This window comes from Pimephales promelas, chromosome 1 (assembly GCF_988280905.1).
Source record: "Pimephales promelas chromosome 1, fPimPro1.hap1.1, whole genome shotgun sequence".
Lineage (NCBI taxonomy): Eukaryota > Metazoa > Chordata > Actinopteri > Cypriniformes > Leuciscidae > Pimephales > Pimephales promelas.
Window position 1 is genome coordinate 689,027 of NC_142769.1, and position 124,145 is coordinate 813,171.

The 124,145-nt window shown below is 38.3% G+C and overlaps 1 protein-coding gene across 15 annotated transcripts; it reads right to left on the reverse strand.

The window, feature by feature from the left end:
* Positions 1 to 52,096: 52,096 nt before the first annotated feature.
* On the reverse strand, positions 52,097 to 120,320 carry camk2d1 (calcium/calmodulin dependent protein kinase II delta 1). 15 transcript variants are annotated; one of them, XM_039690810.2, is made up of 20 exons: positions 120,061 to 120,316; positions 119,581 to 119,675; positions 101,291 to 101,350; positions 97,892 to 97,946; positions 96,395 to 96,460; positions 90,340 to 90,412; positions 83,446 to 83,548; positions 81,795 to 81,878; positions 80,762 to 80,856; positions 77,958 to 78,080; positions 76,323 to 76,406; positions 74,834 to 74,876; positions 74,195 to 74,229; positions 69,904 to 69,957; positions 67,004 to 67,048; positions 66,075 to 66,123; positions 58,796 to 58,871; positions 58,626 to 58,720; positions 56,146 to 56,374; positions 52,097 to 54,023 (listed from the first exon to the last, which is right to left on the reverse strand). In XM_039690810.2, exons 1-20 carry the CDS (start codon positions 120,120 to 120,122, stop codon positions 54,020 to 54,022), a joined length of 1,530 nt encoding a protein of 509 aa, XP_039546744.2. In that variant the 5' UTR covers positions 120,123 to 120,316; the 3' UTR covers positions 52,097 to 54,019. The 15 variants fall into 15 exon arrangements, with proteins under 15 accessions (XP_039546744.2, XP_039546745.2, XP_039546746.2 ...); XM_039690811.2 differs by lacking the exon at positions 90,340 to 90,412 and adding an exon at positions 91,152 to 91,224; XM_089131912.1 differs by lacking the exon at positions 52,097 to 54,023 and adding an exon at positions 61,136 to 61,433 and having other exon boundaries at positions 56,142 to 56,374; positions 66,076 to 66,123; positions 120,061 to 120,320.
* Between the last annotated feature and the right edge of the window lie 3,825 nt (positions 120,321 to 124,145).

Consider the following 124,145-nt stretch of genomic DNA (forward strand, 5'->3'; position numbering starts at 1 on the left):
TTGATATCTCAGCTCTGGAAGGGTCTAGAGCCTTCATTTTTGCACTCAGGTCAAAGTCTCACAGCCCTCTATCATAATCCAGAGTTTTGAGAAGATTGGAGAAACTTAATTTTTCGCCAGAAAATGAAAAAAAACGAAAGGGGTAACACTGTCGTTTTTTTTTTCGGGTCGAAATTTTGAAATTTGATATCTCAGCTCTGGAAGGGTCTAGAGCCTTCATTTTTGCACTCAGGTCAAAGTCTCACAGCCCTCTATCATAATCCAGAGTTTTGAGAAGATTGGAGAAACTTAATTTTTCGCCAGAAAATGAAAAAAAACGAAAGGGGTAACACTGTCGTTTTTTTTTCGGGTCGAAATTTTGAAATTTGATATCTCAGCTCTGGAAGGGTCTAGAGCCTTCATTTTTGCACTCAGGTCAAAGTCTCACAGCCCTCTATCATAATCCAGAGTTTTGAGAAGATTGGAGAAACTTAATTTTTCGCCAGAAAATGAAAAAAAAACGAAAGGGGTAACACTGTCGTTTTTTTTTTCGGGTCGAAATTTTGAAATTTGATATCTCAGCTCTGGAAGGGTCTAGAGCCTTCATTTTTGCACTCAGGTCAAAGTCTCACAGCCCTCTATCATAATCCAGAGTTTTGAGAAGATTGGAGAAACTTAATTTTTCGCCAGAAAATGAAAAAAAACGAAAGGGGTAACACTGTCGTTTTTTTTTCGGGTCGAAATTTTGAAATTTGATATCTCAGCTCTGGAAGGGTCTAGAGCCTTCATTTTTGCACTCAGGTCAAAGTCTCACAGCCCTCTATCATAATCCAGAGTTTTGAGAAGATTGGAGAAACTTAATTTTTCGCCAGAAAATGAAAAAAAACGAAAGGGGTAACACTGTCGTTTTTTTTTTCGGGTCGAAATTTTGAAATTTGATATCTCAGCTCTGGAAGGGTCTAGAGCCTTAATTTTTGCACTCAGGTCAAAGTCTCACAGCCCTCTATCATAATCCAGAGTTTTGAGAAGAGTGGAGAAACTTAATTTTTCGCCAGAAAATGAAAAAAAACGAAAGGGGTAACACTGTCGTTTTTTTTTTCGGGTCGAAATTTTGAAATTTGATATCTCAGCTCTGGAAGGGTCTAGAGCCTTCATTTTTGCACTCAGGTCAAAGTCTCACAGCCCTCTATCATAATCCAGAGTTTTGAGAAGATTGGAGAAACTTAATTTTTCGCCAGAAAATGAAAAAAAAACGAAAGGGGTAACACTGTCGTTTTTTTTTTCGGGTCGAAATTTTGAAATTTGATATCTCAGCTCTGGAAGGGTCTAGAGCCTTAATTTTTGCACTCAGGTCAAAGTCTCACAGCCCTCTATCATAATCCAGAGTTTTGAGAAGATTGGAGAAACTTAATTTTTCGCCAGAAAATGAAAAAAAAACGAAAGGGGTAACACTGTCGTTTTTTTTTTCGGGTCGAAATTTTGAAATTTGATATCTCAGCTCTGGAAGGGTCTAGAGCCCTTATTTTTGCACTCAGGTCAAAGTCTCACAGCCCTCTATCATAATCCAGAGTTTTGAGAAGATTGGAGAAACTTAATTTTTCGCCAGAAAATGAAAAAAACGAAAGGGGTAACACTGTCGTTTTTTTTTTCGGGTCGAAATTTTGAAATTTGATATCTCAGCTCTGGAAGGGTCTAGAGCCTTCATTTTTGCACTCAGGTCAAAGTCTCACAGCCCTCTATCATAATCCAGAGTTTTGAGAAGATTGGAGAAACTTAATTTTTCGCCAGAAAATGAAAAAAAACGAAAGGGGTAACACTGTCGTTTTTTTTTCGGGTCGAAATTTTGAAATTTGATATCTCAGCTCTGGAAGGGTCTAGAGCCTTCATTTTTGCACTCAGGTCAAAGTCTCACAGCACTCTATCATAATCCAGAGTTTTGAGAAGATTGGAGAAACTTAATTTTTCGCCAGAAAATGAAAAAAAAACGAAAGGGGTAACACTGTCGTTTTTTTTTTTCGGGTCGAAATTTTGAAATTTGATATCTCAGCTCTGGAAGGGTCTAGAGCCTTCATTTTTGCACTCAGGTCAAAGTCTCACAGCCCTCTATCATAATCCAGAGTTTTGAGAAGATTGGAGAAACTTAATTTTTCGCCCGAAAATGAAAAAAAACGAAAGGGGTAACACTGTCGTTTTTTTTTTCGGGTCGAAATTTTGAAATTTGATATCTCAGCTCTGGAAGGGTCTAGAGCCTTCATTTTTGCACTCAGGTCAAAGTCTCACAGCCCTCTATCATAATCCAGAGTTTTGAGAAGATTGGAGAAACTTAATTTTTCGCCCGAAAATGAAAAAAAACGAAAGGGGTAACACTGTCGTTTTTTTTTCGGGTCGAAATTTTGAATTTTGATATCTCAGCTCTGGAAGGGTCTAGAGCCTCCATTTTCGCACTCAGGTCAAAGTCTCAGGGCCCTCTATCATAATCCAGAGTTTTGAGAAGATTGGAGAAACTTAATTTTTCACCCGAAAATGAAAAAAAAACGAAAGGGGTAACACTGTCGTTTTTTTTTCGGGTCGAAATTTTGAATTTTGATATCTCAGCTCTGGAAGGGTCTAGAGCCTCCATTTTTGCACTCAGGTCAAAGTCTCACAGCCCTCTATCATAATCCAGAGTTTTGAGAAGATTGGAGAAACTTAATTTTTCGCCAGAAAATGAAAAAAAACGAAAGGGGTAACACTGTCGTTTTTTTTTTCGGGTCGAAATTTTGAATTTTGATATCTCAGCTCTGGAAGGGTCTAGAGCCTCCATTTTCGCACTCAGGTCAAAGTCTCACGGCCCTCTATCATAATCCAGAGTTTTGAGAAGATTGGAGAAACTTAATTTTTCGCCCAAAAACGAAAAAAACAAAAAACAAAAGGGGTAACACTGTCGTGTTTTTTTTTCGGGTCGAAATTTTGAATTTTGATATCTCAGCTCTGGAAGGGTCTAGAGCCTCCATTTTTGCACTCAGGTCAAAGTCTCACAGCCCTCTATCATAATCCAGAGTTTTGAGAAGATTGGAGAAACTTAATTTTTCGCCCGAAAATGAAAAAAAAATGAAAGGGGTAAAACTGTCTTTTTTTTTTTCGGGTCGAAATTTTGAATTTTGATATCTCAGCTCTGGAAGGGTCTAGAGCCTCCATTTTTGCACTCAGGTCAAAGTCTCACAGCCCTCTATCATAATCCAGAGTTTTGAGAAGATTGGAGAAACTTAATTTTTCGCCAGAAAATGAAAAAAAACGAAAGGGGTAACACTGTCGTTTTTTTTTCGGGTCGAAATTTTGAATTTTGATATCTCAGCTCTGGAAGGGTCTAGAGCCTCCATTTTCGCACTCAGGTCAAAGTCTCACGGCCCTCTATCATAATCCAGAGTTTTGAGAAGATTGGAGAAACTTAATTTTTCACCCGAAAATGAAAAAAAAACCAAAGGGGTAACACTGTCGTTTTTTTTCGGGTCGAAATTTTGAATTTTGATATCTCAGCTCTGGAAGGGTCTAGAGCCTCCATTTTTGCACTCAGGTCAAAGTCTCACAGCCCTCTATCATAATCCAGAGTTTTGAGAAGATTGGAGAAACTTAATTTTTCGCCAGAAAATGAAAAAAACCGAAAGGGGTAACACTGTCGTTTTTTTTTTCGGGTCGAAATTTTGAATTTTGATATCTCAGCTCTGGAAGGGTCTAGAGCCTTCATTTTTGCACTCAGGTCAAAGTCTCACAACCCTCTATCATAATCCAGAGTTTTGAGAAGATTGGAGAAACTTAATTTTTCGCCCGAAAATGAAAAAAAACGAAAGGGGTAACACTGTCGTTTTTTTTTCGGGTCGAAATTTTTAACTTTGATTTCTCAGCTCTGGAAGGGTCTAGAGCCTCCATTTTTGCATTCAGGTCAAAGTCTCACGGTCCTCTATCATAATCCAGAGTTTTGAGAAAGATTGGAGAAACTTAATTTTTCGCACGAAAATGAAAAAAAACGAAAGGGGTAACACTGTCGTTTTTTTTTTCCGGGTCGAAATTTAGAATTTTGATATCTCAGCTCTGGAAGGGTCTAGATCCTCCATTTTTGCACTCAGGTCAAAGTCTCACAACACTCTATCATAATCCAGAGTTTTGAGAAAATTGGAGAAACTTAATTTTTCGCCCGAAAATGAAAAAAAACGAAAGGGGTAACACTGTCGGTTTTTTTTCGGGTCGAAATTTTGATTTTTGATATCTCAGCTCTGGAAGGGTCTAGAGCCTCCATTTTTGCACTCAGGTCAAAGTCTCACAGCCCTCTATCATAATCCAGAGTTTTGAGAAGATTGGAGAAACTTAATTTTTCGCCAGAAAATGAAAAAAAACGAAAGGGGTAACACTGTCGTTTTTTTTTTTCGGGTCGAAATTTTGAATTTTGATATCTCAGCTCTGGAAGGGTCTAGAGCCTTCATTTTTGCACTCAGGTCAAAGTCTCACAGCCCTCTATCATAATCCAGAGTTTTGAGAAGATTGGAGAAACTTAATTTTTCGCCAGAAAATGAAAAAAAAACGAAAGGGGTAACACTGTCGTTTTTTTTTTCGGGTCGAAATTTTGAATTTTGATATCTCAGCTCTGGAAGGGTCTAGAGCCTTCATATTTGCACTCAGGTCAAAGTCTCACAGCCCTCTATCATAATCCAGAGTTTTGAGAAGATTGGAGAAACTTAATTTTTCACCCGAAAATGAAAAAAAACGAAAGGGGAAACACTGTCGTTTTTTTTTCGGGTCGAAATTTTGAATTTTGATATCTCAGCTCTGGAAGGGTCTAGAGCCTCCATTTTCGCACTCAGGTCAAAGTCTCACGGCCCTCTATCATAATCCAGAGTTTTGAGAAGATTGGAGAAACTTAATTTTTCACCCGAAAATGAAAAAAAACGAAAGGGGTAACACTGTCGTTTTTTTTTCGGGTCGAAATTTTGAATTTTGATATCTCAGCTCTGGAAGGGTCTAGAGCCTCCATTTTTGCACTCAGGTCAAAGTCTCACAGCCCTCTATCATAATCCAGAGTTTTGAGAAGATTGGAGAAACTTAATTTTTCGCCAGAAAATGAAAAAAAACGAAAGGGGTAACACTGTCGTTTTTTTTTTCGGGTCGAAATTTTGAATTTTGATATCTCAGCTCTGGAAGGGTCTAGAGCCTTCATATTTGCACTCAGGTCAAAGTCTCACAGCCCTCTATCACAATCCAGAGTTTTGAGAAGATTGGAGAAACTTAATTTTTCACCCGAAAATGAAAAAAAAAACGAAAGGGGAAACACTGTCGTTTTTTTTTCGGGTCGAAATTTTGAATTTTGATATCTCAGCTCTGGAAGGGTCTAGAGCCTCCATTTTCGCACTCAGGTCAAAGTCTCACAGCCCTCTATCATAATCCAGAGTTTTGAGAAGATTGGAGAAACTTAATTTTTCGCCAGAAAATGAAAAAAAAACGAAAGGGGTAACACTGTCGTTTTTTTTTTCGGGTCGAAATTTTGAATTTTGATATCTCAGCTCTGGAAGGGTCTAGAGCCTTCATTTTTGCACTCAGGTCAAAGTCTCACAGCCCTCTATCATAATCCAGAGTTTTGAGAAGATTGGAGAAACTTAATTTTTCGCCCAAAAACGAAAAAAACAAAAAACAAAAGGGGTAACACTGTCGTGTTTTTTTTCGGGTCGAAATTTTGAATTTTGATATCTCAGCTCTGGAAGGGTCTAGAGCCTCCATTTTTGCACTCAGGTCAAAGTCTCACAGCCCTCTATCATAATCCAGAGTTTTGAGAAGATTGGAGAAACTTAATTTTTCGCCCGAAAATGAAAAAAAATGAAAGGGGTAACACTGTCGTTTTTTTTTTCGGGTCGAAATTTTGAAATTTGATATCTCAGCTCTGGAAGGGTCTAGAGCCTTCATTTTTGCACTCAGGTCAAAGTCTCACAGCCCTCTATCATAATCCAGAGTTTTGAGAAGATTGGAGAAACTTAATTTTTCGCCAGAAAATGAAAAAAAACGAAAGGGGTAACACTGTCGGTTTTTTTTCGGGTCGAAATTTTTAAAAATTTGATATCTCAGCTCTGGAAGGGTCTAGAGCCTTCATTTTTGCACTCAGGTCAAAGTCTCACAGCCCTCTATCATAATCCAGAGTTTTGAGAAGATTGGAGAAACTTAATTTTTCGCCAGAAAATGAAAAAAAACGAAAGGGGTAACACTGTCGTTTTTTTTTTCGGGTCGAAATTTTGAAATTTGATATCTCAGCTCTGGAAGGGTCTAGAGCCTTCATTTTTGCACTCAGGTCAAAGTCTCACAGCCCTCTATCATAATCCAGAGTTTTGAGAAGATTGGAGAAACTTAATTTTTCGCCAGAAAATGAAAAAAAACGAAAGGGGTAACACTTTCGTTTTTTTTTTCGGGTCGAAATTTTGAAATTTGATATCTCAGCTCTGGAAGGGTCTAGAGCCTTCATTTTTGCACTCAGGTCAAAGTCTCACAGCCCTCTATCATAATCCAGAGTTTTGAGAAGATTGGAGAAACTTAATTTTTCGCCAGAAAATGAAAAAAAACGAAAGGGGTAACACTGTCGTTTTTTTTTTCGGGTCGAAATTTTTAAAAATTTGATATCTCAGCTCTGGAAGGGTCTAGAGCCTTCATTTTTGCACTCAGGTCAAAGTCTCACAGCCCTCTATCATAATCCAGAGTTTTGAGAAGATTGGAGAAACTTAATTTTTCGCCAGAAAATGAAAAAAAACGAAAGGGGTAACACTGTCGTTTTTTTTTTCGGGTCGAAATTTTGAAATTTGATATCTCAGCTCTGGAAGGGTCTAGAGCCTTCATTTTTGCACTCAGGTCAAAGTCTCACAGCCCTCTATCATAATCCAGAGTTTTGAGAAGATTGGAGAAACTTAATTTTTCGCCAGAAAATGAAAAAAAACGAAAGGGGTAACACTGTCGTTTTTTTTTTCGGGTCGAAATTTTGAAATTTGATATCTCAGCTCTGGAAGGGTCTAGAGCCTTCATTTTTGCACTCAGGTCAAAGTCTCACAGCCCTCTATCATAATCCAGAGTTTTGAGAAGATTGGATAAACTTAATTTTTCGCCAGAAAATGAAAAAAAACGAAAGGGGTAACACTGTCGTTTTTTTTTTCGGGTCGAAATTTTGAAATTTGATATCTCAGCTCTGGAAGGGTCTAGAGCCTTCATTTTTGCACTCAGGTCAAAGTCTCACAGCCCTCTATCATAATCCAGAGTTTTGAGAAGATTGGAGAAACTTAATTTTTCGCCAGAAAATGAAAAAAAACGAAAGGGGTAACACTGTCGTTTTTTTTTTCGGGTCGAAATTTTGAAATTTGATATCTCAGCTCTGGAAGGGTCTAGAGCCTTCATTTTTGCACTCAGGTCAAAGTCTCACAGCCCTCTATCATAATCCAGAGTTTTGAGAAGATTGGAGAAACTTAATTTTTCGCCAGAAAATGAAAAAAAACGAAAGGGGTAACACTGTCGTTTTTTTTTCGGGTCGAAATTTTGAAATTTGATATCTCAGCTCTGGAAGGGTCTAGAGCCTTCATTTTTGCACTCAGGTCAAAGTCTCACAGCCCTCTATCATAATCCAGAGTTTTGAGAAGATTGGAGAAACTTAATTTTTCGCCAGAAAATGAAAAAAAAACGAAAGGGGTAACACTGTCGTTTTTTTTTTTGGGTCGAAATTTTGAAATTTGATATCTCAGCTCTGGAAGGGTCTAGAGCCTTCATTTTTGCACTCAGGTCAAAGTCTCACAGCCCTCTATCATAATCCAGAGTTTTGAGAAGATTGGAGAAACTTAATTTTTCGCCAGAAAATGAAAAAAAACGAAAGGGGTAACACTGTCGTTTTTTTTTCGGGTCGAAATTTTGAAATTTGATATCTCAGCTCTGGAAGGGTCTAGAGCCTTCATTTTTGCACTCAGGTCAAAGTCTCACAGCCCTCTATCATAATCCAGAGTTTTGAGAAGATTGGAGAAACTTAATTTTTCGCCAGAAAATGAAAAAAAACGAAAGGGGTAACACTGTCGTTTTTTTTTTCGGGTCGAAATTTTGAAATTTGATATCTCAGCTCTGGAAGGGTCTAGAGCCTTCATTTTTGCACTCAGGTCAAAGTCTCACAGCCCTCTATCATAATCCAGAGTTTTGAGAAGATTGGAGAAACTTAATTTTTCGCCAGAAAATGAAAAAAAACGAAAGGGGTAACACTGTCGTTTTTTTTTTCGGGTCGAAATTTTGAAATTTGATATCTCAGCTCTGGAAGGGTCTAGAGCCTTCATTTTTGCACTCAGGTCAAAGTCTCACAGCCCTCTATCATAATCCAGAGTTTTGAGAAGATTGGAGAAACTTAATTTTTCGCCAGAAAATGAAAAAAAACGAAAGGGGTAACACTGTCGTTTTTTTTTTTCGGGTCGAAATTTTGAAATTTGATATCTCAGCTCTGGAAGGGTCTAGAGCCTTCATTTTTGCACTCAGGTCAAAGTCTCACAGCCCTCTATCATAATCCAGAGTTTTGAGAAGATTGGAGAAACTTAATTTTTCGCCAGAAAATGAAAAAAAACGAAAGGGGTAACACTGTCGTTTTTTTTTCGGGTCGAAATTTTGAAATTTGATATCTCAGCTCTGGAAGGGTCTAGAGCCTTCATTTTTGCACTCAGGTCAAAGTCTCACAGCCCTCTATCATAATCCAGAGTTTTGAGAAGATTGGAGAAACTTAATTTTTCGCCAGAAAATGAAAAAAAAACGAAAGGGGTAACACTGTCGTTTTTTTTTTCGGGTCGAAATTTTGAAATTTGATATCTCAGCTCTGGAAGGGTCTAGAGCCTTCATTTTTGCACTCAGGTCAAAGTCTCACAGCCCTCTATCATAATCCAGAGTTTTGAGAAGATTGGAGAAACTTAATTTTTCGCCAGAAAATGAAAAAAAAACGAAAGGGGTAACACTGTCGTTTTTTTTTTCGGGTCGAAATTTTGAAATTTAATATCTCAGCTCTGGAAGGGTCTAGAGCCTTCATTTTTGCACTCAGGTCAAAGTCTCACAGCCCTCTATCATAATCCAGAGTTTTGAGAAGATTGGAGAAACTTAATTTTTCGCCAGAAAATGAAAAAAAACGAAAGGGGTAACACTGTCGTTTTTTTTTTCGGGTCGAAATTTTGAAATTTGATATCTCAGCTCTGGAAGGGTCTAGAGCCTTCATTTTTGCACTCAGGTCAAAGTCTCACAGCCCTCTATCATAATCCAGAGTTTTGAGAAGATTGGAGAAACTTAATTTTTCGCCAGAAAATGAAAAAAAACGAAAGGGGTAACACTGTCGTTTTTTTTTCGGGTCGAAATTTTGAAATTTGATATCTCAGCTCTGGAAGGGTCTAGAGCCTTCATTTTTGCACTCAGGTCAAAGTCTCACAGCCCTCTATCATAATCCAGAGTTTTGAGAAGATTGGAGAAACTTAATTTTTCGCCAGAAAATGAAAAAAAACGAAAGGGGTAACACTGTCGTTTTTTTTTTCGGGTCGAAATTTTGAAATTTGATATCTCAGCTCTGGAAGGGTCTAGAGCCTTCATTTTTGCACTCAGGTCAAAGTCTCACAGCCCTCTATCATAATCCAGAGTTTTGAGAAGATTGGAGAAACTTAATTTTTCGCCAGAAAATGAAAAAAAACGAAAGGGGTAACACTGTCGTTTTTTTTTTCGGGTCGAAATTTTGAAATTTGATATCTCAGCTCTGGAAGGGTCTAGAGCCTTCATTTTTGCACTCAGGTCAAAGTCTCACAGCCCTCTATCATAATCCAGAGTTTTGAGAAGATTGGAGAAACTTAATTTTTCGCCAGAAAATGAAAAAAAACGAAAGGGGTAACACTGTCGTTTTTTTTTCGGGTCGAAATTTTGAAATTTGATATCTCAGCTCTGGAAGGGTCTAGAGCCTTCATTTTTGCACTCAGGTCAAAGTCTCACAGCCCTCTATCATAATCCAGAGTTTTGAGAAGATTGGAGAAACTTAATTTTTCGCCAGAAAATGAAAAAAAAACGAAAGGGGTAACACTGTCGTTTTTTTTTCGGGTCGAAATTTTGAAATTTGATATCTCAGCTCTGGAAGGGTCTAGAGCCTTCATTTTTGCACTCAGGTCAAAGTCTCACAGCCCTCTATCATAATCCAGAGTTTTGAGAAGATTGGAGAAACTTAATTTTTCGCCAGAAAATGAAAAAAAACGAAAGGGGTAACACTGTCGTTTTTTTTTTCGGGTCGAAATTTTGAAATTTGATATCTCAGCTCTGGAAGGGTCTAGAGCCTTCATTTTTGCACTCAGGTCAAAGTCTCACAGCCCTCTATCATAATCCAGAGTTTTGAGAAGATTGGATAAACTTAATTTTTCGCCAGAAAATGAAAAAAAACGAAAGGGGTAACACTGTCGTTTTTTTTTTCGGGTCGAAATTTTGAAATTTGATATCTCAGCTCTGGAAGGGTCTAGAGCCTTCATTTTTGCACTCAGGTCAAAGTCTCACAGCCCTCTATCATAATCCAGAGTTTTGAGAAGATTGGAGAAACTTAATTTTTCGCCAGAAAATGAAAAAAAACGAAAGGGGTAACACTGTCGTTTTTTTTTCGGGTCGAAATTTTGAAATTTGATATCTCAGCTCTGGAAGGGTCTAGAGCCTTCATTTTTGCACTCAGGTCAAAGTCTCACAGCCCTCTATCATAATCCAGAGTTTTGAGAAGATTGGAGAAACTTAATTTTTCGCCAGAAAATGAAAAAAAACGAAAGGGGTAACACTGTCGGTTTTTTTTCGGGTCGAAATTTTGAAATTTGATATCTCAGCTCTGGAAGGGTCTAGAGCCTTCATTTTTGCACTCAGGTCAAAGTCTCACAGCCCTCTATCATAATCCAGAGTTTTGAGAAGATTGGAGAAACTTAATTTTTCGCCAGAAAATGAAAAAAAACGAAAGGGGTAACACTGTCGTTTTTTTTTTCGGGTCGAAATTTTGAAATTTGATATCTCAGCTCTGGAAGGGTCTAGAGCCTTCATTTTTGCACTCAGGTCAAAGTCTCACAGCCCTCTATCATAATCCAGAGTTTTGAGAAGATTGGAGAAACTTAATTTTTCGCCAGAAAATGAAAAAAAACGAAAGTGGTAACACTTTCGTTTTTTTTTTCGGGTCGAAATTTTGAAATTTGATATCTCAGCTCTGGAAGGGTCTAGAGCCTTAATTTTTGCACTCAGGTCAAAGTCTCACAGCCCTCTATCATAATCCAGAGTTTTGAGAAGATTGGAGAAACTTAATTTTTCGCCAGAAAATGAAAAAAAACGAAAGGGGTAACACTGTCGTTTTTTTTTTCGGGTCGAAATTTTGAAATTTGATATCTCAGCTCTGGAAGGGTCTAGAGCCTTAATTTTTGCACTCAGGTCAAAGTCTCACAGCCCTCTATCATAATCCAGAGTTTTGAGAAGATTGGAGAAACTTAATTTTTCGCCAGAAAATGAAAAAAAACGAAAGGGGTAACACTGTCGTTTTTTTTTCGGGTCGAAATTTTGAAATTTGATATCTCAGCTCTGGAAGGGTCTAGAGCCTTCATTTTTGCACTCAGGTCAAAGTCTCACAGCCCTCTATCATAATCCAGAGTTTTGAGAAGATTGGAGAAACTTAATTTTTCGCCAGAAAATGAAAAAAAAACGAAAGGGGTAACACTGTCGTTTTTTTTTTCGGGTCGAAATTTTGAAATTTGATATCTCAGCTCTGGAAGGGTCTAGAGCCTTCATTTTTGCACTCAGGTCAAAGTCTCACAGCCCTCTATCATAATCCAGAGTTTTGAGAAGATTGGAGAAACTTAATTTTTCGCCAGAAAATGAAAAAAAACGAAAGGGGTAACACTGTCGTTTTTTTTTTCGGGTCGAAATTTTGAAATTTAATATCTCAGCTCTGGAAGGGTCTAGAGCCTTCATTTTTGCACTCAGGTCAAAGTCTCACAGCCCTCTATCATAATCCAGAGTTTTGAGAAGATTGGAGAAACTTAATTTTTCGCCAGAAAATGAAAAAAAACGAAAGGGGTAACACTGTCGTTTTTTTTTTTCGGGTCGAAATTTTGAAATTTGATATCTCAGCTCTGGAAGGGTCTAGAGCCTTCATTTTTGCACTCAGGTCAAAGTCTCACAGCCCTCTATCATAATCCAGAGTTTTGAGAAGATTGGATAAACTTAATTTTTCGCCAGAAAATGAAAAAAAACGAAAGGGGTAACACTGTCGTTTTTTTTTTCGGGTCGAAATTTTGAAATTTGATATCTCAGCTCTGGAAGGGTCTAGAGCCTTCATTTTTGCACTCAGGTCAAAGTCTCACAGCCCTCTATCATAATCCAGAGTTTTGAGAAGATTGGAGAAACTTAATTTTTCGCCAGAAAATGAAAAAAAACGAAAGGGGTAACACTGTCGTTTTTTTTTCGGGTCGAAATTTTGAAATTTGATATCTCAGCTCTGGAAGGGTCTAGAGCCTTCATTTTTGCACTCAGGTCAAAGTCTCACAGCCCTCTATCATAATCCAGAGTTTTGAGAAGATTGGAGAAACTTAATTTTTCGCCAGAAAATGAAAAAAAACGAAAGGGGTAACACTGTCGTTTTTTTTTTCGGGTCGAAATTTTGAAATTTGATATCTCAGCTCTGGAAGGGTCTAGAGCCTTCATTTTTGCACTCAGGTCAAAGTCTCACAGCCCTCTATCATAATCCAGAGTTTTGAGAAGATTGGAGAAACTTAATTTTTCGCCAGAAAATGAAAAAAAACGAAAGGGGTAACACTGTCGTTTTTTTTTTCGGGTCGAAATTTTGAAATTTGATATCTCAGCTCTGGAAGGGTCTAGAGCCTTCATTTTTGCACTCAGGTCAAAGTCTCACAGCCCTCTATCATAATCCAGAGTTTTGAGAAGATTGGAGAAACTTAATTTTTCGCCAGAAAATGAAAAAAAACGAAAGGGGTAACACTGTCGTTTTTTTTTCGGGTCGAAATTTTGAAATTTGATATCTCAGCTCTGGAAGGGTCTAGAGCCTTCATTTTTGCACTCAGGTCAAAGTCTCACAGCCCTCTATCATAATCCAGAGTTTTGAGAAGATTGGAGAAACTTAATTTTTCGCCAGAAAATGAAAAAAAACGAAAGGGGTAACACTGTCGTTTTTTTTTTCGGGTCGAAATTTTGAAATTTGATATCTCAGCTCTGGAAGGGTCTAGAGCCTTCATTTTTGCACTCAGGTCAAAGTCTCACAGCCCTCTATCATAATCCAGAGTTTTGAGAAGATTGGAGAAACTTAATTTTTCGCCAGAAAATGAAAAAAAACGAAAGGGGTAACACTGTCGTTTTTTTTTTTCGGGTCGAAATTTTGAAATTTGATATCTCAGCTCTGGAAGGGTCTAGAGCCTTCATTTTTGCACTCAGGTCAAAGTCTCACAGCCCTCTATCATAATCCAGAGTTTTGAGAAGATTGGAGAAACTTAATTTTTCGCCAGAAAATGAAAAAAAACGAAAGGGGTAACACTGTCGTTTTTTTTTCGGGTCGAAATTTTGAAATTTGATATCTCAGCTCTGGAAGGGTCTAGAGCCTTCATTTTTGCACTCAGGTCAAAGTCTCACAGCCCTCTATCATAATCCAGAGTTTTGAGAAGATTGGAGAAACTTAATTTTTCGCCAGAAAATGAAAAAAAACGAAAGGGGTAACACTGTCGTTTTTTTTTCGGGTCGAAATTTTGAAATTTGATATCTCAGCTCTGGAAGGGTCTAGAGCCTTCATTTTTGCACTCAGGTCAAAGTCTCACAGCCCTCTATCATAATCCAGAGTTTTGAGAAGATTGGAGAAACTTAATTTTTCACCAGAAAATGAAAAAAAACGAAAGGGGTAACACTGTCGTTTTTTTTTTCGGGTCGAAATTTTGAAATTTGATATCTCAGCTCTGGAAGGGTCTAGAGCCTTCATTTTTGCACTCAGGTCAAAGTCTCACAGCCCTCTATCATAATCCAGAGTTTTGAGAAGATTGGAGAAACTTAATTTTTCGCCAGAAAATGAAAAAAAACGAAAGGGGTAACACTGTCGTTTTTTTTTTCGGGTCGAAATTTTGAAATTTGATATCTCAGCTCTGGAAGGGTCTAGAGCCTTCATTTTTGCACTCAGGTCAAAGTCTCACAGCCCTCTATCATAATCCAGAGTTTTGAGAAGATTGGAGAAACTTAATTTTTCGCCAGAAAATGAAAAAAAACGAAAGGGGTAACACTGTCGTTTTTTTTTCGGGTCGAAATTTTGAAATTTGATATCTCAGCTCTGGAAGGGTCTAGAGCCTTCATTTTTGCACTCAGGTCAAAGTCTCACAGCCCTCTATCATAATCCAGAGTTTTGAGAAGATTGGAGAAACTTAATTTTTCGCCAGAAAATGAAAAAAAAACGAAAGGGGTAACACTGTCGTTTTTTTTTTGGGTCGAAATTTTGAAATTTGATATCTCAGCTCTGGAAGGGTCTAGAGCCTTCATTTTTGCACTCAGGTCAAAGTCTCACAGCCCTCTATCATAATCCAGAGTTTTGAGAAGATTGGAGAAACTTAATTTTTCGCCAGAAAATGAAAAAAAACGAAAGGGGTAACACTGTCGTTTTTTTTTTCGGGTCGAAATTTTGAAATTTGATATCTCAGCTCTGGAAGGGTCTAGAGCCTTCATTTTTGCACTCAGGTCAAAGTCTCACAGCCCTCTATCATAATCCAGAGTTTTGAGAAGATTGGATAAACTTAATTTTTCGCCAGAAAATGAAAAAAAACGAAAGGGGTAACACTGTCGTTTTTTTTTTCGGGTCGAAATTTTGAAATTTGATATCTCAGCTCTGGAAGGGTCTAGAGCCTTCATTTTTGCACTCAGGTCAAAGTCTCACAGCCCTCTATCATAATCCAGAGTTTTGAGAAGATTGGAGAAACTTAATTTTTCGCCAGAAAATGAAAAAAAACGAAAGGGGTAACACTGTCGTTTTTTTTTCGGGTCGAAATTTTGAAATTTGATATCTCAGCTCTGGAAGGGTCTAGAGCCTTCATTTTTGCACTCAGGTCAAAGTCTCACAGCCCTCTATCATAATCCAGAGTTTTGAGAAGATTGGAGAAACTTAATTTTTCGCCAGAAAATGAAAAAAAACGAAAGGGGTAACACTGTCGGTTTTTTTTCGGGTCGAAATTTTGAAATTTGATATCTCAGCTCTGGAAGGGTCTAGAGCCTTCATTTTTGCACTCAGGTCAAAGTCTCACAGCCCTCTATCATAATCCAGAGTTTTGAGAAGATTGGAGAAACTTAATTTTTCGCCAGAAAATGAAAAAAAACGAAAGGGGTAACACTGTCGTTTTTTTTTTCGGGTCGAAATTTTGAAATTTGATATCTCAGCTCTGGAAGGGTCTAGAGCCTTCATTTTTGCACTCAGGTCAAAGTCTCACAGCCCTCTATCATAATCCAGAGTTTTGAGAAGATTGGAGAAACTTAATTTTTCGCCAGAAAATGAAAAAAAACGAAAGTGGTAACACTTTCGTTTTTTTTTTCGGGTCGAAATTTTGAAATTTGATATCTCAGCTCTGGAAGGGTCTAGAGCCTTAATTTTTGCACTCAGGTCAAAGTCTCACAGCCCTCTATCATAATCCAGAGTTTTGAGAAGATTGGAGAAACTTAATTTTTCGCCAGAAAATGAAAAAAAACGAAAGGGGTAACACTGTCGTTTTTTTTTTCGGGTCGAAATTTTGAAATTTGATATCTCAGCTCTGGAAGGGTCTAGAGCCTTAATTTTTGCACTCAGGTCAAAGTCTCACAGCCCTCTATCATAATCCAGAGTTTTGAGAAGATTGGAGAAACTTAATTTTTCGCCAGAAAATGAAAAAAAACGAAAGGGGTAACACTGTCGTTTTTTTTTTTCGGGTCGAAATTTTGAAATTTGATATCTCAGCTCTGGAAGGGTCTAGAGCCTTCATTTTTGCACTCAGGTCAAAGTCTCACAGCCCTCTATCATAATCCAGAGTTTTGAGAAGATTGGAGAAACTTAATTTTTCGCCAGAAAATGAAAAAAAACGAAAGGGGTAACACTGTCGTTTTTTTTTCGGGTCGAAATTTTGAAATTTGATATCTCAGCTCTGGAAGGGTCTAGAGCCTTCATTTTTGCACTCAGGTCAAAGTCTCACAGCCCTCTATCATAATCCAGAGTTTTGAGAAGATTGGAGAAACTTAATTTTTCGCCAGAAAATGAAAAAAAAACGAAAGGGGTAACACTGTCGTTTTTTTTTTCGGGTCGAAATTTTGAAATTTGATATCTCAGCTCTGGAAGGGTCTAGAGCCTTCATTTTTGCACTCAGGTCAAAGTCTCACAGCCCTCTATCATAATCCAGAGTTTTGAGAAGATTGGAGAAACTTAATTTTTCGCCAGAAAATGAAAAAAAACGAAAGGGGTAACACTGTCGTTTTTTTTTTCGGGTCGAAATTTTGAAATTTAATATCTCAGCTCTGGAAGGGTCTAGAGCCTTCATTTTTGCACTCAGGTCAAAGTCTCACAGCCCTCTATCATAATCCAGAGTTTTGAGAAGATTGGAGAAACTTAATTTTTCGCCAGAAAATGAAAAAAAACGAAAGGGGTAACACTGTCGTTTTTTTTTTTCGGGTCGAAATTTTGAAATTTGATATCTCAGCTCTGGAAGGGTCTAGAGCCTTCATTTTTGCACTTAGGTCAAAGTCTCACAGCCCTCTATCATAATCCAGAGTTTTGAGAAGATTGGATAAACTTAATTTTTCGCCAGAAAATGAAAAAAAACGAAAGGGGTAACACTGTCGTTTTTTTTTTCGGGTCGAAATTTTGAAATTTGATATCTCAGCTCTGGAAGGGTCTAGAGCCTTCATTTTTGCACTCAGGTCAAAGTCTCACAGCCCTCTATCATAATCCAGAGTTTTGAGAAGATTGGAGAAACTTAATTTTTCGCCAGAAAATGAAAAAAAACGAAAGGGGTAACACTGTCGTTTTTTTTTCGGGTCGAAATTTTGAAATTTGATATCTCAGCTCTGGAAGGGTCTAGAGCCTTCATTTTTGCACTCAGGTCAAAGTCTCACAGCCCTCTATCATAATCCAGAGTTTTGAGAAGATTGGAGAAACTTAATTTTTCGCCAGAAAATGAAAAAAAACGAAAGGGGTAACACTGTCGTTTTTTTTTTCGGGTCGAAATTTTGAAATTTGATATCTCAGCTCTGGAAGGGTCTAGAGCCTTCATTTTTGCACTCAGGTCAAAGTCTCACAGCCCTCTATCATAATCCAGAGTTTTGAGAAGATTGGAGAAACTTAATTTTTCGCCAGAAAATGAAAAAAAACGAAAGGGGTAACACTGTCGTTTTTTTTTTCGGGTCGAAATTTTGAAATTTGATATCTCAGCTCTGGAAGGGTCTAGAGCCTTCATTTTTGCACTCAGGTCAAAGTCTCACAGCCCTCTATCATAATCCAGAGTTTTGAGAAGATTGGAGAAACTTAATTTTTCGCCAGAAAATGAAAAAAAACGAAAGGGGTAACACTGTCGTTTTTTTTTCGGGTCGAAATTTTGAAATTTGATATCTCAGCTCTGGAAGGGTCTAGAGCCTTCATTTTTGCACTCAGGTCAAAGTCTCACAGCCCTCTATCATAATCCAGAGTTTTGAGAAGATTGGAGAAACTTAATTTTTCGCCAGAAAATGAAAAAAAAACGAAAGGGGTAACACTGTCGTTTTTTTTTTGGGTCGAAATTTTGAAATTTGATATCTCAGCTCTGGAAGGGTCTAGAGCCTTCATTTTTGCACTCAGGTCAAAGTCTCACAGCCCTCTATCATAATCCAGAGTTTTGAGAAGATTGGAGAAACTTAATTTTTCGCCAGAAAATGAAAAAAAACGAAAGGGGTAACACTGTCGTTTTTTTTTTCGGGTCGAAATTTTGAAATTTGATATCTCAGCTCTGGAAGGGTCTAGAGCCTTCATTTTTGCACTCAGGTCAAAGTCTCACAGCCCTCTATCATAATCCAGAGTTTTGAGAAGATTGGATAAACTTAATTTTTCGCCAGAAAATGAAAAAAAACGAAAGGGGTAACACTGTCGTTTTTTTTTTCGGGTCGAAATTTTGAAATTTGATATCTCAGCTCTGGAAGGGTCTAGAGCCTTCATTTTTGCACTCAGGTCAAAGTCTCACAGCCCTCTATCATAATCCAGAGTTTTGAGAAGATTGGAGAAACTTAATTTTTCGCCAGAAAATGAAAAAAAACGAAAGGGGTAACACTGTCGTTTTTTTTTCGGGTCGAAATTTTGAAATTTGATATCTCAGCTCTGGAAGGGTCTAGAGCCTTCATTTTTGCACTCAGGTCAAAGTCTCACAGCCCTCTATCATAATCCAGAGTTTTGAGAAGATTGGAGAAACTTAATTTTTCGCCAGAAAATGAAAAAAAACGAAAGGGGTAACACTGTCGTTTTTTTTTTCGGGTCGAAATTTTGAAATTTGATATCTCAGCTCTGGAAGGGTCTAGAGCCTTCATTTTTGCACTCAGGTCAAAGTCTCACAGCCCTCTATCATAATCCAGAGTTTTGAGAAGATTGGAGAAACTTAATTTTTCGCCAGAAAATGAAAAAAAACGAAAGGGGTAACACTGTCGTTTTTTTTTTCGGGTCGAAATTTTGAAATTTGATATCTCAGCTCTGGAAGGGTCTAGAGCCTTCATTTTTGCACTCAGGTCAAAGTCTCACAGCCCTCTATCATAATCCAGAGTTTTGAGAAGATTGGAGAAACTTAATTTTTCGCCAGAAAATGAAAAAAAAACGAAAGGGGTAACACTGTCGTTTTTTTTTTGGGTCGAAATTTTGAAATTTGATATCTCAGCTCTGGAAGGGTCTAGAGCCTTCATTTTTGCACTCAGGTCAAAGTCTCACAGCCCTCTATCATAATCCAGAGTTTTGAGAAGATTGGAGAAACTTAATTTTTCGCCAGAAAATGAAAAAAAAAACGAAAGGGGTAACACTGTCGTTTTTTTTTTTGGGTCGAAATTTTGAAATTTGATATCTCAGCTCTGGAAGGGTCTAGAGCCTTCATTTTTGCACTCAGGTCAAAGTCTCACAGCCCTCTATCATAATCCAGAGTTTTGAGAAGATTGGAGAAACTTAATTTTTCGCCAGAAAATGAAAAAAAACGAAAGGGGTAACACTGTCGTTTTTTTTTTCGGGTCGAAATTTTGAAATTTGATATCTCAGCTCTGGAAGGGTCTAGAGCCTTAATTTTTGCACTCAGGTCAAAGTCTCACAGCCCTCTATCATAATCCAGAGTTTTGAGAAGATTGGAGAAACTTAATTTTTCGCCAGAAAATAAAAAAAACGAAAGGGGTAACACTGTCGTTTTTTTTTTCGGGTCGAAATTTTGAAATTTGATATCTCAGCTCTGGAAGGGTCTAGAGCCTTAATTTTTGCACTCAGGTCAAAGTCTCACAGCCCTCTATCATAATCCAGAGTTTTGAGAAGATTGGAGAAACTTAATTTTTCGCCAGAAAATGAAAAAAAACGAAAGGGGTAACACTGTCGTTTTTTTTTTTCGGGTCGAAATTTTGAAGTTTGATATCTCAGCTCTGGAAGGGTCTAGAGCCTTCATTTTTGCACTCAGGTCAAAGTCTCACAGCCCTCTATCATAATCCAGAGTTTTGAGAAGATTGGAGAAACTTAATTTTTCGGCAGAAAATGAAAAAAACGAAAGGGGTAACACTGTCGTTTTTTTTTTCGGGTCGAAATTTTGAAATTTGATATCTCAGCTCTGGAAGGGTCTAGAGCCTTCATTTTTGCACTCAGGTCAAAGTCTCACAGCCCTCTATCATAATCCAGAGTTTTGAGAAGATTGGAGAAACTTAATTTTTCGCCAGAAAATGAAAAAAAACGAAAGGGGTAACACTGTCGTTTTTTTTTCGGGTCGAAATTTTGAAATTTGATATCTCAGCTCTGGAAGGGTCTAGAGCCTTCATTTTTGCACTCAGGTCAAAGTCTCACAGCCCTCTATCATAATCCAGAGTTTTGAGAAGATTGGAGAAACTTAATTTTTCGCCAGAAAAAGAAAAAAAAACGAAAGGGGTAACACTGTCGTTTTTTTTTTCGGGTCGAAATTTTGAAATTTGATATCTCAGCTCTGGAAGGGTCTAGAGCCTTCATTTTTGCACTCAGGTCAAAGTCTCACAGCCCTCTATCATAATCCAGAGTTTTGAGAAGATTGGAGAAACTTAATTTTTCGCCCGAAAATGAAAAAAAACGAAAGGGGTAACACTGTCGTTTTTTTTTCGGGTCGAAATTTTGAATTTTGATATCTCAGCTCTGGAAGGGTCTAGAGCCTCCATTTTCGCACTCAGGTCAAAGTCTCAGGGCCCTCTATCATAATCCAGAGTTTTGAGAAGATTGGAGAAACTTAATTTTTCACCCGAAAATGAAAAAAAAACGAAAGGGGTAACACTGTCGTTTTTTTTTCGGGTCGAAATTTTGAATTTTGATATCTCAGCTCTGGAAGGGTCTAGAGCCTCCATTTTTGCACTCAGGTCAAAGTCTCACAGCCCTCTATCATAATCCAGAGTTTTGAGAAGATTGGAGAAACTTAATTTTTCGCCCAAAAACGAAAAAAACAAAAAACAAAAGGGGTAACACTGTCGTGTTTTTTTTCGGGTCGAAATTTTGAATTTTGATATCTCAGCTCTGGAAGGGTCTAGAGCCTCCATTTTTGCACTCAGGTCAAAGTCTCACAGCCCTCTATCATAATCCAGAGTTTTGAGAAGATTGGAGAAACTTAATTTTTCGCCCGAAAATGAAAAAAAATGAAAGGGGTAAAACTGTCGTTTTTTTTTTCGGGTCGAAATTTTGAATTTTGATATCTCAGCTCTGGAAGGGTCTAGAGCCTCCATTTTTGCACTCAGGTCAAAGTCTCACAGCCCTCTATCATAATCCAGAGTTTTGAGAAGATTGGAGAAACTTAATTTTTCGCCAGAAAATGAAAAAAAACGAAAGGGGTAACACTGTCGTTTTTTTTTCGGGTCGAAATTTTGAATTTTGATATCTCAGCTCTGGAAGGGTCTAGAGCCTCCATTTTCGCACTCAGGTCAAAGTCTCACGGCCCTCTATCATAATCCAGAGTTTTGAGAAGATTGGGGAAACTTAATTTTTCACCCGAAAACGAAAAAAACAAAAAACAAAAGGGGTAACACTGTCGTGTTTTTTTTCGGGTCGAAATTTTGAATTTTGATATCTCAGCTCTGGAAGGGTCTAGAGCCTCCATTTTTGCACTCAGGTCAAAGTCTCACAGCCCTCTATCATAATCCAGAGTTTTGAGAAGATTGGAGAAACTTAATTTTTCGCCCGAAAATGAAAAAAAATGAAAGGGGTAAAACTGTCGTTTTTTTTTCGGGTCGAAATTTTGAATTTTGATATCTCAGCTCTGGAAGGGTCTAGAGCCTCCATTTTTGCACTCAGGTCAAAGTCTCACAGCCCTCTATCATAATCCAGAGTTTTGAGAAGATTGGAGAAACTTAATTTTTCGCCAGAAAATGAAAAAAAACGAAAGGGGTAACACTGTCGTTTTTTTTTCGGGTCGAAATTTTGAATTTTGATATCTCAGCTCTGGAAGGGTCTAGAGCCTCCATTTTCGCACTCAGGTCAAAGTCTCACGGCCCTCTATCATAATCCAGAGTTTTGAGAAGATTGGGGAAACTTAATTTTTCACCCGAAAATGAAAAAAAACCAAAGGGGTAACACTGTCGTTTTTTTTCGGGTCGAAATTTTGAATTTTGATATCTCAGCTCTGGAAGGGTCTAGAGCCTCCATTTTTGCATTCAGGTCAAAGTCTCACGGTCCTCTATCATAATCCAGAGTTTTGAGAAAGATTGGAGAAACTTAATTTTTCGCACGAAAATGAAAAAAAACGAAAGGGGTAACACTGTCGTTTTTTTTTTCCGGGTCGAAATTTAGAATTTTGATATCTCAGCTCTGGAAGGGTCTAGATCCTCCATTTTTGCACTCAGGTCAAAGTCTCACAACACTCTATCATAATCCAGAGTTTTGAGAAAATTGGAGAAACTTAATTTTTCGCCCGAAAATGAAAAAAAACGAAAGGGGTAACACTGTCGTTTTTTTTTCGGGTCGAAATTTTGATTTTTGATATCTCAGCTCTGGAAGGGTCTAGAGCCTCCATTTTTGCACTCAGGTCAAAGTCTCACAGCCCTCTATCATAATCCAGAGTTTTGAGAAGATTGGAGAAACTTAATTTTTCGCCAGAAAATGAAAAAAAACGAAAGGGGTAACACTGTCGTTTTTTTTTTCGGGTCGAAATTTTGAATTTTGATATCTCAGCTCTGGAAGGGTCTAGAGCCTTCATTTTTGCACTCAGGTCAAAGTCTCACAGCCCTCTATCATAATCCAGAGTTTTGAGAAGATTGGAGAAACTTAATTTTTCGCCAGAAAATGAAAAAAAAAACGAAAGGGGTAACACTGTCGTTTTTTTTTTCGGGTCGAAATTTTGAATTTTGATATCTCAGCTCTGGAAGGGTCTAGAGCCTTCATATTTGCACTCAGGTCAAAGTCTCACAGCCCTCTATCATAATCCAGAGTTTTGAGAAGATTGGAGAAACTTAATTTTTCACCCGAAAATGAAAAAAAAAACGAAAGGGGAAACACTGTCGTTTTTTTTTCGGGTCGAAATTTTGAATTTTGATATCTCAGCTCTGGAAGGGTCTAGAGCCTCCATTTTCGCACTCAGGTCAAAGTCTCACGGCCCTCTATCATAATCCAGAGTTTTGAGAAGATTGGAGAAACTTAATTTTTCACCCGAAAATGAAAAAAAACGAAAGGGGTAACACTGTCGTTTTTTTTTCGGGTCGAAATTTTGAATTTTGATATCTCAGCTCTGGAAGGGTCTAGAGCCTCCATTTTTGCACTCAGGTCAAAGTCTCACAGCCCTCTATCATAATCCAGAGTTTTGAGAAGATTGGAGAAACTTAATTTTTCGCCAGAAAATGAAAAAAAACGAAAGGGGTAACACTGTCGTTTTTTTTTTCGGGTCGAAATTTTGAATTTTGATATCTCAGCTCTGGAAGGGTCTAGAGCCTTCATATTTGCACTCAGGTCAAAGTCTCACAGCCCTCTATCACAATCCAGAGTTTTGAGAAGATTGGAGAAACTTAATTTTTCACCCGAAAATGAAAAAAAAAACGAAAGGGGAAACACTGTCGTTTTTTTTTCGGGTCGAAATTTTGAATTTTGATATCTCAGCTCTGGAAGGGTCTAGAGCCTCCATTTTCGCACTCAGGTCAAAGTGTCACGGCCCTCTATCATAATCCAGAGTTTTGAGAAGATTGGAGAAACTTAATTTTTCACCCGAAAATGAAAAAAAACGAAAGGGGTAACACTGTCGTTTTTTTTTTCGGGTCGAAATTTTGAATTTTGATATCTCAGCTCTGGAAGGGTCTAGAGCCTCCATTTTTGCACTCAGGTCAAAGTCTCACAGCCCTCTATCATAATCCAGAGTTTTGAGAAGATTGGAGAAACTTAATTTTTCGCCAGAAAATGAAAAAAACCGAAAGGGGTAACACTGTCGTTTTTTTTTCGGGTCGAAATTTTGAATTTTGATATCTCAGCTCTGGAAGGGTCTAGAGCCTCCATTTTCGCACTCAGGTCAAAGTCTCACGGTCCTCTATCATAATCCAGAGTTTTGAGAAGATTGGAGAAACTTAATTTTTCGCCCGAAAATGAAAAAAAACGAAAGGGGTAACACTGTCGTTTTTTTTTCCGGGTCGAAATTTTGAATTTTGATATCTCAGCTCTGGAAGGGTCTAGATCCTCCATTTTTGCACTCAGGTCAAAGTCTCACAACACTCTATCATAATCCAGAGTTTTGAGAAAATTGGAGAAACTTAATTTTTCGCCCGAAAATGAAAAAAAACGAAAGGGGTAACACTGTCGGTTTTTTTTTGGGTCGAAATTTTGAATTTTGATATCTCAGCTCTGGAAGGGTCTAGAGCCTCCATTTTTGCACTCAGGTCAAAGTCTCACAGCCCTCTATCATAATCCAGAGTTTTGAGAAGATTGGAGAAACTTAATTTTTCGCCAGAAAATGAAAAAAAACGAAAGGGGTAACACTGTCGTTTTTTTTTTCGGGTCGAAATTTTGAATTTTGATATCTCAGCTCTGGAAGGGTCTAGAGCCTTCATATTTGCACTCAGGTCAAAGTCTCACAGCCCTCTATCACAATCCAGAGTTTTGAGAAGATTGGAGAAACTTAATTTTTCACCCGAAAATGAAAAAAAAAACGAAAGGGGAAACACTGTCGTTTTTTTTTCGGGTCGAAATTTTGAATTTTGATATCTCAGCTCTGGAAGGGTCTAGAGCCTCCATTTTCGCACTCAGGTCAAAGTCTCATGGCCCTCTATCAGAATCCAGAGTTTTGAGAAGATTGGAGAAACTTAATTTTTCACCCGAAAATGAAAAAAAAAACGAAAGGGGTAACACTGTCGTTTTTTTTTTCGGGTCGAAATTTTGAATTTTGATATCTCAGCTCTGGAAGGGTCTAGATCCTCCATTTTTGCACTCAGGTCAAAGTCTCACAGCCCTCTATCATAATCCAGAGTTTTGAGAAGATTGGAGAAACTTAATTTTTCGCCAGAAAATGAAAAAAAACGAAAGGGGTAACACTTTCGTTTTTTTTTTCGGGTCGAAATTTTGAAATTTGATATCTCAGCTCTGGAAGGGTCTAGAGCCTTCATTTTTGCACTCAGGTCAAAGTCTCACAGCCCTCTATCATAATCCAGAGTTTTGAGAAGATTGGAGAAACTTAATTTTTCGCCCGAAAATGAAAAAAAACGAAAGGGGTAAGACTGTCGGTTTTTTTTTCGGGTCGAAATTTTGAATTTTGATATCTCAGCTCTGGAAGGGTCTAGAGCCTCCATTTTCGCACTCAGGTGAAAGTCTCACGGCCCTCTATCATAATCCAGAGTTTTGAGAAGATTGGAGAAACTTAATTTTTCGCCCGAAAATGAAAAAAAAACGAAAGGGGTAACACTGTCGTTTTTTTTTTCGGGTCGAAATTTTGAATTTTGATATCTCAGCTCTGGAAGGGTCTAGAGCCTCCATTTTCGCACTCAGGTCAAAGTGTCACGGCCCTCTATCATAATCCAGAGTTTTGAGAAGATTGGAGAAACTTAATTTTTCACCCGAAAATGAAAAAAAACGAAAGGGGTAACAATGTCGTTTTTTTTTTCGGGTCGAAATTTTGAATTTTGATATCTCAGCTCTGGAAGGGTCTAGAGCCTCCATTTTTGCACTCAGGTCAAAGTCTCACAGCCCTCTATCATAATCCAGAGTTTTGAGAAGATTGGAGAAACTTAATTTTTCGCCAGAAAATGAAAAAAACCGAAAGGGGTAACACTGTCGTTTTTTTTTTCGGGTCGAAATTTTGAATTTTGATATCTCAGCTCTGGAAGGGTCTAGAGCCTTCATTTTTGCACTCAGGTCAAAGTCTCACAGCCCTCTATCATAATCCAGAGTTTTGAGAAGATTGGAGAAACTTAATTTTTCACCCGAAAATGAAAAAAACCGAAAGGGGTAACTGTCGTTTTTTTTTTTCGGGTCGAAATTTTGAATTTTGATATCTCAGCTCTGGAAGGGTCTAGAGCCTCCATTTTCGCACTCAGGTCAAAGTCTCACGGCCCTCTATCATAATCCAGAGTTTTGAGAAGATTGGAGAAACTTAATTTTTCGCCCGAAAATGAAAAAAAACGAAAGGGGTAACACTGTCGTTTTTTTTTCGGGTCGAAATTTTGAATTTTGATATCTCAGCTCTGGAAGGGTCTAGAGCCTCCATTTTCGCACTCAGGTCAAAGTCTCACGGCCCTCTATCATAATCCAGAGTTTTGAGAAGATTGGAGAAACTTAATTTTTCGCCCGAAAATGAAAAAAAACGAAAGGGGTAACACTGTCGTTTTTTTTTCGGGTCGAAATTTTGAATTTTGATATCTCAGCTCTGGAAGGGTCTAGAGCCTCCATTTTCGCACTCAGGTCAAAGTCTCACGGTCCTCTATCATAATCCAGAGTTTTGAGAAGATTGGAGAAACTTAATTTTTCGCCCGAAAATGAAAAAAAACGAAAGGGGTAACACTGTCGTTTTTTTTTCCGGGTCGAAATTTTGAATTTTGATATCTCAGCTCTGGAAGGGTCTGTATCCTCCATTTTTGCACTCAGGTCAAAGTCTCACAGCCCTCTATCATAATCCAGAGTTTTGAGAAGATTGGAGAAACTTAATTTTTCGCCTGAAAATGAAAAAAAAACGAAAGGGGTAACACTGTCGTTTTTTCTTTCGGGTCGAAATTTGGAATTTTGATATCTCAGCTCTGGAAGGGTCTAGAGCCTCCATTTTTGCACTCAGGTCAAAGTCTCACAGCCCTATATCATAATCCAGAGTTTTGAGAAGATTGGAGAAACTTAATTTTTCGCCAGAAAATGAAAAAAACCGAAAGGGGTAACACTGTCGTTTTTTTTTTCGGGTCGAAATTTTGAGTTTTGATATCTCAGCTCTGGAAGGGTCTAGAGCCTTCATTTTTGCACTCAGGTCAAAGTCTCACAACCCTCTATCATAATCCAGAGTTTTGAGAAGATTGGAGAAACTTAATTTTTCGCCCGAAAATGAAAAAAAACGAAAGGGGTAACACTGTCGTTTTTTTTTTAGGGTCGAAATTTAGAATTTTGATATCTCAGCTCTGGAAGGGTCTAGATCCTCCATTTTTGCACTCAGGTCAAAGTCTCACAACACTCTATCATAATCCAGAGTTTTGAGAAAATTGGAGAAACTTAATTTTTCGCCCGAAAATGAAAAAAAACGAAAGGGGTAACACTGTCGGTTTTTTTTCGGGTCGAAATTTTGAATTTTGATATCTCAGCTCTGGAAGGGTCTAGATCCTCCATTTTTGCACTCAGGTCAAAGTCTCACAGCCCTCTATCATAATCCAGAGTTTTGAGAAGATTGGAGAAACTTAATTTTTCGCCAGAAAATGAAAAAAAACGAAAGGGGTAACACTTTCGTTTTTTTTTTTCGGGTCGAAATTTTGAAATTTGATATCTCAGCTCTGGAAGGGTCTAGAGCCTTCATTTTTGCACTCAGGTCAAAGTCTCACAGCCCTCTATCATAATCCAGATTTTTGAGAAGATTGGAGAAACTTAATTTTTCGCCCGAAAATGAAAAAAAACGAAAGGGGTAACACTGTCGTTTTTTTTTTTCGGGTCGAAATTTTGAATTTTGATATCTCAGCTCTGGAAGGGTCTAGAGCCTTCATTTTTGCACTCAGGTCAAAGTCTCACAGCCCTCTATCATAATCCAGAGTTTTGAGAAGATTGGAGAAACTTAATTTTTCGCCCGAAAATGAAAAAAAACGAAAGGGGTAACACTGTCGTTTTTTTTTCGGGTCGAAATTTTGAATTTTGATATCTCAGCTCTGGAAGGGTCTAGAGCCTCCATTTTCGCACTCAGGTCAAAGTCTCACGGCCCTCTATTATAATCCAGAGTTTTGAGAAGATGGGAGAAATTTAATTTTTCACCCGAAAATGAAAAAAAACGAAAGGGGTAACACTGTCGTTTTTTTTTCGGGTCGAAATTTTGAATTTTGATATCTCAGCTCTGGAAGGGTCTAGAGCCTCCATTTTTGCACTCAGGTCAAAGTCTCACAGCCCTCTATCATAATCCAGAGTTTTGAGAAGATTGGAGAAACTTAATTTTTCGCCAGAAAATGAAAAAAACCGAAAGGGGTAACACTGTCGTTTTTTTTTCGGGTCGAAATTTTGAATTTTGATATCTCAGCTCTGGAAGGGTCTAGAGCCTCCATTTTCGCACTCAGGTCAAAGTCTCACGGCCCTCTATCATAATCCAGAGTTTTGAGAAGATTGGAGAAACTTAATTTTTCACCCGAAAATGAAAAAAAACGAAAGGGGTAACACTGTCGTTTTTTTTTTCGGGTCGAAATTTTGAATTTTGATATCTCAGCTCTGGAAGGGTCTAGAGCCTCCATTTTGCACTCAGGTCAAAGTCTCACAACCCTCTATCATAATCCAGAGTTTTGAGAAGATTGGAGAAACTTAATTTTTCGCCCGAAAATGAAAAAAAAAACGAAAGGGATAACACTGTCATTTTTTTTTTCGGGTCGAAATTTTGAACTTTGATATCTCAGCTCTGGAAGGGTCTAGAGCCTCCATTTTGCACTCAGGTCAAAGTCTCACAACCCTCTATCATAATCCAGAGTTTTGAGAAGATTGGAGAAACTTAATTTTTCGCCCGAAAATGAAAAAAAAAACGAAAGGGATAACACTGTCATTTTTTTTTTCGGGTCGAAATTTTGAACTTTGATATCTCAGCTCTGGAAGGGTCTAGAGCCTCCATTTTCGCACTCAGGTCAAAGTCTCACGGCCCTCTATCATAATCCAGAGTTTTGAGAAGATTGGAGAAACTTAATTTTTCACCCGAAAATGAAAAAAAACGAAAGGGGTAACACTGTCGTTTTTTTTTTGGGTCGAAATTTTGAATTTTGATATCTCAGCTCTGGAAGGGTCTAGAGCCTCCATTTTTGCACTCAGGTCAAAGTCTCACAGCCCTCTATCATAATCCAGAGTTTTGAGAAGATTGAAGAAACTTAATTTTTCGCCCAAAAACGAAAAAAAAAACAAAAACAAAAGGGGTAACACTGTCGTGTTTTTTTTTCGGGTCGAAATTTTGAATTTTGATATCTCAGCTCTGGAAGGGTCTAGAGCCTCCATTTTTGCACTCAGGTCAAAGTCTCACAGCCCTCTATCATAATCCAGAGTTTTGAGAAGATTGGAGAAACTTAATTTTTCGCCCGAAAATGAAAAAAAAACGAAAGGGGTAACACTGTCGTTTTTTTTTCGGGTCGAAATTTTGAATTTTGATATTTCAGCTCTGGAAGGGTCTAGAGCCTTCATTTTTGCACTCAGGTCAAAGTCTCACAGCCCTCTATCATAATCCAGAGTTTTGAGAAGATTGGAGAAACTTAATTTTTCGCCCGAAAATGAAAAAAAAAAACGAAAGGGATAACACTGTCATTTTTTTTTTCGGGTCGAAATTTTGAACTTTGATATCTCAGCTCTGGAAGGGTCTAGAGCCTCCATTTTCGCACTCAGGTCAAAGTCTCACGGCCCTCTATCATAATCCAGAGTTTTGAGAAGATTGGAGAAACTTAATTTTTCACCCGAAAATGAAAAAAAACGAAAGGGGTAACACTGTCGTTTTTTTTTTCGGGTCGAAATTTTGAATTTTGATATCTCAGCTCTGGAAGGGTCTAGAGCCTCCATTTTTGCACTCAGGTCAAAGTCTCACAGCCCTCTATCATAATCCAGAGTTTTGAGAAGATTGAAGAAACTTAATTTTTCGCCCAAAAACGAAAAAAAAAACAAAAACAAAAGGGGTAACACTGTCGTGTTTTTTTTCGAGTCGAAATTTTGAATTTTGATATCTCAGCTCTGGAAGGGTCTAGAGCCTCCATTTTTGCACTCAGGTCAAAGTCTCACAGCCCTCTATCATAATCCAGAGTTTTGAGAAGATTGGAGAAACTTAATTTTTCGCCCGAAAATGAAAAAAAACGAAAGGGGTAACACTGTCGTTTTTTTTTCGGGTCGAAATTTTGAATTTTGATATGTCAGCTCTGGAAGGGTCTAGAGCCTCCATTTTCGCACTCAGGTCAAAGTCTCACGGCCCTCTATCATAATCCAGAGTTTTGAGAAGATTGGAGAAACTTACTTTTTCGCCAGAAAATGAAAAAAAACGAAAGGGGTAACACTGTCATTTTTTTTTCGGGTCGAAATTTTGAATTTTGATATCTCAGCTCTGGAAGGGTCTAGAGCCTCCATTTTCGCACTCAGGTCAAAGTCTCACGGCCCTCTATCATAATCCAGAGTTTTGAGAAGGTTGGAGAAACTTAATTTTTCGCCCGAAAATGAAAAAAAACGAAAGGGGTAACACTGTCGTTTTTTTTTTCGGGTCGAAATTTTGAATTTTGATATCTCAGCTCTGGAAGGGTCTAGAGCCTCCATTTTCGCACTCAGGTCAAAGTCTCACGGCCCTCTATCATAATCCAGAGTTTTGAGAAGATTGGAGAAACTTAATTTTTCACCCGAAAACGAAAAAAAACGAAAGGGGTAACACTGTCGTTTTTTTTTTTCGGGTCGAAATTTTGAATTTTGATATCTCAGCTCTGGAAGGGTCTAGATCCTCCATTTTTGCACTCAGGTCAAAGCCTCACAGCCCTCTATCATAATCCAGAGTTTTGAGAAGATTGGAGAAACTTAATTTTTCGCCCGAAAATGAAAAAAAACGAAAGGGGTAACACTTTCGTTTTTTTTTTTCGGGTCGAAATTTTTAAATTTGATATCTCAGCTCTGGAAGGGTCTAGAGCCTTCATTTTTGCACTCAGGTCAAAGTCTCACAGCCCTCTATCATAATCCAGAGTTTTGAGAAGATTGGAGAAACTTAATTTTTCGCCCGAAAATGAAAAAAAAACGAAAGGGGTAACACTTTCGTTTTTTTTTTTCGGGTCGAAATTTTTAAATTTGATATCTCAGCTCTGGAAGGGTCTAGAGCCTTCATTTTTGCACTCAGGTCAAAGTCTCACAGCCCTCTATCATAATCCAGAGTTTTGAGAAGATTGGAGAAACTTAATTTTTCGCCCGAAAATGAAAAAAAACCAAAGGGGTAACACTGTCGTTTTTTTTTTCGGGTCGAAATTTTGAATTTTGATATCTCAGCTCTGGAAGGGTATAGAGCCTCCATTTTTGCACTCAGGTCAAAGTCTCACGGCCCTCTATCATAATCCAGAGTTTTGAGAAGATTGGAGAAACTTAATTTTTCGCCCGAAAATGAAAAAAAACGAAAGGGGTAACACTGTCGTTTTTTTTTTCGGGTCGAAATTTTGAATTTTGATATCTCAGCTCTGGAAGGGTCTAGAGCCTCCATTTTCGCACTCAGGTCAAAGTCTCACGGCCCTCTATCATAATCCAGAGTTTTGAGAAGATTGGAGAAACTTAATTTTTCGCCAGAAAATGAAAAAAAAAAACGAAAGGGGTAACACTGTCGTTTTTTTTTTCGGGTCGAAATTTTGAATTTTGATATCTCAGCTCTGGAAGGGTCTAGAGCCTCCATTTTTGCACTCAGGTCAAAGTCTCACAGCCCTCTATCATAATCCAGAGTTTTGAGAAGATTGGAGAAACTTAATTTTTCGCCAGAAAATGAAAAAAACCGAAAGGGGTAACACTGTCGTTTTTTTTTTCGGGTCGAAATTTTGAATTTTGATATCTCAGCTCTGGAAGGGTCTAGAGCCTCCATTTTCGCACTCAGGTCAAAGTCTCACGGCCCTCTATCATAATCCAGAGTTTTGAGAAGATTGGAGAAACTTAATTTTTCACCCGAAAATGAAAAAAAACCGAAAGGGGTAACACTGTCGTTTTTTTTTTCGGGTCGAAATTTTGAATTTTGATATCTCAGCTCTGGAAGGGTCTAGAGCCTCCATTTTTGCACTCAGGTCAAAGTCTCACAGCCCTCTATCATAATCCAGAGTTTTGAGAAGATTGGAGAAACTTAATTTTTCACCCGAAAATGAAAAAAACCGAAAGGGGTAACACTGTCGTTTTTTTTTTCGGGTCGAAATTTTGAATTTTGATATCTCAGCTCTGGAAGGGTCTAGAGCCTTCATTTTTGCACTCAGGTCAAAGTCTCACAGCCCTCTATTATAATCCAGAGTTTTGAGAAGATTGGAGAAACTTAATTTTTCGCCAGAAAATGAAAAAAACCGAAAGGGGTAACACTGTCGTTTTTTTTTTCGGGTCGAAATTTTGATATCTCAGCTCTGGAAGGGTCTAGAGCCTTCATTTTTGCACTCAGGTCAAAGTCTCACAGCCCTCTATTATAATCCAGAGTTTTGAGAAGATTGGAGAAACTTAATTTTTCACCCGAAAATGAAAAAAACCAAAAGGGGTAACACTGTCGTTTTTTTTTTTCGGGTCGAAATTTTTAATTTTGATATCTCAGCTCTGGAAGGGTCTAGAGCCTCCATTTTCGCACTCAGGTCAAAGTCTCACGGCCCTCTATCATAATCCAGAGTTTTGAGAAGATTGGAGAAACTTAATTTTTCGCCCGAAAATGAAAAAAAACGAAAGGGGTAACACCGTCGTTTTTTTTTCGGGTCGAAATTTTGAATTTTGATATCTCAGCTCTGGAAGGGTCTAGAGCCTCCATTTTCGCACTCAGGTCAAAGTCTCACGGCCCTCTATCATAATCCAGAGTTTTGAGAAGATTGGAGAAACGTAATTTTTCGCCCGAAAATGAAAAAAAAACGAAAGGGGTAACACTGTCGTTTTTTTTTTCGGGTCGAAATTTTGAATTTTGATATCTCAGCTCTGGAAGGGTCTAGAGCCTCCATTTTCGCACTCAGGTCAAAGTCTCACGGCCCTCTATCATAATCCAGAGTTTTGAGAAGATTGGAGAAACTTAATTTTTCACCCGAAAATGAAAAAAAACGAAAGGGGTAACACTGTCGTTTTTTTTTCGGGTCGAAATTTTGAATTTTGATATCTCAGCTCTGGAAGGGTCTAGAGCCTCCATTTTTGCACTCAGGTCAAAGTCTCACAGCCCTCTATCATAATCCAGAGTTTTGAGAAGATTGGAAAAAAATTAATTTTTCTCCAGAAAATGAAAAAAAACCCGAAAGGGGTAACACTGTCGTTTTTTTTTTGGGTCGAAATTTTGAAATTTGATATCTCAGCTCTGGAAGGGTCTAGAGCCTTCATTTTTGCACTCAGGTCAAAGTCTCACAGCCCTCTATCATAATCCAGAGTTTTGAGAAGATTGGAGAAACTTAATTTTTCGCCCGAAAATGAAAAAAAACGAAAGGGGTAACACTGTCGTTTTTTTTTCGGGTCGAAATTTTGAATTTTGATATCTCAGCTCTGGAAGGGTCTAGAGCCTCCATTTTCGCACTCAGGTCAAAGTCTCACGACCCTCTATTATAATCCAGGGTTTTGAGAAGATGGGAGAAATTTAATTTTTCACCCGAAAATGAAAAAAAACGAAAGGGGTAACACTGTCGTTTTTTTTTCGGGTCGAAATTTTGAATTTTGATATCTCAGCTCTGGAAGGGTCTAGAGCCTCCATTTTCGCACTCAGGTCAAAGTCTCACGACCCTCTATTATAATCCAGGGTTTTGAGAAGATGGGAGAAATTTAATTTTTCACCCGAAAATGAAAAAAAACGAAAGGGGTAACACTGTCGTTTTTTTTTCGGGTCGAAATTTTGAATTTTGATATCTCAGCTCTGGAAGGGTCTAGAGCCTTCATTTTTGCACTCAGGTCAAAGTCTCACAGCCCTCTATCATAATCCAGAGTTTTGAGAAGATTGGAGAAACTTAATTTTTCGCCCGAAAATGAAAAAAAACGAAAGGGGTAACACTGTCGTTTTTTTTTCGGGTCGAAATTTTGAATTTTGATATCTCAGCTCTGGAAGGGTCTAGAGCCTCCATTTTCGCACTCAGGTCAAAGTCTCACGACCCTCTATTATAATCCAGGGTTTTGAGAAGATGGGAGAAATTTAATTTTTCACCCGAAAATGAAAAAAACCGAAAGGGGTAACACTGTCGTTTTTTTTTCGGGTCAAAATTTTGAATTTTGATATCTCAGCTCTGGAAGGGTCTAGAGCCTTCATTTTTGCACTCAGGTCAAAGTCTCACAGCCCTCTATCATAATCCAGAGTTTTGAGAAGATTGGAGAAACTTAATTTTTCGCCCGAAAATGAAAAAAAACGAAAGGGGTAACACTGTCGTTTTTTTTTCGGGTCGAAATTTTGAATTTTGATATCTCAGCTCTGGAAGGGTCTAGAGCCTCCATTTTCGCACTCAGGTCAAAGTCTCACGGCCCTCTATCATAATCCAGAGTTTTGAGAAGATTGGAGAAACTTAATTTTTCACCCGAAAATGAAAAAAAACGAAAGGGGTAACACTGTCGTTTTTTTTTCGGGTCGAAATTTTGAATTTTGATATCTCAGCTCTGGAAGGGTCTAGAGCCTCCATTTTTGCACTCAGGTCAAAGTCTCACAACCCTCTATCATAATCCAGAGTTTTGAGAAGATTGGAGAAACTTAATTTTTCGCCCGAAAATGAAAAAAAAACGAAAGGGATAACACTGTCATTTTTTTTTCGGGTCGAAATTTTGAACTTTGATATCTCAGCTCTGGAAGGGTCTAGAGCCTCCATTTTCACACTCAGGTCAAAGTCTCACGGCCCTCTATCATAATCCAGAGTTTTGAGAAGATTGGAGAAGCTTAATTTTTCACCCGAAAATGAAAAAAAACGAAAGGGGTAACACTGTCGTTTTTTTTTTCGGGTCGAAATTTTGAATTTTGATATCTCAGCTCTGGAAGGGTCTAGAGCCTCCATTTTTGCACTCAGGTCAAAGTCTCACAGCCCTCTATCATAATCCAGAGTTTTGAGAAGATTGGAGAAACTTAATTTTTCGCCCAAAAACGAAAAAACAAAAAAACAAAAGGGGTAACACTGTCGTGTTTTTTTTCGGGTCGAAATTTTGAATTTTGATATCTCAGCTCTGGAAGGGTCTAGAGCCTCCATTTTTGCACTCAGGTCAAAGTCTCACAGCCCTCTATCATAATCCAGAGTTTTGAGAAGATTGGAGAAACTTAATTTTTCGCCAGAAAATGAAAAAAAACGAAAGGGGTAACACTGTCGTTTTTTTTTTCGGGTCGAAATTTTGAAATTTGATGTCTCAGCTCTGGAAGGGTCTAGAGCCTTCATTTTTGCACTCAGGTCAAAGTCTCACAGCCCTCTATCATAATCCAGAGTTTTGAGAAGATTGGAGAAACTTAATTTTTCGCCCGAAAATAAAAAAAAAAACGAAAGGGGTAACACTGTCGTTTTTTTTTTTCGGGTCGAAATTTTGAATTTTGATATCTCAGCTCTGGAAGGGTCTAGAGCCTCCATTTTCGCACTCAGGTCAAAGTCTCAAGGCCCTCTATCATAATCCAGAGTTTTGAGAAGATTGGGGAAACTTAATTTTTCACCCGGAAATGAAAAAAAACGAAAGGGGTAACACTGTCGTTTTTTTTTCGGGTCGAAATTTTGAATTTTGATATCTCAGCTCTGGAAGGGTCTAGAGCCTCCATTTTTGCACTCAGGTCAAAGTCTCACAGCCCTCTATCATAATCCAGAGTTTTGAGAAGATTGGAGAAACTTAATTTTTCGCCAGAAAATGAAAAAAACCGAAAGGGGTAACACTGTCGTTTTTTTTTTCGGGTCGAAATTTTGAATTTTGATATCTCAGCTCTGGAAGGGTCTAGAGCCTTCATTTTTGCACTCAGGTCAAAGTCTCACAACCCTCTATCATAATCCAGAGTTTTGAGAAGATTGGAGAAACTTAATTTTTCACCCGAAAATGAAAAAAAACGAAAGGGGTAACACTGTCGTTTTTTTTTTCGGGTCGAAATTTTGAATTTTGATATCTCAGCTCTGGAAGGGTCTAGAGCCTCCATTTTTGCACTCAGGTCAAAGTCTCACAGCCCTCTATCATAATCCAGAGTTTTGAGAAGATTGGAGAAACTTAATTTTTCGCCCAAAAACGAAAAAACAAAAAAACAAAAGGGGTAACACTGTCGTGTTTTTTTTCGGGTCGAAATTTTGAATTTTGATATCTCAGCTCTGGAAGGGTCTAGAGCCTCCATTTTTGCACTCAGGTCAAAGTCTCACAGCCCTCTATCATAATCCAGAGTTTTGAGAAGATTGGAGAAACTTAATTTTTCGCCAGAAAATGAAAAAAAACGAAAGGGGTAACACTGTCGTTTTTTTTTTCGGGTCGAAATTTTGAAATTTGATGTCTCAGCTCTGGAAGGGTCTAGAGCCTTCATTTTTGCACTCAGGTCAAAGTCTCACAGCCCTCTATCATAATCCAGAGTTTTGAGAAGATTGGAGAAACTTAATTTTTCGCCCGAAAATAAAAAAAAAACGAAAGGGGTAACACTGTCGTTTTTTTTTTTCGGGTCGAAATTTTGAATTTTGATATCTCAGCTCTGGAAGGGTCTAGAGCCTCCATTTTCGCACTCAGGTCAAAGTCTCAAGGCCCTCTATCATAATCCAGAGTTTTGAGAAGATTGGGGAAACTTAATTTTTCACCCGGAAATGAAAAAAAACGAAAGGGGTAACACTGTCGTTTTTTTTTCGGGTCGAAATTTTGAATTTTGATATCTCAGCTCTGGAAGGGTCTAGAGCCTCCATTTTTGCACTCAGGTCAAAGTCTCACAGCCCTCTATCATAATCCAGAGTTTTGAGAAGATTGGAGAAACTTAATTTTTCGCCAGAAAATGAAAAAAACCGAAAGGGGTAACACTGTCGTTTTTTTTTTCGGGTCGAAATTTTGAATTTTGATATCTCAGCTCTGGAAGGGTCTAGAGCCTTCATTTTTGCACTCAGGTCAAAGTCTCACAACCCTCTATCATAATCCAGAGTTTTGAGAAGATTGGAGAAACTTAATTTTTCGCCCGAAAATGAAAAAAAACGAAAGGGGTAACACTGTCGTTTTTTTTTCGGGTCGAAATTTTGAACTTTGATTTCTCAGCTCTGGAAGGGTCAAGAGCCTCCATTTTCGCACTCAGGTCAAAGTCTCACGGTCCTCTATCATAATCCAGAGTTTTGAGAAAGATTGGAGAAACTTAATTTTTCGCACGAAAATGAAAAAAAACGAAAGGGGTAACACTGTCGTTTTTTTTTTCCGGGTCGAAATTTTGAATTTTGATATCTCAGCTCTGGAAGGGTCTAGATCCTCCATTTTTGCACTCAGGTCAAAGTCTCACAACACTCTATCATAATCCAGAGTTTTGAGAAAATTGGAGAAACTTAATTTTTCGCCCGAAAATGAAAAAAAACGAAAGGGGTAACACTGTCGTTTTTTTTTTCGGGTCGAAATTTTGAATTTTGATATCTCAGCTCTGGAAGGGTCTAGAGCCTTCATTTTTGCACTCAGGTCAAAGTCTCACAGCCCTCTATCATAATCCAGAGTTTTGAGAAGATTGGAGAAACTTAATTTTTCGCCCGAAAATGAAAAAAAACGAAAGGGGTAACACTGTCGTTTTTTTTTCGGGTCGAAATTTTGAATTTTGATATCTCAGCTCTGGAAGGGTCTAGATCCTCCATTTTTGCACTCAGGTCAAAGTCTCACAGCCCTCTATCATAATCCAGAGTTTTGAGAAAATTGGAGAAACTTAATTTTTCGCCAGAAAATGAAAAAAAACGAAAGGGGTAACACTGTCGTTTTTTTTTTCGGGTCGAAATTTTGAATTTTGATATCTCAGCTCTGGAAGGGTCTAGAGCCTTCATTTTTGCACTCAGGTCAAAGTCTCACAGCCCTCTATCATAATCCAGAGTTTTGAGAAGATTGGAGAAACTTAATTTTTCACCCGAAAATGAAAAAAAACGAAAGGGGTAACACTGTCGTTTTTTTTTCGGGTCGAAATTTTGAATTTTGATATCTCAGCTCTGGAAGGGTCTAGAGCCTCCATTTTCGCACTCAGGTCAAAGTCTCACGGCCCTCTATCATAATCCAGAGTTTTGAGAAGATTGGAGAAACTTAATTTTTCACCCGAAAATGAAAAAAAACGAAAGGGGTAACACTGTCGTTTTTTTTTTCGGGTCGAAATTTTGAATTTTGATATCTCAGCTCTGGAAGGGTCTAGAGCCTTCATTTTTGCACTCAGGTCAAAGTCTCACAGCCCTCTATCATAATCCAGAGTTTTGAGAAGATTGGAGAAACTTAATTTTTCACCCGAAAATGAAAAAAAACGAAAGGGGTAACACTGTCGTTTTTTTTTCGGGTCGAAATTTTGAATTTTGATATCTCAGCTCTGGAAGGGTCTAGAGCCTCCATTTTCGCACTCAGGTTTAAAGTCTCACGGCCCTCTATCATAATCCAGAGTTTTGAGAAGATTGGAGAAACTTAATTTTTCACCCGAAAATGAAAAAAAACGAAAGGGGTAACACTGTCGTTTTTTTTTTCGGGTCGAAATTTTGAATTTTGATATCTCAGCTCTGGAAGGGTCTAGAGCCTCCATTTTTGCACTCAGGTCAAAGTCTCACAGCCCTCTATCATAATCCAGAGTTTTGAGAAGATTGGAGAAACTTAATTTTTCGCCAGAAAATGAAAAAAAACGAAAGGGGTAACACTTTCGTTTTTTTTTTCGGGTCGAAATTTTGAATTTTGATATCTCAGCTCTGGAAGGGTCTAGAGCCTCCATTTTCGCACTCAGGTCAAAGTCTCACGGCCCTCTATCATAATCCAGAGTTTTGAGAAGATTGGAGAAACTTAATTTTTCACCCGAAAATGAAAAAAAACGAAAGGGGTAACACTGTCGTTTTTTTTTCGGGTCGAAATTTTGAATTTTGATATCTCAGCTCTGGAAGGGTCTAGAGCCTCCATTTTCGCACTCAGGTCAAAGTCTCACGGCCCTCTATCACAATCCAGAGTTTTGAGAAGATTGGAGAAACTTAATTTTTCGCCCGAAAATGAAAAAAAACGAAAGGGGTACCACTGTTGTTTTTTTTTCGGGTCGAAATTTTGAATTTTGATATCTCAGCTCTGGAAGGGTCTAGAGCCTCCATTTTCGCACTCAGGTCAAAGTCTCACGGCCCTCTATCATAATCCAGAGTTTTGAGAAGATTGGAGAAACTTAATTTTTCACCCGAAAATGAAAAAAAACGAAAGGGGTAACACTGTCGTTTTTTTTTTTCGGGTCGAAATTTTGAAATTTGATATCTCAGCTCTGGAAGGGTCTAGAGCCTCCATTTTTGCACTCAGGTCAAAGTCTCACGGCCCTCTATCATAATCCAGAGTTTTGAGAAGATTGGAGAAACTTAATTTTTCGCCAGAAAATGAAAAAAAACCGAAAGGGGTAACACTGTCGTTTTTTTTTTCGGGTCGAAATTTTGAATTTTGATATCTCAGCTCTGGAAGGGTCTAGAGCCTCCATTTTTGCACTCAGGTCAAAGTCTCACAGCCCTCTATCATAATCCAGAGTTTTGAGAAGATTGGAGAAACTTAATTTTTCACCCGAAAATGAAAAAAACCGAAAGGGGTAACACTGTCGTTTTTTTTTTCGGGTCGAAATTTTGAATTTTGATATCTCAGCTCTGGAAGGGTCTAGAGCCTTCATTTTTGCACTCAGGTCAAAGTCTCACAGCCCTCTATTATAATCCAGAGTTTTGAGAAGATTGGAGAAACTTAATTTTTCGCCAGAAAATGAAAAAAACCGAAAGGGGTAACACTGTCGTTTTTTTTTTCGGGTCGAAATTTTGATATCTCAGCTCTGGAAGGGTCTAGAGCCTTCATTTTTGCACTCAGGTCAAAGTCTCACAGCCCTCTATTATAATCCAGAGTTTTGAGAAGATTGGAGAAACTTAATTTTTCACCCGAAAATGAAAAAAACCAAAAGGGGTAACACTGTCGTTTTTTTTTTTCGGGTCGAAATTTTTAATTTTGATATCTCAGCTCTGGAAGGGTCTAGAGCCTCCATTTTCGCACTCAGGTCAAAGTCTCACGGCCCTCTATCATAATCCAGAGTTTTGAGAAGATTGGAGAAACTTAATTTTTCGCCCGAAAATGAAAAAAAACGAAAGGGGTAACACCGTCGTTTTTTTTTCGGGTCGAAATTTTGAATTTTGATATCTCAGCTCTGGAAGGGTCTAGAGCCTCCATTTTCGCACTCAGGTCAAAGTCTCACGGCCCTCTATCATAATCCAGAGTTTTGAGAAGATTGGAGAAACGTAATTTTTCGCCCGAAAATGAAAAAAAAACGAAAGGGGTAACACTGTCGTTTTTTTTTCGGGTCGAAATTTTGAATTTTGATATCTCAGCTCTGGAAGGGTCTAGAGCCTCCATTTTCGCACTCAGGTCAAAGTCTCACGGCCCTCTATCATAATCCAGAGTTTTGAGAAGATTGGAGAAACTTAATTTTTCGCCCGAAAATGAAAAAAAACGAAAGGGGTAACACTGTCGTTTTTTTTTCGGGTCGAAATTTTGAATTTTGATATCTCAGCTCTGGAAGGGTCTAGAGCCTCCATTTTTGCACTCAGGTCAAAGTCTCACAGCCCTCTATCATAATCCAGAGTTTTGAGAAGATTGGAAAAAAATTAATTTTTCTCCAGAAAATGAAAAAAAACCCGAAAGGGGTAACACTGTCGTTTTTTTTTTGGGTCGAAATTTTGAAATTTGATATCTCAGCTCTGGAAGGGTCTAGAGCCTTCATTTTTGCACTCAGGTCAAAGTCTCACAGCCCTCTATCATAATCCAGAGTTTTGAGAAGATTGGAGAAACTTAATTTTTCGCCCGAAAATGAAAAAAAACGAAAGGGGTAACACTGTCGTTTTTTTTTCGGGTCGAAATTTTGAATTTTGATATCTCAGCTCTGGAAGGGTCTAGAGCCTCCATTTTCGCACTCAGGTCAAAGTCTCACGACCCTCTATTATAATCCAGGCCAGGGTTTTGAGAAGATGGGAGAAATTTAATTTTTCACCCGAAAATGAAAAAAAACGAAAGGGGTAACACTGTCGTTTTTTTTTCGGGTCGAAATTTTGAATTTTGATATCTCAGCTCTGGAAGGGTCTAGAGCCTCCATTTTCGCACTCAGGTCAAAGTCTCACGACCCTCTATTATAATCCAGGGTTTTGAGAAGATGGGAGAAATTTAATTTTTCACCCGAAAATGAAAAAAAACGAAAGGGGTAACACTGTCGTTTTTTTTTCGGGTCGAAATTTTGAATTTTGATATCTCAGCTCTGGAAGGGTCTAGAGCCTTCATTTTTGCACTCAGGTCAAAGTCTCACAGCCCTCTATCATAATCCAGAGTTTTGAGAAGATTGGAGAAACTTAATTTTTCGCCCGAAAATGAAAAAAAACGAAAGGGGTAACACTGTCGTTTTTTTTTCGGGTCGAAATTTTGAATTTTGATATCTCAGCTCTGGAAGGGTCTAGAGCCTCCATTTTCGCACTCAGGTCAAAGTCTCACGACCCTCTATTATAATCCAGGGTTTTGAGAAGATGGGAGAAATTTAATTTTTCACCCGAAAATGAAAAAAACCGAAAGGGGTAACACTGTCGTTTTTTTTTCGGGTCAAAATTTTGAATTTTGATATCTCAGCTCTGGAAGGGTCTAGAGCCTTCATTTTTGCACTCAGGTCAAAGTCTCACAGCCCTCTATCATAATCCAGAGTTTTGAGAAGATTGGAGAAACTTAATTTTTCACCCGAAAATGAAAAAAAACGAAAGGGGTAACACTGTCGTTTTTTTTTCGGGTCGAAATTTTGAATTTTGATATCTCAGCTCTGGAAGGGTCTAGAGCCTCCATTTTCGCACTCAGGTCAAAGTCTCACGGCCCTCTATCATAATCCAGAGTTTTGAGAAGATTGGAGAAACTTAATTTTTCACCCGAAAATGAAAAAAAACGAAAGGGGTAACACTGTCGTTTTTTTTTCGGGTCGAAATTTTGAATTTTTATATCTCAGCTCTGGAAGGGTCTAGAGCCTCCATTTTTGCACTCAGGTCAAAGTCTCACAACCCTCTATCATAATCCAGAGTTTTGAGAAGATTGGAGAAACTTAATTTTTCGCCCGAAAATGAAAAAAAAACGAAAGGGATAACACTGTCATTTTTTTTTCGGGTCGAAATTTTGAACTTTGATATCTCAGCTCTGGAAGGGTCTAGAGCCTCCATTTTCACACTCAGGTCAAAGTCTCACGGCCCTCTATCATAATCCAGAGTTTTGAGAAGATTGGAGAAACTTAATTTTTCACCCGAAAATGAAAAAAAACGAAAGGGGTAACACTGTCGTTTTTTTTTTCGGGTCGAAATTTTGAATTTTGATATCTCAGCTCTGGAAGGGTCTAGAGCCTCCATTTTTGCACTCAGGTCAAAGTCTCACAGCCCTCTATCATAATCCAGAGTTTTGAGAAGATTGGAGAAACTTAATTTTTCGCCCAAAAACGAAAAAACAAAAAAACAAAAGGGGTAACACTGTCGTGTTTTTTTTCGGGTCGAAATTTTGAATTTTGATATCTCAGCTCTGGAAGGGTCTAGAGCCTTCATTTTTGCACTCAGGTCAAAGTCTCACAGCCCTCTATCATAATCCAGAGTTTTGAGAAGATTGGAGAAACTTAATTTTTCGCCCGAAAATAAAAAAAAAAACGAAAGGGGTAACACTGTCGTTTTTTTTTTTCGGGTCGAAATTTTGAATTTTGATATCTCAGCTCTGGAAGGGTCTAGAGCCTCCATTTTCGCACTCAGGTCAAAGTCTCAAGGCCCTCTATCATAATCCAGAGTTTTGAGAAGATTGGGGAAACTTAATTTTTCACCCGGAAATGAAAAAAAACGAAAGGGGTAACACTGTCGTTTTTTTTTCGGGTCGAAATTTTGAATTTTGATATCTCAGCTCTGGAAGGGTCTAGAGCCTCCATTTTTGCACTCAGGTCAAAGTCTCACAGCCCTCTATCATAATCCAGAGTTTTGAGAAGATTGGAGAAACTTAATTTTTCGCCAGAAAATGAAAAAAACCGAAAGGGGTAACACTGTCGTTTTTTTTTTCGGGTCGAAATTTTGAATTTTGATATCTCAGCTCTGGAAGGGTCTAGAGCCTTCATTTTTGCACTCAGGTCAAAGTCTCACAACCCTCTATCATAATCCAGAGTTTTGAGAAGATTGGAGAAACTTAATTTTTCGCCCGAAAATGAAAAAAAACGAAAGGGGTAACACTGTCGTTTTTTTTTCGGGTCGAAATTTTGAACTTTGATTTCTCAGCTCTGGAAGGGTCAAGAGCCTCCATTTTCGCACTCAGGTCAAAGTCTCACGGTCCTCTATCATAATCCAGAGTTTTGAGAAAGATTGGAGAAACTTAATTTTTCGCACGAAAATGAAAAAAAACGAAAGGGGTAACACTGTCGTTTTTTTTTTCCGGGTCGAAATTTTGAATTTTGATATCTCAGCTCTGGAAGGGTCTAGATCCTCCATTTTTGCACTCAGGTCAAAGTCTCACAACACTCTATCATAATCCAGAGTTTTGAGAAAATTGGAGAAACTTAATTTTTCGCCCGAAAATGAAAAAAAACGAAAGGGGTAACACTGTCGTTTTTTTTTCGGGTCGAAATTTTGAATTTTGATATCTCAGCTCTGGAAGGGTCTAGAGCCTTCATTTTTGCACTCAGGTCAAAGTCTCACAGCCCTCTATCATAATCCAGAGTTTTGAGAAGATTGGAGAAACTTAATTTTTCGCCAGAAAATGAAAAAAAACGAAAGGGGTAACACTGTCGTTTTTTTTTTTCGGGTCGAAATTTTGAATTTTGATATCTCAGCTCTGGAAGGGTCTAGAGCCTTCATTTTTGCACTCAGGTCAAAGTCTCACAGCCCTCTATCATAATCCAGAGTTTTGAGAAGATTGGAGAAACTTAATTTTTCGCCCGAAAATGAAAAAAAACGAAAGGGGTAACACTGTCGTTTTTTTTTCGGGTCGAAATTTTGAATTTTGATATCTCAGCTCTGGAAGGGTCTAGATCCTCCATTTTTGCACTCAGGTCAAAGTCTCACAGCCCTCTATCATAATCCAGAGTTTTGAGAAAATTGGAGAAACTTAATTTTTCGCCAGAAAATGAAAAAAAACGAAAGGGGTAACACTGTCGTTTTTTTTTTCGGGTCGAAATTTTGAATTTTGATATCTCAGCTCTGGAAGGGTCTAGAGCCTTCATTTTTGCACTCAGGTCAAAGTCTCACAGCCCTCTATCATAATCCAGAGTTTTGAGAAGATTGGAGAAACTTAATTTTTCACCCGAAAATGAAAAAAAACGAAAGGGGTAACACTGTCGTTTTTTTTTCGGGTCGAAATTTTGAATTTTGATATCTCAGCTCTGGAAGGGTCTAGAGCCTCCATTTTCGCACTCAGGTCAAAGTCTCACGGCCCTCTATCATAATCCAGAGTTTTGAGAAGATTGGAGAAACTTAATTTTTCACCCGAAAATGAAAAAAAACGAAAGGGGTAACACTGTCGTTTTTTTTTTCGGGTCGAAATTTTGAATTTTGATATCTCAGCTCTGGAAGGGTCTAGAGCCTTCATTTTTGCACTCAGGTCAAAGTCTCACAGCCCTCTATCATAATCCAGAGTTTTGAGAAGATTGGAGAAACTTAATTTTTCACCCGAAAATGAAAAAAAACGAAAGGGGTAACACTGTCGTTTTTTTTTCGGGTCGAAATTTTGAATTTTGATATCTCAGCTCTGGAAGGGTCTAGAGCCTCCATTTTCGCACTCAGGTTTAAAGTCTCACGGCCCTCTATCATAATCCAGAGTTTTGAGAAGATTGGAGAAACTTAATTTTTCACCCGAAAATGAAAAAAAACGAAAGGGGTAACACTGTCGTTTTTTTTTTCGGGTCGAAATTTTGAATTTTGATATCTCAGCTCTGGAAGGGTCTAGAGCCTCCATTTTTGCACTCAGGTCAAAGTCTCACAGCCCTCTATCATAATCCAGAGTTTTGAGAAGATTGGAGAAACTTAATTTTTCGCCAGAAAATGAAAAAAAACGAAAGGGGTAACACTTTCGTTTTTTTTTTCGGGTCGAAATTTTGAATTTTGATATCTCAGCTCTGGAAGGGTCTAGAGCCTCCATTTTCGCACTCAGGTCAAAGTCTCACGGCCCTCTATCATAATCCAGAGTTTTGAGAAGATTGGAGAAACTTAATTTTTCACCCGAAAATGAAAAAAAACGAAAGGGGTAACACTGTCGTTTTTTTTTCGGGTCGAAATTTTGAATTTTGATATCTCAGCTCTGGAAGGGTCTAGAGCCTCCATTTTCGCACTCAGGTCAAAGTCTCACGGCCCTCTATCACAATCCAGAGTTTTGAGAAGATTGGAGAAACTTAATTTTTCGCCCGAAAATGAAAAAAAACGAAAGGGGTACCACTGTTGTTTTTTTTTCGGGTCGAAATTTTGAATTTTGATATCTCAGCTCTGGAAGGGTCTAGAGCCTCCATTTTCGCACTCAGGTCAAAGTCTCACGGCCCTCTATCATAATCCAGAGTTTTGAGAAGATTGGAGAAACTTAATTTTTCACCCGAAAATGAAAAAAAACGAAAGGGGTAACACTGTCGTTTTTTTTTTCGGGTCGAAATTTTGAAATTTGATATCTCAGCTCTGGAAGGGTCTAGAGCCTCCATTTTCGCACTCAGGTCAAAGTCTCACGGCCCTCTATCATAATCCAGAGTTTTGAGAAGATTGGAGAAACTTAATTTTTCACCCGAAAATGAAAAAAAAACGAAAGGGGTAACACTGTCGTTTTTTTTTCGGGTCGAAATTTTGAATTTTGATATCTCAGCTCTGGAAGGGTCTAGAGCCTCCATTTTCGCACTCAGGTCAAAGTCTCACGGCCCTCTATCACAATCCAGAGTTTTGAGAAGATTGGAGAAACTTAATTTTTCGCCCGAAAATGAAAAAAAACGAAAGGGGTACCACTGTCGTTTTTTTTTCGGGTCGAAATTTTGAATTTTGATATCTCAGCTCTGGAAGGGTCTAGAGCCTCCATTTTCGCACTCAGGTCAAAGTCTCACGGCCCTCTATCATAATCCAGAGTTTTGAGAAGATTGGAGAAACTTAATTTTTCACCCGAAAATGAAAAAAAACGAAAGGGGTAACACTGTCGTTTTTTTTTTCGGGTCGAAATTTTGAATTTTGATATCTCAGCTCTGGAAGGGTCTAGAGCCTCCATTTTTGCACTCAGGTCAAAGTCTCACAGCCCTCTATCATAATCCAGAGTTTTGAGAAGATTGGAGAAACTTAATTTTTCGCCAGAAAATGAAAAAAACCGAAAGGGGTAACACTGTCGTTTTTTTTTTCGGGTCGAAATTTTGAATTTTGATATCTCAGCTCTGGAAGGGTCTAGAGCCTTCATTTTTGCACTCAGGTCAAAGTCTCACAGCCCTCTATCATAATCCAGAGTTTTGAGAAGATTGGAGAAACTTAATTTTTCACCCGAAAATGAAAAAAACCGAAAGGGGTAACACTGTCGTTTTTTTTTTCGGGTCGAAATTTTGAATTTTGATATCTCAGCTCTGGACGGGTCTAGAGCCTCCATTTTCGCACTCAGGTCAAAGTCTCACGGCCCTCTATCATAATCCAGAGTTTTGAGAAGATTGGAGAAACTTAATTTTTCGCCCGAAAATGAAAAAAAAAACGAAAGGGGTAACACTGTCGTTTTTTTTTCGGGTCGAAATTTTGAATTTTGATATCTCAGCTCTGGAAGGGTCTAGAGCCTCCATTTTCGCACTCAGGTCAAAGTCTCACGGCCCTCTATCATAATCCAGAGTTTTGAGAAGATTGGAGAAACTTAATTTTTCGCCCGAAAATGAAAAAAAATGAAAGGGGTAACACTGTCGTTTTTTTTTCGGGTCGAAATTTTGAATTTTGATATCTCAGCTCTGGAAGGGTCTAGAGCCTCCATTTTTGCACTCAGGTCAAAGTCTCACAGCCCTCTATCATAATCCAGAGTTTTGAGAAGATTGGAAAAAAATTAATTTTTCTCCAGAAAATGAAAAAAAACCGAAAGGGGTAACACTGTCGTTTTTTTTTTGGGTCGAAATTTTTAAATTTGATATCTCAGCTCTGGAAGGGTCTAGAGCCTTCATTTTTGCACTCAGGTCAAAGTCTCACAGCCCTCTATCATAATCCAGAGTTTTGAGAAGATTGGAGAAACTTAATTTTTCGCCCGAAAATGAAAAAAAAAACGAAAGGGGTAACACTGTCGTTTTTTTTTCGGGTCGAAATTTTGAATTTTGGTATCTCAGCTCTGGAAGGGTCTAGAGCCTCCATTTTCGCACTCAGGTCAAAGTCTCACGGCCCTCTATTATAATCCAGAGTTTTGAGAAGATGGGAGAAATTTAATTTTTCACCCGAAAATGAAAAAAAAACGAAAGGGGTAACACTGTCGTTTTTTTTTCGGGTCGAAATTTTGAATTTTGATATCTCAGCTCTGGAAGGGTCTAGAGCCTCCATTTTTGCACTCAGGTCAAAGTCTCACAGCCCTCTATCATAATCCAGAGTTTTGAGAAGATTGGAGAAACTTAATTTTTCGCCCGAAAATGAAAAAAAACGAAAGGGGTAACACTGTCGTTTTTTTTTCGGGTCGAAATTTTGAAATTTGATGTCTCAGCTCTGGAAGGGTCTAGAGCCTTCATTTTTGCACTCAGGTCAAAGTCTCACAGCCCTTTATCATAATCCAGAGTTTTGAGAAGATTGGAGAAACTTAATTTTTCGCCCGAAAATGAAAAAAAACGAAAGGGGTAACACTGTCGTTTTTTTTTCGGGTCAAAATTTTGAATTTTGATATCTCAGCTCTGGAAGGGTCTAGAGCCTCCATTTTCGCACTCAGGTCAAAGTCTCACAGCCCTCTATCATAATCCAGAGTTTTGAGAAGATTGGAGAAACTTAATTTTTCGCCCGAAAATGAAAAAAAACGAAAGGGGTAACACTGTCGTTTTTTTTTCGGGTCGAAATTTTGAATTTTGATAGCTCAGCTCTGGAAGGGTCTAGAGCCTTCATTTTTGCACTCAGGTCAAAGTCTCACGGTCCTCTATCATAATCCAGAGTTTTGAGAAAGATTGGAGAAACTTAATTTTTCGCACGAAAATGAAAAAAAACGAAAGGGGTAACACTGTCGGTTTTTTTTTCCGGGTCGAAATTTTGAATTTTGATATCTCAGCTCTGGAAGGGTCTAGATCCTCCATTTTTGCACTCAGGTCAAAGTCTCACAACACTCTATCATAATCCAGAGTTTTGAGAAAATTGGAGAAACTTAATTTTTCGCCCGAAAATGAAAAAAAACGAAAGGGGTAACACTGTCGTTTTTTTTTCGGGTCGAAATTTTGAATTTTGATATCTCAGCTCTGGAAGGGTCTAGAGCCTCCATTTTTGCACTCAGGTCAAAGTCTCACAGCCCTCTATCATAATCCAGAGTTTTGAGAAGATTGGAGAAACTTAATTTTTCGCCAGAAAATGAAAAAAAACGAAAGGGGTAACACTGTCGTTTTTTTTTTTTCGGGTCGAAATTTTGAATTTTGATATCTCAGCTCTGGAAGGGTCTAGAGCCTTCATTTTTGCACTCAGGTCAAAGTCTCACAGCCCTCTATCATAATCCAGAGTTTTGAGAAGATTGGAGAAACTTAATTTTTCACCCGAAAATGAAAAAAAACGAAAGGGGTAACACTGTCGTTTTTTTTTCGGGTCGAAATTTTGAATTTTGATATCTCAGCTCTGGAAGGGTCTAGAGCCTCCATTTTTGCACTCAGGTCAAAGTCAGCCCTCTATCATAATCCAGAGTTTTGAGAAGATTGGAGAAACTAAATTTTTCGCCAGAAAATGAAAAAAAACGAAAGGGGTAACACTGTCGTTTTTTTTTTCGGGTCGAAATTTTGAATTTTGATATCTCAGCTCTGGAAGGGTCTAGAGCCTTCATTTTTGCACTCAGGTCAAAGTCTCACAGCCCTCTATCATAATCCAGAGTTTTGAGAAGATTGGAGAAACTTAATTTTTCACCCGAAAATGAAAAAAAACGAAAGGGGTAAGACTGTCTTTTTTTTTTTCGGGTCGAAATTTTGAATTTTGATATCTCAGCTCTGGAAGGGTCTAGAGCCTCCATTTTTGCACTCAGGTCAAAGTCTTACAGCCCTCTATCATAATCCAGAGTTTTGAGAAGATTGGAGAAACTTAATTTTTCACCCGAAAATGAAAAAAAACGAAAGGGGTAACACTGTCGTTTTTTTTTTTCGGGTCGAAATTTTGAATTTTGATATCTCAGCTCTGGAAGGGTCTAGAGCCTCCATTTTCGCACTCAGGTCAAAGTCTCACGGCCCTCTATCATAATCCAGAGTTTTGAGAAGATTGGAGAAACTTAATTTTTCGCCCGAAAATGAAAAAAAACGAAAGGGGTAACACTGTCGTTTTTTTTTTCGGGTCGAAATTTTGAATTTTGATATCTCAGCTCTGGAAGGGTCTAGAGCCTCCATTTTCACACTCAGGTCAAAGTCTCACGGCCCTCTATCATAATCCAGAGTTTTGAGAAGATTGGAGAAACTTAATTTTTCACCCGAAAATGAAAAAAAACGAAAGGGGTAACACTGTCGTTTTTTTTTTCGGGTCGAAATTTTGAATTTTGATATCTCAGCTCTGGAAGGGTCTAGAGCCTCCATTTTTGCACTCAGGTCAAAGTCTCACAGCCCTCTATCATAATCCAGAGTTTTGAGAAGATTGGAGAAACTTAATTTTTCGCCAGAAAATGAAAAAAACCGAAAGTGGTAACACTGTCGTTTTTTTTTTCGGGTCGAAATTTTGAATTTTGATATCTCAGCTCTGGAAGGGTCTAGAGCCTTCATTTTTGCACTCAGGTCAAAGTCTCACAGCCCTCTATCATAATCCAGAGTTTTGAGAAGATTGGAGAAACTTAATTTTTCACCCGAAAATGAAAAAAACCGAAAGGGGTAACACTGTCGTTTTTTTTTTTCGGGTCGAAATTTTGAATTTTGATATCTCAGCTCTGGAAGGGTCTAGAGCCTCTATTTTCGCACTCAGGTCAAAGTCTCACGGCCCTCTATCATAATCCAGAGTTTTTAGAAGATTGGAGAAACTTAATTTTTCACCCGAAAATGAAAAAAAACGAAAGGGGTAACACTGTCGTTTTTTTTTTTCGGGTCGAAATTTTGAATTTTGATATCTCAGCTCTGGAAGGGTCTAGAGCCTCCATTTTCGCACTCAGGTCAAAGTCTCACGGCCCTCTATCATAATCCAGAGTTTTGAGAAGATTGGAGAAACTTAATTTTTCGCCCGAAAATGAAAAAAAACGAAAGGGGTAACACTGTCGTTTTTTTTTTCGGGTCGAAATTTTGAATTTTGATATCTCAGCTCTGGAAGGGTCTAGATCCTCCATTTTCGCACTCAGGTCAAAGTCTCACGGCCCTCTATCATAATCCAGAGTTTTGAGAAGATTGGAGAAACTTAATTTTTCACCCGAAAATGAAAAAAAACGAAAGGGGTAACACTGTCGTTTTTTTTTTCGGGTCGAAATTTTGAATTTTGATATCTCAGCTCTGGAAGGGTCTAGAGCCTCCATTTTTGCACTCAGGTCAAAGTCTCACAGCCCTCTATCATAATCCAGAGTTTTGAGAAGATTGGAGAAACTTAATTTTTCGCCAGAAAATGAAAAAAACCGAAAGTGGTAACACTGTCGTTTTTTTTTTCGGGTCGAAATTTTGAATTTTGATATCTCAGCTCTGGAAGGGTCTAGAGCCTTCATTTTTGCACTCAGGTCAAAGTCTCACAGCCCTCTATCATAATCCAGAGTTTTGAGAAGATTGGAGAAACTTAATTTTTCACCCGAAAATGAAAAAAACCGAAAGGGGTAACACTGTCGTTTTTTTTTTTCGGGTCGAAATTTTGAATTTTGATATCTCAGCTCTGGAAGGGTCTAGAGCCTCCATTTTCGCACTCAGGTCAAAGTCTCACGGCCCTCTATCATAATCCAGAGTTTTTAGAAGATTGGAGAAACTTAATTTTTTGCCCGAAAATTAAAAAAAACGAAAGGGGTAACACTGTCGTTTTTTTTTTTCGGGTCGAAATTTTGAATTTTGATATCTCAGCTCTGGAAGGGTCTAGATCCTCCATTTTTGCACTCAGGTCAAAGTCTCACAACCCTCTACCATAATCCAGAGTTTTGAGAAGATTGGAGAAACTTAATTTTTCACCCGAAAATGAAAAAAAACGAAAGGGGTAAGACTGTCTTTTTTTTTTTCGGGTCGAAATTTTGAATTTTGATATCTCAGCTCTGGAAGGGTCTAGAGCCTCCATTTTTGCACTCAGGTCAAAGTCTTACAGCCCTCTATCATAATCCAGAGTTTTGAGAAGATTGGAGAAACTTAATTTTTCACCCGAAAATGAAAAAAAACGAAAGGGGTAACACTGTCGTTTTTTTTTTTCGGGTCGAAATTTTGAATTTTGATATCTCAGCTCTGGAAGGGTCTAGAGCCTCCATTTTCGCACTCAGGTCAAAGTCTCACGGCCCTCTATCATAATCCAGAGTTTTTAGAAGATTGGAGAAACTTAATTTTTTGCCCGAAAATTAAAAAAAACGAAAGGGGTAACACTGTCGTTTTTTTTTTTCGGGTCGAAATTTTGAATTTTGATATCTCAGCTCTGGAAGGGTCTAGATCCTCCATTTTTGCACTCAGGTCAAAGTCTCACAACCCTCTACCATAATCCAGAGTTTTGAGAAGATTGGAGAAACTTAATTTTTCGCCCGAAAATGAAAAAAAAAAAACGAAAGGGGTAACACTGTAGTTTTTTTTTCGGGTCGAAATTTTGAAAGTTGATATCTCAGCTCTGGAAGGGTCTAGAACCTCCATTTTTGCACTCAGGTCAAAGTCTCACAGTCCTCTATCATAATCCAGAGTTTTGAGAAGATTGGAGAAACTTAATTTTTCGCCCGAAAACGAAAAAAAAAAACCGAAAGGTCTAACACTGTCGTTTTTTTTTTTCGGGTCGAATTTTTTAGTTTCGATATCTCAGCTCTGGAAGGGTTTAGAGCCTCGATTTTTGCACTCAGGTCTAAGTCTCATGGCCCTCTAACAGAATCCAGAGTTTTGAGTAGATTAGAGAAACTTAATTTTTTAAGGGAATGTTCTTGAGTTCACAGATCCGACTAGATGTGGGCCAGATCTGGGCCAACACTATGTTGCTGTCTGGGCTGAGACTTATCTTACATCTTGTAAAAATGGGCATATCAGGTGCCATTTAATAACTGTGCACACGTTACAATGTAAATGTATAGCTTTAAGGTAAAACAGAAACATTTAATAAATAAAATGCAATAATTGCAGGATATTGAAGTTATGAATGCACTTAAAAAAATTCAAAAAACAGATCCTGGAGCTCCCATTGGTGGAAATGAGGTGGAAATTGTTACAGTTGCGCGGCACTGGAAGCACGAGGAGACGAGGAATAACAGGATCTTTAATTAACAAAACGTAGGAAGCACAGTATCCCACTTTACATAAACGAGAACAGACAAGGAGTGAGGAGAACACAGGGTTTAAATACACTAGAACAGACTTGGGGAACAAGGGGCAAATTAACCTAACACAGGTGAAGGGACTGAATACAAACGAGGAGCGGGAAAATAGAAGCAGGACTGAACCAAATACACAAAGAATGAGGGGACCACAGGACACACATGTAACAGAAATTCAGGTCTTTACCTTTTTTAAACATATGAATTAAAAAAAAAATCTAAAAATTAAGTAAAATTAAAATAAAGTAAAATTCAAAATTCTAAAGTAAAAATTCTAAAATTCTAAAGTAAAATTCCTCCAATTCTGTTATGTTTGTTGGTCAAAAACCACATTATGATCATTACCAAGAATATCCATATTCATAATAAAGTATGAGCAGGATGTGTGTCATTGTGTTCTCCAATGTTACAACAAAATGCGATTTAGCTCAAACTAAACACAAAACGAGAAGAAAAACTAATCATGTATATAGCGTGCCTAAATGCATCACCTAAACAAAAGGAAAAGGAACAAACCAGTAGTTGAAAGAGGTTATTTTAAATAATAAAGTGTACATTCTTAACAAACGGTTTCATTCTCTAGATCTGATGTTTTTGTTAACCAGCAAATATAAAACAAATATTCTGTGTTTTACAACTTAAGCAAATTACTATACATTACAGTAACGAATCGCTATACAAACATTCAACCGGATCTGCAAAGTTGTTCAAATCATCGCTTAACATTGATGAAATATTAATCAGAATATTCCTACTATCAGTCATAACTATAACTACTGCACAGTTTGATTCAGATGGTGGTGGTGCATAATATCAAAATAACGTCAATACAAGCGTTTTGCAGAAATCACACATTTTATTAGACACTAAAGTATTTAGAAATCTATCAAGTCCTCCAGTAATATTATGATATAATGTTGTAAAATGAGGAAACTAAAGCTAATCCAGAATTATTGTGTTCTACTTGACCATTGCAAAGACGATCTTCAAAAGATTTGGCTATTTCTCTCGTGAGAGAAATGAGGAAGTTATGAGTGTGGAAAGTCATGCACTATTCATAAAAGATCAAAATGACAGCGCATAAAACTAACACAACTATTCTAATTTCACACGATTCATTAGAAGCATCTGAGCATGTGTGGTGTCGTACAGTATGGTGTGTGTTACATTCTCTTCCCACACACACTTGTAGGATATATGACAATGAATGAACTTTATCAACAATAAACTATTAATACTCGCAGAAATCGCACTTCACATTACTTCACGAAATGTACATCACTAAAAACCGTAGGCAAGCTCATATTTGTCATTTTAAGAAATATGTAAATTATCTTCCATTAATGACAAATTTTAATAAAACTATTGCTGTCAAATCGATTAATCGCGATTAATCGCATCTAACATACAAGTATGTAAATAAATATATGTGTGTGTACAGTATACACACAAACACACATATGATATATTTACAAAGGTTTATGTTAGATGCGATTAATCGCGATTAATCGATTTGACAGCATTTATTAAAACCAAAAAAACGTGAGTAATTATGTTCTGATATACAGTACCCCTGTTCCCCAACACCACAGATTACCAACAAACGTCTCCATATATTTGGTGTTATACAAAAAACATTAATTCTTTAAAAAAGTATAGAGTATTAAGAACATGCTTTTCACATAAAACAGCATACTCAATACATGTGATGTACTCGCATACAAGTCCTGATATGAAATGACTCCTAGAAGTCCAGCAGTGGATGTAAACAAGACTCGTACAGCAGCGGATCACGGGCGAGTCGGCGAACACTCCACGAAGCTCAGCTGTGCTTCGGACGCCACATTAACTGAAACAGTACACAAATATTGTTACATTCACACACGATTAATCGCAATTAAATCCAGTTAGTTTAACGCGACTCTGGAATAATTTGTTATGCGCAGCTTGTCAGTGAAGCACGGCTCTGTAAACGCCTTTTAAAAATCCATTTATGAACCTCTTGTCCAACAAAAGACTCCAAACTCACTTCATAACGCGAGTTGAGCTTGTGTGTGTGTGTGTGTGTGTGTGTGTGTGTGTGATGATGCGCTTCTCACACAGATTAAGACAGTTGTGTGTTTATTAGTCGCGTTTCATCAAAGCGTCTCTCTGTGTGTGAGAGAGACGCCCTCTGGTGTTCAGATGGATATTTGGCATGTGTGTGTGTGAGAGACGCCCTCTAGTGTTCAGATGGATATTTGGCATGTGTGTGTGTGTGTGTGCGACGCCCTCTGGTGTTCAGATGGATATTTGGCGTGTGTGTGTGAGAGACGCCCTCTGGTGTTCAGATGGATATTTGGCGTGTGTGTGTGTGTGTGTGTGTGTGTGAGAGACGCCCTCTGGTGTTCAGATGGATATTTGGCGTGTGTGTGTGTGTGTGTGTGACGCCTTTGGTGTTCAGATGGATATTTGGCGTGTGTGTGTGTGTGTGTGTGACGCCCTCTGGTGTTCAGATGGATATTTGGCGTGTGTGTGTGTGTGACGCCCTCTGGTGTTCAGATGGATATTTGGCGTGTGTGTGTGTGTGTGAGAGGCGCCCTCTAGTGTTCAGATGGATATTTGGCGTGTGTGTGTGTGAGAGGCGCCCTCTAGTGTTCAGATGGATATTTGGCGTGTGTGTGTGTGTGTGAGAGGCGCCCTCTAGTGTTCAGATGGATATTTGGCGTGTGTGTGTGTGTGTGTGACGCCCTCTAGTGTTCAGATGGATATTTGGCGTGTGTGTGTGTGTGTGTGTGACGCCCTCTGGTGTTCAGATGGATATTTGGCGTGTGTGTGTGTGTGTGTGTGAGAGGCGCCCTCTAGTGTTCAGATGGATATTTGGCGTGTGTGTGTGTGAGAGGCGCCCTCTAGTGTTCAGATGGATATTTGGCGTGTGTGTGTGTGTGACGCCCTCTGGTGTTCAGATGGATATTTGGCGTGTGTGTGTGTGTGTGAGAGACGCCCTCTGGTGTTCAGATGGATATTTGGCGTGTGTGTGTGTGTGTGTGTGTGTGTGACGCCCTCTAGTGTTCAGATGGATATTTGGCGTGTGTGTGTGTGTGTGTGACGCCCTCTAGTGTTCAGATGGATATTTGGCGTGTGTGTGTGTGTCTGTGTGTGAGACGCCCTCTGGTGTTCAGATGGATATTTGGCATGTGTGTGTGTGTCTGTGTGTGAGACGCCCTCTGGTGTTCAGATGGATATTTGGCATGTGTGTGTGTGTCTGTGTGAGAGACGCCCTCTGGTGTTCAGATGGATATTTGGCGTGTGTGTGTGTGTCTGTGTGTGAGACGCCCTCTGGTGTTCAGATGGATATTTGGCATGTGTGTGTGTGTGTGTGTGAGAGACGCCCTCTGGTGTTCAGATGGATATTTGCCGTGTGTGTGTGTGTGTGTGTGAGAGACGCCCTCTGGTGTTCAGATGGATATTTGGCGTGTGTGTGTGTGTGTGTGTGTGAGAGACGCCCTCTGGTGTTCAGATAGATATTTAGCGTGTGTGAGAGACGCCCTCCGGTGTTCAGATAGATATTTAGCGTGTGTGTGTGTGTGTGTGTGTGTGTGAGAGACGCCCTCTGGTGTTCAGATGGATATTTGGCATGTGTGTGTGTGTTAGAGACGCCCTCCGGTGTTCAGATAGATATTTAGCGTGTGTGTGTGTGTGTGTGTGTGACGCCCTCCGGTGTTCAGATAGATATTTAGCGTGTGTGTGTGACGCCCTCTGGTGTTCAGATGGATATTTGGCGTGTGTGTGTGTGACGCCCTCTGGTGTTCAGATGGAGAAGCATTTACCACCGATCAGCCGTTCTTCACTGACAAACTGTGCACATAATAATCGCAGCCTTTGCCAAATCGTGTGCGGTTTCATTGCGATTTATTGCGCTGCCCTAATTCACACTCCTCAAACTCTCTTCGTCAGGGATGTTTCGACACACACACACACACAGATCTCACTTGTTGGGCACAGTTGGCGAGCCAGAGCGGTGGAAGTGGATATTCTGCCATTTTCCGTCCCGGCGATGCCACACACGCGTTTCCTCCGACTGCATGGTGCGAGGCGTATTGTTGACATCCATGTATTGGGTGAGCCGTATATACGCCACGCACGCGGCGTCCTCACCGATCAGGTGTACGTGAGGGTTCAGCAGGATGGTGTGGATGGGTTTGTGGCCTTTGGAGAGAGCTGGAGCAGAAGCACAATCATGCTTTAGAGGGAAATAGAAAATGGTGGCTCACATTACGGCTGTTCGAAAATCGATCGGACCAACCAACACAAGCTTCGAAAACAAAACTGGGAATCGATTTTAACAGCCTTTTTTTTTACCAAAAATGTGTGTTCGGTGGACAGATCAATACAGGACACAGAACATGTAGGATACTGGGAAATAACAATGTCTTTTCTGTAGGGCTGTCAACTTTAGGCGTTTAGTCGACTGATCAGTCGATGCCGTCTTGGTCGACTGACATTCTTATTGGTCGACCAGTCGCATTTTTTTTTTACCAATAGAAATAATTTTTCAACGATTTACTTCTTGATATTTATTCCTTTATAAGCAGTTATTTATTACTGTATTCTAAATATAATTAGCCTATGTTTTGTCCCCAACTTTAAAATGCTTTAATTTAGGCTATTTTTGTAACTGCGCCACAGTTTAGCGCACACACATAGTACACTCGGGAACCGCACGTGTGTCCGGCTGCGCTGCTGCTCGCGCTCGGTAAGGGATGCTGTATTCATTCAGTTAGAACGGCTTTAGTCGACAAAATGTCCAAGAAATCTAAATCTTTTGTCTTGTTGCATTTTAAAACAAAGACGACAAGACTGTGGAGGGAGGCGATCGATCGCGCGCCTACATTTGAAATCGAACTTGAGCGCGCAAAAGACGCGAGCAGCCTTTTAACGGATATATCAATCTGACTCAATAGATTGTGTTTTCTTAATGTTTTCGTTTTTATTTGTACACTTGACGCATTTGAAAATAGCCTAAATAATGCAACAAAACGAAAATAAACCTATACGCGGTCCTACAGCCTATTATTAGGATTGTTTTAGGCTATTTGGGTTTTTTGTGTGTTGTTTAAAACGCCTTGATCGTCAGGACGAAGTTAATAGCTTTGAAAGTAAAGAAGAATATATAGCCTGTATAAACGAGAGCTTTTGTTGGGATTTTTCATGATGTGGCAGATAGCAGTTATATGTTTTGCAGCGTGTGGTGTGGTCCGGTGCGCGATTGGACCGAGGACACAGCTCCTCACTTTTTGCAGTTAAAAAAAAAATCACTTAATTTTCAAAGAATTGTATTATTATTATAGTTTTATTTATTTGTGATGTTTTTTCGTTGTTGTTTTATAAATGCTCAATGACAATTGTTTAAAAAATTTTTAATCAAAACATCACTTTTTTTCTTCTTTTTTTTTAGTCGACTAATCGTTGCGCAGGACAAGACTAAGGATTTCTTTAGTTGACTACAGCCCTACTTTTCTGTTAACCAGATGCTTTTTAGTATTCGCTGTTACTTCAATTATTTGTTGTGTAGTGACGTGTGTGTGTGTTCAAGTAAGCCAGAAATGCGCAGATTCTGCGATACGCTGGATTTAATATATCATGAGGATCACGAGTTTTGCAGATTTGTCTTACACGAACTTCCCCAGCAAAGTGAGTAAACACAGAAACACGCCTGATTGGCTCGTGATTGGACAGCGTTTCCCGCCAAAAGTTAATTTATACCACATCGCACGGGGTGAGTGTGTTAATCTCAATCCCTGAATGTTGTGCTCCTGTTTGTCACGAAACTTCCCGCTAATAGATCCCCAGAAATACTGCTGACGCTCGTCCTAATGCCTGTTAGGTGTCCGTGGATTTGCCTGTATTTGGTGTTGGAAATGTCTTCAATGAACACTAATGTCTCAAAAATCGAACAAAAGTGACAGCCCTAATTCACATGAAGGTAACCAATCATGCATACACACTGTGTGTTTGGACCAGTAAATGTGTTCCAGATGTGCTTCTATTGTTAGCACTGTTGACCCTGTTTTACAGCTGTTTATACTGGAGATGGTTATAAATCAGAGATAATTATCTTTCATACAAGATGGATTGGATGTTGAACGTATGTCAGACGGACAGTGAAGTCTACCGTATGTGGTTAATGTTCAATAAGCAGAGGAAAGGCCCGTTCACACCAATATAGAGGTTATGTACTGACGCCGTAACACGTTCCCTCATCCGGACCGAAGAGTTGTATAACCTCTACAGTGGCATTCAAAGCACTTTCACACTTTTAACTAAACAAACTCATGGATTTCTTAGCAATTTGCATATTGTAACCAGTAAGTGTAATAAAATCTCAAAGATATGTTGGAGTTTGACAGCTAACTCAGTTCCTCAGCATGGACAGACAGAAATCGTTCCTTTAGCATGAAACATCACGTACTGTTCTCAAAATAGAACCTGTGGAAGTCCGTTCCCTCCACCAGGTTTCCCAACGCTTCGGGTTCGAAAGAGGTCAGTCCAGGGTCACAGATCTTCCTGTGGGATATCATCATCATCAGACATGATAGTGTTAACGGAGAGAGGGAAGAGCGATGAGCTGAAAACACTCACGTGTACGCTTCGAAATCTCCGTTATTAATGGCTTCGATCAGCAGCTCCGTGACTTTAATGATCTCCTGTTTCCTCGCTAAAGCACACACACACAAAAACACAAAGAACAAAACGTCAAAACTGTGTAAAACACACTCAAATATGATGTTGGATATTACCAATAAAGCTCTTTATAATCTGTATATGTGTAGCTTTTGACAACCGTTTGCTATTGAGATAAAAACTAAAAAGTTGAGTTATGGATATTATTTAGCATGTTGTTTAGTTCAGGAACGATATTCAAATAATGAATAGTATAGACAGTTGTTTTCAAACTTTTTAAAAGATAATTGCGACTTTTTATCTCACAATTGCGAGTTGCGACATGATATAGTCACAATTGTGTGTTATAAAGTCAGAAATGCGTGATATAAACGAGCAATTTTGAGAAAAAAGTCAGAATTGCGAGTTTATTTCGGACAACTCTGACTTTATTTCTCGCAATTTTGAGGAAAAAGTCGGAATTGTTGTAATTGTCTCTTTTATTTTTTATTCTGTGGCGAAAACACGCGTCCATAAAATAGAAAGACGGAGTAGAGACTTCATATTGTATAAAACCCAGTTTTGCGTTTTACGGATGCCCTGTAGAAACCTTTTTATGATTCTTGCATTGTGTATCAATAATCACTGATAACGTGCTGAACTTGTGTTTAATCAGTGTTGGAAAGCAGATAACCTACATTACAGTTTTTACACTTTTAAAACTGTAGTTTCCACATGATGTAGTGACACTAAAACATTCTAAAACATTGATGAAAACATTCCAGGATTTTCTCCATATAATGGACTTCAATGGGGTCCAAACGGTTCAAGGTCCAAAAGACAGTTTCAGAGTGCAAACTGTTCAAAGGGCTTTAAACGATTCCAGACGATGAATAAGGGTCTTATCAAGCGAAACGATCGCTCATTTAATAAATAAATAACAAAGTTTAAGTTTTATAAGCTCAAATGATCGCCAAATGTAGCCAGTGCAGTTTGCAATGAAACTCTGAATTGGACCTTGAAGCGTTTGGACCCCATTGAAGTCCATTATATGGAGAAAATCCTGGAACGTTTTCTTTAAAAACATTAATTTCTTTTCGACTGAAGAAAGAAAGACATGGACATCTTGGATGACATGGGGGTGAGTAAATTATCAGCAAAAGTGAACTACTCCTTTAAGTCTGTAAACATGATGTTAACACAGGCCAGAGAAAATACTGTACCAAACACAGCAAGCTCACAGATTGCTCAGTTATTACAGATGATGAGATGTGCAAGAAACAAAAAAATAACTAAAGTAAATCATGGGGTAATTTTCATTTTTGGGTGAACTATAAGTCAGTCAGATTGTGGACTTGTGCTTTCTGTAATAAACATCTCTTTGACAGTGGAGTTATCTGTATTGCCACTAGAGGACACTAACGCTCCTTAAACGTCTTATTGCACACCCGCACCTCGAGGGAGCCGAAACAGTCAAAACTACAGACGAAACAGATGTTTGCAGAGACGCTTCAGTGCTTTTGTGACAGCACTCTCTATCTCATCAAACTCGAAATAAGACTGGCATTAGAGTGTGGAAAGCTTTTATTCGCTGTGTCCAACCAGGTTAGTAAATCATGATAAACTGTATTTCCTAAATGGTAATGTGTTCTCATAGGGACAGAGTCACTGGCCAGGATGTCATTCGTTTTCCATGAGGCTTAGTGATTTTACTGATGCAAATGAGAAGAAACAGCAACACAATACTTGGAAAACCAAAGGCAGCGCAGACGAACACTGTAGTTGGATAAAAGCAAGACATGTAAGGTAATCATAGCTTATAATCGCAGATCACCAGAGCGTTGGCCTATAGCTTCAGCTCGTTTGTTTATTGCTGTTATTTGAAGTGTAAAAAAAAGTCGCAATTAGCTTTTGGTTTATTTGATTTCGTGGCGGAAACAAGCTTTCACAGAAAACTGAATCCAGCATCTAAAACTAAGATATTGCTTGGCCTAACTAACACCAGCTGAGGTCTTGTCTGTGCACATCTCAGATATAATAATAATAATAATAATGTCTGCTTAGTATAGTTAGAAGTAATTTTTAGTTAGTCACCAGTTCAGCCAATGGAAAAAACATACAATTGTTAGAAGTAAAGTAAGCATTTAGGTCCACCCCTAAACATACCTGTCAGCAGATCGTATGAAAACCAGATTGAAACAAATAAGCCACCAATTCGCCAAAACGTATTAACTGGGATATGAGATTGTGTTGGTTCGGCATTATTGTACACCAGTTTATAAGTGTGCGTTGACTCCTGGTCTCCCTTCTGTCACTTACACTGAATGGTGACGTGGTTCTGGATTAGCTGAGATCTTTTGGGAGCAGCTTTGGGAATAATGCACTGGCCACAATCGGCTGTTGAGTTGGCGTAGAGGAACGCCAAAAGGGCAGATAGGAAAACCAGCAGGTATAGAGCCAGGAGGGCTCTGAGAATGAGGTTACAGCAGACTTCTTCAGGACACATGTTTGGGAAGAACCAGGAGATGGAGGAGGAGGAGGAAGAGGAAGAACTAGACTCACGGGAATGAGATCGTTCAGGCTTATATATTCTAGTAGGCAGGCGGTAAACTGGCCCAAGGATATGAAGGATTTATTTATATGGGAAGAACGTCAAGGGCAAGATAGATGGATGGAAGGGTTGACAGATCAATGGATGAATGGGTTGACAGATCAATGGATGAATGGGTTGGCAGATCAATGGATGGATGGGTTGACAGATCAATGGATGGATGGGTTGACAGATCAATGGATGGATGGGTTGGCAGATCAATGGATGGATGGGTTGACAGATCAGTGGATGGATGGGTTGGCAGATCAATGGATGGATGGGTTGGCAGATCAATGGATGGATGGGTTGACAGATCAGTGGATGGATGGGTTGGCAGATCAATGGATGGATGGGTTGGCAGATCAATGGATGGATGGGTTGTCAGATCAGTGGATGGATGGGTTGGCAGATCAATGGATGGATGGTTTGGCAGATCAATGGATGGATGGGTTGGCAGATCAATGGATGGATGGGTTGACAAATCAATGGATGGATGGTTTGGCAGATCAATGGATGGATGGGTTGGCAGATCAGTGGATGGATGGGTTGACAGATCAATGGATGGATGGGTTGGCAGATCAATGGATGGATGGGTTGGCAGATCAATGGATGGATGGGTTGACAGATCAGTGGATGGACGGGTTGGCAGATCAATGGATGGATGGGTTGACAGATCAATGGATGGATGGGTTGACAGATCAGTGGATGGATGGGTTGACAGATCAATGGATGGATGGGTTGTCAGATCAGTGGATGGATGGGTTGGCAGATCAGTGGATGGATGGGTTGACAGATCAGTGGATGGATGGGTTGACAGATCAGTGGATGGATGGGTTGACAGATCAGTGGATGGATGGGTTGACAGATCAATGGATGGATGGGTTGACAGATCAGTGGATGGATGGGTTGGCAGATCAGTGGATGGATGGGTTGGCCGATCAATGGATGGATGGGTTGGCAGATCAATGGATGGATGGGTTGGCAGATCAATGGATGGATGGGTTGACAGATCAATGGATGGATGGGTTGGCAGATCAATGGATGGATGGGTTGGCAGATCAGTGGATGGATGGGTTGGCAGATCAATGGATGGATGGGTTGACAAATCAATGGATGGATGGTTTAGCAGATCAATGGATGGATGGGTTGGCAGATCAGTGGATGGATGGGTTGACAAATCAATGGATGGATGGTTTAGCAGATCAATGGATGGATGGGTTGGCAGATCAGTGGATGGATGGGTTGACAGATCAATGGATGGATGGGTTGGCAGATCAATGGATGGATGGGTTGACAGATCAATGGATGGATGGGTTGACAAATCAATGGATGGATGGTTTGGCAGATCAATGGATGGATGGGTTGGCAGATCAATGGATGGATGGGTTGACAAATCAATGGATGGATGGTTTGGCAGATCAATGGATGGATGGGTTGGCAGATCAATGGATGGATGGGTTGACAGATCAATGGATGGATGGGTTGACAGATCAGTGGATGGACGGGTTAGCAGATCAATGGATGGATGGGTTGACAGATCAATGGATGGATGGTTTGGCAGATCAATGGATGGATGGGTTGGCAGATCAATGGATGGATGGGTTGACAGATCAATGGATGGATGGGTTGACAGATCAGTGGATGGACGGGTTGGCAGATCAATGGATGGATGGGTTGACAGATCAATGGATGGATGGGTTGGCAGATCAATGGATGGATGGGTTGACAGATCAATGGATGGATGGGTTGACAGATCAGTGGATGGATGGGTTGACAGATCAATGGATGGATGGGTTGTCAGATCAGTGGATGGATGGGTTGGCAGATCAGTGGATGGATGGGTTGACAGATCAGTGGATGGATGGGTTGACAGATCAGTGGATGGATGGGTTGACAGATCAATGGATGGATGGTTTGGCAGATCAATGGATGGATGGGTTGACAGATCAGTGGATGGATGGGTTGGCAGATCAATGGATGGATGGGTTGGCAGATCAATGGATGGATGGGTTGACAGATCAGTGGATGGATGGGTTGACAGATCAATGGATGGATGGTTTGGCAGATCAATGGATGGATGGGTTGACAGATCAGTGGATGGATGGGTTGGCAGATCAGTGGATGGATGGGTTGGCAGATCAATGGATGGATGGGTTGACAGATCAGTGGATGGATGGGTTGGCAGATCAATGGATGGATGGGTTGACAGATCAATGGATGGATGGTTTGGCAGATCAATGGATGGATGGGTTGACAGATCAGTGGATGGATGGTTTGGCAGATCAATGGATGGATGGGTTGACAGATCAGTGGATGGATGGGTTGGCAGATCAATGGATGGATGGGTTGACAGATCAGTGGATGGATGGGTTGGCAGATCAATGGATGGATGGGTTGACAGATCAGTGGATGGATGGGTTGGCAGATCAATGGATGGATGGGTTGGCAGATCAATGGATGGATGGGTTGACAGATCAATGGATGGATGGTTTGGCAGATCAATGGATGGATGGGTTGACAGATCAGTGGATGGATGGGTTGGCAGATCAATGGATGGATGGGTTGGCAGATCAGTGGATGGATGGGAAAGCAAATACATTTAGACATGGATTGATAGTTGGAGTGAAAAATGCAAAAAGCAAGGAGGGGAAATAAGTATGACATAGAATGAGAAAATGACATAGAAGATGAATAAAAGATTTACACCCCTGAAAACAGACATGAATGAAACAGCAAAGGAATGGCAAATGGAACAGAAACATCTCCGTTGTAAATACATTTATCTTCACACTTATTCAAAGGAATTTAAAAAGAGTTTGACATCATGGTGTTTCGTTCAGGAGACACGCAAGAACCAATGGCAACTTTTACTGTCCATTTCAGAGCTTTGGTGGAATTTAAAATTAATAGTGATTTATTTATTTTTTTGATCAACACGGACATTTTTTTGAGTGGTGATAATTTCTGCATAGGTTTCATTAGGTTTAACGTATGCATTATTCATGAAAGAAGTGATTACATTATTCCTCTACAACTTCAACTGGTTATGAAACGATGTGAGTGGGGATTTGCATTTAAGCAAAATATGTATTTATTTATCTGGGGTAAAATATGACAAGTTCTTGACAGGTGTAATGAGATTCAGTCTTATACGACTCTAATGGCCAGATTTACTCAGAGCTTACAACAGCAAACCCTCTTTTGGTGTTAACCACGACTGTCAGGATTTACTGAGAAATAAGCGCTGAAATACGAGGATAGGGTTGTTTTTATTGGATATGCATTTGTAGGAGTTTCCCTTTCAGACAGTATTAATGGAGGCGAGTGTTTAAATGAATTATACAAGGTTTGCGCTCGTCGATTAACTGGCGTTTGCATCATTATTTACCGGCCAAAAAGCATTTCTTAAACCAGACGCTAATTTACGCTGCACTTGGGAGATTGTATTGGTCATTATGGAAATGAAATCTGACGTTTGGTGTTTAGAATCAGAATGAACAACAACTGAAAATACCATTAAATATCATGACACAAAAACAGTCACATGACCATCTGCATTTATGTCACACAACCTAATCTACAGATATTTACACAAGGGACACAAGCGTTGATCTAGCGTCAAAGCTCACGATAGCAAAAAGAGGAACAGAAACTTAGAAGGCATGTGAGAAGAAAGCTTAAAATATAAAGATTAACCTCCACAGATATTCACCAACCGTAAATTATAGAGTACGGTGGGCCAAACTAATAACACATGCAGGAAACAGGTGATCAGAGTCTGCATGTTTCCATTTTTACAGCATGACACAGTGTATAAGGACAGGCTGCATTCAACAGTTATTGTAGGCGAGATACGGCAGGCAAACACATGTCAATTTTGAGATTTTGGGCTGTTTGTATTCAATAACATGTCGTCTTTCAGACTTGTGCTGAAAAAAACACACCGTTAGAAAGCTGTCGGATCCAAATATGGTCATTTCCTGTTTATCAGCAACCAATCATGAAAGTAAAATGGGCCGTTTAACTCAAAATGCGCAATCCCATAAAAATCTTTAAAGGCCGTTTTCTCAAAATGATTTTCTCACATTTCTAGTGATGATTTTCCACTACACACACCAACCTTTACAGCCGTATTCCTAACTATATTGCGAAGGTTTGTTCCGAGGGATTTGTTGATATATCATTCTTGGCCTGATTTATATGACATTTAATGCCTAAAATAGGGCGGAGATCTATTTTTTAAGGCTATTGGCAGGATTTTCTGATTTACAGGGTAACAAAAGGAGATATTCATAATCCCCTCATTGAATATATCAACAAAATGCAAACATATTTTTTTTCAATGGTCAGATTCGTCACTTCAAAATATATGCAAATTAGCGCATAATTAATTAGCATATTTAAACATAAAATTACAGAAAACTTTTTCTCCTATTTATGCAAGTAATCAACTGGTAAAGTTTCACGTTGACATCTGTAAGTTAACATTTTTATCCTATTCACCTGCAGTGTCTCGCCTTAAGAATCTGTCAAACAATTGACATCTAATCTCAAAACTCGTAGCAGAAATAAAAGGCAGGAACGAATGAAATATTAAAGAGTATACATGTCATGTCTGAGAATGACTCTTCTACTGTAGATCTGAAGTCTGTGTTAGGTTCACTGTACCTTTAATGTCCTCGTCTTCAATTGTGGTGTTGGCACTTTCTGATGATTCCTGAGAGAGAACAAACACATGAAGGAAGGAAGGAAGATGTATAAATCTTAAATGAAAAGTTAGTTATTAACCCCCTTTCAGAAGGTTAAATATATCTCTGACTTGTAATATCTCTGACTTGATGCGTTTTATTAAAATTGATCTGAATAGAACAGAAAGTATGCATATTGTGATGACATTTGGAGATTATGTGGCGTTGTGTAACCTGAACTGAGAGAAACATTTGAAGACCTCAGTGGAAACACAAGTATGATGGAGGCAGACATTCAGTGACAGTGAATTGTTTGGATTTCTGCATTTATCACTTTATATAATAAATGTGACCTGATCTTAATTGAGCGTGAGTCCTGTTTACAGCTGGTATTAAGGTGCGTTTTGTTTTATTTATTAATTTGGACTATTATGAAAGGGCAGGGCACCTGTGAAAGAATCTTTTGTAACATTATCCATGTCTTTACGGTCACTTTTTATCAATTTAATGCATCCGTGATGAATAAAAGAACTCATTTCTTTCCAAAAAAGTTGAAAACTTTTGAAGGGTGGTGTTTAGTGTTACAAAAGCTTTCTATTTCAACTTTATATTCATCAAACAATCCTGAATAAATGTAGTACACAACTGTTTTCAACATTGATAATAATCATACATGTTTCTTGGGCAGAAAATCCTCATATTAGAGTGATATGCTGAACATTCGGCCTTCATAACATAATTTTAAAATATATTCAAATAGAAAACTTAGAAATAGAAATATTGCTGTTTTTTAATGAAATAAATGCAGCCTTGGTGAGCAGAAGTGTGACTGTGATAATAGACAACATTCACCAGATGCAAAAGTGTAAGCCACATTTATAGCCCTTAATATTTCAAGACACTTAATACCTTGTTTCCATCAGTGGGATTGTGGATTACAGTAGTTTGAGGCTCCTGATAGAGACGTGCACGGAGAGAGAGAGGAGGATAAAATCAGAGAGTTGAAGAGTTAAAGGACACCAAGCCAAAATCTGTGCAAATTGACTGATAATGCTTCTTACAATTGATTGTACTGTGGGACATGGCTCATTTATTCTGTTAAAACTATCTATACTTCATTCTAGACGATTTATACGTAATATAATGCCTGTAATGTTTAAACAATGAGGCATTAAAGTGCACCATATTCATAGAAAGTGTTCATCAGCAGAAATATCAAACATGACAAACTCAAAAAAAGCAATAATTAAATAATCGAAGTCAGGTTCGTCCTTAATTTAAGGTCAACTGCTCATTTATGGATATTACAGTCTTTGGATGTTATAAAGTAAACTTTTCTAACAAAGCTTGGTGAACTTTAGAAAGGAAGAAGAGCATAGTGGTTTAGAGTTAGTCATGTAATTGTGAGATGGGAATATGGGTTATTAATACAGAACATCTACAGGATAATCAGCCCTAAACAAGCATAATTAAAAGTGAATTACCAAGTTGAAAAGTTTTGATTATTAAAATCATGTTGAAGCAATTGTCAACAGAAACGTACAAAGAAGTAAGAACAGCAGGTTTTGATTGTGTGTTTCTGTGTAAAATACCAAAGTGTAAAAATAGACTGTAAAATACATATGAAGAAATGTTCAGAACTGATATTTTACAGGTTTTTTACCCATATTTGGAATCGTGCATTGTGTCGTCCTTTGGGTTAGAGTTTAAGAAAATATCTGTAAACCTAACATATATTGAATGGCAGAAAATTACCTTTTCCCCCCCCCTACTGATTTCCCTCTCATACAATAAATATCCAATGTTGAAAATTTAGACCGATATAAATCAGTCAAAATAAATAGATAAATGTATGTTACACATTCTTATGATGTTAATAGCTTTTACTTAAATTATATTAGATTTGTAAAGTCCTTTAGAAAACAATTATTGTAATTGATGAGTTCATGAAGGAAACACACAGACGTCCAGCATTCCTGTTTAAAAGCATCCCATAATGCACCTTGAGAAGCAGTTTAAGCAAAGAATGGCTGAATGCCAGATGGTCTTTATTTAGTTCAATTCTAATACTTTCATTTTTGTTTAGTTTCTTTTTTACAGAGATTTGATGACTTCACTATTATTCTAAAATGAGGTTCTATTTTAGAAAATGTAACCCAGACAGCAACATAGTGTCGGCCCAGATCCGGCCCACATTGGGTGTGTGGAATCCACGTGTACCGGATCTGGGCCGGATGTGGGCCGACACTTTGTGGTTTACGGGTGCTGCTTGCCTAGACGACTAAGATCTTCTGCATGATCGCTAGAAAGCCGACTCTCACGTCTATGCAATGTTCTGGTGCTGATATATTTTGCGATAAGGTTGCTAGGGTCCTCAAAATGGTTGCTAGGGTGTGGATAGGCCAGGGTGATACTTATTTGGCAGTCTGAGTCAGAAGAGCCCACCCTAAAGCCGCCTTTCCACTGCACACGACAAACGACCGCCGTCGCACCGGAAGTCATTCATTTGGATCCGTTGAAATATCTGAACTTCTGCGGCTAGACCGTATGCGACCGGCCAACCGGAAGTGATGTATTCTAATAAAAACGTAAAAAAAAAAAATTTCTAAAAAAAAGTGCGAGGCTAGAATTACAAATATTTTAACTCTTTAATGTTTTTCTGTAAACACTCTTTCTGTAAAATATTGGTTATAATTAACTATAGCAGAAAAAAATATTTTATAATTATAAAATCAATATATTAATTAGCTCTATAAAATGTGTTATGTTTTTATTTGAGATGTATTGAGGGTCATTTGTTCTGTGTCGATATATTTATGCATGCATTACATTCATTAAAATCATTAATTTTACCATTGTGAATATCCGAGGGTAACGGTTGCTTCACAACCAATTTCAAAGTTCCGTGCAACTGACACCAGGGGGCGAAATACGACAATCGTATGCGAATGTCGTGTGCAGTGGAAAGGCGGCTTAATTGTCTTTATGTTGTCCTGATCACGAGATATCTCAGACAGCAACATAGTGTCGGCCCAGATCCGGCCCACATCTGGGCCGTGTCGAATCCACGTGTACCATGTGAAATGAACCTCCCAACATTTTAAGAACATAAAAATGTTCAAAACTCTTATGAAATCCTGTGCTAAATTATTAGAACGTCAAATTCATATGTGTTGCTTTCAAACATTTCAATAGTCCACTGTACACATTTATGTCATGGCAACTGACATATTAAATAGGCCACAATACATAGTCGCACTTTCAGAAGACATTGGTAATTGTTTGACAAACTGCATAATCTTAAAGTCCCCCTGTGGTGTAAATCCAGCGTTTAATGTGGTTTATGTGTGTGTGTGGTGTGTTTAATCCGCTTTAACACACACCGTGTGTAAGTTGATAAGTGGACAGCATTGCTGAGTATTTCCTCCTTAAAACATCACAAACCACCTCGTAACCAATCAGATCAACGAGTGATCGCCAACCAGTGGATCTCTGAGTGAGGGAGTGGAGGCGGGGCTCATTTGCATATTCATAGAACGGTGAATACTAAATGAGGCAAGGGTGTCGAGTTACATTCAAGATATTTTAAGGCATGAAGAAAAAAAAACGTTTTAATATTTAATTTTGGTGATCAAAAATGAGTTTTAAGGGATAAAATGATTGACTAGGGGGACTTTAAATGCAGGATTTTATTCATTCACGGATGCCGTGAATTTAACGGAGAAAGGCAGTTCTAGCAAATAAAAAAGGTCAAATTAAAGCCGATGGGAAGAAAAAGCATCTGACAAACAGTCATACAGACAAAGTACCAGAGCAGGAGCGGGTTCTTTAGGGCTGCTGATTACGCTGGTTTTGTTGTTGATCTATAGATGGACAGAGGCAGACAAGCAAAGCTTTAGACCAGCAAATCATTGAAATTACACAGCTTGCATCACCTGGATGTTGAAGGAATAGTTAATTAGCATATTTGATCAAAATGACAAGAATTAACTATTCCTCAACTACAGCAAAATGGACCGTCAAATAAGCAGATGGCAACTGTCATGGCATTTTACACAATGCACAAACATCCGACTAAACCAGAAGTATTTAAAAAGTTTATCAGGCATAAGTGTGACTCGAAAAACGGACTCCTACGAGAATAATCCTGTAGATGAGTTTCATGTAAATCACAGGATCATTAAACAGCATCAAATGATTGTGCTTTTCTTTGACTATACATGTGTTTTTAAGACAAACAGCCCAATTAAACACAAAGAGTCATGTCAATGCTTGTTGCCTATAGTTAAATGAAACTTGCCTATATTATGCTGTCAGGATCAAACGTTTTTAAGTGACAGACTCCACCCAATGGAAAACAGCAGAGCTGTGCAGTGGACATTTTCCTTGGCAACAAAATACTCGGACCCAGACTAAGACTCAGAATGTCTTTTTCAAGACAAGCCATGACCAAAATCAATGTTAGAGATTTCTTTGTAGCCACCATTTCAATCCTGTGTAAAACGCAGCGTAATGTCACCGAACAAGACATTGATGACCAGTTTTCTTGCGTGCGTTCGTTTTTAACGAGTCCTGACTGTCGTACAGTCTGGCATAAATGACAACTGAGATCTTACAGTGTGACATATCTTACAGCGAGGATCATGTTCCTACAGTCTGACAAGAAACAATCGTGAATGACTATTATAAAAAATAGTAAAGTGTAGAGCCAAACCGATATATCGGCAGACCGATATTATCGGCCGATATTATTAGACATTTTCCAAACTATCGGTATCGGCAGTTATAATGGCCGATAAATGAATGTTTCAAAAATAAAATAAAAACGGACGAAACACGCTTGAACCATGTCACGAGTGTTGGAGTTGTGTAGTTTGTCCACCAGAGGGCGCTCTACACCGTTCCTGTCGGCAACACTCGTTGAGTTGGTCACGAGACATACATCGCTTGAATAACAATTAAAAGAACATCCCCATCAGTTCTCTTTTTGGACAAAATTTGTGACGATCATGTCCAGTTTAAAAAAATAAATAAATAAACAAATAAAATATCGGCCGATATATCGGAATATCGGATTTTAAAACCCAAAAATATTTGTATCGGCCTTGTAACCAATCAGATCAACGTGTGATCGTCAACCAGTGGATCTCTGAGTAAGTGAGTGAGTGGAGGCGGGGCTCATCTGCATATTCATAGGACCACGCATACTAAATGAGGCAAGGGTGTCGAGTTACATTCAAGATATTTTAAGGCGTGAATACATTTTTTTCAAGGAAAAACGTTTAAGTATGTAATTTTGGTGATCAAAGATGATTTACAAGTGATAAAATTATTGACTTCAGGGGGACTTTGATAATGTGAATACTATGTAGACAAAAGGAGTGTTTATAAAGAGATATACTGTATATGCATGCAAACACACACACACACACACACATATAAACCCAGTCAAATAAAAAAATCTGTCTATGCGTCCCAATTGGATCTGACCCTTCACAAACGCTTACTAAAGCCATGACCCAAAAGAGCACTAATGCGTGCACATGCTCACCCATTAAACACGCTAAGCAAACATGTATGTGCAGTCGCTTCAATGTATATAATTATTTATTTATGTGTTTGTACGACAGTGTTAGATACAGTTTGATGAGTGTCGGACTAGTTCAACATGGAGAAGTGGTGTTAAGTAATTATTACCAGAGATTCTCAGTGATTTTAGTCCTGTGCATCTCAGTAATCATTCCGGACAATCTCAGTGAAGATTACGGCGACTTTTACCTTCCGGATTATTGACCTCAGGTATTACTAATAGACCCTCCGTAAATATGTAGGTAAATATTCTATCATCTCCAGTTTAAAAGTAGTTTTCGACGTATGTAAAGCTAATCCCATCCGAATAGGGCTTAAGTCAGGGTATTTTGCTATGGTATTTAAGGCATTTTAACATTGTTTGGTTTCTAGGTGGTTACTTACTGGCCCAAGTCTGAACAGCTCAACCCCAAGCCTCTGTGAGACATATTAGACAAATGCTGGTCTCTAGATACAGCTCGAGTCTCTAACGAAAGTGCAGGGGTGTAGCCACCATTATAACTGTTGCTAACATGCTTTACCAGATTGCTAGGCTAACATGTTTTAACATGTTGCTAACATGTTGCTAAAATGCCTTACCACATTGCTAACATGATTTAACACTTTGTTAGCATGTTTCGAGTCTCTCCTTTAGCGCAAGTTCAGGGGTGTAGCCACCAATATAACTGGGGGACATGATATAACTGTTGCTAACATGTTGCTAACATGCTTTACCACATTGCTAGCATGTTTTAACATGTTGCTAACGTGATTTAGCACATCGTTAGCATGTTTCGAGTCTCTCCTTTAGTGCAAGTTCAGGGGTGTAGCCAACATTATAACTGGGGGGCATGATATAACTGTTGCTAACATGATTTACCACATTGCTAACATGCTTTAACATGTTGCTAACAAGATTTAACACTTTGATAACACGTTTTAACATGTTGCTAACATGCTTTACCACATTGCTAGCATGTTTTAACATGTTGCTAACGTGATTTAGCACATCGTTAGCATGTTTCGAGTCTCTCCTTTAGCGCAAGTTCAGGGATTTAGCCACCATTATAACTGGGGGACATGATATAACTGTTGCTAACATGATTTACCACATTGCTAGCATGCTTTAACATGTTGCTAACATGATTTAGCACTTTGATAGCACGTCTTAACATGTTGCTAACATGCTTTACCACATTGCTAGCATGTTTTAACATGTTGCTAACGTGATTTAGCACTTTGTTAGCATGTTTCGAGTCTCTCCTTTAGCGCAAGTTCAGGGGTGTAGCCACCATTATAACTGGGGGGCATGATATAACTGTTGCTAACATGATTTACCACATTGCTAACATGCTTTAACATGTTGCTAACAAGATTTAGCACTTTGATAACACGTTTTAACATGTTGCTAACATGCTTTACCACATTGCTAGCATGTTTTAACATTTTGCTAATGTGATTTAACACATCGTTAGCATGTTTCGAGTCTCTCCTTTAGCGCAAGTTCAGGGGTGTAGCCACCATTATAACTGGGGGGCATGATATAACTGTTGCTAACATGATTGACCACATTGCTAGCATGCTTTAACATGTTGCTAACATGATTTAACACTTTGATAACACGTTTTAACATGTTCCTAACTTGCTTTACCACATTGCTAGCATGTTTTAACATGTTGCTAACATGATTTAACACATTGTTAGCATGTTTCAAGTTTCTCCTTTAGAGCAAGTTCAGGGGTGTAGCCACCATTATAACTGGGGGACATGATAATAACTGTTGCTAACATGATGTACCACATTGCTAGCATGCTTTAACATGTTGCTAACATGATTTAACACTTTGATAACATGTTTTAACATGTTGCTAACATGTTGCTAACATGCTTTACCACATTGCTAGTATGTTTTAAAATGTTGCAAACATGCTTTACCAGATTGCTAGCATGTTTTAACATGTTGCTAACATGACTTAACACTATGATAACACGTTTTAACATGTTGCTAACATGCTTTACCACATTGCTAGCATGTTTTAACATGTTGCTAACATGATTTAGCACTTTGTTAGCATTTTTTGAGTCTCTCCTTTAGCGCAAGTTCAGGGGTGTAGCCACCATTATAACTGCGGGACATGATGTAACTGTTGCTAACATTGATTTACCACATTGCTAGCTGCCAACATGATTTAGCACTTTGATAACACGTTTTAACATGTGTGCAGGGGTGTAGCCACCATTATAACTGGGGAACGGGCCCTTTACTTCGAGAAATTTATTATGGGACAAAACAACATCTAGAGCTGTAAAATTACAATTTTATGACCAAACAGAAGCTTCTATGATCCTGACGCAAATCAATTACTATGTAAGTTACTGAGTGAAAGTTAAGACTCTGATAAGGTTAATAATGTTTTTCCTTTTCAGATAATTCCTACATACCTTTTCCTCACCCGTTTAATCATACACCAGGCAGAAACAATTAGTCACGAAGTATGTGTCAAAGTTTAATACTTAGGTTTATTTAACTTACCTTAACACCATCAGGCTTCTTGTATGGATTCTTGCCTGTTGAGTGAAACGAAAAAATGAATGTGAACATAAAGAGGGATAGAAAGAGGAAATGATCAGGGGCAAAATAACACAAAAATAAGAATCCACAGTTTTAATCAGTGTGCGTTACGGATTGGTGATCCATTGGCTTTGAAATCAAAACCACTGAATGAATCGTAATTAAAGATTTGCATAATATAATGAAATATGATTGAGAAGCATATTATATATTTATTTGTGTCAGTAGAGTTAAAAAACTGAATTTGTAATAAGGCACTGAAAAGGGAAATGCTACTTATGAGACACAATTTGATCCAAAAAAATATAAAGTGATTATTTTGATACATATCGTGATTGCAATTTGAAGCGTGATGTGATATATATAATATTGCTGTAATAATAATGCAAAAAACACTCTAAAATAACCCATTCACTTGGAAATATACAGTGCATGGACACTGCAATTTTATTTATTAAATCCTAGACCTTAACTTAAAACAAAGTGTTAAATCTTAAATCATATCTGACATGTTTTAAAACTTCTGAAGCATCTTTACATGATTCAATGAACAAACAACTATTAAATAGCAGATGTAGAGTAAAGTGAAGGGTTTCTTACTTGAGAAGTTTCGAGTGGCCAGCATGGTCGTCAGGATAGCTCCCTAAACCCCAGAGAACAGAGGAAAAGCTCACGTTAACTGCGTGACATATTAGCCTGTGCTAATGGATAACACGTAACCCAGCCGGTTAAAGTATGACATGTTTGAGAAGCGTGAGTCAATATGAAACCAAAATTACCTAATGTTGCTTAACCTTTTTATATATGCAAAATGGCTTGCCAATTCAAGATTACTTTTTTTTACTTAACTTAACCCTAACTTTAACTTTTAAAGATGTGTCTTACCAAAAAAAAGGTGTCACGATGTTTTGTTTGAGGACCCTGGAGTGGTTTTGATTAGTCAGCATTAATTATAACTAGATGAGAGAAGTGTGATGACAAACTTTGACGTTGGCTTGACAAAAGCCTTGAAATAACTTTAAAAAGCTTTTACGAAGTCAAAATGTTAACAAATTCTAGGACATTGCTAATATGATTTAGCATGTTGCTAACATGATTCAAGCATGATTTCCACATTGCTAGCATGTTTTAACATGTTTCTAACATGATTTAACACATTGTTAAGATATTTTAGCATTTCGCTACCATTATTTAGTATGGTGCTAACATGTTGCTATCATGATTTAGCAGATTGTTAGTGTGTAAAATGCTGCAATCATGATTTAGCACTGTGTTAGAATGTTGTGTAACATGATTTCATACATTGCTAGCATGTTTTAACATGTTGCTAACATGATTAACACTTTGATAACATGATTTAACACTTTGATAACACGTTTCAACATGTTGCTAACATGCTTTACCACAATGCTAGCATGTTTTAACATATTGCTAACATGATTTAACACTTTGATAACACGTTTTAACATGTTGCTAACATGCTTTACCACATTGCTAGCATGTTTTAACATGTTGCTAAGGTGATTTACCACTGTGTTAGAATGTTTCTAATATGAATTAACACATTGCTAGCATGTTTTAACATGTTATTAAAATGATTTAACACTTTGATAACACGTTTTATCATGTTTTTAACATGCTTTACCACATTGTTGGGATATTGTAGCATTTCGCTACCATTATTTAGTATGGTGCTAGCATGTTACTAGCATGATTTAACACATTGCTAGCATGTCTAACATGATTTAACACTTTGATAGTTTTAGCATGTTGCTAACATGCTTTACCACATTGCTAGCATATTTTAACATGTTTCTAACATGCTTTACCACATTGCTAGCATATTTTAACATGTTTCTAACATGCTTTACCACATTGCTAGCATATTTTAGCATTTCGCTCGCATTAATTTATTATGGTGCTGGTATGATTTCTTGTATGTTTCTATCATGAACTAGTACATTACTTACATGGTTCAGCACATTGCTAGCAAGTTGTACCATGTAGACATTATTTAACATGTTGCTAGCATGATTTTGGTCTCAAACAGCAGATTTTGCAGATGGCTGAGTAAGCGTGTGTTTCTCACTTTAAGCTTCCTCCTGGCGTTGAACTTCTTCAGGCACTCCACCGTCTCCTGGCGGTGCATCATGGACGCCACCGTCGAGCGTTGCTGCATACAAACAGGGAAACGAGACATTAACAACTATTTTAAGATCTAGCAGTTAAAATCTCTCTTCGTAAGCAAAAAAAAAAAAAAAACATTAAACAGGATTAAGATGTGTACATTTTCTTATTTCGTTTAAATACAGGGTTCTCAAGTCTCACGCATTGGCCGTGAGACACACTCATTTCGACCGGTTCACACGCTCACACGCCACACTGTGTATTTCTCACGCTGAAAAGGCAATGCCAACCAAGTTATCCTGGCTGAAAGCTTTCTAACGTTGTATACGAGGCGCAGACAAACAAAGTGAAGTTTCCTGCCGCCAGCGCGTATCTCCGCCAGATTGCGTTCGTTACTAGGCAACATATGCGCGCTGCGTGCACCACTGATCTATACATGACATGTCATTCAGTAGCGCGAACACACGGAAATGGACGGAACATCCTCTGTCACCGTACGTTCGTTAACCAAAAACATCGCGCGAACACATGTGTCGTGATGGAGAAGCAGGTAAGTTGGAAGAAGCTCGTCTAACATTTTTGGGCTAGAACATTTAATATGTAGCCCATCGTACATTGATGCAGTCAAAAACTCTACAACTACTTTGCAACCAGGCTCAGTTTGGCTATCTTACGTTATCTGAAACTAAGAGAAATGTTAGTGGGTATGGAAAGGAATGAAGATTTACTGATTTTATTTTCAATTATATTATACTGTAATATTAATAGTCTTTCTAGTTACATTAAGGATGTATTACAGCAGATTGCTCTGGGTAATATTTAATCATTGTCATAATGTTGCATTTGTTTTTTCAAAGATGTCAGGAAAAAAGCAGAAAGATATTTTGTCATTTTGGGCACCAAAGGGTAAGCCCCCTAAAAAGGTTGCCAGATTAGAGGAGGAGACAGTGGAAGAGGTGGTGCACTCTAATCTGTCCATTTGTTCTCAATGTCCCACCACACAATAAATCATTCGTCTAGATAGAAGACGCATTCAAAAATTAAAATGCAATTTTTAAAGATTTGTTTGAAACTGTTTGGAGCAATTTGTTATATTTTTGGTTAGCTATATTTGTAATACTGCATTAAAGAGTATTTGATGTGATGAATTGCTCTGTCATTTATCAGATTTACTAATTGTTATAATTTTTAATTTGTTTTGGTTAATTATGAACAATGGGTAAAATTGGGGGCGGGGCTTCATTATGGCTCCTCCCCTAACCGCGTGTGATCTCACTCCAAGCTTTTGCTCAAACTTGAGAACCCTGTAAATATCATATTCATTGCATGTTTTTTTTTTTAAATATATACATGCATGTATGTGTATTAATACAAAATAATTATACACAGTACACACACACATTATGTAAACACTTATTTTGGATGCGATTAATAATTGCACAGCCCTAATATATGTATAATATATAAAACATTGTAAGTCTATGTCCCCCTTTAGCTATATATCAGTGAATGTGTGTGTGTGTTTGAAACCATGACTGAAATACACTGTTTTATGTGGTATCAAATCAACTGTGTGTGTGTGTGTGTGTGTACATACACAGATCCAGGGGTGTTTGAGGGCCTCAGCTGCTGTGATGCGTTTGGCAGGGTTTATAGTCAACATCTTGTTGATCAGATCTTTGGCCTCTGGTGTCACTGTGTCCCACTCTGGAGATGGAAACTAGGGAAACACACACACACACACACACACACAGACCATCAGCTTGACAGGAAAGAGAGTGTGTGAGATAAGTTTTAAAAACCACTGAAACGGTAACAGTGAACATAAAATATAAAATGATATAATATAATATAATATAAAAAATAATATAATATAATAAATATAATATAATATAAAATAAAAAAATAATATTATATAATATAAAATAATATAATATAATATAAAATAATATAAAATCCAAATATGATATAATATAATATATAATATAATAAGCGCTCATTGTAACGGTGTGACAACATGCCCCGCCTGAGCAACTGAGCTTTAAACCCGGCGCGTGTTTCTGCTGGTTAGATCCGATTAACCCTTAAGGCCTGTTCACACCGGGACGAATTTCGCGCGCGTTATTCGTCGACGTTTAACGCCTCGTGACTAAACAATGGGCGCCAATGTGAGTGTTCACACTGACGCGAAAAACGCCACGCGTAAAAGCGTCATTTTTTAAAAAACGCCTCGGGTTCGTTTTTTTGGTTTGACGCGCCGCGTCAAAACCTGTCCGACCAACGAGATTGGCGGGTTTGCTCACGTGTCTGGTACTTCTGAAGTTACAGTAAAACACAACTTGAGGGCGCTCAAACACAAAACGGTCTTGCCGAGCACACATACGGCGAAGAAGAGACAAGATACCTATGGGCATTGGGCAAGATGAATCATGTTGAGCTGCTGGTCTCGGAGAATAAAGAGCTATAAGATAATATTTATATTAGTATTTCTGTAATAATAGTATAGTATAGGGTGACCAACAGTCCTGTTTTCCCGGGACATGTGTAAAGCGGTCACTTTGTGCTTTATAGAAATCTGAGTTGAGATGAGAACTGCGCATATGTGCGTAATGTCAGTTAGATTTTGACAAGTGAGGAGAGGAGAACCGCTCTGCCGACTCTTTCTATTCTTTCTTTTATTTTATTTTCTATTGTGACCAGATGTTTGTTTGTCTCGATCCCCGTGTATGAGGAGGAGTGTGACGTTTGAGTGGTTTTATTAAACGCGGGGAAATACGACAACTCTCGTCTCTCGTGCATCTGTTCATCCGACAACTGCTATGTTTTTATCTCTGGGCAACATCTCAACTGTGCGTTACACATGTCCTGTTTCCACGTCCTGTCCTGACTGTTTTTAAGTGATGAAAATGTCCTGGTTCTCAAAAAAACTGCTGGAAAAGATCAGTCCTACAGCAAAATATAGATGGGCAAACAAGGTGGACGAGGAAGAAAAACAAGATAAAGAGAATAAAAACTAAAGATATGAATAGATTTTGTTAGTTCGTTTTTGTAAGTGTGTGAGAGCTATTTTTTTTTTACATTTGGAGGCATTTCTTTTAGTTATTTATTATTTATATATTTTTCTAATACAGAAGACATTATTTCTATCATTATTTCATTTGTTTTTTTCTATCTGTCATAATAAAACATTGAGACATGAATATGATCACCCTAGTATTCTATTATTATTTCTGTTTTACATTAAGCGCCATCTAATGTCAGGGAATGAATTTGCATGTTCACTCGGCTCATCGTCAGCGAAAAACGCTTGGGTGTGAACACAAAAAACGCGTTGAAAAACGCTGACGAATAACGCACGCTGATATTCGTCCCGGTGTGTACAGGCCTTTATGCTGCATTAGGGACATTTTTGGTCTTTTGCAGTTTAATTTCTTTGACCATTTTGGCTGTTTTAATGCAAATGGTATGAAATTTGGCAAAAATGTGACTTTTTGGATAAATGTAAAAAATGTGATCCCATTTTGCAAAATATGTATAACACACACTGTGTAGATCAAATAGTAACACTCAGCACCATAAAGACCAAAATGGCCCATTGAAACCCATTAAAACGTTGTTTAAATCTGAGGCTGTCAGTAATACATGAAACATGATTTTTGCACAAACATCCTTTCATTTTGAAGCAAAAGCATTATATTTGCATTATATAGTGATGACGTCACTACATATTTATTCCCTATGGGTGGAAATGCACCTTATTTTAGGCAATAGGCAATGTTTAATAGGTGGCCATTTTTGGTCTCTAACGCGCCAAGTGGGATTTTTTGCAAAGTGGGACTGTGATAATCCAAATCTAAAGTTTTCTCTTTGCATTTAGTTTATTGAAAATAATTGAATTTTTGTGTTTTTTCCTCTTATACAAATCGATGGTTTCGCCAACAAAACTGGTAATTAAAGGGTTAAAATCCTGAAATTGAATACATTTTTGGTAGTTATGATGAGGACTGATGCTGGTTAAAAGATTTAACTTTGTAAAAGTGGAAAATAATAATAATATATAATATTTTAGGCAATGTTTAATATGTGGCCATTTTTGGTCCTTAATGCACTCAACGGTGTTAAAAATCTAATGCAGCACAAGGGTTAAAGAACGATCTCAGCTGTTAAATTACAGATATAAGATTAAAATAATATCAGATTTGAGAGTATTTTGTTCAGGCATCTGAGCCAAGCTGGACAAAACCAACGAGTGTTTCCTCTCTGTCGATCTGATGGAGATTTGCCCAAATCAAAACCAATCAAACAAACATATGATGTGCAACATTCTCTTCATTAACCGTGTGTGTGTATAATAGTATAATCAGATATAGTCGTCGGTCGTGTGTGTGTCCGGACGCTCACGTCGTACGCGCCGGCTTTGATCTGCTGGTAAAGCCGATGCTGGTCCTCGTCCCAGAACGGAGGATAACCCACGAGGAGGATGTAGAGGATCACACCTGTCAATCACAAATCACAAACGTGCGTGTAGGTATGAAGAATATGATATTAATACAGTGGTGTGAATACGTTTTGGCACCCATGCTAAAGTTGCCTAAAAAGAGGAATAAAAAATCATCTTTTGGATATTGATCTTAATGCCTTAATTAGAAAAATGAGGAAAACTCCAACCTTTAAGGACACCAATTTTCTTTGTGGATGAATAATGTATCGTAAATAAATAAATGTTTTTCCTTAAAATACAGGTCAGGACAGCCCTATGTTAAATTCCCATAGAGTCAGGCAGATTTTTATTTTTAAAAGCCAGTTATTTCATGGATCCAGGATAATATGATAAAGTTCCCTTAAAATATCCCCACATCACACACCATCCACCACACCGAGAGATTGGCATGGTTTTACTTCAGTTAGCCTAATAGCTGGTTTGATTTGCATTGAAAGATGATCTTATGGAAGGTGTGTGATGATGTGGGGATATTTTAATCCCAAAGGCCAAGGGAACTTTATCAGGATGCATATTATCCTGGATCCATGAAATAACTGGCTTTTAAAAATAAAAATCTTCCTGACTCTATGGGAATTTAACATAGGGCTGTCCTGACCTGTATTTTAAGGAAAAACATTTATTTATTTATGATACTTTATTTATTCACAAAGAAAATTGGTGTCCTTAAAGGTTGGACTTTTCCTCATTTTTCTAATTAAGGCATTAAGATCAATATCCAAAAGATGATTTTTTATTCCTCTTTTTAGGCAACTTTAACATGGGTGTCTAAACTTATTCACACCACTGTATATCGCTTCTGCCTTAAATTATTACATTGTTTAAATGAATACATGTGCATTTCTGAAACGCTGATCTCTGCACAGTGTAACGTGGACTTGTGTATGTGCTGCTGATGTGTGTTGTGAATATAAGTGTGAAGTTGGTCCGCACCACACGCCCACATGTCCACCGGTTTGCCGTACGGCTCCTTCCTCAGCACTTCGGGAGACAGATAACCCGGTGTTCCAGCAAACCCTGTACCGACACAGAATAGCACAACCTCATTTAAACTTCACTTTTTTCTTTTCTTTTTTTTAAGTCTACAAAATGAGCCCCCCTGAATTATCCGAAGTACAATTTACTAGTCTTTGGATCGCAGCCTACTTCTAAAATATCTTCCGTCCCCGACGTCCCGTCAAACACCGGCGGCGACGCCGCCGTAATGAGAGCAAAGCCCCGGAGATCGCGCCAATTAATCAGGGTTTGTCCAGAAGTAAAACTAATTACACAACACCCGCGTAAAACTTAATCCTAATTTTCTGTGATTAAATCAGTTTTAGACAAGAAGGAAAGAGGCAAAAGCTACTTAGATAAAGATTATTAATGTCTTTAAAAAAGACATTTTCGGTGTATTTTTTAATCAGAACATAATTTGAAAATAATAAAATCACGTTTTTTATACTATCCCAAAATGGGATGGACATGCACAACATCATCAAAGAAGAGTTATGAGACAACTTATGAAAATAGCTGTCAAATGTAATTGCATCCAGCATTCCCAGAACAATATGCAGATTAGGGAAATATTAAAATAGAAGTGAACCATATTCACCAATACATACATGAATATGAATTGATAAGCTTATGAATGTTCTCGGATTATGTCATTGTCCATTTTGACTGCATTTTTAAAGATATATATGTTGGGCTGTCAAACGATTAATCGCATCCAAAATAAAAGTTTGTGTTTACATAATATATGTGGGTGCACAATAATTATTATATATATATATATAAATACACACACATGCATGTATATTTAAGAAAAAAATATTATTTGTATATAAAATATTTATATTTATATATAATATAAATTATATATAAATCTGCATACTAGGGCTGTGCAAAAATTAATTGCGATTAATCGCATCCAAAATAAAAGTCTGTGTTTACATAATATATTTATGTGTGCTGTATATAATTATTTTATATATATATTTTTTATATGCATGTATAAATACCTATGCATGCATGTATATATTTAAGAATTATTTGCGCTCAAATTATGCATATATCTATAAATACATAATCTATATTATATAAATATAAATATTTTATAAATGAATAACACATTTTCTTAAATATATACATGCATGTGTGTGTATTTATATAGACAAAATAATTATATACAGCACACACAAATATATTATGTAAACACAGACTTTTATTTTGTATGCGATTAATCGCAATTAATTTTTGCACAGCCCTACTATATACATGAAAATTTTTATTAAATATATACAAGCATGTGTGTGTGTTTATATATACAAAATAATAATATACAGTGCACCCACATATATTATGTAAACACAAACTTTTATTTTGGATGCGATTAATCGCGATTAATCGTTTGACAGCCCTAAGATATACATATATATTAATGTAGTTACGGTTTAGAGTTAGTAATTATGCATATGTTACTGTTAGTACTATAGTCAGTAAGTGTAATAATTGTACTGTAACTATACATCATCTTAAAATAAAGTGTAGGTAATATATTAATGGACATATTAGTTCATCTTTGTCAGTGTTAGATACGAACCGAACCAGGCTTGCTGGTCTCCCTGCACCTCGATGGCCAGCCCGAAGTCGGCCAGCTTCACCGCGGCGCCCTTCAGTTTGCTGGCGAGGAGAAGGTTCTCTGGCTTTGGGCGACAGACAAAATAGAAGTCATGGTTGTGTATTGAGAGATTGAGAGACTCATGCTAATCATCTGTGGTGTTGTCATCAATCATCTTCAGTGGACGGATGTCTCATGACGCAGTGCTTCTCAACTGGGACGTTTCGCCTTCCTCACTCTCGCAGATAAAATCTAATGACACTAAAGACGCCAGTAGGTGGCGCCAAATCATTGTTTTATTGAGTGAGTCATTGAATCATTCACACGATTCGTTTAAAGCGGTGGTTTATTAGGATTTTGCTTTTCTAATGTTGCTGTTAGGAGAAAAGTTACGAGATTTGCTTTTAAAGAAATCACTTTTTAAGGACTACAACAAACGGCTGGTGGAACTACACGGGTTAGTGACATCACTAACACTAACATTTACATAAACCCCTCCTCCGGGAACGCGATTTATAGATTGTCATGACAGAATATGCTAATCAATAACTGGAAGATAGTTATCTCCATATCAGCTTCATAAACTCACGTCCTGTTGTCTACATGTCGTCACTTCATCATTATCTGACTCCGGTTTGAACATAAAAGGCTAAAAGTTTTTGAAATCTTCAGTGAGGTAATAGGACACGAGCTCTTGAAGCTCCGCCCCCTGTGCCGGGAGCAGCAGCTCATTTGCATTTAAAGGGACATACAAAAACGTTTTTGCTTTTTTTTACACGTTTTACGTGCGTTTTTGCTCACCCTCAAAAAGTGACAATTTGAACATGCTATATAAAAATATTCAGGGATAAAGCTCTTTTTCGAGTGCAAGCGGAAACCGTTTCGGTTTCGAGCGAAACGTAAAACACAGCAAAGGCCGCTACTGGGAAATCCATAGGCATTCAAAGCTAGCGAATTGGTTGACACACACATCTGTATACGATCAGGCTATTAAATGGCAGTCCCAATTTTATTTTTAAAAATTCAATCAATTTAGCAACAGAATCACAAATAATCGGACGTATTTGCGGTTAACGTTACTAACATGAACTGCTAATAAAACGTATGGACGAGAGAACATTATAACGTCTAACAGGAAACTTTGTTTTTCTGAGGAGACTTTTTAATTTCGAAAGTAACGTTAGATAAATGACACTGACAGACAACACAGCCTCTGACCGCATTAACTTAAAGCTTAGTTTATTCTTAGCTAAAAACACTATGTTAATCTTGGACTACATTGGCCACCGTAGGAGTTAACACGAAATCGGAATTGTAAGGAAAAGAAACTAATATTCACTGGATGGTCATATACCTTTTCACCACTAGATGGGGGTAAAAATCACACAGTGTAGCTTTAATGAAGCTTTCATGAACGGCTTTCAAAATAAAAGTCTTTTTAACGTTTGCTGCTGTTGTTTCTTCGATTGTACTCTCCGCGACCTGCCAGTTGAGAAACACTGTCATAGAAGACTTGGGTCAAACAAGAAAACATTATGAATACTTTTTTCTATATATTTTCAAAATCGATTTTCAATTATTTTTCATTTATTTTTAACAAAGGAGGGATTTCTGTGCTCGGACGAACACATGTTTGAACCAAGTCTTCCAAAAAAGTCTCTAGGGTTACGCAGAACCGAGAATAGACTTAAACGACTGAGCAGTGTAGAGTTATGTTGAAGCTGTAATAGAACTGTTACATTCAAATCCATCGAAAACAAATGACGTTTGTTTCATTAGAAAGTTCTGAAATTTTTTTTTTATGTTTGTGCATGTTATTTTTTATGATTTTCTGCATAACCCATTAAGACTGAAGTAAATAATGATTCAACTCGCACACAAGTCATGAAAATACATGATTTTTGTTATGAAAGAAAGAAATAATTAACCAAGCACAAACCGAGCAATACAAACATACTGAAAACTTCTAGACAACCCCTTTCATACGAGCCTTGTTTATGAATTCATAGTTACAATAATTACTGATATACACCTATTATTTAAAACAATCATCAACAAATAGATTTCACTTTTTTAGCTTAGAATTGATTGTCATTATCAATTCGAAAGGACTCTTATGTCAGGGGAGTCTAGAAAGAGCCGTTATAACACGAGGGCAACACCTGAGGACATACGGCTATTCAGGTTCGGTTAGTTGCGGTTAGTTAGATCAAGGCGCTAACATGCTAGGGAGTCATGCAGTCATTGCTTTATCAACACAAACTTTAATATTACAGTGGATAATCGATCAGTTAGCTCAGAATCCAATCGGATATATGCAAATACTCAAATTAAACCCTTAATATCGGCCCGAAGAGTAGCGAGTTTTAAAATCTCATTTTGAAAACATTTTTAATGCAAATTTTTGGATTAAAAAATACCTTTAAAGGGGCTATGTGTAGGTTTTACTTAAAAAAGACAATCTTTCAGATAGAGTCTTCATTCTTCCACCATAAGAATGCCAGCTTGACCGTTTACCTCGATCCGCCTGTCGGCTCAGGAGTGGAGGAGTCGAATTGGCGTGAAAATACACAAAATGTGACGTCATGCGTGTTCTCGTCTACTCGGGCTTTCATCCGTACGGCAGCCATTAGTGAGCAGGCAATCGCTAGCACTAGTGTTTCAAATGGACGAAAACTCCTCGTAAGTTAAAAAAATAAAAAGAGCCTTATCTAGAGACTGGCTGCAGTTTCCCTGACGGCCACTGGTGTCAGTAACGGTTAGAAGTTTCTAAACTTCCACAATGCTCCTTTAAATGACAAGATTTGATCAATAAATAAGTAGTAATATAAGCACATTCCTCAAATTTCTTCAACTTAAATCCAAAATAACCCACATAAGCTTTTAATTCAGCTTCCATTGGGAGTCTATGCCGACCTCTCGTGTAAAAAATTCACGATATTTCTTGACTCTTGCCTCTGGATGGCCTTATAAGGAGCAATCGAGTTGTTCCGCTGGGTCCTAAAGTCAGTTTATCTTCAATATGCATTCAGCACTGTAAAATCTAACATTGTTCTTACTAAGATTTTTTTTGTTAACTTTACTTAATATCCAATAGTTTGTTGAACTTACTTAAAATTTCTTAGTAATCTTTTGTTGAACTTACTTAAAATTTCTTAGTAATCTGTACCGTTTGCATCTTATGCCTTCGTTACTCAGAAAAAACCTTGTAAACATTACTTGACTGGTTTGAGTACCATTTTGCAATATATATATATATATATATATATTATGATTTAATTAATTGATCGTAACAACTGTTTTTTTGTTTTTTTTGCGGTCTTGTAAGTATAACCCCAATAACGATAGCAAATAAAATTGTAATGGTAAAATAAAGGCAAAAAATAGAAAAAAGCAATTAATTTATTCATGCCGCAATGCACTCTGGGAGTACACTTCGTAAGATCACAGACAGAATTAAGTTGACAAAACTTAAATGGATGAAGTACGAATAACTTAATGCAATTAAGCTAAGCTTACTTAATGAAATTAAGGCAACGAGTTTGCATAACACAATTAAGTAACCAGATCTAATTGTTTTTTACAGTGCACATGAGGACATTCTAAAATAGTTTTTTGATAATTATTTTGTTATTTGTTATTTTGTAATTATTTCACAAGTTTTATTGTGTTATCCTTGACAAAGTTGTTCTGCTACTTTAATTTGTTACTGTACTTTTTATGTAAAATAAACTCAACTCCACATTCCTAAGGGAGCCACGAGGGAAGGATACGTTACTTTTTAAAATTTCAACCACAATTTTTTTGTGTGTGTGTGTGTGTGTGTATTTGTGGTTCAAGTGCAACAAAAGTCATGGGACTTGGACCCCTCTGATGAACACTTCATTTTATTTTATTTTTCAAAAAATAAATCCCAGGTCAAATGACCCGAGGGAAGGCTGAACGGTGACACACCTGAGCGGACGTCGTCTTCACGGTGTCTAGTCTTTCTAGTTTTAGCTAGTGTATACTTAGCAAACACCACGAGTTTACTCCATTCAGCATCAAATACCCAACGTTAGAGCTAATTACAGGAGTGTCGAGATCATATAAAGAGTAGCCGGATGTTGTCCTTTGTTAGAGAAGAGAGAGATAATGACGATTAGAGTAGATTAGAGAGCAGATCTGTGATTCCCTGAGGATGATTCCAACAGCAGAATCTGCTGTACATTATTATTACACACGCTCTTCTCTTGCCCTAGATAGCATACAAAACCTTCCCTATTTCAAACACTACGGTCTGCCCTAAATGACTAATAGTGTCCTCCTCATAATTGTACAATATTGCGTTTTGTAAATGGCTGATACACAATCTTTTTGATTGCTCTAAAAGTTGAATAAAAGCAAACCACCAACATTCTTCAAATTGTGGGACAAGCCATCACGGAATAAGACAGATCTCTTTTTGCTAATAAGTTATAAATGAGGAAGGAAAGCATATCACATCCACAACTGGATCTGATTTTGCTGGTAAGGATAAAACCTCTGATTATTAGGATATTATGTATTGCTTTCTGCTTATGTTGTGCCTATTCCAGCAAAAAAAGGAATAGTTTATGCTACAAACAATGCTTTTTGTACTTGATATTATTGTCTTGTTTGCAGTCCAAATATCTAAAAATTCTTCAATCAAGAGGCATTTCCTATACAATTTTTTTCACGAGTATTAAAGGGATACTCCACTTTTTTTTTTTTTTGGAAATAGGCTCATTTCACAACTCTCCATTTTCAGAGTTAAACAGTTGATTTTTACCGTTTTCAAATGTATTCAGACGATTTTTTGATATTTAGAAGAATATCAGCAACCAGACAGATTCTGGTCTCATTGACTTCCATAGTAGGTAAAAATATACTATAGAAGTCAATGAGACCAGAAGCTGTCTGGTTGCTGATATTCTTCTAAATATCAAAAAATCGTCTGAATGGATTCGAAAACGGTAAAACTCAACCGTTTAACTCTGGGTGAGTGTTGAAATGAGCCTATTTACAAAAAAAGTGGAGTATCCCTTTAACCCTCAGGTGCTCTTCGGTCATTTCTGAGCGAAAAATTTTCTGTTTTGAATTTTTAAAAATCACAGCTTCATCGGAATGTTATGAAACTTGGGGACTTTTATGGCATTATGTATGTGAATACAAAAAAAAAATTAGGTCATGATCTGAGCATGCTAAGTGGTCGTAAAAAAAAGTCACACTTGTGGTCTTCGGTCAAAAATGACTGACCGATAGGAAATGAATGGGAAATTGACAAAAAAACTAAATTCTCTGAATTTTTGTACGTGCAATCTACAAATCGGCCACAATTCTAAAAAAAAAGTACACCGCAGGAAAGGGGTGACACTCTACAACATCTAGAGTGCAAAACAGACACACACACCCACACACATACAAACACACACACTCTTATACACGTACACACCAATAAATTTTGATTACAAAAAGTATGTTTTGAATTTTTAAAAATCACAGCTTTATCGCGATGTTACGAAACTTGGTGACTTTTATGGCATTATTTATGTGAACACACAAAAAAATTGAGGTCATGATCCGAGCATGCTAAGTGGTCGTAAAAAAATAGTCACACTTGTGGTCTTTGGTCAAAAATGACCCCCATAGGAAATGAATGGGAAATTGACAAAAACACAATTCACAAATTTTTATTTATTTATTTTTTTACATTTTTTTTTTAAAATAAAAATCGTTTTTGAGATTGTTTCAACTATATATTCGAATCCACCAAAAAAAAAAAAAAAAGTGTTCATAAACAGCTGGGGAATTTACATGCTTCTCCATAGAGAGCTGTATATGCCATCTAGTGGTTACACCACGATTCTACGCTTTTTCTCTATACTGTAACCAGATGGTGCTAATTTTCTTCAAAAAATATTTTTTTGAAGGCCTAGACTCAAATTAATATTTTTTTGAAAAAAATAATATATATATATATATATAGAAAAAATTTTTTTTTTTCCATGGCAAAAATAGACCATAAATATTGCATAAATATTAATAAATTCAATTAAATTTTCTCAAAATACTAAATGACAAAGAATACATATTATAGAACAAAGAAAAATTGCATTGGTTTTACTGGGATGGAGGAAATTAAATTTTTAGGTGTCCGGTCACTTTTGACCGGGAAGATGGTAAGTGTGACTCCGAAACGAAGAGCACCTGAGAAAATAAGTGAAAATAAGTTTTAGAAAATAAGTGTTATTTTACTTCTCTAGCACATGGTGGAAACAAGACAGAGATACTGTACTAAGAAAAGCATTTTTTGCAGTGTAGAAAACAAATTCACAATACACTCATGTTGTTCCAAACCCTTAACACTCATTTGTGCTTGTTCATATTCAAATATCAGTCTTGTAATCTCAATTTTGCCCATTTGTGGTGCAGATTAGTCAGTCTGTGGTCTTGAGATACTGAATAAACTTTTTTGTTGTTTAATATACAATATACATTACGGTTTTGTGCCTAATGTCTTTGTTTTCTGTTTCTTTTTGGTGCATAAGTCATAATGTAACAGCACGCCAGCAGCCAATCACAGAGCCGATGCAAATTCAGATTACAAGAGGAGGGAAAACAATCCCCGGTTGCACCTGCCTCATTTGATTGGCAAATTAGCATCGACGAGAGCCTGAGCTGGTCTTTATCTGAAGATCGACGGAAAACACCATTCCCAACTACACCTGCAGGCTTCATTTTGAGTGTTTTGTCGTTAACGGTACAACAAATATATATATATATCATGCTACTAATCTCTATTTAATCTCATTAGCCATTTTTGTAGGCCTTGAATCAGCCTTGGTGTTCAGGACCCTCAGCATCTGGACTCACCTTCAGGTCCCGATGGACCACCCCCATCTGGTGGCAGTGGAGAACAGCCTCAAGGATCTGCTGAATGCAATGACTGCATGCAAACACCAGGGGGTGTGGGTTAGTGACAAGCACACACTCACTATCTGAGCACAGCATCGAGAGCGAGGGAGCAGGCGCTTGGAGGCGATGATGAATACTACGCAAATGGGCTTTTAGTGTTGCATTTCAGATGATTACGCAGTAGGGGTAATCTCTACTGATGAGCTCACGCTAAAAAATCTTGGGTTATTTTTTCAAAATTGAGCCTTTTGGGTGATATTTTCAGTATTTGGATATTTTTTTTTGAGTTACCCAGATCTTGGTGTTGGTCTACACTGATATACATTATAATGACTGACGCTGTCTACACTATTAGGCACGGTATGTACAGTAATAAAACATTCGTTTGTGAACGTCATCAAATATAGTTATATATCTATGCATTGCCCATCTACTGTCATCATCACCTCTCTTGTCTTGCTCCCCAAAATCTCAATCCAGAAGTGGTGTTTGCTTGGGCGACTGTGTGCTTGACCCACTCAATCATTGACTTATGGGTTCTGACGCCCGTTTTGCACAAAAACAAAAAAAGACAAGTCAAACACACAGTCCCCGATTAGGTACTACATGCACAAAGGCATAGCTCTGAGGTCATTATGTGTGTTTTTACCCCTCAGCCCACCGCAACACACGTTTCTCAGTGTGTAGCTGTGTTTCGAGGGGTCAGGGGTGAGTAGAGGAGGCGTCCACAATGTTGTTTGTTCAAACAGGTTTGAGCCTGTCATACTAACCTTCAAGTCTCGATGCACAATGCCATTTAAGTGACAATGATTAACGCTCTCTAGAATCTGCTGTATGCAATGACTGTGAGAGAGAGACACAGCGAGGAAGCCAAAGAAGAGAGATTGAACAGTTCAGAAAATAATGCAGATGACAAACAAACAAGCAAGGAACATACTGTACTCCAGTCTGTGGAAAATAGTATGATATTTGCTATAAAACTGGTACAATTGCAACCCAGAAATGAGAATCACAATCATTGCACTAGCCGCGTTTCCATTACCCTTCAATTTGCGCAAATTGAAATTGCGAAATGAAAATACGCTCGATGGAAACACGTCAGTTTCGCAAAAACGTCAATTTCGCAAAAAAGTTTTTCCGCTCGCATGAATTCGAAAAAGGATTTTTTCGCAAAACTGCAATGGAAACGGATTTTGCGCATTTAGTCACCTGACTGGTCCGTGTCCGCAAATAATAATAATAATTATCATCATTAGCCTATTATAACATTTATTAGGCTATATATGTAGCCTAGAAGACGCTTTTATCCAAAAACGCAACAAAGCAATTCGTCACATCTCATTCATGTACAGGTTGGACAATAATAATAATAATAATAGGGCTAAGATTATGACAAATAAACACTCGATTTTGCCCAATATGAAAGTGAACACTTTCAACAGTGGAATCAACTTAAAATACTCTAGCATTTCTGGTTATACAGAAAATAATAATACATTATTCGCAACTACTTTTATTTGCGTAATGTCACGATAACAAGAAAACGTTGTGCTTTTGTAAAATAACATAAAACAATCAGGCGCGCTTTATGATCTTCGTGAACTGGAGCGCGAGAACTGAAACGATAGCCTTTATAGACTAAAGCTTGAAATGTCCACTTTAAAAAGAACAAATTCGAATCGTAAACGAATACCTTCTGATTATGTAATCCGTATGAAAGGTGCCGTTCTCTTTAAAGGTGCATCCGGAGATTATGTTTTTAGCTCGAAGACGCATTTATAATAACTCGCCTATAAAGCACTGCGGGAAAAATATCAGAAATATCCATGTTCTAGTTTGGCCTTAGAAAACCAGTAAAATCAAAATTTTTTCCCATATTAATTTGTGAATATTTTAAATGTTTTAAAGGGGGCAAACAAATATCTGAAATTTCGTTGAGATGTAGCCTATATAGCGCAGCATTGGTGTGGTCAAACTAAAATGATGGTGTTCAACTTTGCGTTTTAAAAATACAACAACCGTTCATTTTTCGTTTTGCAACGAGCGTTTGGACATAATACGAGATAGAGTTATTTATTAAATTCATTAAAAAAAAGAAACAATAATCACAGGAATAGCCTCTCTAAACCTCAAAGAAATGAAGACATCGAAGCAGAAATAAGGGAGAAACACCAGGAACTCTGTGTCTTTCCCTGCCATTAATGCTTGGATAACACACCACGTCTCCTTCCATTAATAATAATAATAATAATAATGTCTAGTGCAGTGTATGACTGTGAAATAAGTTATAAACCTACCAAAGTCCGTTGATTTTTGGAATGACTTATCGCGAGAGGAAAAAAAGACGTTTAACATCGGTTAATTGAAACACAGTCATTTCGCTATAGTTTTTAATCGAAATTTGGAAAATATCGCAAAAGATTTGCGCAAATCTGTAATGGAAACGCGCCTACTGGAATCCCTATTGACTTTCTTTTCTTTCTTTCTGTCTTTCTTCAGGGGAACGCAGGCGAAATTTGAGCCGATCGCTGTTTTACATTACTATGAGCTTTCAATAGGACTTTAAAAGCATCACAAAAGAAGTCTATAAAGCTTGTGCGCAATTTTCCTGTACTTCTGAAGCCATGTGATAGGTTTATGTCGCGAAAAGCCTGGAATTGTTGATCATCTAGATTTCCCAAGAAGATCGCATTGGCACCAATGGTCTTGGGCTTACGATGCATATGTAAAAGCAGACTAGATCAGTTGTGATTCAGATTTGGACGCACTGCAAAAAAAAAGCTTCCCTTACTTAGTATTTTTGTCTCGTTTCCAGTCTAAATATTTAAAAATTCTTAAATCAAGAAGCATTTACTAGTTAAGCAAAAATGACATACGCAAGTATATCTTGTTTTCTAGATGATCTGCCAATGGGGTAAAATGACAAAATAAGAATAAAGTTTAACATTTGGCAAAAATGACCAACAGTGCGTATAATTTCAAAATAAATGGAATATTGAGTTGTCTGGGATACTTTTATGATGCTTTTATTGTCCATTTGTGTCCTTTTTAAATCTTGAATGCATTCAATGTAATTGCACAGAAAGTCTTTAAAGTTTCGTATTGGAAAAGAAAAGTCAAATGGGGCTGGAATGAGAGAATTTTCCTTTTTGGGTGAATTATACTTCTCAAAGTAATATAAGAAATAATGACAGAAGCATATTAAAAGAAATGGTTAAACAACCCAAATTAAGATAACGCGAACAATGACAGACAGACATTAAATGTACAAATGCATTTGGGAGACAAACTTTACATCATTTCTTCTTAATGCAGTGATATAAGACACGATTGCGACCACAACTGGCTTAGAAGGAAGTCCGTCAAAGCAAATAATGATATCATGCACACATCAACACTCATAATAAACTACGGTTCGTCTGTTTTGTGAATTACGAGATGCACTTGTATGTTCTGGCTTCAATGCAAGTAGTCTCTTAGTAATGCACTTACAATGAAAGTGTATGGGGCAAGATTTACTGACGAGGAGAGGGTTCAAGAGTAACACAAACATGAGTGAAGCGACACGACAAAAGCAAATAAAATTCATTATAATCAGTGATGCTGTCTACACCAGACAGCAACATAGCGTTGTTTGCTGGGAGTTTGATTGACAGGCGATCTGACCAATCATAATCCGCCATCCGCTGAATCCGCCATGTTTGTCCGGAGAGTTAGTAGATTAACGTCAGAGGATTTGAACTTGAAAAACGGTGTCCTGACGTCTTTCCGCGAGCGGCGTGTCTTGGCGGACATAGCAACAGTAATTAAAGGGGGCGGGTCTTTGCGAACGGCCAATTACCAATGCAATTATAAACAAGACACTGTGAAACTTCAAAACTTTTGTGAATCATTTGTTCTGAACCAGTGATTCTGAACTGCCAGTCACATGATTACAGTAAACGAGGCTTCGTTACGTCATCACGGTTTCCAAATGCCAACGAATCACCACTAGGTGGCGATGATCTCTGTGAGCCCATGACTCGGTCTCGTGATGATTTTTACCTGATCTCAGATCCATTTTGTAAACATTTAATGACACATTTGTTTAATAAAAAAAAAGTTGCGGTTAAACGTCTCCATAAAACGAACAAATAAAGCTCTACCATTTCAAAAATAAAATTTTACTAAATTTTACGAAAATCGTCATATTTAGTAGTATTAGATGATTTGTTAATAACATTTGATAGATGACTGCTTCATTCGTTTTGTAAAAGGTGTTTTGACGCTGCATTTACACTGATCTGACCAGCAGGGGGCGCCAGCGAGAGACAATCAATTATTCTGCGAAACAAATGATTTAAAGCTTTGTTTCTCTCATCATTATGGCATTCAGGTGTGAAGGAAACCCGGAAGGTATTCTTCTGATCACAGCGCCCTCGTTTGGTGGGAGGAGGGAATGACTGATATCACAGATATAACACTGTCTTACTCCATAAACTTCCACTGTAAGTGCATTATTGTTTGAAATATTTAAAAAAAATACCACAGAATAAAGTTATTAATTGATTAACTTATTTACACAGCTTCATAAAATATATAATACAACCCAGAATGCAACAGTGTCGGCCCAGATCCGGCCCACATCTGTACACGCACAGTCAAACCAAAATGCATTCAGACGCCTTCAACATTATCACAGTCTATTCGCTATAGTTTTCTGTTGGACTCTCACACATGACTTATGTTGAATATCTGTCAGCTGTTAAATTTAATACACAATTAGATAATACCAGTTTAGCTCAAGCAATGCTTCATGTTGTTCAGTGTGTGTGTGTAAAAAGAGCATTAGCAACTACAGAAAACACACCTGATCAGATCAAAGTGGAGGAATCATTTTGGTCCCAAGAAATTATGGGTATCACTCTTAGAAGAAATGGTTCTATTTAGAACCAGAAATGGTTCCATCCCCCGCTTCATATATGGAACTCCAAAATGGTTCTACTGTATATAGAACCATTTTTTTTTTTTGGTAAAAGGTTCTATTGGCCAAGTATGGAATCTATAGAGAACCCAGAGGAACCCTTTTTTAAGAGTGTATAGAACCTTTTAGGGGTTCCAAATACGTAGAACCTTTGCTGATGGAACCTTTTAAGGTTCTAGATAGAACCTTTTCTTCTAAGAGTGAATATGCCACATTTTCCTTTATTTTGCACTCCTCACTTACATAAATGAACTATCCCACTGCGCAATGTGACGTTAGAGTGACGTCTTTTCTATGTAATGTTTGGACGTCCAGTTTCAGTCCACTGAAGGGGTTGTTTTGTAACGCCAGGCGACGTCTTTTGCACGTCTAATATTGACGTCGGTGGGACCAAATGTGGACGTCTTTTCAACATCAAATTTAGTATCTTCTATAACTGTAGTCCCATGTTTCAAAAAGGTAGAGAACATTTTTAAAGGATGTTATCTGTACCATGTATTCATATGTTTGCATTTGACACATGCTTTTATCCACATTGCACTTTTACATTCCTGCTTTTCCGGGGAATCAAGCCCTCGATCTAAGCATTGCACTCGGTGGCTGTTTCACAAGTGCCAACGCTCTAATGTTGATAACAACAATGTTTATATTTGTAAATAAAAAAAAAACATTGCATATTAATCATGTAAATTTCCTGCACCTGTAATAGACGTCCAAATGAGGTCCAAAAAAATGACCCAGTTCAACAGTCAAATGTTGAACGTCAACAAATTGGGTCATGGTTGGACGTCCAAATAGTGGACCTAGTTTGGACGTCGAATAGTATTGGTAATGGACCAACGGACCCAATATAGACATGATCTGCACGTCTATCCGACGTCCAGTGTTTAGTGGGATAGTGTCCTGCACACACTAGTAAAATGATACCTGGTGTCTGAATAATCTTAGGTTTGCCTGTCCTCCACACGGATCTGGGCCGACACTATAAATGATATAATATTAAAAGCATTCTCCGTCCTCAGAGGTGAGCGTTTGGACTGAAGCACTGACCTGGCGTCAGCCTCGCTGTAATACTCTCTGGCCACGATATCTTCGAACAGCTCTCCTCCGGTGACTCTGAAACAGGTCCGACATACACCAGCGTTCATTATAACAGCATCTCTGCAACTGCACCTTCACATGACATTCTTAAGAGATTAAAAAAGAGTGTGTGTGTGTGTGTGGACTTGTAAATACAGGCAAATTCCTCTGCAAACCGAGCATCGCTGTGAAGGTCAGAGCACTTAAAGGGCTCTTTACTCCGAGTGTGTGTGAGCACGTGTGTCACCGCCACTTTCTGCTGAATTTCAATGTTATTTCGACAACACAGCTTATAGCAATGATTTGGCAAATTCTAATATTGCTTGTTGGTGCGTCTATTAGGCTGTCATGAGGCATTATAACTGTGTCATGAATATGTTTCTTGACCTCAACTACAGCGGCACACATCGAATTTGTCATTAAAATGTTATAATGCCTCATGACAGCCAATGTCAAAACCAACCACAGACCGTTTAATGTAATGCTAACCCATTAAAGGAGTAGCTCACTTTTTAAAAAAACTTTTGCTGATAATTTACTCGCCCCCGTGTCATCCAAGACGTCCATGTCTTTGTTTCTTCAGTCGAAAAGAAATGAAGGTTTTTGATGAAAACATTCCAGGATTTTCTCCATATAATGGACTTCAATGGGGACCAAACGGTTTAAGATCCAAAAGAAACTTTAAGTTCAAAGGGCTTTAAACGATTTCAGACGATGAATAAGGGTCTTATCAAGCGAAGCGATCGCTAATTTTTAAAAAAAATAACAAAGTTTAAGTTTTATAAGCTCAAACGCTCGCCTTGCTCTGTTCTGTAACGCACTCCTGTTCGAACTCGTTCATCAAAATGAACAAATCTTTTTCCGAGTCATTTGGTTCATTCGGCGAAAGAAACGAACGAATTGATTCGGAAAAAGATTTGTTCATTTTCGAGAGTCACGAACGTGCACCACAGAACAGAGCAAGGCGAGCGTTCGAGCTTATAAAACTTAAACTTTGTTATTTATTTATTAAATGAGCGATCGTTTCGCTTGATAAGACCCTTATTCATCGTCTGGAATCGTTTAAAGTCCTTTGAACAAGTTTGCAGTTTGCACTGAAAGTTTGTCTTTTGGACCTTGAAGCGTTTGGTCCCCATTGAAGTCCATTATATGGAGAAAATCCTGGAATATTTTCATCAAAAACCTTCATTTCTTTTCGACTGAAGAAAGAAAGACATGGACATCTTGGATGACACGGGGGCGAGTAAATTATCAGCAAAAGTTTTTTACTACTCCTTTAAATTTGATAATTAATCTGCTATGTCGTGTTTATGACATATTTAAAACTGATCTGCGATAATCAGCACTTTTTGTGGTTTATTTGGTGAGTGGAGGAGCTCTCATTAACAGACACACTCGTTTAACAGGAGAACTGGAGACGTGACCTCACACACACACACACACACAGAGAGAGAAAACTGCACTCACAAATCAAAGACGAGGTAGTGAACACCCTCCTCTGATATACTGTCATGGAGCCTCACTGTGGAGAGAGAGAGAGAGAGAGAGAGACACTGATTAGATGCTATCGAGCAGCTCACAGTCATAATCGTTAGCATGAGATTTTCACAGACTCGTTTATTCCACAAATTGGAATTATTTCTGCTTCTGTTTCCTGTCATTGAGAAAGGGCAGATCCACCGAAGCGGAAGTGTGTCCATCCTGATAGACCTTATTCACGGTAGCGCCATCTTTTATATAGACATACAGTGGGGCCAAACGTATTTAATCAGCCACTGATTGTGCAAGTTCTCCTACTTAGAATGACGAGAGAAGCCTGTAATTTTCATCAACTATGAGAGACAAAATGAGAAAAAAAATCCAGGAAATCACATTTATTTGTAAATTATGGTGGAAAATAAGTATTTGACGGTTTGGTTGACAGTAACACTGCAGGATTAGAGTCCCTCTCGGTGTAGTGTGTTACTGATGCTAGCCTTTGTTAGTTTGGTATAATGTGAAAAATCAGACAACATGAGCTGTGGAAAATAATAAATGATCTTTATACCAGTTTTGTACAGTGGAACACGGTAAATCGATCCCTCACGCCAATACCTAAGCATTCTGGGATTGAATTATGAGTGAAGTACAGCCAAATGAACTGGAACATTAAACTGGCATTTATTTAGTTGTTTACTGGGACGGCCTTCACAATAAGAGCACGCAGACCGTGCCTAAACACGCTGTTCTTACTCGGTGTGTGTCTCGTTTCCAGTCCAAATATCAAAATCAAGATCCATTTATTTTAGTAAAATTACATTAGATATTATGCCCTGTTTTCCGGGGGAATTAATCAAAATTAAGTGAGTTTTTGCGTAAGACAGCATGGGGTCAGAAAAATAATGTTAATTCAAACAGAAACAAGATTATTTTTCTCACGGCAATGGCAGATAGTTTAAAACTCACTTCATTTTTTTTATTTCCCAAGAAAACAAGGCTAAATATCTAATGTAATTTTACTACTTTAGTAAGTGCATATTGATTTAACCTGTTTAGTGTTTAGTTTTGTAAAAATAAAAATAAAAATATAAAATAACAAACAAATAAAAATAACCGCCACATCGCAAATGGTGAATCTATTTTTTTCTTTATATTTAAAACATTTTCAGACCTTTTTTTCTAAAATAACTGATTGGATGCAATCTTTTGAACTCTTGGCATGAGGTTTCAAACTGGGGTTTCTATCATTCTTTCGTGATTTTTCATGTTCATCACACAATTTCAAAATAAAGGTCTGAACACGCCTTAGGAGTATGAAAATATTCTTGTTGCAAATTGATAAACCACAGCTCCTCTGTAATTTATTTTGAAAATCAATCACCAAATATGGAAACTAGAGATTGTAAGCTTTCAAATGATTAGTTTAGGTTTATTATAGGATATTACTGTTTTAAAAATGTAATGGGTTTGGCCCTTGGACTGGAAACGAGACACTGAGTAAGAAAGAGCCTTGACAATAACTCATTGTTGAAGTCTTCTGATGGAACGGCGATGGCCATGAGCGAACGATCTCCATAATAAAGGCGGAGTCTCCATCGTCATCACTGGCGGCCATCTTGTCACAGGCAAGTTTTCTGGCGGCTCCGTGGATCCTGATGTAAGACGAGGGGTCGGCACGAACACAAATACTCTTATCTCTGAGAAAGCTTGATGGATTTTCAAACGACTTGGTTTCTTACAAACGTTATTAACGTGGCTATAATTCTAGATGATTATTTATTGATAAGTGTGCAGTTTCATAACTACATATCTGAGGTTTATAACAAACCAAACCGTTAGAAAATCGTTAGAAAATTGAGAAAGTTATGGTTATTTAAAAAGTACACGCACCATTGAAACACAATGTTACGAGTGAGCGAGCTGACTGTAGCAAGATGGCCGCCAGTGCGGACGTCGACCTCCATTTGACATCTAGCCTTTATTATGGAGGTCTATGAGGAATCCCCTCAGTGTAAATACCTCGAACCTGTTGCCATAGTAACGGCGGGAGAGCGGCTTTCGTTCGCGTTACGTTACGAGAAACCGTCATTGACTCGTGAACACTTTACAATAAGGTGAACATGAACTGAGACTCTTCAGCACTTTATCATGTTCATTTCAACATTTACTAATACGTTAATAAAATCAAAGGTTGTATTTGTTAACATTAGCCACTGTGAAGTAACAATAAACAGCTTTATTTTTATTAACTAACATTAATAAAGATTGATATACTAAGAAATGTATTGCTCATTTATGTTAATTAATACACTAACTATTGAACATTATTGTAAAGTGTGACCGATGACTCTTGAAGTCATATTTGTGTAAAAAAAATATATAATGAAGGCGCAAAAAGAGACTTATCTTACAAACAATCTATACTAAAACTGTGTGCGTCCACTAAGTATTGTCAGTGGCGTACGACGAACACACGGGGGAGGGAATGTGATATAAGGTGTTCATCTCATCTGAAGCTGTGTGTTATAGTCATAATTACTGCTAGCAAACGCCAACGCTTGTAATCTCTGTGTGTCAGGTGTGTGTGTGTGTGGGCTGAAACGCTTGAACATTTATAGCTGTTTCCAGACTAACAGCTTCAGGTCAGATTTGCATGATATAATTAGCATAAATCACTCATAAATCTCGTTTTGATGAACTAATATTGATCTTTCAGTCTGTTTTAAGTTGACGAATGAACAAAGTGGCGAACCGCCGCACATCTGTTAATTATCATTGTATTGATGCATTCAATATTATTATTAGTTACATCATATAATGTAATGATTGTGATGTAGCGTAGTTCTTTTTAATTGCACTAAAATACCAACAGGACTGGAGGTTGTTTCAAGGTTCCTTTAGATCTTTTTGTATTTCATTATATATAATTGTATTAATATTACACCGGATTTCTAATTATAATTTTTTTTTTTTTTACCAAAAAGGAAATTAATATATGAATTAAGCCAAAAACCTGAAATTAAATTTGGTTACTCAATTGATTAAATAAAGTTTATTTAATAATTAACAATTAACACTTAAATAAAAAACTACATAAGGCCGTTTTATAAACATTTTAATATAGTTATGTTTTTACTCCACATTGTTGGTGAAATATAAACATTTAAATCATATTTATTCATACATTAAGGGGGATAACTCCAACAGGTCGAGTCTAGATATACTGCATATGAACAGTGTTGGGGTTTAATGTGTCTAGCTGAGCATCGAGTTTATGATCATTGATCGGCTGAACTGAGGTAAACGTGGCATCATTTTATTGAGGTCTTGTAATTAATCATGTAATCGATTGTGTGTGTGTGTGTGTGTGTGTGTGTCTTCACTCACCGATGTTGGCATGCTTGAGTAGACGACAAATTCGAGCCTCTCGTTCCAATTTTTGGTGATCTACAAAAAAAAGCAAAAATCAATGTTTATGTCTGTTAAACACTTGACTGGTGTGTATACAAGTTTCTGCTGAATGACGTGATATGTAAATGTTTGTTTAATAGCAGTGTAGTGAATTTCACAGGACAGAAATGTAATTTGTCTGTTATAATAGATCTAATGTTTAATAAATATGGTCTCTACTGGTTCCTCTGAGGTCAAAAATGAACAGAATATATAAACAGCAAACATGAGTCATCGGAAAATTACATTTCTTTAGTGAGTAATGTTGCAGTTTGAGCATGAAAAAGGTCTAAACTGAACCCTCAACACACTGATCCGGCTGACCAATCACGGCACACTGCTTCGGCCGACCAATCACGACACACTGATCCGGCTGACCAATCACGACACACTGCTCCGGCCGACCAATCACGACACACTGATCCGGCTGACCAATCACGACACACTGCTCCGGCTGACCAATCACGGCACACTGCTTCGGCCGACCAATCACGACACACTGATCCGGCTGACCAATCACGGCACACTGCTCCGGCCGACCAATCACGGCACACTGATCCGGCCGACCAATCACGACACACTGCTCCGGCCGACCAATCACGGCACACTGCTCCGGCTGACCAATCACGACACACTGCTCCGGCCGACCAATCACGGCACACTGCTCCGGCCGACCAATCACGGCACACTGCTCCGGCTGACCAATCACGACACACTGCTCCAGCCGACCAATCGCGGCACACTGCTCCGGCCGACCAATCACGACACACTGCTCCGGCCGACCAATCACGACACACTGCTCCGGCCGACCAATCACGACACACTGCTCCGGCCGACCAATCACGGCACACTGCTCCGGCCGACCAATCACGGCACACTGCTCCGGCCGACCAATCACGGCACACTGCTCCGGCCGACCAATCACGGCACACTGCTCCGGCCGACCAATCACGACACACTGCTCCGGCTGACCAATCACGGCACACTGCTCCGGCCGACCAATCACGGCACACTGCTCCGGCCGACCAATCACGGCACACTGCTCCGGCCGACCAATCACGACACACTGCTCCGGTCGACCAATCGCGGCACACTGCTCCGGCCGACCAATCACGACACACTGCTCCGGCCGACCAATCACGACACACTGCTCCGGCCGACCAATCGCGGCACACTGCTCCGGCCGACCAATCACGACACACTGCTCCGGCCGACCAATCGCGGCACACTGCTCCGGCCGACCAATCACGGCACACTGCTCCGGCTGACCAATCACGGCACACTGCTCCGGCCGACCAATCACAGCACACTGCTCCAGCTGACCAATCACGGCACACTGCTCCGGCCGACCAATCACGACACTTATCCAACCGACCAATCACGGCACACTGCTCCAGCCGACCAATCATGACAAGTGTGTGTGTGTTTCTGCACAATAACAGTGAGATCAGTTTTGTTCTTTCCTCATTATTAGAAAAGTTTGGCCAAACTCCATGTTCTTCATTAAGTGGCCCAGATGAAGAGCTTTTCATTCAAATCTAGTTTTTGCGTATTTTAAGTGTTGCTGTGACCCAGTTCAGGCATTTCCCCTCAGACGCAGACGGAGAGATGGAAGAACTGGAGCAGATCTTCTCAAATCAAGTCACTGTCCATCGACTGACATAATGCAGACGAGAAACACAAACAAACATGGAGAAATATGAGCCCGAGAGAGTGTGTGTGTGTGTGTGTGTGTGTGTTCTCACACTGATGTAAACAGAGGTCTGGTGTTCAGAGTTTGCATGAGAAGCAAATTAGTCCAAAAGAGGCGAAAGAGAATATTAAAGAGAGTAAAAACAAAACATTTAAGAAAAACCGACTTTCAGTCAACATGCACCAATGCTACAATTCTCTAAATGTCTAGTTTAGAGTTAGTTAACAAACAAGTTTTCTTTACTTCAACGAGCTCATCGTTTCTGCCTTAAATGATTACATTGTTTAAATGAATAATTTGTATATGTACATTTCTGAAATACATAACTTACACAGTCTCCTCTGATAACAGACCACTGTGAACTGTAATGTGGACTTGTGCATTTTCTATTGTGAAAAGCGCTAGACAAATAAATGTGAATTGAATTGAATTCTTCAGCCACATATATATTTATATCACATATTAAAGGGAATAAAAGCAAAAAATTTAATGAAGAAAACCCGACTTCTCGTTCTTCTCGAAGAAAACATGACAGAGAGCCGTACGGAGAGTCGTACGGAGAGTCGTGCAGAGAGTCATACGGAAGAGTCGTACGGAGAGTCATGGAGAGAGTCGTGCAGGAGAGTCGTGGAGAGAGTTGTACGGAAAGTTGTACGGAGAGTCGTACGGGAGAGTCAAACAGAGAGTCGTACCGAGAGTCGTGCAGAGAGTCGTACGGAAGGGTCATGGGGAGAGTCGTACAGAGAGTCATACGGAGAGTCGTGGGGAGAGTCGTGGGGAGAGTCGTACAGAGAGTTGTACGGAGAGTCTTACGGAGAGTCATGCGGGAGAGTCGTGCAGGAGAGTCATGCAGGAGAGTCGTGCAGGAGAGTCGTACCGAGAGGCGTACGGAGAGTCTTACAGGTTAGTCGTCCGGAGAGTCCTGGGAGAGTCAAGTGGGGAGTCGTACGGAAAAGTCGTATGGAGAATCGTGCAGAGAGTCGTCCAGAGAGTCGTGTGGGAGAGCCGTCCGGAGAGTCGCCCGGTGAGTCGTACCGAGAGTTGTACAGAGAGTCGTACGGAGAGTCGTCCGGAGAGTCATACGGAGAGTCGTACCGACAGTTGTACGGAGAGTCGTCTGGAAAGTCGTAAGGAGAGTCGCCCGGAGAGTCGTGGAGAGAGTCGTGTGGGAGAGTCGTACGGAGAGTCGGCCGGAGAGTCATACGGAGAGTCGTACCGAGAGTTGTATGGGGAGTCGTCTGGAGAGTCGTAAGGAGAGTCGCCCGGAGAGTCGTGGAGAGAGTCGTCCGGAGAGTCATACGGGGAGTCGTGGGGAGAGTCGCCCGGAGAGTCGTACCGAGAGGCGTACGGAGAGTCGTACGGAGAGTCTTACAGGTTAGTCGTCCGGAGAGTCCTGGGGAGAGTCAAGTGGGGAGTCGTACGGAAAAGTCGTATGGAGAATCGTGCAGAGAGTCGTCCAGAGAGTCGTGTGGGAGAGCCGTCCGGAGAGTCGCCCGGTGAGTCGTACCGAGAGTTGTACAGAGAGTCGTACGGAGAGTCGGCCGGAGAGTCATACGGAGAGTCGTACCGAGAGTTGTATGGGGAGTCGTCTGGAGAGTCGTAAGGAGAGTCGCCCGGAGAGTCGTGGAGAGAGTCGTCCGGAGAGTCATACGGGGAGTCGTGGGGAGAGTCGCCCGGAGAGTCGTACCGAGAGGCGTACGGAGAGTCGTACGGAGAGTCTTACAGGTTAGTCGTCCGGAGAGTCCTGGGGAGAGTCAAGTGGGGAGTCGTACGGAAAAGTCGTATGGAGAATCGTGCAGAGAGTCGTCCAGAGAGTCGTGTGGGAGAGCCGTCCGGAGAGTCGCCCGGTGAGTCGTACCGAGAGTTGTACAGAGAGTCGTACGGAGAGTCGTCCGGAGAGTCATACGGAGAGTCGTACCGACAGTTGTACGGAGAGTCGTCTGGAAAGTCGTAAGGAGAGTCGCCCGGAGAGTCGTGGAGAGAGTCGTGTGGGAGAGTCGTACGGAGAGTCGGCCGGAGAGTCATACGGAGAGTCGTACCGAGAGTTGTATGGGGAGTCGTACGGAGAGTCGTCTGGAGAGTCGTAAGGAGAGTCGCCCGGAGAGTCGTGGAGAGAGTCGTCCGGAGAGTCATACGGGGAGTCGTGGGGAGAGTCGTGGGGAGAGTCGTACCGAGAGGCGTACAGAGAGTCGTACGGAGAGTCGTACGGAGAGTCGTACGGGGAGTCGTCCGGAGAGTCGTACGGGAGAGTCATATGGGGAGTCGTGGGGAGAGTCGTACGGAGAGTCATCTGGAGAGTCGTATGGAGAGTCGTCTGTAGAATCGTATGGGGAGTCGTCCGGAGAGTCGTACGGAGAGTCGTCCAGGGAGTCATACGGGAGAGTCCTACAGAGAGTCATATGGGGAGTCGTGGGGAGAGTCGTACGGAGAGTCATCTGGAGAGTCGCCCGGAGAGTCGTACGGAGAGTCGTCCGGAGAATCGTACGGGAAGTCGCCCGGAGAGTCGTACGGGAGAGTCATAGGAGAGTCCTACAGAGAGTCATATGGGGAGTCGTGGGGAGAGTCGTACGGAGAGTCATCTGGAGAGTCGTACGGAGAGTCATCTGGAGAGTCGCCTGGAGAGTCGTACGGAGAGTCGTGTGGGAGAATCGTACGGAGAGTCGTGTGGGAGAGTCGTACGGAGAGTCGTACGGAGAGTCGTGTGGGAGAGTCGTACGGAGAGTCGTGTGGGAGAGTCGTACGGAGAGTCGTGTGGGAGAGTCGTACGGAGAGTCGTGTGGGAGAGTCGTACGGAGAGTCGTACGGAGAGTCGTACGGAGAGTCGTACGGAGAGTCGTACGGAGAGTCGTGTGGGAGAGTCGTACGGAGAGTCGTGTGAGAGAGTCGTGTGGGAGAGTCGTGTGGGAGAGTCGTACGGAGAGTCGTGTGGGAGAGTCGTACGGAGAGTCGTGGAGAGAGTCGTCCGGAGAGTCGTGGAGAGAGTCGTACGGAGAGTCGTGGAGAGAGTCGTCCGGAGAGTCAAAGACTTGCTTGTTTGCTTTTATAATCAGGCTCTCAAAAATTATATAACATTTTTATTTAGATTTATCAGCCAATATATCGGTTATCGGCTTTCAAATATAAAGAATTATCGTTATCGGCCAAAATTTTCACATCGGTCCATCCCTAATTGAATCATGCGCATTATTCTTATATATTCCCATGCAATATGGTAAATAATATCTTTATTGAGTAATAATATTCAAATTCGAGGCTGCAGGTTTCATAATGAATCTCCAGCTGTAGATCCTCGTTTCGGTTCTCACATCATTAGTCTTGCTTCTCCTTCTCCATCAGTCTCTCGTCCATCTTCCCTCTCTCTCTTTCCCGTCAGACGTTCCTCATGCGACGCCAAACGCCAGTCAAATTTCTGTTTATGTTTCTATGGTGTTTTTTTTTTACACTGGTCTATTTTTGGCATCCTCCCCCGTGTCTGCATATGCAAATGTGCATCTGATAACTTGAGCCGTATTCAAACGAGCCGAGGACTCAGAGCCGCTATTGTTCTCCGCCGCACATGCTCATTTGAACAGCTGGATTACATTCACGGGGAAATAAATGAGAACAAGCCAGAAATGCAGTAATACGGCTCAAAACAAGTGAAACAATCTGTTCAAATAAAATTAATATGTTTTATCAACATTGATAATTAAATAGAGAGTGTCAAGCAATCATATTGTGGTTTGTTGATATATATTTATACAGTATATTAGGGTAATTATATTGTATTATCAATATTTATATATTGTATGTATATTAGGGCTGTCAAGCGATTCATATTTTTAATCTAATTAATTACATGATGGGGGGATTAATTAATCACAAATCAATTGCATAACAAATTTGTCTGAGTGTTAATAATTAATAATAATAATTAACAATAATTGAGTGTTAAATGAGAAAAGTGTCAAATAGACTTTCCAAAAAAATATATATATGAAGAGTTCAGATGCAAAAGCCTCTAAATGCCATTTGAAATTTTCTTCTTTAATGATGATTTTTATCAAACTTGTATATTTAAGTTCAGTAATTTCACTTTAATAACAATTAATAGGTAATTATCATTGCCATTTAAGTGAAATCACTGAACTTAAATATACAAGTTTGATAAAAATCATCATTAAAGAAGAAAATTTCAAATGGCATTTAGAGGCTTTTGCATCTGAACTCTTCATTTATATTATTTGATTGAATGTAGACTTTATCCGTGGTTTTATGATAAACGACAACAAGCGATGATTTCCATCTTCAATATTTAAGAACAGAATGAATGACTCAGATGTTGTATTTTCAATGCAAACATGTTTTCCAACTTTTGTTTTAAATAAACTAAAATATCTTGAAGTGTGATGACGTGTGTGACATTTATGGCACTGAATCTGTTCCAGGCAAAGCTTTCTGAATGAAAGCTGTGTATTACAGTGACAGCCAAAGAGTGTGTGTGTGTGTGTGTGTGTGTTCGTCATCTAAATCCCCAAAGGAATGTAGTGCAGTCTCCATAGCAACCGTGAGGAAATGTCTTGATTTGGATTTATCTGAATGTGTTTGGGTCTCGTTCTTCTTTCATACGTGTTTTTGTTGTGTGTCTTCGCATGTGTGGACTTGCTAATGATCGGCAAGCAGGGATTCCTGTCATTCTCCACTGGCTGCTAGAGGGCATGTTGCTTCCAGTTTAGAAACGGCTGGATTTAGTTGAAAAGTGAAAGCTGGAGAGAATCAAACAAATGAGGAACTTGAGTTTGTACTTTTTACTCAAACAGAAACCATCATTTTAAGTCAAGTTACGGTCAAACACAGTGTATTTACGAGAAACATCTAGTGTATTTTTCATGTATGTGTAGCCATGTACTACGCTATATAATGGGCGGTATGAATTCAGTGTTATTAAAGACTCTTTAAGCTGAATGTTGGTATTAATGAAGCATGTTAAATATGAAGCTGCAGTTCATTTCTTTCCAAGGCAATTATGAAATTATGAAGCCACGTCATTATAGCAGTAGATATCAATTCGTAAGAGAAAAATGTAATGTACTGTGCTTCATGTGCAGTTATTTACAACAACTATCATTAGTATTAGATTTCTCCGTTCTGGAGGAGATACTGAGTGTTTAAAGTCCCCCTCAACAATCATATCCCTTAAAACTCATCTTTGATCACCAAAATTACATATTTAAAAGTTTTTTCCTTGAAAATAATGTCTTCATGCCTTCAAATATCTTGACTGTAACTTTGCCTCATTTAGTGTATGTGGTTCTATGAATATGCAAATGAGCCCCGTCTGGTTGAGTGCCACTGGTTGAGTGAGTGGAGGCGGGTCATTTGCATATTAATAGAACCACATACACTAAATGAGGCAAGGGTGTTGAGTTACATTCAAGATATTTTAAGGCATGAAGACATTATTTTCAAAGAAAAAAAATTGTAAATATGTAATTTTGGTGATCAAAGATGAGTTTTAAGGGACAATGATTGACTACAGGGGGACTTTAAATATTATGGTGTGTGTTTGCTTCTAAAGCTTCTTTTTGAGTGTTTTTAACTCTGTCGATCGTACCACTCAAAACTCGCTCATTAGTATGAAATGTCATTAATGATAATAGGCCTCTAGACCAATTCAAAAATGCACCTGATTGACTTTGAAAACTGATTATAATAAAACCCAAAGCCATCTAATGCCACACGGACGCCGTTATGATTATAAGCATGTTCTTCTGCCAGTACAGGAACCGCTTGTAAATCGTCCTCATTATTGAGGCCTTTAAACAGTGCACTCATTATCTTGTCTTCATGAGCTCTTCTATCTCTCTTAACACGAGGAGACACACAGACAGGTGTAATTACCAGAGGAACCTCTGCTTTCTTCCTCTGTGCAACACAGCGTGTGCTGGCTATCCATCCAATACGGATATGCATCGAATATAGAAATGCATTGAATACGGATATGCATCGAATATAGATATACATTGAATATGGATATGCATCAAATATAGAAATGCATTGAATATGGATATGCATAGAATATGGATATGCATTGAATATGGATATGTATCGAATATAGAAATGCATTGAATATGGATATGCATCGAATATGGAAATGCATTGAATATGGATATACATCGAATATGCATCGAATATAGATATACATTAAATATGTATATGCTTCGAATATGGATATGCATTGAATATGGATATGCATCGAATATAGATATGCATTGAATATTGATGTGCATTGAATATAGATATGCATCGAATATAGAAATGCATTGAATATGGATATGCATTGGATATAGAAATGCATTGAATATAGAAATGCATTGAATATGGATATGCATTGAATATGGATATGCATTCAATATGGATACGCATCAAATATAGAAATGCATTGAATATGGATATGCATTGAATATGGATATGCATTCAATATGGATACGCATCAAATATAGAAATGCATTGAATATGGATGGATATGCATTGAATATGGATATGCATTGAAGATATACATTGAATATAGATATGCATCGAATATGGATATACATTGAATATGGATATGCATTGAATATGAATATGCATTGAATATGGATATACATTGAATATGGATATACATTGAATATAGATATGCATTGAATATAGAAATGCATTGAATATAGATATGTATCGAATATGGATATGCATTGAATATGGATATGCATCGAATATAGAAATGCATTGAATATAGAAATGCATTGAATATGGATATGCACTGAATATAGATATGCATTGAATATGGATATGCATCGAATATAGATATGCATTGAATATAGATATGCATCGAATATAGATATGCATCGAATATAGATATGCATCGAATATAGATATGCATCGAATATAGAAATGCATTGAATATGGATATGCATTGAATATAGATATGCATCGAATATAGATATGCATTGAATATTGATGTGCATTGAATATAGATATGCATCGAATATAGAAATGCATTGAATATGGATATGCATTGAATATAGAAATGCATTGAATATAGAAATGCATTGAATATGGATATGCATTCAATATGGATATGCATCAAATATAGAAATGCATTGAATATGGATGGATATGCATTGAATATGGATATGCATTGAAGATATACATTGAGTATAGATATGCATCGAATATGGATATACATTGAATATGGATATGCATTGAATATGAATATGCATTGAATATGGATATACATTGAATATAGATATGCATTGAATATAGAAATGCATTGAATATAGATATGCATTGAATATGGATATGTATCGAATATAGATATGCATTGAATATGGATATGCATCGAATATAGAAATGCATTGAATATAGAAATGCATTAATTATGGATATGCACCGAATATAGATATGCATTGAATATAGATATGCATTGAATATGGATATGCATCGAATATGGATATGCATTGAATATGGATATGTATCGAATATGGATATGCATCGAATATAGATATGCATCGAATATGGATATGTATCGAATATAGATATGCATCGAATATAGATATGCATCGAATATAGATATGCATTGAATATGGATATGCATCGAATATGGATATGCATTGAATATGGATATGTATCGAATATGGATATGCATCGAATATAGATATGCATTGAATATGGATATGCATTGAATATGGATATGCATTGAATATGGATATGCACTGAATATAGATATGCATTGAATATAGATATGCATTGAATATGGATATGCATCGAATATGGATATGTATCGAATATGGATATGTATCGAATATAGATATGCATCGACTATAGATATACATCGAATATAGAAATGCATTGAATATAGATATGCATTGAATATAGAAATGCATTGAATATAGATATGCATTGAATATGAATATGCATCAAATATACAGTAGATATGCATCGAAAATGGATATGCATTGGATATATGCAATTACCCATTGTATGATGTGTAAAATGTGCATGAACGACATAAGCCATGTTTCCATCCCCCTATTCCACTGCGATATTTAGGATATTGCATAAAGAAAACTGCTGGATGGAAGTGGCAGGATGCACATGAACTCTAAAAATGTGAATAAAAAAAAAAGTATCCACTCAACTGAGTCAGAGAATTGTTCATCCGTTTAGATGACATGCACATAAACTATAATGTAAACAAATTTACCAAATAAATTCATCGATGTGCTTCATTTTTCCCTAGTGATATTAGAGCCTGATCTATAGATGTTTTATGCAACTTTCCAGCTTATGCGCGAGATGCTGACAAATCAACTAGACATTTACATTAAAAACCGGCACAAAACTGTGTGAACTATCCCTCACTGTGACTGTACACAACACATCATCAGCAGAAGAACAGATGTTCAGCAGTATTTTCCTCAAAACATGACTCGAAACGCTCATATTCCCCAGAAAATACTGCGTGTGTGAAAACAGCAACTGCAACAATTCAAGCTGAATCGAATCCATCAACAAAGGAAAATAAATCCATCAAGGCTAGTACTAAACATACAGCAGATTTGTGAATGGAGAGTATTGGGTTACATTACATAACACTGATATTTCCACTGAACTATCCTGAGGAAATCAGCGTCTCGGATATAAACACACACGAGGAGAAGTTAACCCATGCTTGACACTGAAACCGTGTGGGAAGAACAAATGCCAGGAAAAACAGAGCTTGGATATAGTGAGACGAGTCTCTTTGAGGGAAATATGACCATTGAGCACCTGGAGCGTGTCAAATTTGAAACAAAAATAACTTGATAAAACCCTCATAATTTGATTATCAAGTAAAATCTACTTACTACTGAACTTAACATTCATTTAACGTGTAATTGACACTTAACATTTAATTGAAGTAATTAAGTAAATATTACTTTAAATTAATTTCACATAGTACACAAAATTAACTTTTTACTCATAAAATATAAAATTTAATGTAACCACACTTTTAAAGTGTATAATTTACTTAGAAACATCTTAGTAAATAATACAATATTGCTAATTGTTCATGATGGGAACACCAGTATTAGTAAAGTTGAGTAGGTTTTACTTCATTTTATATTGTTGAGATTTATGCTTTAATTTCTACAAGCTTGATTTGAGTACTTTGTTGTTTGAATTCTTGACTGAACTAACTTTTTTTTCTGTAGCAAAGGAACCATTATTATCAGTAAAGGACCACTGTACAACTGGAGGGATTGGGATGTACCCAAAGAAAACCCATTCATCTTCACTGGACCCAAATATAGCAAACACAACATGTGTCTGTTCACAGGTCTGTTCAAGCGTTTATGCTTCTAGGACGTTGTAAGTTAATTGGCTCTGAAGTGAATTCCCGAGACCTGAGCAATCACTCCATCAATTCACCATCTTCTTTAGTTTAAGTGCATGACACATTTTCTCCAGCTATTTAAGAGTTTGAATAACATTTCAACGGCACTTCTCTGATCTTCTCTTAAAGTATGTATTAATCTGAATATTCATATGATATCAATCTAAAAGAGACCATCTGGAGAATGCATCCGACTCCATGTTCAAAATAAAGGGCCAAAATCTGAAGCAACCGACGCAGACTGTTCATCTCTCGAAACGAGACCCACAAACTCTTCTGATTGGCTGTGATTTATGATTGATTAAGTTGTGAGTTGCAGAGACTCCGCCCACAAACTCTTCTGATTGGCTGTGATTTATGATTGATTAAGTTGTGAGTTGCAGAGAGACTCCGCCCATAAACTCTTCTGATTGGCTGTGATTTATGATTGATTTGGTTGTGAATTGCAGAGAGACTCCGCCCACAAACTCTTCTGATTGGCTGTGATTTATGATTGATTTGGTTGTGAATTGCAGAGAGACTCCGCCCACAAACTCTTCTGATTGGCTGTGATTTATGATTGATTAGGTTGCGAGTTGCAGAGACTCCGCCCACAAACTCTTCTGATTGGCTGTGATTTATGATTGATTTGGTTGTGAGTTGCAGAGAGACTCCGCCCACAAACTCTTCTGATAGGCTGTGATTTATGATTGATTAAGTTGTGAGTTGCAGAGAGACTCCGCCCACAAACTCTTCTGATTGGCTGTGATTTATGATTGATTTGGTTGTGAGTTGCAGAGAGACTCCGCCCACAAACTCTTCTGATAGGCTGTGATTTATGATTGATTAAGTTGTGAGTTGCAGAGAGACTCCGCCCACAAACTCTTCTGATAGGCTGTGATTTATGATTGATTAAGTTGTGAGTTGCAGAGAGACTCCACCCACAAACTCTTCTGATAGGCTGTGATTTATGATTGATTAAGTTGTGAGTTGCAGAGAGACTCCGCCCACAAACTCTTCTGATTGGCTGTGATTTATGATTGATTTGGTTGTGAATTGCAGAGAGACTCCGCCCACAAACTCTTCTGATTGGCTGTGATTTATGATTGATTAGGTTGCGAGTTGCAGAGACTCCGCCCACAAACTCTTCTGATTGGCTGTGATTTATGATTGATTTGGTTGTGAGTTGCAGAGAGACTCCGCCCACAAACTCTTCTGATAGGCTGTGATTTATGATTGATTAAGTTGTGAGTTGCAGAGAGACTCCGCCCACAAACTCTTCTGATTGGCTGTGATTTATGATTGATTTGGTTGTGAATTGCAGAGAGACTCCGCCCACAAACTCTTCTGATTGGCTGTGATTTATGATTGATTAGGTTGCGAGTTGCAGAGACTCCGCCCACAAACTCTTCTGATTGGCTGTGATTTATGATTGATTAAGTTGTGAGTTGCAGAGAGACTCCGCCCACACGCTCTTCTGATTGGCTGTGATTTATGATTGATTAAGTTGTGAGTTGCAGAGAGACTCCGCCCACACGCTCTTCTGATTGGCTGTGATTTATGATTGATTAAGTTGTGAGTTGCAGAGAGACTCCGCCCACAAACTCTTCTGATTGGCTGTGATTTATGATTGATTAAGTTGCGAGTTGCAGAGAGACTCCGCCCACAAACTCTTCTGATTGGCTGTGATTTATGATTGATTAAGTTGTGAGTTGCAGAGAGACTCCGCCCACACGCTCTTCTGATTGGCTGTGATTTATGATTGATTAAGTTGTGAGTTGCAGAGAGACTCCGCCCACAAACTCTTCTGATTGGCTGTGATTTATGATTGATTAAGTTGTGAGTTGCAGAGAGACTCCGCCCACAAACTCTTCTGATTGGCTGTGATTTATGATTGATTAAGTTGTGAGTTGCAGAGAGACTCCGCCCACAAACTCTTCTGATTGGCTGTGATTTATGATTGATTAAGTTGTGAGTTGCAGAGAGACTCCGCCCACACGCTCTTCTGATTGGCTGTGATTTATGATTGATTAAGTTGCGAGTTGCAGAGAGACTCCGCCCACACGCTCTTCTGATTGGCTGTGATTTATGATTGATTAAGTTGCGAGTTGCAGAGAGACTCCGCCCACAAACTCTTCTGATTGGCTGTGATTTATGATTGATTAGGTTGCGAGTTGCAGAGACTCCGCCCACAAACTCTTCTGATTGGCTGTGATTTATGATTGATTAGGTTGTGAGTTGCAGAGAGACTCCGCCCACAAACTCTTCTGAGTTTCAAAGGTTTTAATAATCCACAAGGCAAATTCCAGCTCAGATAAGCAGCAGTCCAACACACACACACACACACACACACACACACACACACACACACACGGATGAGACCCGACACTGAAACTCAAACAGAACTAAACTGAAGTAGAGATAACGAGACACACACACTCGTTTAATGTGTTTATTCTCACGTTTACACTCCTTTCCCAGCATGACCAATGAAAGATCCCACTAACTGATACTACAACCTTGTCAGTGGACTCTGTACTCGGATCAGGACATCGACCTCGGAGACTCTTCCACACACACACACACACACGTTCTGAACGTGCAACAACTGAAATGAAACTTGAATGAAACTAGAAATGGCCACACCTGAGCTCCAGGGGGGTCACGATATATCACAATACCATAAATGCAACAATATATATGGTGGAAATTACCCAAAATAAAACGTTTCCAGAGTTTTAGTGTCAGAACTACATTAAACTACTGTATATAATGTTGAATATAATGTCTAATAATGCAATGTGGGAATATTTGTGTGTCCTGATAATGCCAAATGTCGTATGTTACCAGTAAAAGTGACACCATTATTTTAAAAAGAGATCAAGCATATTCATCTAAAATAATTCTGTGTTCATCTTCAGAATCATGAATATTGTTATTCTGGATTTCAGGGGTTTCAGCACCAAGAACATTCATTTACACACACCATTGAGCATTTTAATCAACAGTGCTTATTTTGTGTTCACCTTTTCTCATTTGTCTTGGGAGTGTCGCAGTAATATCGTATCATGAGTTCTCTTACAAAATGGTAATTTTGTAACTTTATAAATGATTGTCTTACATAAAATAGCATCAAGCTAACTGGCTACTATTTACACAGACAGCGTTGGCATTTGTTTACATTCCTGATCAAATCGGAAAAATAACGTCATAAAAGTATACTATATATACATGAAAATACATTTATAAAAAGAGTACATAAAAAAACAAATTCAGGTCCAAAATGATTTCCCTTCTTTAATAGTTTGAGCTCAAATGTAGAGAGAAGGAGAGGGAATCCCTGTCCTGAGGCGACCTTCAGCGGAGGATGGACTTTAGATGCTCTCTCGCTCTCTCTCTCTATGCATGTGTGTGTATATTAGTATATAATTTTTAGGATAAATACTAGGATTTCATTTTTTCAAGGTTTTTGTCTCTTGTGCACATTTTTATCCATCATTTGTGACGTGTTGGAGTGTTTTGATAGTATTTTGGGTGCTAGACACCAACACCACAACTATACAATCTGCAGAAACACAAAGCTGAAACTTTGAAAACAAAAATGATGATTAAATGGAACGCTCTTCGGTTTATGATATATCACACAGCTAGACCTGTAATATCGACAAGTCCCAGAGAAAGCCTAATGACATCATATTCGGGAGATCAGTCAGTAGATTGGAGTAAAATCACTAATTGATTACTAAATCACACGGAGTCCCCAGATAACACTAATCCAAAGCGAGAAGGGTTTAAGTCATGCTCTGTGTGTGTTATGCTGCTAATGGACACAATTACTCATTAAAAGGGCCCTCTTTAAACGAGTAGTTCACTTTTGAAAAAACTTTTGCTGATAATTTCCTCACCCCCGTGTCATCCAAGATGTCCATGTCTTTCTTTCTTCACTCGAAAAGAAATTAAGGATTCCAGGATTTTTCTCCATATAATGGACTTCAATGGGGACCAAACGGTCCAAGGTCCAAAAGACAGTTAATAACAGTTTCAGATGCAGCTTCAAATGTCTTTAAACGACACCAGACGATGAATAAGGGTCTTATCATGCGAAACGATCTGTTATTTATATACGCCGGAAGTAAAAATCGTCCGACATCGTTGTTTTACCTTTTAATTCCTTTTTTTGTAAACGGCGTTTGAGTTAGTTTGCAACCTATGCGTTCAACTTGTAAACACTGACTCTGTACTTCCGGCTATACGTCGCCGCGACCTTTTGAACATAATTACGTATCACGTGACGTTACAAACGCGAGCAAGGCTAACATTTGTCCTTAGAAAAGTTACAAGTTTTGAAATAAGCGATCGTTTCGCATGATAAGACCCTTATTCATCGTCTGGTGTCGTTTAAAGACATTTGAAGCTGCATCTGAAACTGTTATTAACTGTCTTTTGGACCTTGAACCGTTTGGTCCCCATTGAAGTCCATTATAAGGCGAAAAATCCTGGAATCCTTAATTTCTTTTCGACTGAGGAAAGAAAGACGTGGACATCTTGGATGACATGGGGGTGAGGAAATTATCAGTAAAAGTTTTTTTAAAAGTGAACTACTCCTTTAAAAGAGCCAGTTGACCCAAAATAAATTTGAGCAGTAACCCCATCATCTTTGCATTCATTCTTGGTGCATTGAACACATTTTAAAGCGGACTCATAATAACCCACAGGTCCAAGTTTCACTTCTCTTTTTTTGGTTTTAAAAATAGTGTAAGCGTCCCCCACCCCATCACGCTCCTCCACAGGTCCACCTCCAGCTCTCTGGATTCCTCAAGTCAGGGGTTTCTCCGTCACACAAAGGCCTGATTTCTTCCTCTATTAAAGACATATAATAGAGTCGATACGGGCACACCGGCGCTGCTCTCGACACATCGACCGGCTCTATAACGGCGGCTCACCTTCTAAAGGTTGCTTTCAATTCCACTACAAGTGGTTATTTTAAGCATTAAAGGAGTAGTTCACTTTTGAAAAAACTTTTGCTGATAATTTACTCGCCCCCATGTCATCCAAGATGTCCATGTCTTTGTTTCTTCAGTCGAAAAGAAATTAAGGTTTTTGATGAAAACATTCCAGGATTTTCTCCATATAATGGACTTCAATGGGGACCAAAACGGTTCAAGTTCCAAAAGAAGCTTTCAATACAAACTGCAAACTTGTTCAAAGGGCTTTAAACGATTCCAGACGATGAATAAGACTCTTATCAAGCGAAACGATCGCTCGTTTTATACATAAATAACAACGTTTAAGTTTTATAAGCTCAAACGCTCGCCTTGCTCTCTTCTGTAACGCACTCCTGTTCGAACTCGCTCGTCAAAATGAACAAATCTTTTTCCGAGTCAATCGGCGAAAGAAACGAACGAACTGATTCGGAAAAAAGATTTGTTCATTTTGACGAACGAGTTCGAACAGGAGAGCGTTACAGAACAGAGCAAGGCGAGCGTTTGAGCTTATAAAACTTAAACTTTGTTATTTATTTATTAAATGAGCGATCGTTTCGCTTGATAAGACCCTTATTCATCGTCTGGAATCGTTTAAAGCCCTTTGAACAAGTTTGCAGTTTGTACTGAAACTGTCTTTTGGACCTTGAACCGTTTGGTTCCCATTGAAGTCCATTATATGGAGAAAAATCCTGGAATGTTTTCATCAAAAACCTTAATTTCTTTTCAACTGAAGAAAGAAAGACATGGACATCTTGGATGACACAGGGGCGAGTAAATTATCAGCAAAAGTGAACTACTCCTTTAAGCAAACTTTCTCGTGATCTGAAGTAGCATTGAAATTAAAGGGATAGACCACGCAGAAATGTAAACTCTGTCAGTAATGACTCGCCCTCGTGTCGTCCCAAACCCGTCAGACCTTCGCTCATCTGCAGAACACACACGAATATATTTCTGATGAAATCCGAGGGGTTTCTGTCCCTCCATTTACCATGAACCGTTTGGTCCCCATTGAAGTCCATTATATGGAGAAAAACGCTGGAATGTTTTCATCAAAAACCTTAATTTCTTTTCGACTGAAGACAGAAAGACATGGACATCTTGGATGACACGGGGGTGAGAAAATTATCAGCAAAAGCTTTTTTACAATACGCAAAAGAAAGAGCAGAGCAGTGACATAAAGATGTGTAATTCCTGTGATAACGACTCGAGTATCACGATACTGAACTCATGATGCGATATTATTGCGACGCTCAATTAAAATTGTAAATTTGGTATATCATTGTGTTTGTATCTGGACAATAGAGACTCCAGAATAACAATATTCATGATTCTGAAGATGAACACAGAATTATTTTAGACGTATATACTTGCACGCTTTCACTGACTAGATATATTCAAAAAAAATGTCACTTTTTACTGGTAACATCAGACATCTGGCATTATCAGAACACATTGCATTATACATTATATTCAACATTAAATATAGTAGTTTAATGTAGTTCTGACACTAAAACTATTCACGATGCATATTGTTGCGATATATCGTAACACTTGTCACTAATCAAACCCGTTTACATTTAAGACTTAAAAGTAGGGCTGTGCAAAAGTTAATTGCGATTAATCGCATCCAAAATAAAAGTCTGTTTTACATAATATATTTGAGTGTGCTGTATATAATTATTTTGTATATATAAATACCTATGCATGCATGTATATATTTAAGAATTATTTGCGCTTAAATTCTGTATATATATATATAAATACATAATCTATATTATACAAATATAAATATTTTATATAGGAATAACACATTTTCTTAAACATATACATGAATGTGTGTGTATTTATATATACAAAATAATTATATACAGCACACACAAATATACTATGTAAACAGAGACTTTTATTTTGGATGCGATTAATCGCAATTAACTTTTGCACAGCCCTACTTAAAAGATACGCATCCATTTAGGGCTAAAATCCGTGTAGAAATGCCGTTCATGACCTCAGGCTAATGGTTTGATCAGCCCAACCCTGATATGAACAATTAAAAGCCTTTGCAACTATTTAACCAACAATTCCAGACCAAGAACAGTACACAACCAAACACACCCCTCAGTGAAACACTAGTGTGTGTGATGACCTGTGATGATCATCGAGTCTCAGATACACTCACCCCTGGCAGAAAGCTTTTTAGTGTTGATGATTTTGGCCGCATATTCCTGACCAGAAGAGATTTTCATACATCTCCTCACCACAGAAAAAGCTCCTCTGGAAGTCAAAACATACATACAATAAATAAATAAATAAACTCATATACGTCATCATTTTAAATTACACACTCGCGCTGTTTTTATTTCTCATAATGTTCTCTATTATTGCTTTTATACTTTCTAAAAGCAAACGAGAGGCTTGTGTTGAACAAAACGATGCACTCCTGCTTCTCAACGTCAACAAAACTCGGTTTAGGAAACATATAAACATGTGAGTTTAAACTGAGGGGATTCTGATCAAAAACAGCAGTGAAAGTGTGACGAGAGAAGACTAGCTAACAGGTTTAGGATCAGGTGTGTGTCAACGCATCCAAACACCTCAGAGTCAAACTAATCCCAGTTTAACTTAATAATCATTTGACTTGACCAATAATGTAACTTACTTCCCCAGTTCCTCGTACAGCTGATACTCGTCGGTGAACCTGGTGCAGGTTGTGGAAGCCATGCCGAGAATCTGAGCGGTTCCCGAATCTCCTCAGTGCAGAGCTGAAGTAAAGCTTTCAACAGTGGAAAGAAATGGAAATGTCCAGGTCTGTCGAGTCCTCTGTCGGGTGTGAGATACAGACTGACTCTGGTTTGACACTGTTTGAAGTTGAAGCGCCGCACCTCTTCTGTTCAGAGATTCGCGAACGTGTTGTTCTTTTGAACCGGTTCTTTTTACTCATTCGATAGAACCGATTCGCAAAACGTGTGCGATGCGTTCGAGTCTCAAGGGATTCATTGATGTGAGCTATTATGGGCTGTTATCTATGCTATGCCTAAGATTTGTAGTTTACGATTATATAAAAAAGGAATTATTATTATTCCAAGATTTAAATTCTAGAAAATATATTGCCATACGGGAAATAAGTAGGCTAATTCACAAAAAAAATTATAATTGTGCAAAAATGTATGAACTCAACACACACATAAAAATAAAAAAAATAAAAAAAAAACATAAAAAAGAAATTACATTTCTGAGATCTTAATCTAGAAATAAAAATAAACTCAATTTGATTGATAGATGTTATTTGAGACAAGATCTAGAACATTTTTCGTACAAAATATTTCATTAGAATTTATATAGTCATTATTAGAATTTGTCTGAAAAGTGTTTTCGTATCAGTAAAGAATCTTATCTCTTCCTCAATTTCCCACAGAGAATTAAAACACACACACACACACACACACACAGAGAGCCTTTAATAATAACTTTTGAAACTGTGATGTTTCACATGCTACATTTCACTCAATCATTGAAGCTCATTTAAAACACAAAGTAGCTAATAAACAGCAGTAGGCTTGAAATTAATTACTTTCACTTCGAAAATGAAAGTGTAAAATGCCATTCGGGGAAATTTGTAATTTGCGTGATGAATCAAATGAATCGATTCATTTGATTAGATCATTCTAACGAACCGATTCGCTAAATTTCCCAACTCTGCTTAATCTCTCCTATCGCGCTTCCTGCTGTTGAATGCGATGTAACAGCGCCACCTGGCGGCACAAACACGCGTGTACAAGAGTCTGAAAACTATAGTTTATCAATTATTGTTATATTAGGCTATATTGCAGGATATTCGTGAATGTGTGAGGACAGACTTCTGTTATGTAACTGAACTGAAGCATGATACAGGTCTGTCACCTTCAGGTAACTGGATGACCAATTATCCTCTTAAAACACTAATCCTGTAAATCCGCTGCAGAATTCTCCCTCATCACTGTCTTAAAATCAGTGCAATGACAAAAAGCTCCCTCGCTCCTCTTGATTTTACAAATTAGGTCTATTTGTCACTTTTTTCTCACTTTTTTGATTGTGGATGTTTATTAAGGGTTATTTTGTGAAAGTAAAATCCCCTTAGAGCAAAACTTTCTGCATTTTTAAAAAATAAATAAATCAATAAATAAATAACTTTTTAAGCTTGTTTCCTCAATTTAGACCCACAGTGACACGAGTCCCCATGTGTGCATTCATGTACACACACACACACGTTGTCCCCATGCACTCAGGTTCCCACCGGGATTAAACACAGTATTGTTGTATATAAAGCAATGAAATCATGGAATTATTTTCCATTGTAATCAATTAAAATAACACAGAAATTACATTTTAAAAGGGAGGTAAAAGACACCTTGGATTATCATATTTAGGAGGTTATGCACAGAATAGATGTATGTCTTAGAAGTGTTAGACCCTGTTTTATATTTTATAAATACGATGTTGTAATATAATGTTGAAATACGTATGTTTTTGGACCCTGATGTTGTTATTGAGAGTATTTTAATTTAATTTATTTTTTTGTGTGTATGTGATAATAAATAATGTAAGTTTTTAAGTGTTGTGTGGAAAACTAGCAGTGATCTTGGACATAGCTATGGGGATCCAAATAAATAAACAACACACACACACACACACACACACAAACACACAAACACACACACTGTGTTTACTTAGGCTGGCTAATTATAAATGGGGATATTCCCCATAGACACAATGAGTTTTATACTGTACAAACTGTATATTCTGTCCTCTTACACTAACGTTAACTCTAACCTACCCATCACACTAAACTTTCTGTATTTTTACATTTAAAAAAAAATTGAATTAGGCTACTTTAACTTTTATACCAAATGAGGACAAATTTGTCCCCAAAATATGGTACACACACACACACACACAGACACCCCCGCGAAATTTCACCAGTCACAGTCACGCCAGCAGGCGCAGTGTTGCCATTAGCGCATTTGTCGCTATATTTACCGACTTTTTTCTGACCACAATAGCAACATTTAAAAAAAAAAAAAAAAAAGCGACTAGCGACAAATCTAGCGACTTTTTACACAAAGCTCTGTAACCTTCAAAAGTTCCCAGTTTTTTTGTGTGTTTTTTTTCAAATGTTCCCAGTAACTATCGGTCTTTGTCAGGTGACGTCACATCCGTGATAAACGAATTGAATTATAGCGGAGCCCGTCTAACGGAGAGCCTTGGCACTTCCTATTAGCCCCGTTGTGGATCATCCTGGTTGCAGTTCCATTAGAATTCCACTGGAGGTGATCGCGGGCGAGAGCAGAATGAATGGGAGTCTATGGGGCTAAACGGCTAAATGTGTCTCTTTCACCTGCTTGTCGTTAAATCAACACAGATTTTATTGTTGATTCCGCAAGTTCAATATAGATTATAGGCCAAAAGTCGAATGAACGAGTACTTATGTCCTTTTGATTTCTTACAGGTTAGGGTGTTGTTGGCCAGAACACGCTAGCATTCTGCTATTGTGTGACGTCATCACATTTTTAAAACAGATAAGTGAACTTAAAAATGCAATTTTCAGCTGAGTGTATTATCTTAGCCCTCCCTTTTGAATGCAACTTTCAAATTACTTGACGAAAAATTACATCCTGAGAAAAGTGGATTTCTGGGGGTGAAACCCCATTGACTCCCATTCATTCTGCACTCGACCGCGAGCGCCCCCGCATGGACAGAGACGCGTTACTGCAGCCAGTCCAGAACCCGGAAGTAACCAGCCAGTGCCAATTCTCACACTCTGGCGATACCTCAAAAATTGCGCCGCGGTGACGTCACACACAACAAACCCACGTGTCTGACAAAAGAACAAAACACATTCAATGAAAACCGTAGCATTTTTAATTATGAATAATGTCCATGGCCCCCCTCCTGAAACTGTTCAGGAATATTATGCACCAGTACAGAAAGTGTTTCCTTTAGGAAGGTGCAGCACACATCTCCAGGAATGCAGAGACACTTTAACACTCGTGTTGCCCGTAGTTCTGCATGTGATCGGGTCCAGCTTTGCCTCATGGGTTTCGGTGTGTGTGTGTGTGTGTCCTCGGATCGGTCTCGGGGAAACGCTCCAGATTATGTAATGCGCTGCGTCATGTTTTCTGTGCTCAGGGCCGGACAATAAAACTCATGTTCATTTTTTTTTTATATTTGTTGGAATGTACCGGGGTTTATGCATCTGTCGACGGACACACACACACACACACAGCTGTTCTCACTGAAGATGCAGGAAAGTATTACACGGCGTCTTAAACCAGGCAACAAGATGAGGCGATGAATTCATTTCAACGAAGTCCATGTGAAACTGCTGTGCTGTGACGATATACAGTAGAGATGCACAGATACTGTTTCTGTATTTCTACACATTTCTCAATACTTTTCAAAACTCTACTTCACACATTTCTACTGACCAGCGTTCAGTTCATTTCACATTCAAACTAGTAAAACTACAAAATCACTTCATATCTCAAATCAACACTGCAAACGTTGACAGCCAACACACACACACACACACACACACATATCACCCACAAAACAATGACCTAAAACACTAACAACAGGAAACTTTATACAGTGTTTTCCTTTGTAATGCTTTCTTTCTTCTACCTCTCTATATACTTTATATTTTTATATTTTTGGAGTAATTCCAAAGTACAAAAATTTCATCCACTGATTCGGATACGATACGAA

Coding starts and splice junctions, on each gene's coding strand:
- camk2d1 (XM_089131912.1), bottom strand. CDS start 120,122: ATGGCTTCCACAACCTGCACCAGGTTCACCGACGAGTATCAGCTGTAC. Junction 119,676..120,060: donor CTGTACGAGGAACTGGGGAA/GTAAGTTACATT, acceptor TTTGACTTCCAG/AGGAGCTTTTTCTGTGGTGA. Junction 61,434..66,075: donor TTGAAGACGAGGACATTAAA/GGTACAGTGAAC, acceptor CTTCATATCCTT/GGGCCAGTTTACCGCCTGCC.